At 40.0% G+C, this 137,641-nt stretch overlaps 3 protein-coding genes across 7 annotated transcripts in view; all 3 read left to right on the forward strand.

Moving 5' to 3' along the window:
• The first annotated feature begins 40,888 nt into the window (after nucleotides 1–40,888).
• Nucleotides 40,889–50,450, forward strand: srsf6 (serine and arginine rich splicing factor 6). Its single transcript, XM_003226300.4, has 6 exons — nucleotides 40,889–41,147; nucleotides 46,232–46,380; nucleotides 47,803–47,921; nucleotides 48,081–48,289; nucleotides 48,930–49,013; nucleotides 49,140–50,450. The coding sequence occupies exons 1-6, from the start codon at nucleotides 41,041–41,043 to the stop codon at nucleotides 49,501–49,503; spliced, it is 1,032 nt and encodes a 343-aa protein (XP_003226348.1). The 5' UTR covers nucleotides 40,889–41,040; the 3' UTR covers nucleotides 49,504–50,450.
• A 19,732-nt stretch (nucleotides 50,451–70,182) lies between these two features.
• Nucleotides 70,183–121,526, forward strand: l3mbtl1 (L3MBTL histone methyl-lysine binding protein 1). 4 transcript variants are annotated; one of them, XM_008119069.3, is made up of 22 exons: nucleotides 70,183–70,296; nucleotides 88,825–88,988; nucleotides 90,029–90,252; nucleotides 90,503–90,647; nucleotides 92,226–92,370; nucleotides 93,857–93,983; nucleotides 96,055–96,142; nucleotides 99,062–99,153; nucleotides 101,931–102,035; nucleotides 104,677–104,812; nucleotides 105,500–105,597; nucleotides 106,441–106,592; nucleotides 106,872–106,948; nucleotides 109,972–110,057; nucleotides 110,475–110,585; nucleotides 111,334–111,448; nucleotides 113,419–113,515; nucleotides 113,857–114,054; nucleotides 114,429–114,475; nucleotides 115,591–115,748; nucleotides 116,455–116,517; nucleotides 117,914–121,526. In XM_008119069.3, exons 2-22 carry the CDS (start codon nucleotides 88,853–88,855, stop codon nucleotides 118,046–118,048), a joined length of 2,535 nt encoding a protein of 844 aa, XP_008117276.1. In that variant the 5' UTR covers nucleotides 70,183–70,296; nucleotides 88,825–88,852; the 3' UTR covers nucleotides 118,049–121,526. The 4 variants fall into 4 exon arrangements, with proteins under 4 accessions (XP_008117276.1, XP_008117277.1, XP_008117275.1 ...); XM_008119068.3 differs by having other exon boundaries at nucleotides 70,196–70,300; XM_003226301.4 differs by having other exon boundaries at nucleotides 70,196–70,300; nucleotides 105,506–105,597.
• A 13,529-nt stretch (nucleotides 121,527–135,055) lies between these two features.
• The window catches only part of sgk2 (serum/glucocorticoid regulated kinase 2), a 50,909-nt gene continuing 48,323 nt past the window's right edge, over nucleotides 135,056–137,641 (forward strand). For both annotated transcript variants that reach the window (XM_008119072.3, XM_062978843.1), the window contains exon 1: nucleotides 135,056–135,187. The gene's annotated coding sequence lies outside the window, so the exon portion shown is untranslated. The remainder of the gene's footprint in view (nucleotides 135,188–137,641) is intronic.

Genomic DNA, 137,641 nt, shown 5'->3' on the forward strand with positions numbered 1-137,641 from the left:
CATTGCATAATAAATAAATTTAAAAGTGATGAAATAAAGGAAATCGCAAGCAGCTAAATAGTTTTAGACCAAAAGCAGGCAACAGCGACCGCATTGTCCGTAGCTTTAAACAACTCCTCCTCCATACATGAGGCAGGACATTGTGGGCAAGCATACATATGCGGAGTTGTTTGTTCTGCTCCACAGTCACACAACCTGGAGGATTCCTCCAGGTAGTGCCACCTTGCCAAGTTGTCTTTTGATCTGCCCACTCCACTTCTTAGTCTGTTTAGAGACTTCCAAGTTGCCCATTCTTGGTTTGCCTCTGGAGGAAGACCCTCATGGGGGGGCCACCCAGTTGGAATTGCCTGGTTTAGCTGCCCAGAGGGACATCCTTGCTGTTGCTGGAGGAACATCAAGAGGAGTAGTGGTTCTCATGAAGTCCTTCCTTGATTTGAGTCTGGTGGGAGGAGGGTGATAGTCATGCAGTGGGTGGCTTTCACAATGTTCGACCTTATTTCTCTCACAGTTAGCAGCAACTTCCCATCGCACGTCAGGAGGGGCAATGCCAGCTAACTTGTAAAGTTTATCAACAGGTGTAGGTTTAAAGCATCCTGTGATTATTCTGCATGTTTCATTCAGCGCTACGTCCACCTGCTTCACATGGGCAGACTTGTGCCAGACAGGACAGGCGTACTCAGCAGTTGAGAAAGACAAGGCCAGGGCTGATGTTCTTATTACTTGTGGGTCTGCACCCCATGCACTGCCAGTAAGTTTCCGCAGGATGTTGTTGCATGCAGTTACTTTGTGCTTGGTGTTCATGCAGTGTTTCCTATATGTTAGTGTCCGATCTAAGGAGACACCAAGGTATTTAGGATTGAAACAGTGCTCTTGGCCTTCCCAAGTAACTATCAGTTTCTTGTTGGCTTTACGGTTCCGTAGGTGGAAAGCACAAGACTTGTGTCTTGGAAGGGTTAGGCTTCAGATGGTTATCTTTGTAGTAGCTGGAGAGATCTTTCAAGGCATTCGTGAGTTGGCTTTCAACTATTTCAAAATCTTTCACTTGTGTTGTTAGGCCAAGGTCATCCGCATATATAAAAGTCTTTGTGAGTGGTGGTAGTGGTTGATCGTGAAGATGTTAAACAAGGTTGGTGCAAGAACGCTTCCTTGGGGTAAACCATTCTTTTGCCTCCTCCATCTACTTTTCCTGCCCTGAAACTCCACATAGAAGCTGCGGTTTTCCAGGAAGGTCTGGACAGTTTTTGTAAAGCCTAAGTCCCGGGTGATATGGTAGACTTTATGCAGTATTTTTCTATGTTGCACCATGTCATAGGCTGCCGTAAGGTCCACAAAAACTGTTCCCGTAATGCAGCCTTTCTCATAGCCTTACTCAATATGCTCAGTCAAATGAAGAATTTGACCTGTACAGTTTTTCCCTGGTCTGAAACCTCCTTGTTGTGCAATAAGCTTGGGTTTGATAACAGGTCCTAATCGATTTAATAGCATCCTCTCATATACTTTATATAGATGACATAAGAGAGGGATTGGTCGGTAGCTCCTGGCATTGGAGACATCTTTACTGGGTTTTAAAATAGCAATGATCTTAGTTTTCCTCCATTCTCTGGGAATCTGTTTGTGTGCCAAGCATTGATTGTAGAATTTCAAAAGCCAGTTTTCAGCTTTAGGCCCCAAATATTTGATTTGCTCCATCATTAAGTCATCTACGCCAGGTGCTGTACCAGTTTTACATTGCTTGATGGCTTCTCTGAGTTCTTTCAGGTTTAGAGGAGAAGACAACTGGTGGGTTTCAAGTTCTGGCACTCTGTTGATTTTCAGCTTTACTCAACTATGGTTGGTTTTCCCATTCCGAATTAGCTGGTGAGCTATCTGGTCTGGTGTTATGTTTGCATGTCCATGGTTGACCAGAGTGTCACTATCCAGGCGTCTCAGCAATTGCCAGGCTCTTCTGCTACTCTTAGACATATCAAGATTCTCAAGCAGCTCTATCCAGTATGGTAAAAGTTTGTTGTAGGATTTTGAGGACCACTTTAGTTTCACTGGAGCCCCCGATGGCAGAACACATTAAACCAATGAGCTGCTCAACTTGCTGACCGAAAGGTCGGTGGTTTGAATCCAGGTGAGTGAGCTCGAAAACATGCAAATGTGAGTAGATCAATAGGTACCACTCTGGCGGGAATGTAATGGCACCCCATGCAGTTATGCTGGCCACATGACCTTGGAGGTGTCGACAGACAACGCCAGCTCTTCGGCTTATAAATTGAGATGAGCACCAACCCCCACAGTCGGACACAACTAGCCTTAATGTCAAGGGAAAACCTTTACCTTTGCCTTACCTTAGTTTCACTGAGGATTACTACATAGCCCTCTGTTACTTCAGTCTCTGGTGTTCCCTTGTATACTTAACATTTCCAATTGGTGGACCCTTGTTTTGTTTTTTATATTTGTTGACAAATTTTAGTTAGAACTTGAGTAGATTTTGTGTCTGTAGTTTGAAGCAGCTGAATTGGTGTGCCATCTGTTTCTGGGGATTTATTTCTCTCAAGTGCTCTGAGTGCAGTTTCCACTTCACTTTCTAAAATTGAACGTTCATCTTCAAATGTTTCTTTTTTGAATAAATCTCTCATCCTTTCATCTTTTGATATAGTTCCTTCATGTATTGCTTTCATTCGTTTTTATTTGTGCTTGATACATTTCTATTCACTATTAATGCCACCCCATTTTCTTAGATTTTCATTTCCTGAGAAAAATGTACAATTATTTGACTCCAAATGTCACATTCCTGTCCACTTTAGCTCACTTATCCTCAAGCATTGTAATGTTTATATGTTCAATTTTTTGTTCTACTAGTGAAGTCAGGAAGGCTCCCTCCCTCCTATCTTTCCGTAGGAAAGTCAAAACTTGGTTGTGGGGCCAGGCCTTCGAATAACAATTAGCAGCGCTAATTATTATTATATACGCTGGAACTCAATTGACAGACCCAGTCTTTTAGCATCAAACATGCCTATCTGTATTTTAGAATGTGTTTTATGAATGTCCGGTGTAAGTTAATAATTTTTAACTGTTTCATAGTGCATTGTACAATTTTATATATGTGTTTTATTGTAAGACGTCCTGAGTCCCCTGTTGGGTGAGAAGGGCGGGATATAAATATTGTAATAAATAAATACTATGTTTATCTTCCCTTGATTCATCATTATCACATTCCATGTTCCTATAATATGCATAATGCAGCCTTGGTTTTTCCTTTTACCTCTGTGTATGTCAACAGCTGGTCAATACATCGTTTTTAACTGAATCCAGTTGTAACATTGCCACCGTATTTCTTGTAGCTGTCCTCTGTTCTATCCCAGTAACTCATTGAGTACCACTCAACCTAACAGTATCGCTTTCTGGATTGTCTCATCATTTGGTTTTCATGGTATAAGACACTATGTCTCCTTCTGTGCAATACTAATAAGCTGTAATTATGGTGCTACTATTGTCTCTGAGAGATCCTCCGCTGGTGTGATCCCTCACTTTTGCTGGTGCTCAGTAGCTGTTTACCACATTTAATATGGCTGTTCAGGAAAAACCTACTTGACATGGGAGACCCTGTTAGCCATTAGCCTTGCCTCACAGGAGCATGCAATCTCACCATTGCAGAAAGATAGTGCCATGGTGAATTTTGTAACTGTTGTAAACCTGATTAAATCCAAGTATCAGGAACATGATGCCATATACCTGTAAATGAAAACATCAACAACAGTAATAGTCAAGAGCAGTAGGAAAGATGGCTCAAGAATGAGTCTTATATTTAGAAGGGGAATGACAACTACATCAGAAGCTAATTTTGACAACCATGACACTTCAATTACTTACATAACTTTGGGGATGACCAGAAAGAGCAAGCCAGAATTCTCATCATCCTAAAGCAGTGGTTCTCAGCCTGGGGTCCCCAGAGGTTTTTGGCCTATAACTCCCAGAAATCCCAACCAGTTTGCCAGCTGTTAGGATTTCTGGGAGTTGAAGGCCAAAAACATCTGGGGACTCCAGGCTGAGAACCACTGTCCTAAAAGATAAGTCACGTATAGATGCATATCACTGATGAAGTCATCTTTTCTAGTACATTAATGTGCGTGTGAATTCTGATGAAAAGTACTGTGATCAAGAGCATATATTGAGATATTGCAGTTCTGTTACACTGTCTGATATGTGATGTCTGCCCAAAGAAAATTACATGGATGACACAAAATATATTTTGATGGAAAGAATGAACAGCCTTTGATGGAAAGGGTGCACAGACCCACCTCTAATAAAGGCTATATGGATTATAACCACCCACGAACAGAGTAACAGCCAACCAGTCATTAGCCTGAATGCTATCATTAGCCCCAATTAGAGCACAGCCATAGAATCAGTGAGACTTACCTACATGTTGGCTCATCATTCAACTGTTCATTCAGTGGTGTTAACCGATAGGATTCAGGCCAATACTCCCAGTAGTATTATCACTGATTCTATTAGCATGCAATTGTCATACTTCAAACCTAAGAAAAATAGAGATGTTGGACTCATATTCAGACAGAGACAGGCAATAACAAGGCAGACACTAAGACTAAGCAGGAACGGGGACAGGCTTAAATAGCATTGGTGTCACTTCTCAGACATGGTACCTCTTCCATATTTCCATCTTTTCCTCTACTTTCTGCAAATGGTGTCTGATGTGCCAGAGGAAAGCAATGGGGTTCCAGCCATGTGATAAATTTACACTGTGCATCAGGGAAACAGAAAAGAAAAGGCTCTGTGTAGCCTCCTGACACACATCCATCTCTCACTGCCACATCCCTTCCTGCATTGTTTTATCAGCAAATTGTAATGCAGGGAAAGTCTAGATACCTGACGTTGTGAACAACTTTGCATATTAATTCCATTGCATCTTGCCTGATGGATCATTTGAGAATACATCCTTGTTCAGAACTGAATCGGAAATTGGTTCCTCTCCAGGATTGTCCTTTTTTCATTACAGGATGATTAGGAGGCTTTTCTGGTACTCATAACTTGGGCTGGATGGGAGTTTGAAATAGCTGACATTTTTGAATTTAGCAAGCACCTGAAAATATTGCTGTCAGTTGGGGATCACCTCAGGGGTGTCATTTCTCATAATCAGTGTTGAAACAGGAGGCAGGCTTTTTATTTTCCTTATACATTTCTCTCGCCCTTGGCTTTATACCATCTAGATTCTGTGCTGGCTATGTGGAGTTTTATATGCAAAATTATTTCTTCAGGAAAGTGTGTGTGTGTGTGTGTGTGTGCGCGCGCGCACCTGTGCATATGTGTATGCCTGTGCATATGCACATCAGGATTGCAGTGAACAAAGATAACAAACAGAACAGTCAGTATCATTTGTTGTTTGAGAATGATCATATCAATTTGTCTATTGCTATTAAATACAAATAGACTTAATCAGTCACAATGGCCTTTTTGCCAATGTGGTGAACATGACTTTGCAACCTACTTCACAAATGCACATTTCTTAAGTCAGATCCCTGATCATCTCCCAAGTTGACCATTTCTCTGCTGTGATGCGACCACACAAAAATCTTATGCAGCTAAGTGGTCCATATGTGACCCACTGCTTGCCTTCTTTCCTGTGGAAGCACTGTCACCTCTGAATAATACTAGAAAAGTTAACAGGTGGCTAATAGGTCTGAAACTCAGATAGATTACTTTTTTGGGACCATAACTCTCAGATGGATAGGGGATTCTGGGAGTTGTAGCCCCAAAAGGTAATGTTTCCAATTTCTAGATGGCCACCCTTCTTTTTCTTATATGCTTCTAGTGGGTAGTTTGCCAATACAGTAGAGTCTCACTTATCCAAGCCTCGCTTATCCAAGCCTCTGGATAATCCAAGCCATTTTTGTAATCAATGTTTTCAATATATCATGATATTTTGGTGCTAAATTCATAAATACAGTAATTACTACATAGCATTACTGTATATTGAACTACCTTTTCTGTCAAATTTGTTGTATAACATGAAGTTTTGGTGCTTAATTTGTAAAATCACAACCTAATTTGATGTTTAATAGGCTTTTCCTTAATCTCTCCTTATTATCCAAGATATTCGCTTATCCAAGCTTCTGCCGGCCTGTTTAGCTTGGATAAGTGAGACTCTACTGTACTTTAAATATAAAAATAGCAGGTTTGTATATAGAAGCTGTCCTCTAGTAATACATTATGGTGAAGGACAAGAAGGATCCTCTCACCTCTGCAGGAGTCTACTGCATACCATGCAGCTGTGGACAAGTCTACATAGGGCCCACCAAATGAAGCAATGCCCAAACATGAATCAAGGAACATGAAAGGCACTGCAGACTAACTCAGCCACAGAAGTCAGCCACAGCAGAGCACTTGAGGAACCAACCTGGACACAGTATATTATTTGAGAACACAGAAATGCTGGATCACTCTAACAACTATCATATCAGACTACACAGAGAAGCCATTGAAATCCACAGGCATATAGACAATTTCAACAGAAAGGAGGAAACCATAAAGCATGGAAAACACCCAACAACCCTGTGATTCCGGCCATGAAAGCCTTTGACAACACATTATGGCAATCTCAACAAATTAATTTTGCAATGACTCATGGTATCTATTAAAGCATTTTTAAATATAGGTAAACAATACATTATAATTAACACAAACATTAATCACTTCTCCCCAAAATAATAAAAAAATGACTGTCCCTGTAAAATGCAACCCACTAAAGAAAGTAGTGATTTTTCAAGTTAATTAAATCAATTGGTCAGTTATGTCTATGTAAATTTGCATATATAAAAAAGACAAGTATTTCAATCCCTCCTCTTTTTTAAAAAAAATGTCATCAAAGGCATTACCTCTGAAGGAGCTTTCTGCCTTCTTGGATGCAGAGAAGTAAATGTAGCTTATAAGACGATATATAGCACCGACAGTTCTGAGCTGTACTTGTGTTAAAAGTAATTTGGGCTTTTAATTTTTTTAAAAAAGCTGCTGCCTAATTAACCAGAGCCACCTTTTAAACTGATGATTCAGTGTAAAAATGTGCAATCATCAGGAAGGGGAATCAGAAGAAAGCACTTACAGCCATGGGACATCCATCTTATTGCACCCATGCATGGGGCTACTTAGTAAGTGAGAATCATGAAGGCTATGCAAAATGAAGTGAACAGCTACAACATACTCATCAGCATTCGTTTTGGCAAGGAGGGCGGGAATACTGTAACCTGCAATAATGATATTTCCCAATGGAATTATATTATATTTTTATATAGGCCCATCTAGATCAGAAGTCAGAGTAGAAACTAAATGAATAATAGTATAATAATGTACAATATTCAACAGTAAATGGTATTATACTTACAGACAACTGAGTTCTGGACTACTTGGGTTTCTCATAGTTCCCATTCCACATATATGTATGTGAACACACACATATGCATGAAGGTATTATACCAAAGGAAATATATGCATAGATGCGAGACTATACAGACATGTTATGAAATTAATTTTTACAAAGGGTCTATATAAAGTACTAGATTGTGTGGTTTTTAGTAGTCTTGTCCCTACAGGGAGACAAGAATATATAAAAATATAATAATAATAATAATAATAATAATAATTGGATCACAAACCCAGAAGTCACTCCTGGATGTCCAGACAATATCCAGGGACATCTGACTCCTAATGCAGAGTAAAGCTATTTGAACCAATTTTACCCTGTATTAGCATAAGTTGGGAAATGCTCCATAGCTTTCCCAAAACTCTAGGGCAGCCCTGCGCTTTGAGGTTAGTGCAAATAGCTGGCCTGGTTCTAATTTCAAAGCAGTTCCACTATTCCCATGGACCAGTGTTGCAGTGTTTTCATCTTCTTTGCATGTGGGGAAAACAGCATGGCATTTACTTATCTTTTGTGCCCTGATGGGCCCAACAGTTCCTGACTATTGCTGGGCCTCTTTGCTGATGTCACCAAAAGTGCCTACATGACTTGAAAAAAGGAGGGAGATCACCCCCTCTTTTCCTTGCCCTCTCTCCAAGTCACTAGAGACCTGCCACTGCTGCAGGTTCAAGAGCAGAGAGCTGTAAATACTTCAACAGAATCCTGGGCCAGTCCTAAGCAACTATGCTTTGGGTTAAACCCGGATTAAGATGCCAGTGTCAATGGGCTCAAAGAAATGTATGCCTTGTCCTTAATGCATTTTGGAAGAAGTCCTCATATTTTTAGTGATTAACTGCATCGGCTGAAAGAAGGACAGTAACCCAAAGGATCCTAGATATTGAAGCCCAGAAAGACATAACCACCCTGTCAAACACAGGATCTCTGAAGTGGTTAGGACGTTTTAAACGTTATATCCAGCGCGCGTTATACCTAAAAGCAGATATGCCAAGACACCTAAGAATTGCGTTCACCAGGGCAAGATTCGAACAAAGGGAGACCATGGAGAGATACGGCAGATTCAACCACATCCCATATGAAGAAAGATTATGTATTTGTGGTGCCCCTGAAGTCGAAAATTTGAACCACACTTTGCATAATTGTAACCTATACAAAAAAGAAAGGAAACAATACTTATGGCCTTATTTGTAATAAAATAAGCTGGGACATAGCAGCCAAAACTACATTTTTATTGGCTGGTTATAACCCCATTGTGACAACAAAAGTGGCCCTGTATTTGCTTAAAGCTGCTAAAAGGAGATCAGAGTACATAGATCAGATTGGGGTGCAGTGTAGGGGAGATGAGGATAGTTGATGCATACATCTATGGCTAAGCTACATTGGCACCAAGCTGGCAAATACCTGTATATTTATAATTTATTTTATTTTAAGTGAACAAGATGTATGTTGTATTTTGTGTTTGTATTGTCTGTGCTTGAAAAGGCCATACATTGTTGTTGTTGATTAACTGCATCAGTAATAATAACAACAACAACAACAACAACAACAACAACAACAACAACAACAACTTTATTCTTATACCCTGGCACCATCTCCCCAAAAGGGACTCAGGGCATCTTACAAATAGGACAGATGTCTGCAAGACATAAAAGCAAACACAATCAATGAAACAAAACACATTAAAAAAGAGTATCATAAAACACAACAACCAAAACAAAACAGACTACACATTACAGAGTAATACAGATTACACTGGAGCTTCATCAGACCAGCTTCCACAAAAAACAAAGACCAAAATTCTAAAATGAGCATGACCAAACTATAAAAAGGCTGGGCAAGTAAGAGTGCAAATGGCATGCCATAGGGTAATTCCTTTAATTAACCCCACAAATCCAAGTTAGTAAGTGCTGACAGATATTAGCCAATAGCCATCATACACACACACACATGTAAACATCGCCAAAACTTATAATTATTCCTTTTATTTAGTCACAGTACAGTCAACTGATGCAAGTCTTGCCCTAGGAGAGGATCTATTAGATCAGCATTTCGCAACCTGGAGGTCAGTACCCCGGGGGGGGGGGGGGGTCGCGAGGTGGGCGTCAGAGGGGTTGCCAAAGATAATCAGAAAACACATATTTCTGATGGTCTTAAGAACCCCTGTGGCAGAGAAGACTGAAGTCTATCTGCCTGTCCTTTACTTCATTTTTGGAAACAGACGGTGAATCCTCCCACCAAAAGCCCTCCTCCTGCTATGAGTGGCTGACCTCTTAGTTGGCCTCTCAACCAAGGGGAGGGCTGGTTGTGAGACTCCAAGCAGGGAGGGGAGAGCAGGTGTGCTCAGCGCATGGCACCGTGGTGCGCAGGCATGGGTGAGGGAGAGTGTGGGAGGCTGGAGGCTGAATCCTTCTGGGATTCAGGTGCATCTATATTGTAGAATTAATATAGTTGGATACTTCTTTAAATGACATGGCTCAATCCATGCATATTGTAGTTTTACAAAGTCTTTAGCCTCGTTGTAAGAGTGCCTGTACCTCACTGAATTGCAAATCCCCAGGTATCATAGCATTGAGCTATGACAGTTAAAGTGGTGTCAAACTACATTAATTCTACTGTGCAGATGTATTGCAAGATAAACTTGGAGAAGTGTTGTCAGTTTGCTTTTTAATAGCCTGTGCATGCTGTTTTGTCTTTCCTATTTCAATAGAAATTAGTGAGGAGGGAGAAAACCAAATCATTGGATGCAAAAAAACAAACAAAAAAACAACCTGTTTTCAATGACTTTATTAAATCAGTTTCACTTTTATAGTATCCTCCTGGGAGTCAGGGTCCACATGAAAATAATGGTGTTCGTTGATTTTAAGAACTATTTGATATATATATATATTTCTGGAGCTCGTTTTAGTACGTATGCTTTCAGATGAGATTCCTATCACCTTCAGTACATTGACATTTTATGCCTGTTTTAACTGGAAATTGGAAAATATTGCTGTGTCTTCTTTCTAATCAAGTCAGCTTTTATTTTCCTTAACTTTGGAAGTAAAATGATCATGCAAAGAAAAGGTGGCACTAGGGGATCTTCACACCCAAATCTCCAGCTCCCATTCGCTGTACATATTAATATTTATTAATTGAACTTTCCTCTTAATGAGGGGATGGATTAGATCAGGCATCATGTACTGGTATAGAAAGTATGTTGCTTCCATTTAGTAATTATTTGAATACATAGCTTTTGATTCAGTTTGGTGGTTCTCTCATAGTTTGATAGTGAATTAACTAAACAAAAGGTGAGGTGTAAATGGACTTCTTTTCTTCTTTTACTAGATGTCACCAATGATGGTTTCCATGGTAACTAATGTACTTCATCAAGGGAAAATATGAAGATACAAATAATTTCAAAAGGCAAGTGCCATAAAATATAGAACAAATAAACAAACCGAGAATTGGTCTGATGTCATCTCTGTAGTAGTGGATATATTATAGTCACTGCTTAGGAAAATGGATTTAAAGTTAAGGCAGTAGAATGCATTTTGTAGCTTAAAATGTTAAGTAGACTGTGAAATGTAAGAAAAGTAGACACAGAAAGTCAACATCCCTCAAAAGAGAATGTTAAAAAAAAACATTGAGTTAAATTAAAAGGTAAAGGTTTTCCCCTGATATTAAGTCTAGTCATGTCCGACTTGAGGTGGGGGTGGGGGGTGGTACTCATCTTCATTTCTAAGCCGAAGAGCCAACATTGTCTGTAGACACCTCCAAGGTCATGCGGCCAGCATGACTGCATGGAGTGCTGTTACCTTCCCACGGACGAGGTACCTATTGATCTACTCACATTTGCATGCTTTCAGACTGCTAGGTTGGCAGAAGCTTTGACTAACATTGGAAGCTCACCCCATTTCCTGAATTCGAACCGCTGACCTTTCAGTTAGCAAGTTCAGCAGCTCAGTGGTTTAACATATCAAAAGTGGAGAGAAAGAAGAAACGTTTTTCTCCACTGAAGCTTTCTTACCAATTCTTGCTTTCACAACAGGCCAAATGGCTGGAATTACACTTTTAAAAATGTACCTGTTCTGACTTACATATAGAGTCAACTTAAGAACAATCCTACAGAACCTATCTTATTTGTAACTTGGGGACTGTCTGTATATATAAAAGCACCCATGATTTTAAGCCTCACATTTAAGCCTCCATTTTAAAGATATTTATATGGGAAATAAGTGTGTTATAGAATTGAAGAAATGCAGTATTAGCATTTTGCTTTGCTGGGATGTGAGAGTCAAAGGATTCTGGCTGCTGCTGCTGCTGCTGCTGATCTACCTGGCACATATCCCTAGGGTTTTGAGACAAAGAATATTTTAAATGAAGTTTTAAAAAACCTAGGCATTCAGTGGATCTACTGCCACAGGATGATCTCAACTGTTCTGAGTTGTATGGAAGCCATCTAGATGCTGGATCTATTCCTGGCAGAAGTTTATCACTAGGTAAAATCCAATATCACTAGGCTGTGGAAAGAATGCTTGTCAAACCAAGAGTAGATATTCCTAAAGCTTAGGAACATCTACTGATTCTTCAATGGAACAGTGGAGGTTATACCACAGCAATGAACTGGCATGTAATTAGAAAGCTGCAAAGAAACTAACCCTGTTGGAACCAAGACTTGAAGTTTTAATAAATTTAATTAGTAGATTAATCTACTGAAGTGTTAATAAAAGATTAAAAATGTGTTCCCTGACTAATCACTAGGGCTGAAATAGATTGGTATGCTCCCAAGACATCCTAGTTTCTTCTTTCCGCCTTAAATTACATGAAGAGGAAAACTTAGCAGTAGCATTCTTTTTCTGTCTGTATAGACATTGCTAAATATATACAGAAATAAGGGACAGAAGAATGACAGAAGATTTCTCCATGTCAACCATGCAACAGTCTGAAGACTGCAAAATGAGGGACAGGAATTTGTGTGAAATGTAATAAGTGGAAATGGAATTCGAAGACTTACAGATCCAAGGATTTATGAACCATTTTTTGTTCAAACATCATTAACCGATTAGCCAGGCCATAATATTTATCTCATTTTGATAGCCATCCTAGTAATTTCATTGAATAATTATATGACATATAATAGGCCAAGCACACAAACAATATACAGTTGGAGAAATCCAAAGGTTTGAGATATGGCAATTTAAAAATATAAGAAATAAAGCCTTCTTGCAATTGCTGTTTTTCATGGACTTTTTGTATTTGGAGTGGACAACAGACACCCCTAGAAATGTTGTTGAACTTCTCTGCATCCCTATTTGAAACTGGCCAGCAATGTGCATGGAATTGGTCTCATTTTAAAAATCTACCCAAATACATGCCTTGAGAAAAGCCAATTTGTACTTTCATCATGTTTCATGGGTTGTGTATGTATTTTCAAAATGGAAAGCAATGCAAATGTTTCAACCAACGTATCAAGCTATGAGTCATATTTCAGCGTGATTAATTGCTTTGTCTTGCTTCATAACATCTTTGAAGTTCTCAAGAGGTGTGAAAAATTAGAGACACACTTTGTATGAAGGGTGAAAAACTGATCTGTTTCATTGGTGGTGGTTGTTGGCAGGCTATTTCACCTGAGAGCATGTGACATATTCCATGTTAGATTTATTTGATACTTTACTTGTTGTCTGCTTTGCCCCATGTGGAGGGATGAGAATGGGAGGTTTGTACAGTCAGTGAGGGCTTGTTTCACAGATCAAAACCCTGTTCTTGCACATAGCTGAGACTCACCTAATTAGTTATTTCAAAATGAGTTGGAATTCAAATTGAGGCTCACAAATTAAAAATCAGGTATAAATACACTGGACACTGAGTTATATGCATTACTCTGGCCCGGCCCAGTTTTATTGTGTTTTAGCGTATTGTTTATTGCTTGTTGTTTATACTGTTTTAATTGTTTTTAATTTGCCTTTTGTTTTGTATTGTTATATTGTGTGTTGAGGCCTTGGCCTTTGTAAGCCGCATCGAGTCCTTCGGGAGATGCTAGCGGGGTACAAATAAAGTTTAATAATAATAATGCACCCAAAGCATAACACACCTGGCAAGATACTCAATGTTGGGGTACAGTGCTCACAAAGGCTGGGTCTTAATTGAATTTGGGTAAAGAAATTCTCCCAAAGTCCCTTCTTGAAAAATTATCTACATTGCCTTGAGCTCTACTCATACTTTATGTTGTCAACCTTGACTACTTGCCTCCTGTGTGCTTCTACTTGCTCCTTGAAAGGATTGCATGACTGCTGACATTAGTCGGACCAGTGAGATGTAGTTCTCTCTAGTGAGGACTTAATTAAATTAAATTAAATTAAATTAAAAAGAAAGGCACAATAAGAGAGATGAAAAGAAATTACAATAAATCAATCAATTATTTGTAGAATGTGGGTCTCCACTAAAGGAACACAAAGATAATGGCCATACCACTGCTGGTACAATACTTAGACAGCTCTCATGGTATCCAAAAGTACTTGAGTACTTCATTCTGTTAATGGTTTTATTTCCTAGCTATGGAGCAATTCCACTTCTATGTTAATGCAGATGGGCCAGGCTTATTAACATGCGTCCTCTGCTCCCCTGTTGATGCTCTTGCAGGTCTTCTTTGGTGCTCTGTTAAATGTTTACTTCAGCTTCTGTATACCCAGTGCTTACAGTTAAGCACTGAGAATGGCTTTTTCTCTTAGGGACTGGCACATATATGTTTTAATTTTTGTTAAAATGAAATTCTAGCAGTACAGTCAACAAAATAATATCCATTAGGCTCAAATGCAAATTGCTGTTCTACCAATGTCAAGCTCAGCCACGAGTGAATGAATGAATAAATGTGAATCATTAGTATATTGTCATTTGATGATGATAATGACGATGATGATGACAACAGCTAAAATGGTGAAGGATGATGCAGTTATTGTGGAGTTACTATTATGCAATCTGGTGCAGATACTATCTATGAAAAGTCTTACAGATTGAAAACTTATTAAAATTGTAAACAGAGAGTGGGTTCTTTGAGGCACTGGAGCAATCAGGTCCCCCAGGGATCTGTTTTGGAACCGTTGGAGTTAGGAGAGAGATTGTTCCAAAATTGAAATGTATGCATTAAAATAGCAAAGGAGATTCACTGTAAAATGATACATATTAAGGCCAAAAAAAATCTTCACATATGCATATCTGAGCTGACAACAACTAACAACAAAGGGATCCTGCGATTGTGGTAAATAGAATGATGAAAATGTCGACCACATAGCCTCTATACAGCAGCTGCTGGAAAGCACTAAGATGGAAGGTGTGCTTGCATTCATAGAATTATAGGGTCATAGAATCTTAGAATTGAAAGGAACCACAAGGGCCATCTAGCCCAATTCCCTGACATGCAAATATATACAACAAAAGCACACTTAAAAGATGCCCATCCAGTCTCTGTTTAAAAACCTCCAAGAAGGAGAGTCCACCACTCTCTATGGCAATCTATTCTTCTGCCAAATGGCTCTAATAGCAAAGAGGTTCTTCCTAATGTTTGGATGGAATCTCTTTCCTTACAATTTGAATTCATTGGTTTATTTTCTAGGTCCTGGAGCCACAGAAAATCATCTTCTTCCATTTTCTGCATTACATCCTTCAGATATTTAAATATAGCTATCGTATCCAGAGTCTTCTCCAGGCTAAATATACCTAGCTCCATCAATCATTCCTCATAAAGCTTGGTTTCAAAATAATCTTGGTTGTTTTTGAATGGATACGTTCCAGTTTGTTAATATCGTTCTTTTACTGCTGTGTGTGGAGGCTGATAAGGTATTCCAGATGAGGTGCTGACCAAAACAGAATAGATGACACCACTACTTCCCTGGATGTTGTACTCCTGTTAGCACAATCCAGAATCAAATTAGCATTTTTGGCTGCCACATGACAATGCTCAATCATGTTTAGGTTATGGTCTAAAGACTCCTAGATACTATTCACATGTATTGCTTTCAGTCCAGGTGTCACCCATTCCATATTTGTACCCTTCATTTTTTTCTGCCCTATGTAAATCCCTGCTAAGATTCATTTGTTAGTTTTGGCACAGAAATCCAATCTGTTCAGGTTATTTTGAATTCTTCACTGGCTGCCATTTACTTTCCGGGCCCAATTCAAGGTGCGGGTTATCACCTACAAAGCCCTAAACGGTTTGGGACCCACCTACCTTAGAGACTGCATCTCCCCCTACGAACCCGCACGTTCTCTTCGCTCGTCGGGGGAGGCCCTTCTCTCTCTCCCACCACCCTCGCAGCCGCAGTTGGTGGGGACGAGAGAGAGGGCCTTCTCCGTCGTGGCCCCCCGGCTTTGGAACTCTCTTCCTAGAGAGATCAGGCAGGCCCCTACCCTCCTCTCCTTTCGTAGGAGCTTAAAAACCTGGCTCTTCCAAAAGGCCTTTGATACCTAATTTGATGTTGGACTGATCCATCTGCCCATTTTATAATAGCCCCCATTTCGAGATGTTGCCAATGCTATTTTGCACTTTATTGTCCATTTCTACCGGCACATTCTGTTCTGGATTTTATGAATTAGTCTCCTGTTTTAATATTGTATGTTTTTCATATGCTTCTTGCTGATTTTAACAATTGTTTTATTGCTATTGATGTTTTACTGGTATAATTGTTTTATAGTCGTGTTACTGATATTGATTGTTTTATCGGGCTAGGCCCCATGTAAGCCGCCCCGAGTCCCTTCGGGGAAATGGGGCAGGGTATAAAAATAAAGTTATTATTATTATTATTATTATTATTATTATTATTATTATTAATTCTGATCCTGCTCTCTTGGGGTATTACATACAGAGGGTGTCAATTTGGTGTCACTTACAAACCTATTCCATCGTCAATATCATTTATAACACCAGGTCCAGGGCAGAAATATGAAGCACCTCATTAGTCACTTCTCTCCAGGATGAAGAACAGCAACCATTGGTGAGCATTCTCAATGCTTGATCTGTCAACCAATTACAAATCCACCAAGCTTTAGCGCTGTCCACTCACAGTTCACCAACTTGTCTGCGAGAATACCATCAGGGAACTTGTCAGAAGCCTTGCTGAAATCCACAGCACTCCACTGATTTATCAGTCTTGTAATTGTATCCCAAAAAAACCCAAAAATAGATGAGTGTGTCATTACTTGTTTTTCAGAAGCCCATGCTGGCACTTAGTAATCACAACATGTCCCGCTGACAGGCTTACGTTTAGAGCAACTAATTGACTACTCTGTGAGCAGATTGTTGAACAATCTATGCCTTTGGGCTGATCAAGCATGGCTTTTCTTATGTTTTAATACATCTTTGAACATTTTAAGTTATGTTTCTTATACCAATGAGTTTTGAGTAGCATCAGAAGACAGACCTGTGTTCTCTTATACAGCTGTCCTACTTATACAATCTGCTATCTCACCTCTGCCACATTACACCATTATAGCATTATAGATTTCAGTCAGAAAATTCTACATACCTCTCTAGACTACAAATCCCAGGATTCCATAGGATGTCAACATGGCAATTAAAGTGGAATCATAGAGCTATAAGTGCACAGTGTAAAAGGGCCCCGTGTGACTTTATAACTCATATTCTCCCTTTAGAAACAGAGATACAACTCAATCGCCTTCATCTTCACCTTGCATTTTCAAAGTTCCAGTGCTCTAAATCCCACGTTTCATCTAAAAGAAGGGCTACCCTTGATTTTGAAGACTTTTATGCCATGCTTCAGTTCTAAAGAGAGCTCTCTACGACTGTTTGAAAAGTCAATTCCTGATTGCTGCTATCAAATCAAAATGTTAAGAGCTCATATTTGATATGGCTTTTGGCATGTCTGAATGTTAAAGCTCTCTTCAGCTATATTGTAGATGAAATTCTCCCATTATGATTAATTAAATAATAAGCATTTCTCTTGGGTTCATGCCCATGTTGTTGCTGTTTTTTGGTGGAGGAGGAATTTTAATTAGATATACACACCATCCCCATCTACACTGCCATATAATGCAGTTTAAATCTCATTTAATGCAGTTCAATGCAGTTTAAAACACATTACATGAGTCTACATTGACCATACAATGCAATTCCAAACTGCATTATATGGCAGTATAGATGAGGCCATCATGGCAGGTTGGTTTGCACCTTAAAAGTGAGACAGAAACAAAATCAAAAATCTTATTCCAATATCAGAACCGCCAGGTGTTGTCGAAATCCTGGAACCCACTACAGCTAATTTCACCCTTATACACCCACCCACCCCCCCCCCCCCCCGGGAAGATTTCAGCAGAGAACACGCTTCTTGTTTACGAATGATGCACTATCGTCTCAAACTATCTGGTTTCCATTTGCTTCTTCCAACAACACCAGCATGATTCAAAAGAGGAAAAAGGGAAGATGATTCTACTAACATTTAGCCCATGATGAATGACAATGACAGCACTGCCAGGAAAAAGACCAGCAAGACAGGAGAAACATTTACATTTTCATCTCACCAAGTCTAACATTTTGCTTGCTGATATTACATTCACTTTTGTGGGGCTGATCCATGCTTGTATCAATGCCATCTTATCTTTTGGCTGGGTATGAGGCAGCAAGTTATTAAGTGTTGTGGTTTGCCTTCTCCTTAATAGCACTTTCAGATGTCACAAAATTGGCCAGCATGTGTTACTACCTTCATAAAAGTCTGGGCTGATCTTGTGATATGGAGAGCAGGAGGGAATCGCTTGCTGTGTAGTATATGGGACTTGGGTAGTTGCCAAGACCTCACCAGCAAGTGAATCAAAGGGAGATTTTTTTGTTTGTTTTCTTGCATGTGGGAAAGACTTTGGAAAAAGTCTGTTCAAGAAGATGGAATACTGTGACATTCTGAAACCAACCATAACCAATCATTGGGGTAGTTGTAGATTCAAAGTGTTGGACAGAGCCATATGGGTTGTATAGTCCTACTCCTTGTCATGCAGGAATATGCAATCAAAACACTCCTAACAGAGCCATTTAGCTTATATTAAAAACCTCTAGAAAAGGATATTCCATCACACTTTGAGGCAGCCTATTCCACTAGTGCACAGCTCTTAGTGTCAGAAGATGCTTCTTAATGTTTAGGCGGAACCCAGAGCATCATTCTATGGGATCCAAAGCATCATCCTACCACTGCAGAGGCACCAATGGATTCAATATGTCATTATTTTCAATGTTCTGGATACTATGACTATGATAGACTTTTCTGAACACATAGTAATAAATGAGAATATACAGTGAAGTCTAGTGGCTTGGAGATCTCTCATTTATAGGGTCACCAATAAATTGAAGCCATCTTGACAGCAAATAACAACTAGTGACCAGGAGGAGCATTATGCATTAAGTTAGAGAATCCAATCTAATATGAAGTGACCTTTCGGAACAAGGAAACGGAATCAGTGATATAAACTTAGACCAGATAGTACCATCCAGTGGCTGAGATCCTGTATTGCAGATCATGGCATAAAGGTTCAGAGTCAGAACCAGGTTACCTCTCACCTTTCATATCCATTCCTGGAATCACTGCTTATCTGCTGCACTGGTCATTCAGTGGGACTGCAGAGCAGGAGGAGTCAGAAAGGCATCTGGCAGTGTCCTCATAGCCACACATAGATCAATGATAGCATCTTCTGAGGTTCACTGGGGTCTTCTGAAGGTCTCAGTAGATAATGTAATCATTTTTCATCTGGCTACAGGAACATAGCCAGATACTCTCCACCCTCCACCAGCCCCTGAATGGACATTGGGGGGGGGGGGGGCTACAAGAATTAAACAGTGAGAAGGTGGACTTTGATCACTACAGGCAAGAGAAGATAATGCCAACCTTCCCCATGATCCCTGCTTGCAAAAATGCAAGCATACATTGTCACTAAAAGCATTTCAGCTATAGAGCAATGTACTTGAAACAACTTGTATCACACAATTTACAATATTGAAGAAGTCTAGAAATGGATACTTGCCTCCTTCCTTCAGGAACCTTATTTTGAATTTTTACTCCTTTGCCTAAGAGACTAAGAAATCTAGGAGTGGGTCCTAATGTAGGAAACAAATGTATATCAGCCAAAATAATCCTGAGTACTGTTCTCCAAAGCTACCCCAGTTACATTATGGTAGTATCCCGAAGCACTTTTGGAGTCTAGACGAATAGACAAGCTGTTGCTGTTTCACCAGCCAAAAACACTTCCCTGGTACAGCCTTGCTGGTAATGTTGCTTCTGATCAGGTTACAAAAAGGAGCTCCACATGTGATCAAGCAACATCACCAATTAGGCTCTTCTCGGAAGCTGTTTGGAGCTGCTTCTGGCCAGCGACACAGTAGTGGATCTTTACAATACATGGACACTGGATCATCTCAGATCCAGCCCAAACCTTCTGTCCATACCTCAAAAACACCAGGAAGGTAGAGGCTAACTTGCTCTTCTCCTTGTGCCAGATAAATGGCTAGAAGCAGCACTTCTGCTGCAAAATTGCCCATATATTGTGTGGACACTTTGCCGTGGTTGCAAGGTGAATTCATTTTATTTGGTCCAAAGCCTGCTAAAAAGGGGGTTCAAACCCTGAGATCTACAACCTCTAGATCAGGGTTGCACAACCTGTGGCCCTTCAGGTGTTTGTGACTTCAGCTCCCAGAATTGCTGACCATTGGAAAAACTGGCTAGGGCTTCTGGAAGCTGGAATCCCAAACACATAGAGGGCCACATGTTGTGTAAACCTGCTCTAGATTAAAAGGGAAATTATACAAAGAAGGAATAGAAGGACCAGAGAAATAGGAAGAGCAGCAAATATTAAAGATAGAAGCTGTTTTTCTATCCTTCTACAAGGCTCCTTTTGTTGCTGTATAGGTACTTTTAACTTGGCACAGGAGCTTCCGTTGTAGTGTAGCTTCAGTTTCATAGACTCCACTTGTCTATTCCTAATAAACAGACAACTCCCAAAAATCATAGACCAACAACTCTGCTACTCACATCCATCCAACTCCAAGACAGACATTAATTGAAATTAATCACAATATAATTAACATGCCTGTTAAGTGTGTGGCCCGTGACAGATGCAAGCTTTTAAAAATCTTTTTGGAGCTTGTGGAACATGGAAAACCGTCAACATAGCATGCTAACCAAAAGAGGTTTTGTTCACAAAATTCATGAAATGTCTAATTTGTCTTTTGTCAAACAGGAAATTCCTAGCCATATTCACATTTATAAACAGGAGATGCATGACACCTGCTTTTACATTTATTTGATAATGAATTGCAAGAAAGCAGTATATTTTGAAAACATTTGTTGTGAATACTTTTATACTTCAGAATTTTAATAATGTCCTAATGAGGAATAAACATGGAAAAAAACATTTTCTCAGTGCTAACTGTATAGCAGGGGACTTGTGATGTCTTCCAACTCTACGATTCTAGGACTTGAACAAAATCATGAATGCAAGTGAAGAACACTTACAGCACCTGTCACAGACAATCCAAGTTTGCTTGTTTACTTCTGTATGATAGGGGACTGAACTGGATGGCCCTTGTGGTTTCTTCCAACTCTATAATTCTGTGATTCTAAAACTTGAACAAAATCATGAACACAACTGAGGAATGTTTATAGTACCTGTCATTGACAAATATTCTTCATAGTTGTAATTTAACAGGTGAAATGGAGGTAGTGTTTTTCTCACTGCACTCAGACTGCAAAAATGGTTTCTAGCTTTTCCATTGGGAGCATCTATCAGAGGAACACATTTGTGTGGCAGTAATGGACAATCATAGGACAATGCCTATGACATGAATGATTACAGGTACATGGAATCCAGAAGCTTGGGGCAGCAATGAATGAAGTGACACACAAGTGGATATTGGTAAATGCACTGCAAAAAAGCACAGGGAGTGGAGAAGACAACACTCAGCACATGAAACAAATGGCCGTGGATGTTCAAGATAGTTCCTTGTCTCTTAAAGGATTATAGCACTTTGCAGGGAACATATATCTCCATTTTTGAAACAGCCTCGCTGACTATTAGTCCATTTTTGGGCAGAAGTCAAAGTGCTTGTTATGAGTTTTAAAGCCATATATGGTTTGGGCCCAAACCATCTGAAAGGCTATGTCTCCCTGTATGTGCTTGCCCAAACTTTATGACAGGTCCCCGAACTAAGGTGTGCGAGCTGGATGCGGCCTTCCAGGGTCATTCACCTGTCCTCTGTCCTAAACTTTAGACTTAGGGTCTCCCTAAGTCAGAAACAATGAAGGCATATGACAACAACAATCCTAATTAACTTGACTATCTCATTAGCCAAAAACAGGCCCACACTTCTGGTAAACTAAAGGGTTTATGTTGGTTAAAATTGTTCTTCATTTTAAATATTGTATTATTCTTTCATTTTTATTTTTATTTGCACTACAAATAAGATATGTGCAGTGTGCAGAGGAATTCATTCATATATTTTTTTCCAAACTATAGTCTGCCCACCTAACAATCTAAAGGATTATGAACTGGCCCTCTGCTTAAAAAAGTTTGAGGACCCTGCTCTAAGATGTTCCGAGGACAGCTTTCGCTTGGTCCCACCACCACTCCAGAAACGTCTGGTGAAGACACATGTGAGACATTTCTCCCTCTCACTTCTCTGTCAGCACCTTCGTATTAACACATCTGTTTGACTTATAATTCATGTTGCAGCTATGGCTTTTAATTGGGCTCTTATCTTTTTGTTGTATTAATTGTGTTTTAAATTGTTTTAACAATTGTGCTTTCAACAGAATTGTTGTTTAACTTTTGTTGTTTTTTACCTTTGGAGAAACAATTTTAGCAGCTCCCTGTTTTCTGAACTGGATGTAAGCCATCATGGCTCCTGAGCAAGGAGAAATATGGGATAGTAATTAAGTAATTATATTTAAAAAGAGATATTAAAGTGCTAAAATCAAGTGGCATGAAAAATATTTGAAAGTAGAGTGAGTGTGTTCCATTTATTTCATTGAGTAGCAATGGATTGGATCCAGAGGAGCATTTAACAGACTTCTATTTGCCCTGGAAGAAACGAGTGGGGAGAACTATTATTTACCATTTCTCCTTTCCCCTTGTGCCATCCAAAAAAACACTTGGAGGGCTGAGGCAGGGACATCCGCAAAATGGCAGGGAAATGATCAAAGATGTCCTTGCCCACATCCTCCATCAATAAACCTCTACTGGATTATTAAGTATGAATGACAAGAGACCTTCCGCTCATGAAACAATCCACTTGTATCTACCCTGTTTCCCTGAAAATAAGACATCCCCAAAAAATAAGACCTAGCAGAGGTTTTGTTGAATTGCTAAATATAAGGCCTCCCCCAAAAGTAAGACCTAGCAAAGTTTTTGTTTGGAAGCATGCCCGGCGCCCACCAAACAGAACACCAGAACTTGCAGGATCGGTAAATGTACATACCAGTTGTACATGGAAATAATGGTAATAATATATTAAAATGTTATATTATTTATATTTATACAGTAGTAACAAGAAATTCTTGACAGGAGTCATAGTTTGTCTGGTTTGTTTATGTTGGTTTGTGATGGCAACTACTGTACAGTATATAATAAATGTTCATTTTTTTGTTCAACAATAAATGTGAATTCTTCTTCATGGAAAAATAAGACATCCCCTAAAAATAAGACCTAGCACATCTTTGCGAGCAAAAAATAATATAAGACACTGTCTTATTTTTGGGGAAACACGGTAAATCAGTGTTTCAATCCAATTTTGTTTAGAGGAAGACTGGTGCTTGAATGCCATGAGAGCCTTTGTGTTTTATTTTGTGAGAGCCTTTGTGTTTTATTTTGCTTTTATTTCAGTATGCTGACATCTAATGCTATTGACTGGGAACTGCATGCTTTAACACATCCCTTTCTTTAGCAACAGAAATGCCAACAGAAAATGGCTTCTGAAACCACTCAGTAAATGGGTAGAGGGAGACATCCAGATGTAGAGGGCAAAGAAAGGCCTCTTGCATATAATCAAAGAAGCATTGCTTTAAAAAGATGACAAAAGAAGTTGGATGTAAATATACTAAGACACACACTCAAACTGAGAAAAAAACATAATGATACATGATAGAATGGAACTGAATAGTCTGTAAGAAGCAAGCATGGCTACCTGACAAGAAAAAGAACAGTTCTGCTGGGGGCTAACGTCCAAAAGAGAGACTACATCATTTTCCTATAGATCCTATTTATGTATGGGTATGAATGATGAAAACCTTTGAGGGACTACTGGCTGTGCCCTGTTAGCAGGACAGAATTTATTATTAATAAAGTCAATCTTATTTTCCAATAAGCCACTGTTTTCTGAACTGCTCCACACTGTCCACCAAGCCTGGGTTCTGAGTAGAATCATAGAATCATAGAATAGTAGAGTTGGAAGAGACCTCATGGGCCATCCAGTCCAACCCCCTGCCAAGAAGCAGGAAATCGCATTCAAAGCACCCCCGACAGATGGCCATCCAGCCTCTGCTTAAAAGCCTCCAAGGAAGGAGCCTCCACCACAGTCCAGGGGAGAGAGTTCCACTGTCGAACAGCCCTCACAGTGAGGAAGTTCTTCCTGATGTTCAGGTGGAATCTCCTTTCCTGTAGTTTGAAGCCATTGTTCCGTGTCCTAGTCTGCAGGGCAGCAGAAAACAAGCTTGCTCCCTCCTCCCTATGACTTCCCTTCACGTATTTGTACATGGCTATCATGTCTCCTCTCAGCCTTCTCTTCTGCAGGCTAAACATGCCAAGCTCTTTAAGCCGCTCCTCATAGGGCTTGTTCTCCAGACCCTTAATCATTTTAGTCGCCCTCCTCTGGACGCTTTCCAGCTTGTCAACATCTCCCTTCAACTGTGGTGCCCAGAATTGGACGCAGTATTCCAGGTGTGGTCTGACCAAGGCAGAATAGAGGGGGAGCATGACTTCCCTGGATCTAGACACTATACCCCTTTTGATGCAGGCCAGAATCCCGTTGGCTTTTTTAGCTGCTGCATCACATTGTTGGCTCATGTTTAACTTGTTGCCCACGAGGACTCCAAGGTCTTTTTCGCACACACTGCTGTCAAGCCAGGCGTCCCCCATTCTGTATCTTTGATTTCCATTTTTTCTGCCGAAATGAAGTATCTTGCATTTGTCCCTGTTGAACTTCATTTTGTTAGTTTCGGCCCATCTCTCTAGTCTGTCAAGATCGTTTTGAATTCTGCTCCTGTCTTCTGGAGTGTTAGCTATCCCTCCCAGTTTTGTGTCGTCTGCAAACTTGATTATCGTGCCTTCTAACCCTTCGTCTAAGTCGTTAATAAAGATGTTGAACAGAACCGGGCCCAGGACGGAGCCCTGCGGCACTCCACTTGTCACCTCTTTCCATGATGAAGATGACGCATTGGTGAGCACCCTTTGGGTTCGTTCGCTTAGCCAATAGCAGATCCACCTAACCGTAGTTTTGTCTAGCCCACATTTTACTAGTTTATTTGCCAGAAGGTCATGGGGGACTTTGTCGAAGGCCTTACTGAAATCCAGGTAGGCTACATCCACAGCATTCCCTGTATCGACCCAACTCATAACTCTATCGAAAAAAGAGATCAGATTAGTCTGGCATGATTTGTTTTTGGTAAATCCGTGTTGACTATTAGCAATGACCGCATTTGTTTCTAAGTGTTCGCAGACCACTTCCTTGATGATCTTTTTCAGAATCTTGCCTGGTATCGATGTGAGGCTGACCGGACGGTAATTGTTTGGGTCGTTCTTTTTTCCCTTCTTGAAGATAGGGACCACATTCGCCCTCCTCCAATCTGCTGGGACTTCTCCCGTTCTCCAAGAACTCTCGAAGATAATTGCTAGTGGTTCTGAAATAACTTCCGCTAATTCCTTCAATACTCTTGGATGTAGCTGATCTGGCCCTGGGGACTTGAATTCGTTTAGAGAGGCCAGGTGTTCCTGGACAACTTGTTTCCCTATTTGGGGTTGGATTTCCCCCAATCCTTCGTCCATTCCATGTTGCTGAGGTTGAAGATGGCTTTCTTTTTGTGAGAATGCCGAGGCAAAGAAGGCATTGAGCAGTTCTGCCTTTTCCCTGTCCCCTGTCGCCATCACCCCATCTTCTCCTTGCAGAGGCCCTATCGCCTCCTTTTTCTTCCTTTTTCTACCAACGTAAGCAAAAAAGCCTTTTTTGATGTTTTTTATGTCCCTGGCAAGCCTGAGCTCATTTTGCGCTTTAGCCTTGCAAACCTTTTCCCTACAGGTGTTGGCTATACGTTTGAATTCTTCTTTGGTGATTTCTCCCCTTTTCCACTTCTTGTGCATGTCACCTTTGAGCTTTAGCTCAGTTAGAAGTTCTTTGGACATCCATTCTGGCTTCTTTGCACTTGTCTTATTTTTCTTCTTTGTTGGCACTGTTTGCATTTGCGCCTTGAGTATTTCACTTTTGAAAAACTCCCATCCATCCTTAACTCCCTTGTTTTTTAATATTGGCGTCCATGGAATGCCGCTCAGTAATTCCTTCATTTTTTGGAAGTCAGCTCTCTTAAAGTCGAGAATGCGTGTTTGACTTGTCTTAGTTTCAGCATTCCTTTGTATTGCAAACTCCAGGAGCACATGGTCACTTGCCCCTAAGGATCCAACCACTTCAACTGTATTGATCAGGTCTTCCACATTTGTTAAGATTAGATCAAGAGTTGCTGATCCTCTTGTTGCCTCTTCTACCTTCTGGACCATAAAATTGTCTGCAAGGCAAGTGAGGAATTTGTTGGACTTTGTACTCTTGGCTGAGTTTGTTTTCCAGCAGATATCGGAATAATTGAAATCGCCCATGACTACTATATCTCTTCTTTGTGCCTGTTTGGTCAGCTGTTGACAGAAGGCTTCATCAAGTCCTTCATCCTGACTCGGAGGTCTGTAGTAGACACCCACGACAAGATCTTTTTGAGTCCCGGTTCCCTTGATTCTTATCCAGATGCTTTCAAGCTGGTTTCCCGGATTACAGTCTTGCATTTCTTCTGCAACGTAACTGTTTTTGACATATAAAGCTACTCCCCCTCCTCTCCCTTTTGTTCTATTTCTGTGAAAGAGGTTATAGCCCTCAATGGCTACATTCCAGTGATGGGAGTCATCCCACCAGGTTTCAGTGATGCCTATGACATCGTATGTGTGGTGCTGTGCTAAGAGTTGGAGTTCCTCTTGCATATTTCCCATGCTCTGAGCGTTGGTGTAAAGACATGTAAGCCCCTGTGACCTCCCCTTGAGCTGTTTATTTGGGATTATTGTGCTCTCTGTACTTGGTCCTTGCTGTGTTTGTGCAGCCCTCCGTTTAGCCTTTTGGCGGTTCCCTGTGGTCGTGGGTAATATAGTGTTCGCCAGGCTGTTGTTCCCCTCCCCCAGTGGATCTAGTTTAAAGTGCGCCTGATGAGGTTTGTGAGTCTGTGTGCAAAAAGATGTTTTCCTGCTTGTGTGAGATGCACCCCATCACTTGCCAATAGGCCATCCTCCTGGAAGAGTAGACCATGGTCAAGGAAGCCAAAATGCTCCTCTTGGCACCATTTTCTTAGCCAGTTATTGACCTGTACTATTTTTCCGGCCCTTGTAGAGCCGTGTCCTACAACGGGGAGGAGGGATGAAAAGATCACATGTACATTATACAGTTTTAGCTTTGTTCCCAGAGCTCGAAAATCATTTGTGATCTTTTGAAAAGTATGCCTAGCGGTATCATTGGTACCTACATGAATCAACATAAGGTGGGGAGGGTGATGGGGCTTTAGGAGCCTGCTTTGGGATGTACTTTGGGATGTGGAGACTCTCCATTCTGGAGAAGAATTGTGTGTGTGTGTGAATGCACACCTTCAAGCTCCCCATCTATTTAAATAAGGCATATTCAAAAGTGGTTGTGCCAGTTCCTTTCTCTTTAAATATAGCCTATAGTACTTGTTGTCAGTTTCCCATCTAAGTGTATTAACCCAAGCTGACCTTGCTTAGCTTCCAACTTATATCATGCTACTAGTCTTTCTCCCAAATCGGTCAGAATGGCTGGATAAGAAATGAGTAATTGCAGGGGTGCCCTTTTTAGTTAATGTGGTGAATCTCTAAAAGACTGATTTGCCACATTGAAAAGTAAATACAAGTTTATTTCAACTCCCTCTCTCCTGACTAAACAAAATGATTGAATGTGGAATTTAAAAAAACCAAAAAACAGTGGTGCCTGATCTAAATGGGCCAGTGTGGTTTGAACATTGGACTACGACTCTGGAAATTAGACTTTGCATTCATGCTCACCCATGGAATTCCACTGGTGACCTTGGAGAAATCACACTCAGCCCCAAAGAAAGATAAAGGTAAAAACCCTCTGAGCCAACCATGATAGATTTGCTTTAGGATTTTCATAAGTTGGAAAGGACTTGAAGGTAGGAGGAAGAAACTGATCTAAAGACATGTCATATAGTTATAGCTATAGCTAAGATGGCTTTCATGTAGTCAATAACTTAAAATATCTTATTGTAATTGAAAAATTGACCCTCATCTCAAAAGACATGAACATGAGTTCCAAATTATATGTGAATCTTATTATATTTTTACACTATATGAAGTTTTGCAATATCTAAATATTAGCATTTCCCTGATCCACAATAGACTTCATTTCCAACAGCCAGGTTGGAAAACTAAACATTTTGGAGGAGATTCGTTAACCTTTCACCAATATAACACCTGTGGGAAACTAAAGAGGAAATGTGTGTTCACAATCCCCAGACAAAAAGCCTATCCACTACTCCCCTAACAAAAGGAGTTTCAGTTCATTCTTAAAAACTATACATCTCTGTATTTATTTATTTTTTCAAAAAAAATCATTTATAACATTCACATGGTTATAAGCCTTTTGAGGCCCACATATATACAATATAAATTAAAGACTCTCAGCCTTTGGTGGATATGATAACTGAATTTTGGCTTCATTATCAATAGCCAAAAATATGTATTTCATATATCTATCCCCTTTTCCCTTCATTTGTTATATTTTATTTAGTAAGCTGCTCTGGGAGCTGTAGCTGAAAAGCATCTACTAAATGTTTTTATAAACAAACAAACAAGGAAATAAATAAATAACTAGACTGTAAATTGCAGCGTATCAATAATTAAAAACTAGAATAGTGCTTCAATTCAATGCATTGGCTGTGGCACTCTCTGCTGGCAACTGGCGGATTAGCAAATTAATGTGTGCTGCTAACAGATTGCAACCAAATTCGATAAGAAATTACAAAGTGACAAAGTTATAATTTTGTGGAGGGGAAATCCAGTATTTTGCTGAAAGTCAGAATTTTGGGATGTAAACAACTTTTAATCTTAAAACAACAGCCAAATAAATTATTTTATGGTCTCCCTCTACTATTAATTCACGTCTTAAAATTCCAATTACTGCCCTGCCACACTTATTAAGATATATAGATAATATTTCAATCAAGTCCTACAAGTGTTTCATTTGTGGAGCTACAGGCTATGCTTTAAAGCTGTTCAAATGAAAATAGTACTTAGTACATGAATGTGTAAACAATTTCAGAATGCACTTTTGCTATCTTGAAAAATTCAAACATAGTTCTGAGGAGTTTTGGATTTGGCATTACATGAAAAATTGGCCATGAATATAAGGTACGAGGGTTGAATGAAAAGTAATGCCTCCACCTTCGTAACTCCTCAACAGATGGCAGTACTGGTATGCGGCAGGTACTGGCTTGTTCAATAGACTCTCCTCTACAGTTCCATTTGACGGGAAGCCTTAGCATTGAATGGTTGTGTTGTTAAAGTGCGAAGTATGGAACCCTGCGCAGACGGTTGGTCAATGCGACTTAAGCAACGCACAGTCATGGAATTCTTGACAGCAGAAGGTGTCACCCCAAAGGAGATTCATCAGAGAATGCAAGCTGTTTATGAGGATTGTGTTGATGTGAGTACTGTGCGTCGTTGGGCGAGTAAGTTTAAAGATATTGAGGTGGGAACATCTGACTTGCGTGACAAACAAAGAGTTGGACATCCTGTGACAGCAACCACCGAGTTTCACAAGCAAAAGGTTGACAGACTGATTCAGGATGATCGTCATATCACTCAGAGAGAAATTTCAAGCATAATCGGCATTTCACAAGAACGTGTGGGTCACATTATTGCTTTGCTTGGCTATCGGAAGATCTGTGCACGATGGGTACTGAGGATTCTGACGCCTGAAATGAAAGCGCACAGACTTGAAGTTTGCCAGGAACTCCTCTTGTGTTATGAGAATGAAGGTGACACCTTTCTCCATTCAACTGTGACAGGAGATGAAACGTGGGTACACCATTACGACCCAGAGATGAAGCGTCAGTCTATGGAATATCAACACAAAGACTTGCCTCAGAAAAGGAAATTCAAAACACAGCCCTCAGCTGGAAAAATCATGGCAAGAGTGTTCTGAGATGCAGATGGTGTTATCCATGTTGATTTCCTTGAACATGGAACAACAATAAATTCAGAGCGTTACATCACAACGCTGCGAACTTTGAAGCAACGGCTAACAAGGGTCCGAAAGGAAAAGGGAAATGTTTTCCTGCAGCATGACAGTGCCAGACCACACACTTCACATGACACTACAACAGAACTTCAGAGACTGGCTCTCACCACTGTACGGCATCCTCCATACAGTCCAGATTTAGCACCTTCTGACTTCCATCTGTTCCCGATAATGAAAGAAAATCTGTGGGGACATTATAATGCTTCTGATGAAGACGTTGAGAGAACTGTGAGATGCTGGTTGCGGAAAAAGAGTGTCGACTTCTTTTGTGATGGCTTCAGAAAACTTGTTCATCGTTGGCAGAAATGTATCCAATTGTCTGGTAAATATGTGGAAAAGTGAATAGTGGTAGTTAAAGAGCACATTCTACGGATTATTTCTGCATTTGATTTATTAAAATATTCCCATCCAAACCCAAGTAATGAAGGTTGAGGCATTACTTTTCATTCAACCCTTGCATATCAAAGGAGAAAACAGTGATAACAAGTTTGTTGAAAAATAGTTTCATGTTATTGATTATTTGAAGAACAAGGATGGACAGTTCCATTGCACTGTTAACCATTTTAGAAGTACAGTACTAGTAACATAATCACATCAGTCCTTTTTATGGAACAGTTAAAGATACTCTTAACTGGCTGGACTTTGGCAGAATCTTAAAATACTTATTTGTGGCATACATGTGCTAGCCATTTACTTATTTTTCTGTAAGATGTATTTATTCATGTTTTGTTCTCAGATGTTTTCAGTGCAGATATATTTTCAAAAAGATGTTTTTCTTCTAAATAACAGGGGCTTAGGAAATGGTATATTCCATTATTTTATATTAGCTATTTAATATACTTGTATGAGTGGCATTTTCCCTGCTGGTAAATTCTGACAAAAAGGTCATCATTTTTACAAGGAAGTCTTCTGCAAAAACACATTATAAGCAATAAGCTATAGCCAAATATTAGCTCCTGGCAGAACAGACAAATTATGAGAAGAGATATCTTTTATTGGTTTGGCAATAAAGAGTCTAATAAAGGTTGCCAGACCACTGGTTTCTGCCTAGTAGATTATGATTTATTACTGACTTCCACAGTCTTGCATCTGGCTATTGGAGAGAGCTTTCATTTCACCTTTAAAAGGAAAAGGAGAGATTGATGGCATTTTTAAAAACATGGCCATTGTTCCCCTTTCGATTCTATGAATTTCCTATTGCTTTCAGTTGCTTTACTTCCTAACATTTCACAGAGGAAAGGTCTCTCATTATTCAATGAATGACAAATGCAAGTAATTAGTAGAAGTAATAAATGATTTGAGGCAATTAATTCATCTTGACATTTTTCAAACAGCAGGTTCATGCAGGTGGATGAATGATTGACCCATACATTCCAAAGATGTTCTGCAACAACTTTATTTACTGCTTCCCCCTGAAAAATTCAGATAAGTTCTATATGCCTTTTAACGAGAATTTTTGAAGGGTCCTAAAAATATTTACTTACACACATATACATACAGTGGTTTTTTATGCCCATGTCATAGAGATGCTCCCAAGTCATAGAAATGGTAGGTGCTTCTTCTTTGGTAAAATGGATGCGCAATAGTTCGTAGAAAAAAATATCTGAAGGTATGCACTGCAAATGTTACACTGGTTATTGGAAGGGGACCCTATAAAGCAGGGCTGTGGCTCATTTTTCACCCCTGTTCATTCGTGGAAACCCACACTGTCCCATTTCAGGCAAGAATTGTAAGCAGAAATGAATCTTAGTTGTAATGTTTAATTTATTTGGAATGTTTGGAGGATTATGTCAGGAGATGAGAAATATTTTAAGGAAATATGTTGCCCCTAAAGCTGGAGAAAGGGTGTGTGCAGGGATTGGGACTTGCCAAATAATAGGTGATATGCGACCTATGAGCTGTGCTTTTTTCATCCCTGCTTTAAAGTTTGGGGTGTTTTAGTAGTGATTCCCTTTTGTTGACAATGTGTTATGTTTGACTTATTTTCTTATGCTATTTTCCCTCTCCTCCCCTGCAACACATGGATTAGTGCTTGGTTGTTATTATTCATTCACTCAGTCGTTTCCGACTCTTCATGACTTCATGGACCAGTCCACGCCAGAACTCCGTCGGCTGTCACCGCCCCCAGTTCCTTCAAGGTGCTTGGTACAACTATAAAATCTCATTTGGTTAGAGGACTCTGAGCACAAATAGAACTCTCTCTCTCTCTTTTTGTTGTTTTATTGGTGGGATTGTTTTCTCACTGTATGGTCATGTTCCAGTAGCATTCTCTCCTGATCTTTCACCTGCATCTAGGGCAGGCATCCTCAGAAGTTTGTTCAGAGATCTGTTGGAAATTAGGTAAGTGCGGTGTATATATATCTGTGGACTGTCCAGGGTGGGAAAGAACTCTTGTCTGTTTGAAGCAAGTGTGAATGATGCAATTAGCATTGAGTAGCCTTGTTTTCTCACTATTTGTTTCTAAATGAGAAACCCACTGACCATTCAGCTTTAATAAAAATGTGGAAAAGGTGACAGCAAAGAAAATCTGGCATGCTGTCTGGCTACCCAGAGCTTGTGTGTGGCATCCTATTGTAAGTTGGAGGCAGACATCATCTTCAGCAGTGGAAGGCATGCCAAGCAATCCTTGTTGCAACAACCTAGAAACATATGTCCTCCGTGTGAAAGACCATGTGGATACAGAATAGGTGTTCACAGTCACTTATAGACTCCCCACCAAGACTCTACCTTTGGAAGACAATTATATTTGGCCATGAGTGTTGGCCTATGATATGATTATTATATATTGGAGGCAGGCATCTATAGCAGAGGAATGGTACTCTTCTCTCTTATGCCAGGAGTCAAATAGATGATAGATAGATAGATAGATAGATAGATAGATAGATAGATAGATAGATAGATAGATAGATAGGGAAGGTCAACTCAGATTACATATTGTGCTCAACAGAATTTCACACATCGCAGATATCAAAAGCAGGCACCCACTGATTTGGAAGCAGTGCTATTATATGTTTCGAGTTCCCAAGCTTTTTCTTGAAACCCTAAGTTAAGCAATACTGTTGCTTCTGCTGCCAAACAAACAAATGACAATGGAGCAAAAATATTGTTCTATATGCCTTTTTTGCTTGTTTTTTCAAAGCTAGAATTGTGAAACTGCTCTTATAAAAACCAAGAAAAACCAGCAGCAATGCAGGAAGGCGATGTTATGAGGCTATGTGGAAATATGGTTGCAGGACCATGAGCTGGCAAATAAGTTCAATTGTACAATTGAAGAGAGGAGCTCAACCTGGTGTGTATCTGCTATCAATGATAGAGCAACTGTAGTGGAATAACGAATCCATACAATAAACATCCAAATGATGACGATGTTGGAAAGACCCCATATTTTTTGTTGTGTTGTCTTCTCCACCGAGTTGGAAAGCAGACATTTTCCTTATATTAAGTCTGTGCTTATTGTAAAGTCCAACTGCTGCTGGAAACAGGCTCAGATTCTGGAGGAGTATAGGAGTTTCTTCCATCCCAGTCCTGCCTAGTAGCATTCATAAGTACATACGGTAATTCATAACGGCCATATATCTCATGTCCTGCTGTCATTGTCTCTCATTTAAAAGTGAAGCACAAGATCACACATTTTACAGAGTCATCGCATTTAGACTGAGTTTAGCAAACTAAGAACTGCTGTTTCCAACATGCCAAATATGTTTGAATCAGTCCAGCTTTGTCTACAGCAGTAAGTATGCATCAGAGAGCAATAAGAATAAGGGAAAAAAAATCTGAGTTTATGATCCAAATAGACTACAAAAGTCTGGCTCCTGTGCTGGGAGTAAAAGAAGTGATACAGAAAATATACCAAGTCCATAAATGAAAGTATTTCTTACTCATAGTGCAGCATTAATCTAGATTATTGGTAAAACCTCCTGAGGCTAGTAAATTGCTCATTCCCTGTGATGTGTGACATAAAATGAGCATATTTTGCTCTGCAAAATCCAATCACGGGTTTTGCTTCTCCAGAGGAAGCTCAGCAATTAGGCTGTTACTGATTAGCAGGGAGACAGGAGTCACATTATGAGGTTTAGGTAGCAATTGTAGGAATCTCTGGTGGCTTTTTAAAGTGAAGTTAATACACAGAGGAGATTTGCTGTGAAGCATCAGGAACATAAGTATAAAACTTGCAAATTGAAGGTATTAAGAAAGTAGATTCTTTTAATGTTTTCTCAAAAAGGAAAGTGTTAATGGTACCAACACAGAAACAGAGATACCCAGGAGAGCTGCATATTTTCAAAATGAAGCAGCATGCCCAAGGCAGATAATGACGTGTGCATTTTAATACCAGGAAAGAGATGAGAGGTTGAAAGTACCAGGAAGGGGGAGGGGAGAGAGAGACATCTGCAGAAAAACCTTCAGCAGCCATAAGCTTTAGGAAAGGGATATCAAAATCAAATGCATGGACACACTTTGCTCAGCTGTTGCTTAGTGGATACAATCACAATCTTTCACATATACTCAAAATCACTAATAGTGGCATGGGAGGAAGTAAACAGTTGGATTAGCTTCTACAAAGACTATTTATGAAATGAAATGAAACTTTATTTATAGCCCACCCTATCTCCCCGAAGGGACTCAGGGCTCTTACAACAAAATAAACAATGGCAAACATTCAATGCCGACAGCAATACATAAACTAAGTCAAAAATAACTCAATAAATAACTTAAATAAGCATAACAAGCCACATATCAGTAATTATAAACATATTAAATCCTATAAAATTCATTCAAGGTCGCTAAAATTCGGCTGAAATAGTTGGAAGGGAGAAGGCGAATTAACAGATGTTAGCAGTTAGGCGAGGGTGCATGTAAATATCCTTAATCCTCCTGTTCTCCATAAGTTAAATTGCATAGATGTGTTTTCAATAGATTTCTGAAAGAGAGGAGGCCATTTTTAATTCTTTAGAGAGGGAGTTCCAGAAGTGGGGAGTAGTGATGTGCACGGTATTTGTTGCATTTGTTTCATTTGTATTTCCGTTTCGTACCGTCCATTCAGATGGCATAAAACGGAAAGGCCCCACCCTTGAACAAAAAGCAATTCAAAACAAAAGGCAGGCAGAAGCAGGTATCAGCTCCAAGCCTGCTTTTCAGAGCTATCGGCTGCAGGCCCTGCGAGGCCCGGGTGTGTAGGCCCAAAGACTGCACCCGTAGACCCAAAGCTCCCGGGCCAACGGGTGCAGGCTTTGGGCCTATGCACCTGGGCCTTGCAGGACTTGCAGCCAATTGCCGAGTAAAGAGCTTACTCGGCTCTCAACTGCAGGCCTTGAGAGGCCCAGGTATGTAGGCTCAAAGCCCGCACCTGTAGGCTCAGGTGCTTTGGGCCGAAAGAAAACAGATCTTTCAGCCTAGAACACAAAACCGAACAAATGTCTAACCTCCCAATTTCGTGAGGTCAGACAAAAACAGAACAGGGCCCCACCAAAGCCAGGACATGAAATGGGACAAGGTAAGTCCCAAATGCACACCACTAGTGGGGAGAGATCATGAAGGCCCTCTCTTTCTCTCGTTCCCACCAGCTGCACTTGAGATGGGGGTGGGACCGAGAGGAAGGCCTCCCCAGCATACCTCAGTTCATGTGTTGATTTGTATATGGAGATGTAGTCTTTCAAATAGTCTGGGTCTGAACCTTTTACCACCCAATGTTAATCTCTTAACATTTCACATCAAGCTGTCAACAACTCTTGCCACTGAAGTCAAGATTCAAACCAGAGCCTTCTAGTATCAGGATTGCTACTCTAGGTCTTTATTCAGCCAGTCAGATTCGATTTTATAAGAAAAGGATGTCAAATAGGCTAAAAAGCTGGTGCCTGCTATCAGCTGTAATTCCAAACCAACAGAATAACACTAGTCTCCTTCTCATATGCCTGCGATGCTAATAACATGCCCATAACTATAGTCAAACCTCCACATTTACAAGTCTGACATTTGCAAATTTGGTTATTCACAGATTTTATTAAAATGTTATCCCTAGGAAGTTGATCACAGAATAATGCTGGATAACAAGAGATTCCTAAAAAGAACTTCTCTAGAAATTCTGTGGTCAGTTCCAGCACATGTTGGCCATAGTGTCTTTAGGAGGACCTAGAAATTCCTAGAGAAATGTTCTTTGCGGTAAAAATATGGCCATTTTTGTATTCATGGTTTTTCACTTTCATGGGAGGGTCTTTCACTAATCCCAGGAAATGTGGTGGGGCTGACTGTACTTAAAATCTCCTGACCAAACATTTTTATTATAATAAACTCTCATCCCCATAGTAGAAGACCATGTACAAACCTCCCACTAGAAATTAATCCCATTCTGAGGAATCAGAATACAGTGTTCCCTCACTACTTCGCGGTTCACTTTTTGTGGATTCACTGTTTTGCGGTTTTTCAATAAACTTGAAAAGACTATTGCAAATCATAAAAAATTACAATTTACAGCCTAAGGAAGGGAGGAAGAAGCCAAAAAGAGAGAAAAGGAGCCCAAGTGGTAACAGGAGGAGGAGGTGGCGGCGATTTATCAACACACAATTGGTTGATAAAGACTTAAAATAATGTATAACTATTAAAATAATGTATAAATATTAAAATAAATATAGTGTCCCTTCTTCGAGGATTTTCACTTATTGCGGGTGGCCCTGGAATGTAACCCCAGCGATAATCGAGGGAACACTGTACAGGGGGGAAAGGAACCCCCACCCTTCTGCTCTGTCACCCATGTCACATACTCCTCGTCATATCTACAAAATTTACCTTCTACAATGCTCAGCCTTGGAGAATATATGACATAGAAAATTCTTTATGCCCTCACTCCACGTATGCGTTAATGTTACAGCTTGGTTTGCTTTCGGTGAGGCTGCTCCCATGAGATAGGCATAATACTGCTTAGCATTTATGTAACACATTTCAAGTATCCAAAATACTCCACGTACATCATTTCAATAATCCTTAGCCCTGTAAGTAAGCCACCACTATCATCATTTCCATATTGCAGGCAGAAAATGAAAATATGGTCTAATGGTTGTCTAATGATTGTGATACTAGAGCTAAGGACTTTGCAGCAGAGACAGAGCCACAAGTGCAGAGAAGGCAAAAAGCTTGTCCCTCTCCAGACTGCCTCTTGAATGAAAGAAAAAGGCATGTACATTCTCACTTCCTTGCTTTTGACAGCAACCAAGCTGGATTAAGTGTGTTTTGCTATTACAAATTTACTGGGCGGATTGTTTTGAATCTTGTTTCACTTTTCAAAGAATCCCACCTAAGTTTTGAATGACTAGAGATGCTTGCGGACAGCTCCCTTACTTTTCCGATCCCTATAGAGTAGCTACAAATTTAAGAAGCTTATGGGGTTGGGAGTTGTGGGGTACACTTACACTGTAGAATTAATGCACCAATTTAACTGCCAGGGTGCAATGCTGTGGAATCATGGGAGTTGTGGTTTGGTGAGACACCAGCACTCTTTAGCAGAGAAGGCTAGAGACCTTGTAAAACTGCAACTCCCATGATTCATAGAATCAGAGTTGGAAGAGATCACAAGGACCATCCTGTCCAATCCCTTGCCATGCAATAATACACAAGCAAAGCACTCCCTACAGATGGCCATCCAGCCTCTGCCTAAAAAGTTCCAGAGAAGGAGGTTTTTAAGCAGCATATTCCACTGCTGAACAGCTCTTCCCTAACATGATTAGGTGGAATCTTTTCCCCCTGCAATTTGAATCAATTGCTCTGTATCTTAGTCTCCAGAGCAGCAGAATACAAGCTTGCCCCGGCCTTAATATGACATCCTTTCAAATATTTAAATATGGCTATCATGTCCCCTCTCATTCTTCTTTTCTCCAAGCTAAATATTGAGCCATAGCAGTTCAAGTGGTGCCAAATTTCATTCATTCTACAGTGCAGATTTACCTGTGGTTTCACTATTTTCAAAAGGGAAAATATTATGGGTTTCTTGGAGGACCACCTCTACTTTTTCTTCCAGTGTCTTACCAATGACCATAAACAAAGGCAGGGGAACAATTTGACCTTTTTTAAACATAACAATGGCACAACAAACATACATTTAAAAAGTAACATATTTGGTGGCAATGGCACACTGTTTTAGTGTTGACAAGAAATAAATTCTAGTTATTTAAAAGATAGATATATATATATATATATATATACCTTTCAAGTTTTAGGCCATTCTCTCAAACCATCTGGAATGGAAAGAAAAGTGGCAACAGTTTGTGGCAAAATTTAAAGGAACAAGATATTGGCTAGCATGCTTTAAGGGCCATTCCTCCCCATGTTGATATTTGCCGGACGTCTTTCACTTTAAGCTCCACCAACTCTGTCCAGTGATCACACTGTGAGATCAGTGGGAGATTTGTAAGAATCTATTTCATATATCTTCAAATATGTTGGATAAATGGTTGTATGCCCCCCCTCACCCCACCTCCCCGCAAAAAAACCAGGGCTGTAGAGACAGACTCAAAAGCAATTTTGGGTTGGGTCAGTCAGTAGCAATGTTGGAAATAAAAACTTACAATACTTAAAGAATATATGTATCATGTTATATTTTACTCTTAAAAATGACTGCTCTGTTGCATGTTTACTGTAATAGGAATTTAGAAAACTCTTCTTGTTAAGAGATTTCAATAAAATAAATCTACTGTATATCTTATGAATCTAAGGTCCCACACAGCCATATAACCCAGAATATCAAGGCAGAAAATCCCACAATATCGGCTTTGAATTGGGTTATCTGAGTCCACAGTGCCATATATACCAGTTCAAAGCAGATAATGTGGAATTTTATTCAGTTGTGTGGAAGGGGCCTCAGATGATGATGAAAAAGTCACTATCAGTTTGCATTACCTTCCTTAACATTTGTTATTAGTCAGTCTTATTCGTTGCTATTTTTTGCAAGCAATATGAGGCCACTTACATATCCCTAAATTGTTGATGGTTCTTCCCATTGTTTTTAGTGCCTGCTTCCTTCAAATCCAGTGGTTCTCAACCTGCGGGTCCCCAGATGTTTTGGCCTTCAACTTCCAGAAATCCTAACAGCTGGTAAACTGACTGGGATTTCTGAGAGTTGTAGGCCAAAACACCTGAAGACTCACAGGCTGAGAACCACTGTTCTGCTCCGATCTTACTTTTTGTCTAAGTTCTAAATATAAATTAAAACAAGATAAAAGAGCATTATAATACATCATTTTGTGACCACCTTGACAACGGGAAACTGTTCTTATTTTTCAGTATCATGTCCTAATCATAGAGTTGGAAGAGACCTCATGGACCATCCAGTCCAACTCCGCCAAGAAGCAGGAAAATGACATTCAAAACACCCCCGACAGATGGCCATCTAGCCTCTGCTTAAAAGACTCCAAAGGAGGAGCCTCCACCACATTCCGGGGCAGAGAGTTCCATTGCCAAACAGCTCACACAGTGAGGATGTTCATCCTAATCCTCAAGTGGAATCTCCTTTCCTGTAGTTTAAAACTATTGTTCCACGTTCTAGTCTCCAGGGCAGCAGAAAACAAGCTTGCTCCCTCCTCCCTATGACTTCCCTTCACGTATTTGTACATGGCTATCATGTCTCCTCTCAGCCTTCTCTTCTGCAGGCTAAACATGCCCATTTCTTTAAGCCGCTCCTCATAGGGTTTGTTCTCCAGACCCTTAATCATTTTAGTCGCCCTCCTCTGGACGCTTTCCAGCTTGTCAACATCTCCCTTCAACTGTGGTGCCCAGAATTGGACGCAGTATTCCAGGTGTGGTCTGACCAAGGCAGAATAGAGGGGGAGCATGACTTCCCTGGATCTAGACGCTATACCCCTATTGATGCAGGCCAGAATCCCGTTGGCTTTTTTAGCTGCTGCATCACATTGTTGGCTCATGTTTAACTTGTTGCCCACGAGGACTCCAAGATCTTTTTCACACATACTGCTGTCGGGCCAGGCGTCCCCTTCTTGTAAAGTACAGGTTGAGTATCAGAATTTATTTAAAAAAATTAATTCTAGAAACATTTTAGTCATAACATAACCCCATAAAGTGGGGTCAAACTGCATTATGGTCGGTCTAGAGCAGTCATGAGCAAACCTGGGCCCTTCAGGTGGTTTGGACTTCAACTCCCACAATTCCTAACAGCCATGGCCGGAATCACTGGGTTGCTGTGAGTCTTCCGGGCTGTATAGCCATGTTTCAGAAGTATTCTCTCCTGACATTTCATCCACATCTATGGCAGGCTCTCTCAGAGGTAAATAAAAAAACAATTCCAAACAAGAAACAAGGAGGGCCAGCCAATCACCTCCCAACAAAGGTTTCCCCCAAACAGGAAGCAGCCAAGCCTTGAAGCTGCAAGGCTATACAATGCTAATCAAGGTGATCAACATTCACATTTGCCTCCAACAGACCAGAGTTCTTTCTCCCACCCTGGACATTATACCACAGATAAATAAACCCCACTTGCCTAGTTTCCAATAGACCTCACAACACCTCTGAGGACGTCTGCCATAGATGAAGGTGAAACGTCAGAGGAGAATGCTTCTGGAACATGACCATACTGCCCGGAAAACTCATAGCAACCCAGCCTACCAGCTGTTAGGAATTGTGGGAGTTGAAGTCTAAACCACCTGGAGAGCCCAAGTTTGTCCCTGCCTGGTGTAGAATGATGCAGTGTGGAATAGGAGCTTTTCTCAGAGGCCTTCTTAACTCAGCTCAGCCTGCCTAGCGTTCGCCAATAGTCTTCCAACAAAAATCCCCGTATGTAGAAAAAAACACTCCTGGTTTTTTTTTCTTTTCCTCCACCAGCCAGAATGCGAGAAAAGCGTGCTGGGCGTTCTACGCATGCGCAATCTCTTCACGTCCTCCATCGGGCTCCCTTGTGACGTCATGACGACGGTGAGGCGAGCGACGCACGCCCCGCCCCCCGATATAAACGTCTGCGCGGAGCCGGCCGCCATTGTGCTGCGGAGCAGGCCGCGGTGACGTGTGGTCTTATTTCCCCCCTGTTGTTGGGGACCTTCCGTCTTTCCTCCTCTTCCCCCTTCCCTTTTCCTCTCTCCTTTTCTAGGTCGCGGAGATGCCGCGCGTCTATATCGGCCGCTTAAGCTACCATGTGCGGGAAAAGGACCTCCAGCGCTTCTTCAGCGGCTACGGCCGCTTGCTCGAAGTGGATTTAAAAAACGGGTGAGGAGGGAGTCCGAGAAGGGTGGCGGCGGGCGGGCGTTCTGAAGGGGCCGCTTGCCAAGCGGCGGAGCTGTCAATCATAGCCTCGCGCCCGCCGCGTGGCGCCTCAAAATGGCGGCCGGCTCCAACGGGCCTCTGCCCCTATTGTCCTCGCGAGCTGGCTGTACATCCGGGGACTTCACCTGCAGACGGTGAACTGTAAGCAGACTGAGCTCAGTTAGGCCTCTGGTAAAGGGACCTTTTTAAAGAATTAGTGCAATTTGACGCCACTTGAACTGCTATGGCTCAATACCAGGCATAGGCAAACTTCGGCCCTCCAGGTGTTTTGGACTCCCAACTGCTACAATTCCTTGCAACTGGTAAACTGGCAAGGATGTACCAAAACACGTGGAATGTAACTTTGCTCCCTGCTCCTCCCATGTTATTTCACTTTATGAAGAGAGTGTACAATTTGTGAAGTCTAAGGATCCTTGGAGAGAAAGTAGCTACTAAATATAATAATAATAATTTTATTTTTATACCCCGCCCCATCTCCCCAAAGGGACTCGGGGCAGCTTACATGGGGCCAAGCCCGAACATCAACAATATAAAAACAAAGCAAAAAGTAAATGAATCAACAACAACAATAAAACAAGTCATAAAATCACATACAAATATATGATAAAATCTAGGGTTGGGCCCTATACTGGGCCAAAAGTGCATTTAAGATCTGTTACTCAAAACCAGCCAAGTAAATAACAAATGCCTCGCTAAAGCATGGGGAAAACCAGGAATTATTTATCTATTTACTACATTTATATCTTGCCTTTCTCACCCCGAAGGGGACTCAGAGCGGCTTACAAATTATATGTACATACAATATATTATATTATTACCATAGTGCAATATTAGCATAATATATTAGTATGTAGAACTATACCTATATATATATATATATATATATATATTACAGTAGAGTCTCGCTTATCCAACATTCGCTTATTCAACGTTCTGGATTATCCAATGCAGTCTTCCTCCCACCCGGATCCACGGCTCTATCTCTAGGCAGCAAGGACTGAATGTTTTACGAATTTAATTTTGACAGTGTTGTTACTCTAAGTTCATTTTGTGCAATTCTATCTATTTGTAATCAACTTGTTAGTCAATGTTTTTGTAGTTAATGTTTTCAATACATTGCGATGTTTTGGTGCTAAATTTGTAAATACAGTAATTACCACATAACATTACTGTGTATGGAACTGCTTTTTCTATTGATTTGTTGTAAAATAGGATGTTTTGGTGTTTAATTTGTAAAATCATAACGTAATTTGACATTTAATAGGCTTTTCCTTAATCCCTCCTTATTATCCAACATTTTCGCTTATCCAATGTTCTCCCAGCCCATTTATGTTGGATAAGTGAGACTTTACTGTATTAGTAATATTATATGTAATGTAACATGTATAATTAATATTATATTGTGTTATTAGTATTATATTGTATTATATTATAATATTATTAGCATCAATATTATATGTATACAATATATTGTATATTCTATTGTATATTGACCCCCAGAGCATCCGTTGGTGATGTGGAGAGGGGCCTCCAACTGATGGCATAGGAGACAAGATGGAACTGTCTTCCTGGCTTCCCCTCTTCGCACTGGCCCCAGAGCATCAGTTGGATATAGAGGTGGTGATGAGGCCTCTGCTGAAAAAGCTCTCCTTGAAACTTACAATATTTTATTACCTACTAGCATACGGGAGCCCCTGGTGGCACAGTGTGTTAAAGTGCTGAGCCGCTGAACTTACAGACCGAAAGGTCACAGGTTCGAATCTGGGGGGCAGAGTGAGCACCCACTGTTAGCTCCAGCTTCTGCCAACCTAGCAGTTCGAAAACATGCCAGTGTGAGTAGATCAATAGGTACCGCTCTGGCGGGAACAGTGCTCCATGCAGTCATGCCGGCCACATGACCTTGGAGGTGTCTACGGACAATGCTGGCTCTTCCGCTTAGAAATGGAGATGTGCACCAACCCCCAGAGTCAGACACGACTGGACTTTAACGTCAGGGGAAACCTTTACCCTTTTTACTAGCATACAATTCTTCGTACTTGTACTTGAGTATATCGTGTCCTCAGATCTCGGGGGGGGGGGTTTCTAGGCAAGACAGATTGTCTAGATCAGGCATGGGCAAACTTCAGCCCTCCAGTTGTTTTGGACTCTCAGCTCCCACAATTTTTTACAGGCTGTTAGGAATTGTGGGAGTTGCAATCCAAAACATCTGGAGGGCTGAAGTTTGCCCATGCCTGCTCAATGCTATGGTGCCCTGCAAATTGTAGTTTGATGATGTTTCTCTTCGGCAGAGAAAGCTAAAGACCTTGTGACATTACAGCTCCCAATTAGTCCATAGGATTGAGTCACAAAAGTTTAAACTGGCATTAAACTACATTAATTTACAGTGTAGATCAGCCATGGACAAACTTCGGTCCTCCAGGTGTTTGGGATTTCAACTCCCACAATTCCTAACAGTCTACCTACCGGCTGTTAGGAATTATGGGAGTTAGAGTTCAAAACACCTGGAGGGCTGAAATTTGCTCGTGGCTGGTGTGGATGCATCCTAGGATTTAACTCAAGATCAATCTTGCAGAAAAGGGGGAAGAAGGTAGAATAAATATCGTCACCATCACCACCACTGCCCACATACATACTAATAATAATATAATAAATCTTTATTTATGTCCCGCTTTTCTCCCACAAAGGGACAGCTAACCTTCCAACAAAGGGTTCTGCCAGGCAGGAATCAACCAGCTGCAAGGCTTTTCAGTGCTAATCAAGGTGATTAGTTGCAACATTCACACTTGCTCCAACAGACAAGAGTTCATTCTCCCACCCTGGACCTACCTCAGATATATAAACCTCCCTTGCCTAGTTTCCACTACATCTCACAACCTCTGTGGATGCCTGCCATAGATGTGGGTGAAACGTCAGGAGAATATGCTTCTGGAAATGGCCATACAGCAACCCAATTAATGGGCTTTTTAAAACCTACAGTGTTAAAATGTAATTATATATTAAACTATTAAAAATAAGTAATCAAAACCATTAAACAGCCTTTCATCTCATGCACAACACAAGTAGCAAACAAATGAAATGGGAAACTGGAGAGAAACATGACAAGAGCACTAAGTTAGAATTTCTGGCATTTACCAGATATTTCAAAATCCCAAAAGAAATTTCTCCTTGCCAGGAGTGAATAGTATCTATGTTGGATGAGGCTGTTAAAAATGTCACAAAAGGTTGCTGGATGTTTTGAGGTGAAGGCAAAAGAGGCCATCAGCTATTTAGTAATGTGAAGCTTGTGGATTTCCTTGGGCTGCACTTCCCAGCAACCCTGGATAACAGGGAGGGATGCTGGGAGTTGCAGTTCAATTTCAAATATTGTATAAAATAGTCATCTGGCTATGTGTGTAGGTTGTATATGGAATCATAGAGTTGGAAGTGGCCACAAGAGCCATCCAGCCCACCCCATTCATTTAGCCATTTAAGAATATACAAGCTCTCCAAAAGAATTGGCATCTAACCTCTGCCTAAAAACCTCTAAAGTAGGAGGCCCCACTATGCTGAGGTGGCTTATCTCACTGTCAAACAGCTCTTACAGCCAGGAGGTTTTTGTTAATGTAGTGTGGAATTTCTTTTCCTCTAGTTGTTAGTATAGAGTTGGAAGAGAGACTGAGGGCCATGAAGCCCCTGCCATGCAGGAATACACAAGCAAATCTCTCCATACAGATGGCCATCCTCTATTTAAAAGCCTCCAGAGACAGAGACTTCATGCTTTCAAGGCAGTGTGTTCTACTGTCAAACAGCTCCTAATACTTTGATGTAATCTCTTATCCTCTGCATTTGCTGAGGTTAGGTGTGTGGAATCCACACTAAAGTGAAAAATGACAAAGAAAATTGCTAGGAATTTCTAAGTCTTCCAGAGAATGACTGTGTAGTCAACTTCTGGATACTAAACATTAGCCACACTGGAGGATCTAGATATTCATAGGAAGGTGTTCTCTTTAGAAATCTCCAAATCCTCCAGCATGACCAGAGGAAGTGCACCGTAGAGTCACATTGAAGGACAGAAAGAGAACTACTGTAATGCACTCTACGTGGGGCTTCCCTTGAAGATGGCCCGGAAACTACTATTGGTCCAGCGATCAGCTGCCAGATTAATAACGGGGGCGAGTTACAGGGAAAGATCCACTCCCTTGTTCAAGGAGCTCCACTGGCTGCTGTTTATTTTCCGGTCCCAATTCAAGGTGCAGACCATCATCTATAAAGCCCTAAACGGTTTGGGACCCACCTACCTTCGTGACCGTATCTCCTATCATAAACTTGCCCGATCCCTTCGATCATCAGGGGAGGCTCTCCTGTCGCCACTGTCGATATCTCGGGCCCGCCTTGTGGGAACAAGGGAGAGGGCCTTCTCTGCTGTGGCCCCCCGATTGTGTACCTCACTGCCCATTGAGATTAGGCAAGCCCCCACATTAGTAGCCTTCAAGAAAGACTTGAAAACATGGCTCTTCCGTTGTGCTTTTGGAGAGTAACTACTTTATATTTCTCTTCCGTTGCTCCCTTCTAATATCTATCTAGACTGCACCACTATCTTATGACCCTGTTCTTTGTGGTTTTATTCTTATGTCTTTCTCACCCTGAGTTTTAACTTAATGTTCATGTGGCCGCCCTTGTTTTTATTGTTTCCTTGATTGTGCATTGTAATGTATATTATTATTTATTGTATTGTTTACTGTGTTGTGATGTGTTGTTCTTTTATATGCTGTTATATTGTATTGTTCTGGGCATGGCCCCATGTAAGCCGCCCCGAGTCCCCGTTGGGGAGATGGTGGCGGGGTATAAATAAAGTTTTATTATTATTATTATTATTATAACCTTTTAAAATAAATTCATGAATAATCAAGCCTGTAAATGTTAAAACCACAGGTATGAAGGGATTGCTGTGGTTTTAATCTGTTGAGAGTTTGCCGGTTATCCATGTAGGGGGGAAAGGTAAGATTGCATTTCTTGCATAATTGCAGTCATATTATTTCTCTTTCAAGGTATGGGTTTGTGGAGTTCGAAGATTCCCGGGATGCAGAGGATGCCGTTTATGAGCTGAACGGCAAAGATTTGTGTGGGGAGCGGGTGATTGTGGAGCATGCCCGTGGCCCCCGTCGGGATAGAGATGGCTACAGCTACAGCAGCCGCAGTGAGTGTTGCTCTGGAGGCGTGGATGGGAAGCGGGGTGGGAGGTGGCTCAGGCAAGAAAGGGGAGAGGGTGGCAGCTAAATGAATAGAGGTGGACTGTTTCCCTAGGCAAAGAGGTTGGAGGGAAAAGGGCAGCCCCTCCCCTTGGGAGAAAAGAAGGAACATGGATAGGTCCCTGATTATGAGAGGTGTAGTACTTGGTGGATTTTGAAGGCTAAAGGGGGTTTAAGCTTTTCCCCTTTCGTCTTGTACACTAGAAGGATTTATTAAGAACTTAGGTGCCCCCTTATGTAATTCACATTTAAAAGTGGAATTTCTGGGGCTCAGAGCATGGGGTAGAGTTGAGAAGGGACATGGGATTTTTTTAATATTAAAAACTCACTGCTCTTAATAGGAACATGCTTGGCATACGTATTACCGAACCACAAAATTGAATGGGGAAAGAGTTGGCATATTGTAAAGCTGCCTGCTAGAAAAAGGCATCTACAGTTGTTCTTCAGATGAGGCTGTACTGAGCCACACATTCCTACAGATTCTCAAATGTGAGTATCTGAGGAGAGTTTTGAAGGCATGGTTGCAGTCCTTACTGATGAGACTGAATTGAAGATAATTAGGTGGCTGATTTTGCAACCCATAGATCTTTGTGGGATGCATCAAATTCATTTCACTTGAATTTTACAAGATGATTAAGAGCAGTAAGGTAGACAATGGCTTGCTACTGGTGGGAGTGGGGTTTCTTGTAAATGTGTATGTTTTTTAAAAAATTGTTGCATGTTCAATTCAAACTTTTTAACAAGTCCTTGATGTTTCAATTTAAAAGTGACCAGTGGGGCTGAGGCTGTGTCCACTGAGGCTAAGATGACTGCCTTTCCTGATTGGCCATGGCTTTTCCATACATTGTGTGACCCTTGCCCTATGACCCTTTGGCTGACCTTACCGGAAGCCATGACGACAGCAGCCTTTTGCCATTAGACGCAGGGTGATGGTGAGGATTCCAAGGGTTAGACAAAACTGGTTAAACTGAACTAGGTGACTGTTACCTTGCGTGTGTTGTGGCCAAACCACCACCAAATACCTCATACTGTGATGTAAGTACTTAGTGTAAACTAGTAATTTTTTTGTAAAATGTAGATATGCATGTAATCAGTTAAGTTTTATATTTTACAATGTTCTGTAAAATAAAACTTAGCAAGGTAAATCTAATAAAGGAGCAGTCACTCTCTAACAGAGTTTAGGAGCACAGTCTTGTAGGATTTTAGTCTTTAATTTGCCCTTAATATATAAAATTTGGCGAATTGAAAATTTTGTTGCAGGATTAGAAAACTAAAGTCCTACTCCTGTAAATACAATTTGAAACTAAAGTAAGCTAACTTTTGTTTGTTTTAATGTAAGATTACTAACTTTGTTTCTTTGTGTGATAAAGGTGGAGGATACAGCAGTCGAAGAACATCAGGAAGAGATAAATATGGACCACCTGTTCGTACCGAATACAGATTAATTGTTGAAAACCTTTCCAGTCGCTGTAGTTGGCAGGATTTGAAAGTAGGTTGAGAAAATGAGCCACCTTAAATCAACAAAATGTGGCATGTAGTTCTTGATGCATTGCACTGTCACTTAAACCTCAGAGTGCACTTGTAGGAATTATTGAATCTGATGAGTTTTGTCTTAAACTGGTATAGTAACACCTTTATTTACTTCAAGGATTTCATGAGGCAAGCTGGTGAGGTCACTTATGCGGATGCTCACAAAGAACGCACAAACGAAGGAGTCATTGAGTTCCGGTCTTACTCTGACATGAAGCGAGCTCTAGACAAATTGGATGGCACCGAAATAAATGGGCGAAAGATCAGGCTGGTTGAAGACAAACCACGGTCAAGCCACAGGCGATCTTATTCCGGGAGTCGATCAAGGTATGCTGTTGACAAATTTTATGATTCTATAAAGGCGTTTCCACTTGAACATTAGGATAAATGTCCCGGCCATTAAACAGTGAAACTCACTGCCTCAGAGTGTGGTGGAGGCTTTTAAACAGACTGGGTGGCCATCTGTTGAGGGTGCTTTGATTGTGCTTTTCCTGCCTCTTCCAACTGTATGATTTGAAGGTTTCTAAAAGTAGCAGTACCTAACACTATTTGGGGCGGGGGTCCTCCAATGTTTGGTTTTAAATATCCTTAAATTATATATAATTTTTCTGAAGTCTCCACATCTATTTTTTATTTTATTTATATCTTACCTTCTCTATAAATACAATTAAAATTGCATGTAAAACTCACTGTCCCATCCTGTCCTCGAATCCCATCCACAGCCTCTCTGGCAATATGCCACTCATAGCCTCCCCCCCCCCCCCCCCCCAAGTGGCTGAAGTAACCTATGCGAACAACTAACTGTGGGAGTTGGCCGGCTCAAATAATTAATTGCATTATCACCAGTGTGTGGTCTGGAGCATAGTATTCTCAGCTACTAGAAACCTTTAGAAAAGGCAGTCCTTGTGTTACTGAAGTAAAATGAGGCTTATAGTGTCTAAACATCTAAAATACACTTTTTTTCCAGGTCACGTTCTAGACGACGATCACGTAGCAGGAGTCGTAGGAGCAGCCGCAGTAGATCTCGTAGTGCCTCCAAAAGCCGATCACGGTAAGAATTGGGAATTGTGCATAAAAATTCATTCTCAATTAAGTGGCTTCTAAATTGGTTGGTAATCTTAAAAAGTTAATATTTATGTGTAGTTTTACCATTAGTAATGATTTTTTCCCCAAAAAGCTCTAAATCTAGGTCTCGAAGCAAAGATCGATCGCGTTCAAGATCTAAAAGTAGAAAGTCTAGATCAAAGAGCAAGACTAAGGTGAAATCTGACAGAGGTTCACAGTCCCGCAGCAGATCCAAAGAGAAGTCTGAGAAGTCTCGCAGCAGATCTAGGTCTGCGTCTCAATCACCCAAAGAAAATGGTAAAGGGGAAGCAAAATCTAAATCGAGGTCAAGGAGCAGATCTCGTTCCAATTCTCCAGTGGAGCACCAACCTGACAAGGCCCATTCAGAGTCTCCACCCGAAAGAGTTGCATCAAGGTCACGATCACGATCTCATTCAAAATCTCGCTCACGCTCAAGATCCAGCTCACAAGATTAAGGCTGGAACTCTTCTCTTTTCAAAATAATGTTGGAACATTTGTGTGCCAGGCCAGAAGTCTTTTTTTAATTTTAGAATTGGGTAAAAGCTGGCTTGTTCTGTTGCAGAAAGAAACTGCCCGAAAACCAAGTAAATAAGGCAAAGATTTTAAGTACCTAAAACTTCCTGGGAGGTTGTACAGAAATGGCAGAGACCAGAAAAAGATCCTCTTTTTGTAGGAATTAGGCTACACCTTTGATTTTTTTTAATGTAGTGTCCCAACAGAAATAATTGTTGCAGGCTGGAAGATGGGTTTTATATAAGATATATGACAGGAAGGAGATGTTTTCATAATCACTTTCGTTATTTAAAGATTATGGGCTATGGCTCGTTTCTGAAAATACATGAAAACCTTATTGGTCAAAAATGCTTATAAAAGTAATACAATGTTAAGGCAACATTGAATTTAAATGGGGGATGTTTCATCTGCTGTACTATAACTTGCCAAAAGTAACTTCTTTGCTCATTTTTCACCATCTTGAGGCAGTATTGATAATCTAATAAAAATTGTCTTCTCTAATTTTGTATGGTTCAGTTTTGCGTAAAGTTAACGAAGGAAGTTTTTACTTGTTTGGGGGGAAATTGCTGGTGCCATATAAATGTTTAGTTCCTAGAATTTTATTTGCATACTTTGCTGTCCTCTGGCTGCTGAATATGAAATTAAGAGACATGCCCTAAAATTGATGGCAAAAGGAAGCTTAATGTATAGAGCTAAAGTCCTAGTCTTCATGGGTTATCTAAAACTAGAATTGCCAGTGCAGTTTATGCAACTGAAGTAGTATCTAGTGTTGAAGTCCCTTGTATGTAACAAATCACTTTAGCGACATTAGCAAAATATTAGCACAATCTTGTAACCTTTATATAAGATGTAGTTTGTCTTGTATAAGATTAAATCAGTGTCTCCAATGCTTTCATTGTAATATAGCGTTATTTGGCAGATACTATCGTAGAGTAGACTGGTCTCGCTTCTGGTCCATGTGTAAAAGCAACAAGAATTTGTTACATTCTTACATGGTGATTATGGTGTCATTCATCCAAAATATTTAGTGGCACTCATTGAATGGAAATGTATGAGTGCTTTTTCCTTAAAAATTTGCTTTAAAAAGAAAGAAACAACACTAGGCTTATTCCTGAACAATTTCATTAGGAGGAGACCCGGCAATACTCATCCTAAATACCACTGATGCACGAATTCGCCTAATCTGCATAATTTATCTTGCTTTAAAAATCATTAGTAGTAAGCCCATCCGTGCTTTATTTGTACTTATCTAGAATCTGGCATCCATTTCTATGAGTCCCTTTCGAGAGGAGATAAAGCGGGGTATAAATAAATAAAGTAATTTCTTTATGTAGGCCTTGAAGTTCTTAAGGTTAATGGATCTGACCGAAGATTCATTAACCTTAATGCACTAAGCTGGAGACCGAAAGGTACCAGGTTCAAACCCCGAGAGTGGCGTGAGCGACCACTGTTAGCTTCAGCTCCTGCCAACCTAGCAGTTCGAAAACATGCCAATGTGAGTAGATCAATAGGTACTGCTCCAGCAGGAAGGTAATGGCGTGCCATGCAGTCATGCCAGCCACATGACCTTGGAGGTGTCTACAGACAACGCCGGCTCTTCGGCTTAGAAATGGAGATGAGCACCAACCCCCAGAGTCAGACATGACTGGACTTAACGTCAGGGGAAACCTTTACTTTACTTTAGAAAATCGTGGGAGTAGGAATATGTTTAGAAGGAAATGAATCTGGTAAAAACTGATAGACTTGAGAGCAAAATCATAATTATCTCATAGTTCAGATTTTGTGTTTATAATATCTAGCAGTGGTGAGGGATCATGCAAGTTGCAGACCCAACAATATTTGGAAGAAAACAATGTGTTGCACAAGATACTTTCTTCACCTTTTCCTTTATTTTGCGCATAACTGCACTTGAATTTTTATGTATTTGGAATGTTTGTACCCTTCCCCAGTCACAAAGACTATCAAATCAGTTCACATTTTTTGAGTTTTCTGCCTTCAACTTTGCAATCTAAATATGAGGACACATATAGAAAATGGAATAGCAGCTGGATAGGGGCTTAAACCCATTAGATACACTTAGCCTCTTATCTCCCTCTAAGGCACATGTGTCAAAACCAAGGTCTGCAGGCTGAATCTGGTCCCACCATGTTTTAGGTGGCTCTCCAGGACTGTATACAACTCTAGTATTCATCATTAGACATGACAAGCTAATGGGAGCTGTGAAACCATAATAGCACAAGGCTTGTGGATATGATGTCTGACTTTAAAATATCCTTTAACCTTTCCCCAACCTCAGAGCCATAAGCACTGGTGGATGCAATTCCCATTATCCCTAGTCTACATGGCAGATAATCAAAAATGATGGGAGTTCAATAACATCTGGAGACCTAAACTGGGTAAATACTTTTAAAAGTACCAACTATGTAAGAAAATTATAGTTGCCCTCTTTATCCATGAATTCTCCATCTATGGATTCAATGGCCTTTTAAAGTCAATCATAAGGCTGAAGTGGCCCTTGATGTATATTAGTTTGACACCTTTGCTCTAAGGCCAGGGCAGTAGAAGTTAGGCTGATGACCAGTTATAACCCAGGAGAGAGCTGCTTTTTCTAGAGTAACAGCTGGCCCCATAATGTAAGATGGAAAACACCAGCCTTAGACTTTAAAGTCATCTACACCTCCAGGAAAACCTTCAAATAGTGAACATGATGGTTCAAGGAAAGTACATCTCCCATCCAGATTAACAAATTGCCCAAACCCCCTGGATATCTTCCTTACCTGGTTTGAGAGTCAATTGGTTTGTCATCCATTCCCCCAATGCCTCCGTACAACTAGTTGTTTTGGGGCACAGAATTCCTAGTGTTAACAGATAAGTAGAGATGTGTGTCATTCACATGTTCGTGACAAGTTTTAGTCCAAATTGCAGGATTACCTTTTTCCAGTAGTTTTCCGTTAAATTGTGGAACAGGGAAACCTTTGATGATCATTTCCCATGGTGATCCTTTTGTGAAAGAAGCTATTCAGTGCCAGATTATGAATCAGCCTCTCAGCAAGAACATGCAGAATAGCTCTTGACTGTTTCTATAAATATTTCAGTCCCAAAGTCAAACTGGAAATCCTGTCCAAATGGATCCAAATTGTCAGCATCATCCAAGATTGTAACCAAAAGCCCTACAACTTTAACAATTACCTGTTTGAAAACAGTACATTTTACTACTTTCAAACAGAAAAATTATTCTAGCTTGCTTCAGAAATCCATTTTTTTTAGGGGGGAGTAATGGATGCAGCATACAAGTGGTAAGCTTCAGTCTTTCAAGCAGTTTCTAATGGCCCACTTCTTCATGCAGCACTATCTGAAAATATCAAGTACAGTGTTCCCTCACTTATCATGGGGGTTACGTTCCAGGAACACCTGCAAAAAGTGAAAATACATGAAGTAGGGTTGCTATATTTGTGTTGTTTACAAGTAGCGTCTCTGTCCCTTGCATTCCCGCCGCTGCCTTGTGAGGCAAAAATAAAGCTGCTTCAGCCTCCTTTTCACCCTTTGGCTTCTCCTTGCTTCCTTCCTTTCTTAGGCTTCTCCTTAGGAAGAAAGTAAAAAGATGGATTTATAATATTTTATGATTTATACTATTATTTTAGTGTTTATTAAAAAAACAGCGAGTCCGTGAAAAGCGAACCGCGAAGTAGTGAGGGAACACTACATCATCCTGCAACATCATATCTGTTTCCCAATTTTCACTAATGGTTATAGCAGCCAATTTAGAACAGATGATTTTTAACTGTAAAAATGTAATGTAAATTGGTTACAGTATACTTCTAATTATTGCACCCGTTGTATCTGGGATGGAGCCAAAGCACTGAGTGCGTAATACAGAGACATCAGGAAACCATCCAGAAGCTTTATTGTGGCTAAAACTGTCAATTACATAGAACAAGTTTTGATGAGAAGGATGTAATGGGCAACTGAAAAAGTACATTTTGCTTCCCTGATTATTCTAGTATTTGGAAGTGTTGTAAAGTGTTAGACTTCCAATAAGCACTCAGCAATGTCCCATAGCATGTTCTTAGTAAGCTGTAAGAATCTACTGTATGTGACCAATAGAATTGTGGCTAAGAGTTAAATCAGTAAATGTAAGTAAAAGCATATGCATTTGGGGACAAAAAACATAAGCCATGGAATCGGTTTGAGAATAATAGAAAGCTCACTAAAAATAGCAAATTACTGCTAACTGAAAGATGCAAAAATCTGGCTACAGCCACAGCAATATGTTGTCATGATCTGGAGGGATGCAAAGTTGTTATCCAATCAAGAAACGGACCACCATTTTGCCTAGTTGTTCATCTAAGGCCCCATTTACACTGCCATACAATGTAATTTCATAATACAGTTCAGTGTTTATATATTGGTAACACCCAATGAGTGATTTACGAATGGCTAACGCCAACACTTTGAAATGAGCTGAACATTAGCCTACATTCCCAGTCATCACAACTATAAACTGATGTCTTGATAGCATACAGGAATATGTAACTTCATACTTTCTCTGCATGTTTCTGGGACTACTATAGGAAGGTATTTGGCAAAGCTCTTCAAGGCCACGTTGCAGTCTGACAAATGTTTCTTCACATATAGTGAGCTCTTGGAATCTTCTATGGGTTGCTTCTAGGACCATCTGTGGGTGCTCAAGTCCCATTGTATATAATATCATCAAACACTGTCCTTTATATAAATCCTTTTCAATATCTAATAATACCCAGGGTTTACTCTCTTGCAACTTTTCTTTGGTCCTTGGAAGAGACACTTCATTAATGAGGGAGGAGTTTGAAACTATTTTTACAAATGCTTTCACATTTCCGTGACTGGTTTGGCATTGCATCCAGCACATGTAATTACTGCTTGCTTATAAATCAAAGAGGAAAGGATAAAAGCTTAGCAATTTGGCATGCTATTAAGAATGGAATTCAGGAATTTTTAATAAGAATGCCCTTGAGGCTGAATTGTTATATCATTGTAAAGTTAATGAAATGGTCTTCAAATTTAAAAGGACAAATTTGCAAATGCAAATGTCAACATTATTGCATTAAAATCCATGCTACCATTCCTTGTATTAAAAGACATGGAGTTGCAGTTCAGAATTGGATATAATTTTAAATAGTTAAATGAAACCATATTTAATAATGGGTGGTTCTCTTTTAGATTTTTCAAACTTAGGCAGTGTCTACACTAGTTGGTAAATCTGCAGTCATTCTACAGAGAGGGAAAAATCCTCCGGACTGGCCCTGGATTTACTAAAGATGCTCTGGACTGGCCTCAGAGATAGCTACACATGATCTCCTAAACATTGGTGCGGGTGGATCAGAGTCCAGCCAGGCTACATCATGGACAATCACTGTGTCACTTTCACTGCTCCCAGATGGCTGCAGAACCTTGTGCGAACTACTGGCCATTGTGGACATGAAGTGGTGACATCAGAGGTGCCCACATGACCAGAGGGAATAGAAGTGATCTGCTGATGTCAATGCTGGTTTGGCAACAACATGGGCATAATTGGTTCTCTTCCTTGTGCAGTTAAATGGGGGTGGCAGTGGTGCCCTGTGTGGTCTATGGACGAACCTGTCTGGATTGGACCTGATCCTGCTGTTCACATTGGCATAAAGCTTGCAGATTTCAGAGCACCCCTTGGCTTTCCTAACAGGGCTAAACAAGATGCTTGCTTACTGGAAGTGGAGAAACATTTTGGGGACCACCAGGAAGCAATGTAGAGTGAGCCTAGGCTATAATTCCTATGCAGATCAGCCCCTCATTTCAATTGCAAGGCTCTTTTCTAATGAAAAAATGGGTATCCTCTGCTTGTCTTCAAATTTGAGCGCAAAGATACTCTACTTAATAAGAACAGAAAGTACCAGGATTGTTCCATACTATCTCCGCTTCCTCAGCAGTTACAGCTGTATCTTTGCAAAGCAGCTGTACTTCATTCCTCTGACAGTTGCTTGGTTTACCTGATTGTGGGAGGTCAGCTACTGCCAGAATAAATGGGATACTGCTGCATTAAAAAGATAGCCAGAGTCACCAGAGGGACTGCACTCGTACTGGGACTTTAGCATTTCCTTAATTCTGCTCCCAAAACCCTGAAGAAGGCAACAGTACACCAGTCCCAGGAGACATTGTTCCTCTTATGGCAATGACTGAAGACCAATGGATTGGAGCCACAGATACAACCTCTGTAAATGGGAGGGCGTTGTATAGACTAATAAATTATTTTGGAAGGCAGTTCCTCAAACCTTGCCAACATAGCTAATAGGGAGGGATGCCAAGAGTAAGTTCCACACAACTAGAAATTTTACACATCCACATATTTTCTCATTAATATGTGCACTTACACTGTCAGGAAAAACTGAAGACTTGTTGCCTGTGGTAGTGGAGTAAATGGAAAGTCCCATTCTGTATACAATAGCTAGCTGGGGTTGGTTTTTAAACGACAACTCCCAGGGTCCTTTGGAAATGCAGTCCCAAAAAAGTAGTAGAGTATTTCAAGTTCTAGTTCTCAATTTCTTAGATCACATACATATAATTGTGAAGTTGTGACACATAAAAAATGCTTCCTAGGCCCTAGGGAGTTTTCAATTCTAGTTTTCCCCCCCTTTATTTCAGAGTATAGTATTAATTATTGATAACACCAAGTTGAAGAATGTTTAAGCTATCTCCCACTAGCACACAAATATTAAGATGGCTTCGGTGTCGTACATTTCAAACAAAGCATTGTAGTATGATAGATTGTACTAATTTTATGTGAAATGAGCTAATCATAATTTTAGACTTGCACTTCAAGAAATCACTGAGCTTTTAAAAAGGCATGATGCAAACATAGGCTTTGTTGATTGTCAAGTATACAAACTCTTGAGAACAAGGTTCGAATTCCTGATCAGCCATGGAAGATCACTGGGTGACTAGGCTTTGAAATGGTATATGAATCATTGGGCAAAGTACTCCTTCTCATTCTCAGAAGAAGATAATGCTCCTCTGAACAAATCCTGTAGCTCCTCCGTAATTGGGTCATGGACTTTTTTTGGGGGGGGGGGGGAGGTCACACCTTACCAATTGAGCCCCATCAGGAATTATCTTACATGATTTGAAATTGCATGATGAAGCACACAAAAATTATTAAGACAGTTATTGTAACCGAGTCTTCCCAGGAATAACAAAAGCTGCATATAATGTGTCCAACCATATTTACATGGGGATAATCTACACTGAATATTCAGAGATATTAATCAGCTTACACTCCACTAGTGTACATGTGAAATTAAGAAGTGTATTTGTCTCAGAAGGCATCGCTTTACACTTATTTTCACTTACGGTTCATATACCATTTCAAAGATCATTCTCCTAGTTTTCAAACTCTTTACAATATTTAATATTCACCCACAATAAATAATTCACTAAGGGCCCTTCCAGACAGCCATATAACCCAGAATATCAAAGTAGAAATTCCCACAATATCTGCTTTGAACCGAGTCCATATATTCCAGTTCAAAGCAGATGTGGGATTTTATTCAGCTATGTGGAAAGGGGCCTCACTCTACACCTCTAATCCAAGTTTTGTGTGAGAAAATTCTCTACCTCAAATTTTGCAGGCTTAAATGGCTTACTTTTCTTTTTAAATTGTTCTGTGTGTGATTCTGTTTTCTTCTAACATGTCTCATCCACAACGTTTGCTTTTAAAACAGATGGAGGAGTGCAAATTTTAAAAAAACATCTGCCACTAGGCAAAATAATAAAAACCTTCCTTTAAACCTTGAGCCTCCCCCACTTTAAAAACAGTTCCAAGCAGGGGCGGTTCAACCATTAGGCGAAGTATGCAATTGCTGAAGGCACCATCCTCTAGGGGGGCGCCATTGAGGCACCTCCGCCCAGGCGTGGCATTCCTGCCTCCATGACTGCGGATGCGGCTGCGGCCTGGCCTGGCCTGGCCTCCGTGGCAGCTGGGGGCATGGTCTGAGGAGGAGACCACTCAAGTTCGGGCGTGGTGGCTGCAGCTTGCTTCCAGTGCTGGCGAGGAATGGAGGGCGGCAGCATGGAAAGTGGGGGCGCCTATGGAGCAGCCAAGGTGGGCAGCCCCTTCGACCTGTGGTGCTTCCTGCAGCAGCCCCAAGTCCTCACCCGACTCCTCAGCACTGTAAGCCGGGACTTGGGGCAGGTGGGGGGTTGAAAGAACTCTCTGAGCGCTTCCGGGGAGGGCTGAGGTGTGGCCTCCTGATTGGTTGCTTCAGATACCTGAGCTTGAGGGGGGGCCTCACCGGCCCGAAGACATTCTGAAACTCTCAGGATTTTATAGCATTGAGTCATGGCAGTTAAAAGTGCTGCCAAGTTGCATTTGTTTACTTTACAGCAGGCATAGGCAAACTTCTGCCCTCCAGTTGTTTTGGACTTCAACTCCCACAATTCCTAACAGTGAGGGGCAACCATGAAAACTATTTTCTCAACTATCTATGGCAGGCATGGGGCAAACTTCGGCCCTCCAGGTGTTTCAACTGCAACTCCCACAATTCCTAATAGCCGGTAGGCTGTTAGGAATTGTGAGAGTTGGAGTCCAAAACACCCGGAGGGCCAAAGTTTGCCTCATGCCTGATCTAAGGCAAACAATTGGCATAATAAAGCATACTGGGTTCAAGTTAACTAGCAAAGAAAGTGGGATTATGGTTATATGGGGAGTCAAGGCTCTTCTGGACTCTTGGACCGGTTCTTAAACATGCTTCGTGTATTCCAAGTAGACTGAAACATACTTGTGGATTATCTGCCTTGATATTCTGGGTTATATGGCTGTGTGGAAGGACCCTCGGGGCTCTTCCACACAGCCATATAACCCAGAATATCTGCTTTGAACTAGATTATCTGAGTCCATACTGCCATATAATCCAGTTCAATGTTTGGTGCTAAATTCGCAAATATAGTAATTCCTACATAACATTACCATGTATTGAACTGCTTTTTCTGTTGATTTGTTGTAAAAATGATGTTTTGGCACTTAATTTGTAAAATCATAATGTACTTTGATGTTTAATAGGCTTTTCCTTAACCCCTCCTTATTATCCAACATTTTTGCTTATCCAACGCTTTTATTTTTCAGTTATTGGTTGGGGGGGGGGCGCCAAAATTCTGTTCACTTACACTTGAAAATTACCTAGGGCTGGCACTGGTTCCAAGATCCCTAAATTGGATGCAAATGAGCCAACTGAAATCAAATCCATATTGTAATAAAGTCCCTTTTAAGTTAGTCATACAGGGGTTTGGCCTATGTTACTAACAGTGTTAAACTGGGATTGTCCTTTCATCGGAGTTGTAAGACAATCTTGAATTCACTGCATTACCTGTAACTCTAGGTTATATCAGAGCCCCTTTGAATAATCCAAATAAAAGCTTTAGGAGGGAAAGAATTTATGGGTTTGATCCCCATGCCCAAAGGTTTTGTCTAAAGTTTAAAGAGAAGTATGGCACTTTGTTTCCAAATATATTCTATTCCCAAAGTGCAAGAGTATTATCTTCTACATTTTGATGAGACCCAAAACTGAAAAGAGGAAAGCATGAATTACTTGCTTTAACACTTGCTAGAATCTCTGAAGTGGTTATTCATTTTAAAAAGCTTATGGGAAAAACAGATTTTAGTTTTATAGAATTTGCAACTATCAACAAGATTACACTACATAAAATTGAGGACATCTGTTACAACTGGCTCTGCAAAATTGTTCAGAAGGTCCAGATAGTCAAACAAAAGAAAACAATTCAGCAAAAACATATTAAATGAAGGTACTTGCTAGCACAGTTCTTCTAAGGGCCCTTCCACACAACCATATAATCCAGAATATCAAGGCAGAAAATCCCACAATATCTGCTTTGAACTGGGTTGTCTGAGTCCACACCACCATATATTCCAGTTCAAAGCAGACAATGTGGGAATTTATTCAGCTGTGTGGAAGGGACCAGAGACACAGTTCAAAATGCCTGTGTTAAAAATCAAATCAAATCACGTTTTATTGATTAGCCCATCGGCCGTATCAAAACATCTAACACATAGAAATACATACAACATACAACCCGCAGTAAAAAAGAAGTTAAAATAAACAGGCTGTTAACAAGATCCCGTTCAGGTCAAATATCTGCATCACCTCCACAGTTTACCCCAATTGATTCCAAATATGCAATTCTCAGCTGTGTTGCTTTGAATAGGAAAAGGGCTGTTTTGTGTGTTATTTTAGGATTCTGCCCAGCCAACAAAAATGAAATTTTAATATGTGGGTCCCAGTGTATTTTGTGAATAATATATGGCCCGAGGCATTGGTCTCTCTCTTTCTTATACAATTCACAGCCGAACAGAACATGTGCGATATCCTCTACTTCTGATGCTCCACAAATACAAAATCGTTGGTTGTATGGAACTTGATTAAACCTTCTGTGTTTGACCATCGTATCCAGCTGCTCAAAACGAGCTCTGGTAAATACCCTCCTGAGGTGTTTAGGCATTTCTGTCTTTAGATACCCCTATGTTAAAAAGGTCTCTCTCCATCCCAACGGCCACTGCCTTGGCTTCCTGGAGAGAAAAGAAGAGACAGGCATAGATACATCATGGCTAGTCCCAGAAGCAATTAAAGGCCCTCCATCCCAACTGCCACTGCCCAGGTCCTGGAAGGAGAAATGAAGAGACAGTATCTGCTGGACTTAATCCCCTCCTATAGTGCCAACTCTTTTTGTTTTAATTGGATTGCAAGCCCAAGGGCAGGGAAATGTTTTTTTTCATTTCCTTGAAGTGCTAAATGTACAGTGAAGAGAAAGAAACAACAGCAGCAAAAGCAGCATTTAATTTATTTCCTAAACAACAGTCACAAACAGCCTGGCAAGGTTATTTATATTTTTACATGAAAGTGGCCATATTATAACTTCAGGAAGACCATGGACAGTTATTTTTGTAAATTGATTGAAATCCAAAAAGTGAGTTTTAATGTTTTAGTACATTAATGTTACATATTATTTTTAGTTTTCCTTTTCAGGGGAAAATCCATTTGAAAAGGTAAGACATTATCCTACAATCTGAAAAAGAAAGACCATCCAATTGTCCCCAAATAAAACATTTTAAGGCAAAGTAACAAGAAAAACAAGGAAAGGAGCATCTGTGGCAGATGGAATTGGAATGCTACCTGGGTCCGGATCGGAGCTCATGTAGCCTATGTTTTGCACACAAAGGTGTTATTCCTGGCATCTCCAGCTACAAGTGAGGAGAGCCCCAATGGAGACCCCAGAAACCACTGCCAGTCAATGCAGCAAATACTGATCTGCCAGCATTAATTGTCTTATCTGACAAAGCATTCTAAACCTTTATAAACCCTGTAATAGTTTGAGGCTTGTTCCAAACTATGGTTTGTGTGAATACCCGGGATCATCTATGCCCCTGTCCACAGAAGGCCAAATACACAGATTGAGATTGATTTTGAGTTGCTCCACCATAATGCTGTCTAAAATGTGTTTAATTGCTCTTTCTCATAATTCCTAAAAGATTATTATGAAAGTAAAAGAGCTAGTCATGGCAAACAATCCAAGAAGTGTATTTTTGAAGAATGTATAGCCTTTTTATTATCTGTTTCCCATTTAGACCGCAAACAAAATCAGGTGTTTTTTTTTTAAATTAAAACTTATTCAAATAGAAAGACTATTCAGAATTATTTATTTATTTATTTAATACATTTATATCCCGCCCTTCTCACCCCGAAGGGGACTCAGAGCGGCTTACAAATTAAATTTACATACATTATATTATTAACATAGCACAATACTGGCAATAAATTACTATATTGTACTATATAAATATATTGTAATATTATTAGTAATATTACATTTAATATATAATTTATAATTAATATTACATTGTATTATTAGTATTATATTGTATTACAAAATAATATTAATATTATATGCATATACAATATATTATAATATTATGTATTATTGTAAATTATATTGTATATGTATACATGCATTAAATTAGACTTTAAAACAATCAGGAAAGATCCTAACTCCTAATGAATTTGGTGTAAGGGGTGCCTTAGCTGCATCTGTGAAATTAGATTCCAATAAATAAAACAGACGATCTAAAAATGTAATATGAAGCAATCATGGATCCAGGAATGGGGTGGTCCACCCTTGAAGACTACGGGGCTGTCCCACAATGGTCAAGCAAAATTGGACCATTAAGATTACTATGTAGCCAACTCAGGATGCACAAATGAGAATATTACATCATAGAATTGCAGAGTTGGAAGAGACCTTGTGAGCCATCCAGTCCAGCCCCCTGCCAAGAAGCAGGAAAGTCGAATTCAAAGCACCCCCGACAGATGGCCATCCTGCCTCTGTTTAAGAGTGATCAAGAACATCCCCTATTAAAACTGCTGTTGCAGTTTAGGCCCCCATTCTACATAACAGCATGTAGTTATGTCATGCTAGGCATGCAATACAGTTTTATGATCCTCTTCCTTTGCTTAATAGTTAACAGCACTATCTTTATTTTTTCAGTTTTATAGTAATTCATGCTGCCACTCTTTTAATAACACCTATAGTCAGATTTTACTTGTTTCAGTTGGTTGTTATTATTTAAGTACAATTTATTCTACATTTTGATTGTTTTAAAAGAAAATGTAATCATGCTGATGCAAAGCATCAAGCTACAATAAAAGAACTGGAAGTGTTTCCACCGTTGTTCCATCCATTTTTGGGAAGACTTTTGGTTAACTATCATAAAGGTTAATTGTGATGTCATAAGGCAGACTTAACAATACCATAATTGCTGAATAAGATGCGAGCATGTTGTTTTAACACCTATGTCGCCAAAATCGGACCACTGAAAAGCACGACCAAATTAATGAGCATGCTTGAGGAGCCCTGAAAATCTGCAGAGTCAACATGCCTGGAAAAGGGGCGCAAGAGGACAAAACAGTGACAACCCCGAAATATCTAGTGTTCTTTAAGTATGTGCATTCAGTGACCATGTACAGAGTGCTGAGTGTTTTGTGAAGAAGAGGAATAGTAAATTGAAGTTGTAAAATGGGCATGGAATACAGTATCCTGAAAGAAGGTACCACTGACTGGTAGAATGGTTGACCAAAAATACTATGTACTGCAGCACTTTCTTACAGGTCTCCTTAAACCACTATTTAAATAATATGTCAGCATAATGAAGCATAAATGTAGTGATATGTTTTTTCCACCTCTAACTTACAAGTGATAAAAATGATAAAATCCCATAATTATTACCACACAGACACAACAAAAATCTTAATACTCTACCCATTCTTTCCTATCCCCAAATACAGTGAGTTGGTGCTGTAACTTTCCAGTTTAAAGGGTAAGAATCCTCAAATCGCTATCTCTGGAGATTCACTCAATTTCTAACCATTGCATCACCATGTTTTGTATTCTGCTTTTATTTTCTCCCATCTCTTATCTCCACATCAATTTTGCATATGTTTTCTTTTAAACACTGTTTTAAAGGGAGGTTGGTGTAAAATGTGTGTGTAGTATGCATGCAATCTGCCTTCATATGGATGAAAAAGATGGAAAAAGTTGAAGAAACAAGAGTCTTGTACATATATCCCCAAAGTGTTAATGGGTAGTATCTGACCGCGACGTAGAACTGTACACACATTTAATGGCACAGTTGTTATAGCAACCAAAGTTCTATACCAATGCAATCACATTCCAAAATAATGTGACGTGATTAAACATCGGCGCTACAGTCCTGAAGAAGAAGTATATTGTGTTGTTATGGAAACTGGAGCAGTTAAAACTCCACATGTATATATTTAAAGGTGGGAAAAACATACCAGAGCATGAAAGGACACAGAGAGAGTGGACAGAGATTTCTATCCTCTTCCAAGATAGGAAACAATAACAAATAATCACTTAAGATTGCCAACTACCTCTTTCATAGTTTATGTTATCATCTCACCTTAAAATAGACCGTTTCACTATTCATTATTACATGGAAACCCATGATTGGATATCTGAGTGTTTTAAAAGCATCTGTCAGAAGGGTTATATTTTAATTGGAACAGTGAGCTGATACAGGAGGAGTTTAATTCCTTCCCATCATGCTGTTTTCCCAAGCTAAACTGATCCCACCTCCATTGCCGTTTGCCTTTCTGTTAGGAAAACACAGAAGCCAAGGCAAAAACATCTTGAGGGTTATAATTTAAATCAAGGAACAGTTTAAAGTACTCTTTTTCCCAGCAGGGCTATTAAGATATCCATGCTGTGCATTACCCCCCCCCCCCAAAAAAAAAAAGGATTTACTTTGTATATGTTATTCTATGGGTCAGTTAGAATTTAAATATAAACACAGAGCATATCAGCATTGCCACAAAAACTACAGATGCTAAGACATTAGGTAACCTTAACTTTTATCCAGATACCAGCTGTTGATGGGCAATTTCATGTCCTTGGTTTCTGTTGTTGTTGGATAGTGCCAAGGTCTTTCTCCTTTCTTTTGGTTCTTTACTTTTAAACTGGGCTTAGACTGCACAGCCCTCTTAAAAGAAAACTGTCCTTTGTCAAGTAGGACATACAACACATCTGTTTCTCCAAGCAGGTTCTGGCTCTCTATTGCTGCTTTTATGTATCAAAAACATTGGGAGATTCCTTTCTTCTTTTGAAAAACCCTTTTCCATGTCAACTAGTCTGCCAGGAAATGCTGAAACCCTGAATGTCATTCCTATTTTTTTGCAGGAAAAGTCTGAGTGTTCTAGGGACCCATACTTTAACAGGTTAATTAATCCTTCTTAATAGTTGGCTCCAATAGTTACCATTCCTTTTTGCCTCCATGTTGCAATTTCATACTGGCAGATATCATGGAAGGTGCTTCCCAGAAAAAAAAATCTAGCATTTCTGATTTTCTCATTATGTTCACCAATGTCTCGAAAACAAAGCTATAATAATTTTCAGTATTTCAGCAGAAGAAGAATTACAATATAGGCTTTGATACCATCTTTCTGTTCTGCTCAACAACACCACAATTACTTGTTAGTCTCCATGTCCATTTAAGATTCAAATATTCTTCGGGGTTGTTTATGATTCTACTTCTATGCTCTAGACAAATCTCAACCCCCAAATAATCTCCACCGAGAACTTGATACACTTGGACTGCATCCACTTTGGGGAATTAATGAGGTTTGGCACCACTTTAATTGCCATAGTTCAATGCCATGGAATCATAAGTTGTAGTATTAGCCTTCTCTGCCAAAGAGTGCTGATACTACACCAAATTACAATATTTATGATTCTATAACACTGAGCGATGGTTAAAATGGTATCAAACTACATTAATTCTACAATGTAGATGCACATTTAGTGTTCTGAATGTTAGACTAGGCCTCTGAGAAGCTGGGGTTCAAATTCCTGCTCAACTATGAAAACTCACTGGGTGATCTTTGGCATGGCACACTCTCTTGTCTTAGAGGACAAATATCTGAATAAATCTCACCAATAAGCCCCTATGACAGGATCACAATAACTCAGATACACCTTGAAGACACAAATTGTGGTTTCTGTTGGTCGCATTCACTTATTCTGTTTAGTAGGATTTCTAGCACAGTGGTTCTGATGACACCACGGTATGTGGAAAATACAAGATAGTGATGTGATGAAAACTGCACTGACACAGGTGAGTGATCTAAGGGTGCTTCCCATGGTGGGTTGCTTTTTCTACCAGTCAAAAAAATATTGTGCATCTATTCTATCACTGCCTTCTCAACAGATTTGGTGTGATAAGAGAAATGACAGAAACAGCCATGAGAAAACACAGGATGGTTACAAAAGAAAGATTATGTCATCTGTATCCTGGTAAATTTTGGTATTTGCAGCAGGACAAAAGATTGCACGCTAAAATATCTCACCTAGAAGCTCCCGACATGGCTATTCTGAGCACCTACTGTGCTGTACCCAGAGGTGTGATCTTATGTGCTTGATGTATTTTGTGCTTCTGAGAGTCCACATTCCCATAAATCACTGCTAGCAATTCAGCTCCCATCCTCACCACTCTGCCCCTATGATTTTTAAAAAAGATACAAATGTAATTCAAAAAGGTTTAGTCAATGTTCCAAAGAGAAGAGTGACTCTTTCCAGACTGCTTAGAAATGGTCCATTTAATGTTCACTGAATTATGTATACTTTCAAGCTGCCTTATATTAAGTCAGACTATTTGGCCATTTATCCTACTACTTCTCAAGGTCTCTTGTGGGTTTTTTTTAATGGTTTATAATTGTAACAGTTTTTAATTATAGTTTAAAATTGTATTATGTGATTTTTTTTCTAGTCTGTTGTAAGCCACCTTGTGTTCCAAAATGTTAAAAAGTGGAATACATCAATAAAACAATAAATAGTAGTGGTAGTCTTGGTTTTATCCCCTAACACTATTTGGAGGTCCTTGGAGTTATTTGGTGCTCTTCTATCCAGGTTCTAACTCAGCCTGACCACACGGGGTTTCCAAAATTAGGTAAAATGGGGAATGGTAATCATAATACAGGTTGAGTATCCCTTGTCTGAAATGCTAAAAGTGTTTTGGATTTTGAATTTGGGGCGGGGGGGGGGATTTCAGAATACCTCGTATTTTTATTTCCCGTACATACATAATGGAATGTCTTGAAATGGGATGCAGATGGAATCATGAAATTCAAATTACAGGAAAAGAGATTCCACTAGGAAGAGTTTCCCGATTGTAAGGAAGTTCTTCCTAATGTCAGTAACATTTGGAAGAACCTCCTGATGGTAAGAGGTGTTTGACAGGAGAATATACTGCCTCATAAAGGTAAAGGTTTCCCCTTGACATTAAGTCTAGTCATGCCCGACTCTGGGGGGTGGTGCTCATCTCCATTTCTAAGCTGAAGAGCCGGCGTTGTCCGTAGACACCTCCAAAAAGGTGATTCAAAGCAGCTTATAATAAAAGCATTTCAATACAATTTAAAATCCAGAAATATACAAACATTAAAATTGAATTAGGTATCAATGGAATTAATGAAAAATTAACAGTTTATATCACAAATATATGTTCCACCTCAGCCTTGGAGGACATGATATTTAGGAGATTATGTTCTGTTCCTCATGAGGTGAAATTAGGGTTCATGCAATTAATCCATTGCACTGTTGTTGACTTTTGAGAATGATAACTTATGCTCATTCAAGAGATGGCAGGAGGTCAAGTTCACTTCCCTTTGAAATACAGGTTATCCCTTATCTAAAATGCTTTGAACTAGAAGTGTTTTGGATTTTGGAATACTTGTATCTGCATGCAAATACATGAGATATCTTGGACATGGGACCCGAGTCTAAACACAAAATTTCATCTACACCTTATACACATAGCCTTGGAACATACACACAATACAGTGTTCCCTCACTACTTCACGGTTCACTTTTCATGGATTTTCTGTTTGGCGGTTTTTCAATAAACTCTAAAAGATTATTATAAATCATAAAAAATTACCATTTACAGTCTAAGGAAAGGAGGAAAAAGAAGCCAAAGGGAGACAAAAGGAGCCCAAGTGGCAATGAGAGAAGGAGGTGATTTATCAACCAGATTCAGATTGGTTGGTTAAAATAGTGTATAACCACTAAAATAATGTATAAATATTAAAATTAATATAGTGTTCCTACTTTGTGGATTTTCATTTATTGCAGGTGGTCCTGGAACCTAACCTCCACGATAAGTGAGAGAACACTGTATTTAAAAAAAGATTTTTGTGAAGGAAATAAAGTTTATATACATCTAACCATAACAAAGCAAATGTGTCGCCTTTTCAGCTACCTGGGCTGTGAATTTTGGATTTAGTATTTTGCAGTTCAGCATTCTGGATAAAGGAGATTCAACATGTATAACATTTCCTGTTATAGAATACATGACAGACAGTTTTGTTTGAACTTTGTGAAAGACTCCATATTGAGGAGATGGATCCCAAGTCAAAACACACAATACATGGATGGTTCATATACACCTAATAAGCATAGCCTGGATGTCATTTTATGCATAATTTTCTTTTGTGCATGAAACAAAGTTTGTGTTCATTGTATCACCAGAAAACAAAAATGTCACACTCTCAGCCACCTGTACAGGCAATTTCTGATTTTGGAGTATTTTGGATTTTGGGATTCCAGATAAGGAATGCCCAGCCTATAATCAGATCTCATTCCCATTTATTCCACCAACTGCAAAATTTAGGCCGCTTTGACACTGCCATATAAAATCCAGATTATCTGCTTTGAACTGGATTACATGGCAGTGTGGACTCATGTAATCTAATTCAAAGAGATAATCTGCATTATCTTCTTTGATAATCTGGATTAAATATCAGTGTAGATGGGGCCTTACAACATGGATCCAGCTGTTTCAACAAACTGAAACGCCATCCTCACACCCCACAGAGGTAACTAGAGTGTCCTTAAAACAATGGTACCCAACCTGCGGTCCATGGACCACCAGTGGTCCGCAAGAACGAAAATGTGGTCCACAGCCTCACTATTACTACACCGTTGTCTCAAAACCATACAACAATAAGAGCAGCTGGTCTCGTGAAACCCTTTTATAGTACAGAGGCAATGGAGATGTTGGGAGGGGAGAGGCTAATTACCCATGAAAGCTCTAGACTACACACCGGTTCTAGATTATTAAATATGGTTTTCAATGGGCAAGCAGATGGTGACTAGTGGATGGCATATGTCTGTATCAGAAACTAGAGCTGATGTGGTCTACTCAATGCAATTTTCTGAATCAGAACCCCAAAAAACCAAACTGAATCTAAAGTTGACCAAAAACGAATTCGTAAGCTTTTGGTACTAATGTTGGAGAGTGGTCCCTGGTCAAAGAGATCCCTGGTCAAAAAAAGGTTGTGAACCACTGTCCTAAATGGCATGTTGAGTTGAATCCCTAACTTCCTGAATGTGGGTGAGGTGGGAGGCTGGGTAAGGGGAGGTTGCAGGAAAAATACGCATTATTTCTCAGAAAGAAGGAAGGTTGCCTCAATGCCTCCACCTTCCAAACCTAACCCTCTTTAAAAAACCCATAAACAAAACAAAACAAGCAGATGCTACTATGCAAGGAGCTGGCCGTCTTTTCTTTGGAGAGGGTGCGCTTCAAAAGAGGGGGGAAACCACCCCCCAAAAATGACCATCCAAGGTTTTATTCTCGCCCATCCTTCATCGCTCTATTCTTTCCGTCAATCCCTTCCATTAGGCCAGTGATGGCCAACCTATGACACATGTGTCAGCACTGACACGCCTAGCCATTTTTGCTGACACGCTGCTGCATGCAGATTGATTGGATGACTATGTCTTTTGTGGCCAAATGTGGTGTGATTTGGTCCAGTGGTTTTGTTGTTTACTCCATGGGAATTATGCACATTACATATATATGCGCTGGGCTGTGGCGCAGGCTGCTGAGCAGCTGCAATAAATCACTCTGACCATGAAGTCATGAGTTCGAGGCCAGCCTGTGGCGGGGTGAGCACCCGTCAATTAAAAATAAAAAATAGCCCCTGCTCGTTGCTGACCTAGCAACCCGAAAGATAGTTGCATCTATCAAGTAGGAAATTAAGGTACCACTTATATATATATAAAAAAGTGAGGAGGCAAGTTTAACTAATTTACGACCTGGAATGAGGAAGTGCCATCAGAGTGGATGATGAAGCAGCTGCTCCCCCCTGTGGCCAGAATCAAACATCCCCTCAGGAGAAGTTAAATTGCCTCTGCGTCTGTCTGTCTCGGTCTCTGTTTGATGTATGTATGGGCATTGAATGTTTGCCCTATGTGTGTATAATGTGATCCGCCCTGAGTCCCCTTCGGGGTGAGAAGGGCGGAATATAAATACTGTTTTATATATATATATATATATATATATATATATATATATATATAATATCATTCTATTATTATTGTAGTATATTATCATTTTATTACTTTTATATTATTATTATATTATTTATTATTCACGACTACATTGAAACTAGAATAGAGGGAAATTAGCGTGGAAACTGCAAGAGGTATCATAGATTGTTGTACATGGAAATAATGGTAGTAAATAATTTTTGATTTATTAAATACAGTTATATATTACAATTATATATTTTTGTTATTTAAACTATACCAATTGCGAAATAATGGTTGTTGTTTTTCTCTCTCGAAGTGACACACCACCCAGGTCATGCTAGGTTTTTTTTGGTGAATTTTGACACACCAAGCGCAAAAGGTTGTCCCTCATTGCATTAGGCAAACGCACCGCCTAGATATGAGGCTACAGATGTTAAATATGGACTTAAAGGTGGGGTCTTTTTTAGATTGGAGGTGGAAAAAGGAAAGGGGGGGGGACGGAGAGGGAGAAAGATGGGGGAGAGTGGGTTGAATCGTGTATAAGGACGGAGGGTTGCAGCGGGGAGGATAGTATTTGTCCTCCCTCCTCTGCAAAGAAAGCATCTCTCTCCGGCTGGCTGGCTGGCTGGCCTCCTGCCTCTGGGGTCTGCTTGCCTTGCCAATGGCTTCCTCCTCCTCCTCCTCCTCCTCCTCCTCCTCCTCTTCCTCGCCTGGTGCCTTCTTTCTGCAGGGAGGGAGGGAGGGAAGGGAGGAGGGCAGCCCCGCCCCCGGAGCGCGCAGGCGCGGCCGGCCGGAGCTTCCCGCAGGCTCCGCGTCCAGTGACCACAGGGCTGATGCTGGTAGGTAAGGAATCAGATAAGAAAGTCCTTTCTAAACCTCTTTTAAATCACGGGGAACGGTGCCCGAGAAGGAAGGCAGGCGGGAAGGCTCTATCTTGGTTCGCCGCAGCCCTGGCCTCCCCTTTGCATGCCATGCATGGATTGCCAGATGTGCCTGCGCCTGTTTCCTCGCAAGTGGATGTGGATGCTCCTGGCAGCATTTTGGGTCTCCCCTCCCCTTTAAAAACCCAAATAGGGAAAACATCCTTTGTATTGCCTATCCCACCCACCTGCCTTCCACGAGGTTTTGCAAAATAAACATAAAAATCCTGGCAGGAGGGAAGGGGGGAATAAATAGGAGGAAAGCCCAGCTGTGATGCATGCGTGTTTATTTATCTGCAGCCAGCAGATCTAGCGTGGCATATATTCCTGTGCGCTTTTTGAATATCTCATTCGTGGTTTCCACCAAAGAGACCCCCCTTTTAACAAACACAGATGACATAAAAGAGTTGGAGTGAAGCGATGCAGAAGGAGGCGAGTTTGGAGGAGGGAGGAGAGATGCGTAAAATCAGTCTCTCTGTCTCTCTCTCTCTCTCGCTCTCTCTTCCCAGGGAGAGAAGGAAGGGGGAAAATAGCGTAATTTCAGATTTATTTTCCCAGTCGGATAAAAAGGATTATCTATTTGTGCAAGAGAATTTTTTAAAAAGAGGAGAATTCCGCCATTTTGGTTTGTTTTCGTTCCCCACCCCCTCCAAAATAAAAGAAGTCAAGACTTTGTGGATTGTGCGGTTTCTAATCGTCTCCCGGATCGCTGTTAGAAGGGAGCAAGGAAGGTGCTTTGCCACGATGCGCACCTTTGGAGAGGTTTTTTTTTGTTTCTTTAATACCTTCCTTCCACCTCGTTGTTGGAAGATTTTAATTCTGCTGCAGGAAAGTGAATCTTTGCAAAGAACAACTCTGCTTCTTTATGGCAAAATAGAGATAATTAAAAGGAAGAGAAACAATTGAAAACTTGGATGTTTGGGCTGGCCTTTGGAAAGACAGCTATTGGATGACCAGCCTCATTATAATTCTATTCTGAATGTTATTATTAGGGTATTTTAATCTAATGATTGTATCTTATATTGCTGCTATAGTCCCCCTCCCACATTGGAAGTTGACTGAATTGCATTGGTGGTTGTTTGATATTACTACTGTTGTATAAACCTTTGTTTTAACTTTTGTTTTATCATCTTCTTGTGTTTTAAACTGTGTATATAGTTAATGTATTTGCGCTGTTACTTTTGTAACATTGTGAGCCGCCCCGAGTCCCCACAAGGAGATGGTGGCGGGGTATAAACAAAGTATTATTATTATTATTATTATTATTATTTCATGGCCGAATCATTGGGTTGCTGTGAGTTTTCCGGGCTGTATGGCCATGTTCCAGAGCATTCTTTCCTGACGTTTTGTCTGCATCTATGGCAGGCATCCTCAGAGGTTGCGAGGTATGTTGGAAACTACTTACTTACTTGGGCGATCCTTCCTTGTCCAAGTATGATGGACCTCCACCTGTAGTGTTTTGGCGGTGGGTACATAGGTGACTGGAGTCCTATTCTTGACCCGCATATTCTTCCAGTGAGGGCATTGGATTCCAGATGGAAAGTGTTCCTGATCAGGGTTGGCTTGACGCACCTTCCTCTTGGCATGTTTCTCCCTTTCGTCCTCCATTCGTGCCTCTTTGAATTCCACTGCACTGCTGGTCACAGCTGACCTCCAGTTAGAGTGCTTAAGGGCCAAGGCTTCCCTGTTTTCAGTATCTATGCCAGTTTTTAAGGTTAGCTTTAAGCCCATCTTAGCATTTCCAGCTTCAAGGTCTAGCTGCTTACTGCCTGGGGGAATCCTTTGTTTGGAGGGGTTAGTAGGCCCTGATTGATTCATGTCATCCCAACTAAGGATTATCCCAGGCAGTAAGCAGCTGGACCTTGAAGCTGAAAGGCTACTCAATGCTAATCAAGGTGGCCAATTGCGACATTCACACCTGCCTCAAATAGACAAGAGTTCTTTCTCCCACCCTGAACATTACACAAATATATAAACCCCACTTGACTAGTTTCCAACATACAATAGAGTCTCGCTTATCCAACGTAAATGGGCCAGCAGAACGTTGGATAAGCGAATATGTTGGATAATAAGGAGAGATTAAGGAAAAGCCTATTAAACATCAAATTAGGTTATGATTTTACAAATTAAGCACCAAAACATTATGTTATACAACAAATTACAGAAAAAGTAGTTCAATACACAGTAATGCTATGTAGTAATTACTGTATTTACGAATATCACCAAAATATCACGATGTATTGAAAACATTGACTACAAAAATGCGTTGGATAATCCAGAACGTTGGATAAGCGAGTGTTGGATAAGTGAGACTCTACTGTACCTCACAACCTCTGAGGATGCTTGCCATAGATGCAGGTGAAACATCAGGAAAAAAATGCTTCTGGAACATAGCCATACAGAAAACTCACAGCAACCCAAAAGGAAGAGATTTATTAGGAATATCCTTCCATGTTTTAGTTATGTTTTTCAATTCTGTTTTCTATCATATTCTCCCTAGCAGATGGATCCATTTTGTCCAGCTAGTCCAAGCATGCTGTTCTCAACACACCTGACTCCATTCTCCATCTCTCTTTTGGTAGTAAAACCTTCCCAAATTTCTTCCTGCTGCCTTCAACTCTTTTACCTTGTCCCTATTTTGAGCATTTTATCTTATGTCTGTTGGATAGCCAAGGACCATGAGACAGGATCCCACCTTGTATAGCAGGCATGGCAAACTTTGGCCCTCCAGATGTTTTGGACTTCAACTCCCACCATTCCTAACAGCCTCAGGCCCTTTCCTTTCCCCCCTCAGCCACTTAAAGTATAGTAAAGGTGCTGAATGTTTTGATGAACTTGGCTTAGTGTCACAAAAATAGTGTCAAGTATTATCTTGCTATTTGTATGCCTTTGCATAAGACTGAAGGCTTGGGTTGCTTCCTCTGCTAGTGCTGAACAAGCTGTTGCCTTCTTTGTCACTATTATGCTTGAGATCAACCCCAAACTTGTAAAATATTGTTAATGAAGTGCTAATGACTAAAGCTTAAAGTTAGAGGTATTTAATATTAATATATGTCTCTGCTACCAAGCAGGAGCAGAGAGACTGAAAAACTAAAACATTGATAAGGAAAGCTACTTCAAACTATCGTATATACTCAAGAATAAGCCAACCCAAATATAAGTCGAGGCACCAAATTTTACCACAAAAAACGGAAAACCTACTGACTTAAATATAAGATGAGGGTGGGAAATGCAGTAGCTATTGGTAAATTTCAAAAATAAAAACAGATACCAATAAAATTACATTAATTGAGGCAGCAGTAGCTTAAATGTTTTTGAATATTTACATAAAACTAGTTTAAGATAATAATAAGACTTTAATAGGATAAGACTGTCCAATTCTGATTACCTATATACTAGAGTATAAGCTGACCCGAATATAAGCTGGCCAAGACCCTCACTCGAGTATAAGCTGAGGGGGGCTTTTTCAGCCCTGAAAAAGGGCTGAAAACTCAGCATACACTCAATGTGGGCACAGCAATTAAGATTAAAAAATATATTTTGTTTAACTCAATGGGCAGTTGCTGTCCAAACTGTTCTGAAGGGCAAAGTAGTTTTATTATTTCCCAGGCTTTTTTTCTTTATTGCTATACAGTAGAGTCTCACTTATCCAACATTCACTTATCCAACATTCTGGATTATCCAATTCATTTTTGTAGTCAATGTTTTCAATATAGCATGATATTTTGGTGTTAAATTCGTAAATACCGTAATTACTACGTAGCATTACTGCCTATTGAACTACTTTTTCTGTCAAATTTGTTGTATAACATGATGTTTTGGTGCATGACGTTTTGTAAAATCATAACCTAATTTAATGTTTAATAGGCTTCTTCTTAATCTCTCCTTATTATCCAACATATTCGCTTATCCAACGTTCTGCCGGCCCATTTATGTTGGATAAGTGAGACTCTACTGTATTTATACAACTGACTGGAAGGTGGGATTGAAAGTTGTTGTTTGCTTACACTAGATATAAGTGTGCACCAATGAATTTCAGGGGGGAAAAACAGTCTGTGCTTCATAAATTATAGCAAAGTCTTTGTGCAGATCATGAAAACTATTTAACACTCTTAAAGAAATGGGTGTGCCACAACATTCTACTGCCCTGATGTATAATCTGTACAGAAGGCTTGAGGCTAGCGTAGGACAAAAAGAAAAGAAAAGAAATGATTTTTAGTTGGTAAGGAGGTCAGGCAAAGCTTCATTTTATTATCCTGTCTGTTTAATTTATATGGTGTAGAATTAGACTCAGAAAAGGGAGATATGAATGTGTAGGAAGGAGCATAAACAATTTAATTATTGCAGACAACACCATATTACTAGTAAAAAATTACGAAGATTGGAATGATTACTGAAGAAAGTCTAGGAATAAAGTGCAAAAGTGGGTTTACGTCGAAGAATAAGAAAACAAAAAGAATGATCACAGATTTAAAATAGTTTATCAGTGGTTCTCAACCTGTGGGTCCCCAGGTGTTTTGGCCTACAACTCCCAGAAATCCCAGTCAGTTTACCAGCTGTTAGGATTTCTGGGAGTTGAAGGTCAAAACACCTGGGGACCCACAGGCTGAGAACCACTGGCTTAAAAGACATTGAAATAGTTCAAGATTTTCTATTCCTTGGTTCAGTGATTAGAGGAGACTTCAGTCAAGAAATCAGAAGAAGATTAGAAGTTGGAAGGAACTAGACAAGATCCTGAAATGTAAAAATATCTTCTTGAATATAAAAGTTAGGATTGTCCATGCCATTGTGTTCCAATTTCTGTGTATAGTTCGAAAAGTCAAACAGTGAAGAAAGCTGAAAGACAATCTGCTGGAGAAAAGTTCTACAAATACTGGCATCTACTTTCTAGAGCAAATTAAGCCCAAACTGTCTCCCTAGAACAGGCATGGGCAAACTTTTTTGCCTTGAGGCCACATTGTGGGCTGGGCCAGGAGGGAGGGCGGCTGGGCATGTGCTGAGTGGGATGGGCCTGGGAAAGGGTGGGGGAGGGTTGTCCTCCTAGCATAAGGACAGAGCTGCTCGCCCTCTCCTTATACCATGAACAGAACGAGACATGCGGCGACTGCCCTGGTCCTCCTTCCCGTTCCTCCACTCTCGATCTTCGGGATGTCCTTTCGGCATTATGCTGGAAGAGGGCAAGACAGGTGATGGCCGAGAGGGCTCTGGAGGGCTCTCAGCCGCTACGTGCCTTCCCCAGGCAGTGTTCTCAGCATAAAGACGGGGCATCTGGCACCGTCCTTATGCTGGGAAAGAGCGAGACATGCTGTGGATGAGAGGGTTTTCAGCTACTACGCAAGGAGGCAGGCCACTGTGTCCTTATGCTGAGAGTACAGGGAAAGTGAGAAGGGCCTGAGGTAAGCACCCAGGGGGCCACATCTGGCCACCAAGCCATAGTTTGCCCATGCCTGCTCTAGAAGTTAAGGTGACTAAAGTGAGACTATTGTACACGTCATGAGAAGTCTAAGACACATTAAAAAGACAATAATGTTTGATAAAGTAGTAGGCAGTAGAAAAAGAAGACTGTATTCCGGATGGATAGATTCAATCAGAAGCTTTGTGCCGAGTCTGCAAAATCTGAACAGACCTGTTGATGATATGGTGACTTGGAGGTCTATCATTTATAGAGTTGCCATAAATCAAAGCCAACTTGTCGGAAGTTAACAACAACAAATCATTTCCCCACATTTTTCCATTATTTCTGAGGATGGATTTTTGTGTGCCATCCGTTTGTGTGGCTTAGGTCTTTGGTTCTTGGAGGTGGAACTAGGATAGTCAGTATTTCTTTTCATTCATTTCAAACTGGTAGTTAGTTAGCTATTTCTAGTTGTATCTTGTCATAAACAAGAATTCAGGGTTGATTATAATGATATGTAATAAAATCAGAGTGATATAAATAGAATTCACTTTGGCATATGTGCATGGTTCAAACTGAGGGCAAGAAATGCATAGCCTCGAGATTAACTTCATGTTTGACAGACTTCTAATGAAAACATAGCAAAGAATAGCAGTGTTCAATCTTTTCAACCTAAAAACCACCTTCCAACCTCACTTCAAGGAATGAGTCCCAGTTCTAATCTTTATACTGTATTCTATTCATTTTTGTTCTTTTTCTCGCTTTTATGTCATATCAATGATGTGCTTAGTACTTTATAGCAAATAAGAGGAGAGTTCCCAGTATTTCCCTTATAAAATTTGTCACAGGGGAAACAGCAGAGAAGTGGGGATAATAAAGGAGAAATTGTGGTATATTTAACAATAGTATATATTTAGTTTAATAGGAAAATAATGTACTGTACTGTTTATTGCATCCACATTCCTTGGCTTAGTTACATTCTGTTAAGGGCAGAGCTTAGATGAGTTCATGTTTTGGACAACAGTTCCAAGAATCTCAGCTGAAGATTATTTAAAGAGAATGTACATAACTCTGTTCATCTCAGAGATTACTGGAGACCTTGAATAACCAATTCTCCACATGATTGTGAAATTCTCTTCAAGATTAAGGTCTTGAAAATCAGGGGATGTGATTTCCAGGGTGAATGGAACCCAGGAGTATTTCTTGTACCCAAAATTAAGCAGAATGGATATGAATAAGGGGAAAGGAAATCAGGATTTGATCGTGAGATAGGAAAATGTGGTGCTCATTAGAGTTTGCTTTAACAGGAGATGAAAATCCAGGTTTTATTTCTTAGAGTGTTGAAAAACCCCATTGTAGTTTAAAGAAATACTGTGTTCCCTCACTTATTGTAGGGGTTTCGTTCAAGGACCTACCGCAATAAGTGGAAATCCGCAAAGTAAGGACACTATTTTAATTTTTAATATTTATACATTATTTTAATTGTTATGTGGCCATTCTCCCCCATTTCCCCACAAAAAGTGAACCGCGAAAAGTCTGCGAAAAGTGAACTGCGAAGTAGCGGGGGAACACTGTATATGCAGAAAATTGTGAAGTCAAGGACATCCTTCTTTCAGCGAAAGACTCACTGAGTGCTGTTGTTCATTTCAGATAATCAGATGCACCCACTTTTTTTCAACCGCAATGTAGTGTTGGGTCTTATGTGATTTTAATATTACTAATCACCATAGCAGTTCTGTATGTTTTCTTAGTTATGCATAACAGAAAACATTGTCTGGGTATGGAGTTATATATTTAAAACCTGTACAGTAGAGTATCGCTTATCCAACATAAACGGGCTGGCAGAACGTTGGATAAGCCGCTCTGAGTCCCCTCGGGGAGAAGGGCGGGGTATAAATGCATGTAATAAATAAATAAATAAATAAGCGAAAATGTTGAAAAATAAGGAGGGATTAAGGAAAAGCCTATTAAACATCAAATTGCATTATGATTTTACAAATTAAGCACCAAAACATGTTTTACAACAAATCGACAGAAAAAGCATTTCAATACACGATAACGTTATGTAATAATTACTGTATTTACGAAGGCACCAAACATCTCTATCTATTGAAAACATTGACTACTAAAATTTTGACTACATATAAAGATAGAATTGCATAAAATGAACTTATAGTAATAACATTGTCAGAAGTTAAATCCGTAAAAAGTTCAGCCCTATGAAGATTTTAAAAAATCTGATCCTTTCCTGCCTAGAGAAACAGCTGTAGATATGGGCGGGAGAAAAACTGCGTTGGATAATACAGAACATTGGATAAGCAAGACTCTACTGTATTTGAGTGTATGGCTTCAGATACTAACATGATGTGGTATCAGCTGGTGGCACTATATCATACAGCTAAATTCTGCCTTACACAAAACCACACACAACCAATGCAGGTAAACTGTTGAATATGTTTTGGTGTGGGGAATGAAAAAATTAAGATTGTGTGAAGGACTCTCCACAGCCTTCACTCTGTACTATTAAATACTGTTTTGAACATACAAGCTAAGTACATACTTAAAATTCCCACTTCCAGTAAACGGTGTTAGCTGGGTCTGACGACTGGATTTAGCTCTTAATTTGCTAGATGTGAGAACTGTGCTATCTTTAATATGCATAAAAAACTGAACCTTTAAAGCACAACACAGCAGTAACATTTAATTTCCTTTAAATTACGCCTATCTAAACCTCTGCCAGACAGCAATAATCTGAAAAATCACAATTGCTTTGTTCTCATTTAGTACATAAGAAGGCTTAGTTAATCCCTTGAGTGAGGACAATATGTCAAAAGGGGCTGGTTTTTTTCTTTTAAAGAGCTGTAGAAATTCAACATACCAAGAGAAATCTCATACTCTCTAAAATTATTTGAATTCTGATCATAGCATTTCATCATGGGAAATTCTTCATATCAGTTCAAACTTTCAAATGATTACTTGAATCTGACTCACTTGAGGAACACTAGTGTAGAAGAAATTTCATAATAGTCTTTTGAAACATGCAAAGAGCAACAGGAAGCTCACACTGTCAGAAAGTGGAATCAGTTGAAAAGTGGAACTGAGGTTATTTTAGCTTGAAAGCACACCTTGGTGGCTGAAAAACACAATTAACACACTATATATCACTTTTAAATGTACAATATGACTTTAAAAAGCTTTACTATGCATTTAAAAGTGATTCAAGGAAGGGTCCTCATCAAATGAATGAATCTTGTCTGTAATTTGCAAAAGTAAGGTGCAAAAGTTGAAAAAGTGAGTTATCAAAAGGATGTGGGAAGCCGCTATTTGATTTTGGTTCTACTATCTTTTCTTTGGCCTTATTGTGACAGAAAAAAGCAGTGACATATTAGGGCAAATAAAACGCTATAAATGCTATTTTGCTGTCCTCTTCGGTTTTCTTTGTACTTTGCCTTTCCTTTGTCAGAGTTGTTTAAGAAACTGATTGGAAGGAGGAGGTAGAATAGGATTAGGTCCATGAAATTGTGGCTTGTTATAAGTAGATGGGAAGCACACTCAAGGAAGGGAACAGTTTTGCTCTTTTCAAGATTTACATTCATAAAGCTCATGCATATTGGACAGCTGTTAAGGAAACAATCCAAAGAATTTTACAACAGAATTTTACCAGAAATGCGTTTGTTGGGACTGGCAATAATGTAATCAACAAGAAAAATATTGTTTTCTTTCAAAATGCTATAACAGCTGCCCGAATAGTTTATTCCAGACACTGGAAAGAAAGTATTATTCCACCTGAAAACAAATGGTTGACCAAACTGCTAAGCTTTGCAGAATTTGATAAATTAACTTGTCTCCTTAGAAATAAAACAATACAACGTTTTCAAAATAATTGGAAGCCTTTCACAGGTAGAATATTTAAAGACTGGTCCATAATAGTGTTGAGTAATTAAAAGATTATGATAAATGTACAATTAGGTCACTTTTGAATGCTTTATGTACGATAAATTTTACACTCACACACACACACTCACAAATACACATTGCTTGATAAGAGCTTTGATAGGACAAAATATTATAAGACTCAATGTAGAGTCGGGAAGTTTTCTTTCGAATAAGATACATATGTGTTGTCAAAGGCTTTCGTGGCCAGAATCGCAGGGTTGTTGTGCATTTTCTGGGCTGTATGCTTGGAAAATGCACAACCCAAGATACATATGTTTTGCTATTATTGGAAAGTGCAAAATTACTATGGTTAATTGGTGGCTTTATATACCAATAGTTATGTTATAATGTGTACACCCTGAAAATAATAATAAAAAATGGGCAATAATAATAATAAAAAGGTTTACATTCTTTTTCTAGTGCATGTTTAGTCAGAAGAAAATCCCACTGTGCTAATTGATATTTACTTCCAGGTAGCTGTGCACAAAGGTGTAATCTAAACCTGCGGTTCTTTGCAGTGTGCTTAATCCCTTTGATTTGACTGGATTTAGTCAGACATAACTCTATATAGGATTGCACTACATGACTGTAATTCCATGAACATTTACCCAGGAGCAAAACTCACTAAACTCAGAAGGATTTACTTCAATAACCATGAGTTTAATGAGTACTGAATAGAGTCTTGGTCAGCTAGCTGTTTCTTTCTTTTAGGACAATTTCTTAGAGAGGCAGGTCAGTCGAAGTAATCTCAGCTTTTACTTCAAATTGATCAGGGCTCAGTTCTCAGGCATGAGTCTTCACAAAGTACTGTGGTGAAGCTGTTGCTCCACCTGCAGTGTTTCAAACATGGCACTTATCTGCTTCATCTGTGGAGTTTTATGAGACATGAATACTTTTGGAGGGACAAGGGCCACCAACACCTCCGTCTTGCCAGAGGTCGTACCAATTGCTTCTGACAAAAACAGAAGTGAGAAGAAGATCATGTATGATTTTGAAAAATGGAGGAGGCCCTAAAACAAGGTGAACAGCATGCCTTATTTTTGAAGAGATTTTTGTATCCCATTCTGAAGATTATGTTCTCTATTTCTTTAATGGAGAGTGGTGGAACAGGGTTTCCAGGGATACAACAATGGTCTTGAGGTACCTCATGTGGTTTGCAGACTGTGTTATTTTGACCTGTGAACTAGATTACATTTTCAACCATGTTTTTTCACCATCCAACCATCTGATTTCTTACCATGCAAACAAACATCCAGTAAGATGTATTGTGTGGAATAGTGGTTGCACAGATATAGTTGGGACCTGTAGTGCCTGTCACTAGGAATGAACAGTACATCATTTCCTTATCCTTATGCAATCTTGTGGCAATATGCACCCATTTAATGTTTACTTTTGTTGTTAGATACCATTTTCATTATTGTCTTCAAAGTACCACTCAAGCACAGCAAACATTTATATAATCCTTAAAAATGTCCAACACTAGCAACACAATAGCCTTTTCTTTAGTATTATTCTATACCTTTGTAATGCACTTGCATTCTCCCACTCTTTAAATGTGTTTTCTGGAGCCACCCACACAACTAAATATATGTCTTTCCCCTGATTTTTTAAAGCTGACATTATTGTGGGAATAGGAAAATGATGCTACATTTTGATAAAGTAACTATATGATAAAATTCAGAAATATGTGAAAACCAAAAGCTAGTTTTAAACCTGCACATTTAAAGTTAACTGAAGCACCAATCTAAATGTTTGAAATGTTCCACGTGTGTTCATAGAATCATAGAATAGTAGAGTTGGAAGAGACCACATGGGCCATCCAGTCCAACCCCCTGCTAAGAAGCAGGAAATCGCATTCAAAGCACCCCCGACAGATGGCCATCCAGCCTCTGCTTAAAAGCCTCCAAAGAAGGAGCCTCCACCACGGCCCCGGGGAGAGAGTTCCACTGTCGAACAGCTCTCACAGTGAGGAAGTTCTTCCTGATGTTCAAGTGGAATCTCCTTTCCTGTAGTTTGAAGCCATTGTTCCGTGTCCTAGTCTGCAGGGCAGCAGAAAACAAGCTTGCTCCCTCCTCCCTATGACTTCCCTTCACGTATTTGTACATGGCTATCATGTCTCCTCTCAGCCTTCTCTTCTGCAGGCTAAACATGCCCAGCTCTTTAAGCCGCTCCTCATAGGGCTTGTTCTCCAGACCCTTAATCATTTTAGTCGCCCTCCTCTGGACGCTTTCCAGCTTGTCAACATCTCCCTTCAACTGTGGTGCCCAAAATTGAACACAGTATTCCAGGTGTGGTCTGACCAAGGCAGAATAGAGGGGGAGCATAACTTCCCTGGATCTAGACGCTATTCCCCTATTGATGCAGGCCAGAATCCCATTGGCTTTTTTAGCAGCCGCATCACATTGTTGGCTCATGTTTAACTTGTTGTCCACAAGGACTCCAAGGTCTTTTTCGCACACACTGCTGTCAAGCCAGGCGTCCCCCATTCTGTATCTTTGATTTCCATTTTTTCTGCCGAAGTGAAGTATCTTGCATTTGTCCCTGTTGAACTTCATTTTGTTAGTTTCGGCCCATCTCTCTAGTCTGTCAAGATCGTTTTGAATTCTGTTCCTGTCTTCTGGAGTTTTAGCTATCCCTCCCAGTTTTGTGTCGTCTGCAAACTTGATGATCTTGCCTTCTAACCCTTCGTCTAAGTCGTTAATAAAGATGTTGAACAGAACCGGGCCCAGGACGGAGCCCTGCGGCACTCCACTTGTCACCTCTTTCCATGATGAAGATTGTCGAAGGCCTTACTGAAATCCAGGTACGCTACATCCACGGCATTCCCTGTATCGACCCAACTCGTAACTCTATCGAAAAAAGAGATCAGATTAGTCTGGCATGACTTGTTTTTGGTAAATCCATGTTGACTATTAGCAATGACCGCATTTGTTTCTAAGTGTTCGCAGACCACTTCCTTAATGATCTTTTCCAGAATTTTGCCTGGTATTGATGTGAGGCTGACCGGACGGTAATTGTTTGGGTCGTTCTTTTTCCCTTCTTGAAGATAGGGACCACATTCGCCCTCCTCCAATCTGCTGGGACTTCTCCCGTTCTCCAAGAACTCTCGAAGATAATTGCCAGTGGTTCTGAAATAACTTCCGCTAGTTCCTTCAGTACTCTTGGATGTAGCTGGTCTGGCCCTGGGGACTTGAATTCGTTTAGAGTGGCCAGGTGTTCCTGGACAACTTGTTTCCCTATTTGGGGTTGGATTTCCCCCAATCCTTCGTCCATTCCATGTTGCTGAGGTTGAAGATGGCTTTCTTTTTGTGAGAAGACCGAGGCAAAGAAGGCATTAAGTAGTTCTGCCTTTTCCCTGTCCCCTGTCGCCATCACCCCATCTTCTCCTTGCAATGGCCCTATCGCCTCCTTTTTCTTCCTTTTTCTACCAACGTAAGCAAAAAAGCCTTTTTTGTTGTTTTTTATGTCCCTGGCAAGCCTGAGCTCATTTTGCGCTTTAGCCTTGCGAACCTTTTCCCTACAGGTGTTGGCTATACGTTTGAATTCTTCTTTGGTGATTTCTCCCCTTTTCCACTTCTTGTGCATGTCACTTTTGAGCTTTAGCTCAGTTAGAAGTTCTTTGGACATCCATTCTGGCTTCTTTGCACTTGTCTTATTTTTCTTCTTTGTTGGCACTGTTTGCATTTGCGCCTTGAGTATTTCACTTTTGAAAAACTCCCATCCATCCTTAACTCCCTTGTTTTTTAATATCAGCGTCCATGGAATGCCGCTCAGTAATTCCTTCATTTTTTGGAAGTCAGCTCTCTTAAAGTCCAGAAAGCGTGTTTGACTTGTCTTAGTTTCAGCATTCCTTTGTATTGCAAACTGCAGGAGCACATGGTCACTTGCCCCTAAGGATCCAACCACTTCAACTGTATTGATCAGGTCTTCCACATTTGTTAAGATTAGATCAAGAGTTGCTGATCCCCTTGTTGCCTCTTCTACCTTCTGGACCATAAAATTATCTGCAAGGCAAGTGAGGAATTTGTTGGACTTTGTACTCTTGGCTGAGTTTGTTTTCCAGCAGATATCGGGATAATTGAAATCGCCCATGACTACTATATCTCTTCTTTGTGCCTGTTTGGTCAGCTGTTGACAGAAGGCTTCATCAAGTCCTTCATCCTGACTCGGAGGTCTGTAGTAGACACCCACCACAAGATCTTTTTGAGTCCCGGTTCCCTTGATTCTTATCCAGATGCTTTCAAGCTGGTTTCCCGGATTACAGTCTTGCATTTCTTCTGCAGTGTAACTGTTTTTGACATATAAAGCTACCCCCCCTCCTCTCCCCTTTGTTCTATTTCTGTGAAAGAGGTTATAGCCCTCAATGGTTAAATTCCAGTGATGGGAGTCATCCCACCAGGTTTCAGTGATGCCTATGACATCGTATGTGTGGTGCTGTGCTAGGAGTTGGAGTTCGTCTTGCTTATTTCCCATGCTCTGAGCATTAGTGTAAAGACATGTAAGCCCCTGTGACCTCCCCTCGAACTGTTTATTTGGGATTATTGTGCTCTCTGTACTTGGTCCTTGCTGTGTTTGTGCAGCCCTCCGTTTAGCCTTTTGGCGGTTCCCTGTGGTCGTGGGTAATATAGTGTTCGCCAGGCTGTTGTTCCCCTCCCCCAGTGGATCTAGTTTAAAGTGCACCTGATGAGGTTTGTGAGTCTGTGTGCAAAAAGATGTTTTCCTACTTGTGTGAGATGCACCCCATCGCTTGCCAGTAGTCCATCCTCTTGGAAGAGTAGACCATGGTCAAGGAAGCCAAAATGCTCCTCTTGACACCAAAATGTGAGCCAGTTATTGACCTGTACTATTTTTCCGGCCCTTGTAGAGCCGTGTCCTACAACGGGGAGGAGGGATGAAAAGATCACATGTACATTATACAGTTTTAGCTTTGTTCCCAGAGCTCGAAAATCATTTGTGATCTTTTGAAAAGTATGCCTAGCGGTGTCATTGGTACCTACATGAATCAACATAAGGTGGGGAGGGTGATGGGGCTTTAGGAGCCTGCTGAGCCTCTGAGTGATATGGTGTATTTTTGCCCCCGGGAGGCAGCATGTTTCTCGAGTCATCCCATCCGGTCTGGAAATGATGGCTTCCGTTCCTCTAAGGAGGGAGTCACCTACTACCAAGACCTGTTTCCTTTGAGGATTGACAGGGTCCCTTTTGTGCAAGACAGTGTGTATGTCCCCTGAAGAGTGTTCCTGTTGAAGTGAATCATGTAGATGTAAAGTGTTGTCCTCCTCCTCAACATCCCCAGTGCATTCATCAATGACAATCCATTGAGATACATCCGAGAGCCCATTACTCTCCCAAGGATGTTCCTGTTGCTCCTGGTCTATGATTGGGGATGGAGCATTTGCATGATTACATAAGTGTGACTGTGGTGATGCACTGTCCCCGTCAGGGCTATCCCCTGCGCATTGATCCAGGGTGGTCCACTGAGTGGTATCTAAGAAACTGTGGTCCTCCACAAGATGTGTTTCCTGATTGTATGTTAATGATGTAAGAATTTCAAATCTGTTGTGTAAATGCAGCTGAGCAGAGGAGTTCTGCGGAGGCTGCCTCGTCCTGGGTCTCCTTCTATGGGTGACCTCCTTCCAAGCCTGAGGGTTGTCTACTTTTGAGTTGATCTCCCCATAAGGTTCCTGATCATGGTCTTGGTGGTGTTGGTGTGATGCAGGCTGCAGATCTACAGCAGCGTGTTGTGCAGTGTCCAAAAAGAGCTCGAGTGCCTGAATGTCCTTAAGGGTCTTAATACGGTGCTCGAGCTGTTGGATCCTCTGCTCCATCAGAGTCATCTGTTTGCATTTGGAGCAGTTGTAGTTGTCTAGTTTTTGTGTGAAAAAGCGGAACATGCCACAGCTGGTGCATGTGATGGGAATGTGTTGTGTGCCTTCAAGTCGTTTCTGATTTATGGCAACCCTATCCAGAGGGTTTCTTGCAAGGTTTGTTCAGCGGGGTTTTGCTTTTACCTTAATGTACCATAGACCTTCAAAATAATGGTTAGTGTATGGCTTGCTGATTTAAAAGACTTTCTCTGCATAAACAAGTTTTGAGAACAGAGACTTTGAATGCTGCTAACAGATGGGTCTCGGAACAGCATGAACATGTTTGCACTGAAACCGTTGCTTTTAATAAGCTGATTGGGAAGAAATGTCTCAAGTGGGTTTTATTACTACAAGATTTTAACACAAAATGTTGTGTGGTCCTTTCTTGTACTAAAGACTGCTCTTCAAGTAGGTACTACTAGGTTAATCCTGTGCTCCAGGATTAGATTGTCTAATATGTGGCTGACATTGGAAAGTGTTAGCAGCAGCAATAGCAGCAACATTAACATTATGTCATGTTTATAGGCAGGAGACTATAGAGAAGCTGGTCCTTTTTACATTTTCTAAAATAAGATAAAGTAAAGGTAAAAGTTCCCCCTGGCATTAAGTCTAGTTGTGTCCAACTGGGGGGTGGTGCTCATCTCCATTTCTAAGCCAACATTGTCCAAGGTCATGTGGCCGGCATGACTACATGGAATGTCGTTGCCTTCCCGCTGGTGCGGTACCTATTAATCTACTCACATTTACATGTGTTCAAACTGCTAGGTTGGCAGAAGCTGGGGCTAACAGTGGGAGCCCACCGCACTCCCCGGATTCGAACTGCTGAACTTTCGGTCAGCAAGTTCAGCAGCTCAGCGGTTTAACCAACTGCACCACCGAGTAGTCAGTAGTCTTTCTTCAGAGTTTTAAACTACCAGTTGTTACTTCTGGATCGGGAGGTTATATTAGTACACCTTTACACTCTATTCTGATCTGTATGGTGATAATAGAAATCTACTGTGGAAAAAGTCAGGATTCTACTACTGCTGAAATAGTACAAGTAGAATAAATTTGAATAAAATTGCTTGTGATGCAATTTTTATTCTCCTTCTATTAATCATAACAAAAGGGCACGGCTTAGTGCTGAACAGATCTGTTCTCTGGCTGTTAAACTCACTTCAGCTTCCTCCCATATCTCCCTCTAGCCCTCTTGACTGCATCTAGTCATTAGTTGTTGCTTGTGTGTTTTTTCTCTCTAGGATGTTCTTTTAAAAATGAATCTGAGTTCTCTAATTGTCATCCCATTCCCATGCCATTTATTTTAATTTGTCAGCTGCCTTGATTACTGAAATAAAGGTGGGAAATAAATAAAGATAATGGCAATTAATAATCTCAAATGTCATATCCATGCTTACAGTGATGAGCATTGCTAGTTCCTGCCTTACCAGTCCATTACTTTATGCAGATTGAAATGTGGAAATCGGTTCTTTCTCAACCCTTTTATCCTGGAGGAAGCTTTGAAATAATTCTAAGGCCTCAGGGAACATCCGCATAAAAATGACCATGTCTGCAGTTAAAAGAGAGATTTTTCACATCAATGACAACAATCTCTTGTGGAACACAGAGTAATTGGTGTGGAATACAACGTTTTCAGGGAACCTTAGTTGAAAAACCTGGGTCTATCTATAATGCCTAGGGGCCCAATCATCATAAAGAGTCATAGTACTCTATTTCACTTTAACTTCCGAAGTAATATTCCATGGGATATTTAGAATTCTGAGATAACTCTAGTACTTCACAAAACTACAAGCCTTAGGATCCATTGAATGTTACCATAAAAGTTAAAGTAGAGTCATACTAGTAGCACTATATTTATGTATCTTGCTTTTGACTGGCAATGTGTAAGCAACCATCCCCTCAGACATGGAGGGAAGGCCTGTGTGTAGTAGTAGTAGTAGTAGTAGTAGTAGTAGTAATAATAATAATAATAATAATAATAATAATAATAATAATAATAATAATAATAATAGCACTAGCAACAAGATTTAGGCAAGGAAGGCAGCATTATATACTTTACAGGATAATCATACTTTCTTGAGTCTTCTGGATGCACAGTTCTCCTTTTTCTTGTTCTATATATAATTCTTACTACCATTGCTACTGGGTGATCTCCCCAGTAACAATGGTGGTAGGAACTGGGAGGAAGCTTTCAGATTTGCAAAATGAACCAACAGGCCTCGTGTGGTTTGAAGAAAACTTGTGGACCATACCTACATTTTTTAAAAAAGAGAGATTTATATTTAAGGTGTTCTTAACATCCATCCTTGCTTCTGAAGGCACAGGTGGCTTCAGCTGCTTGGAGCATCTTTTGTCAGTTTGGGTTGATACACCATCTGGGCTCCTACTTGGACTGCAGTATCTTGTAGCTTTTGCTCATGCTCTGGTAACCTTCCATTTCTATTATTTCAACATGTTGCATTTGAAAATGGGCCAGAAATATCAGTTAATCCAAAACAGTGCCAGCTAAATTGCCAACAGGTATTGCTGATCTCTCTGATTTGTGGTAGTACTCCACAATATTCACTGACAGCCTTTTCTTTTGGAGAACCAGTTCAAATTCTGCGTCTGAAACTTTGAAATTCAGGCTCTCTAAATCTAGACCTATTTGCAAGTTTTTCTACTAAGAATAACTTATTATTTTTTCTATTATATGGTTTTTTTCACCCATCATTTTTATTTGGAGAATTGTTTCCATCACAAAATTTGTAAACAGAAATCAGTGTTCCCGCACTACTTCGCGGTTCACTTTTTGCGGATTTGCTGTTTTGCAGTTTTTCTATAAAGTCTAAAAGACTATTATAAATCATAAAAAATTACAATTTACAGTCTAAGGAAAGGAGGAAGGAGAAGCCAAAGGGAGAGAAAAGGAGCCCAAACAGCAATGGGTGGAGAAGGAGGTGATTTATCAACACACAATTGGTTGATAAAGACTTAAAATAGTGTATAACTACTAAAATAATGTATAAATATTAAAATAAATATAGCATACCTACTTTGCGGATTTTCACTTATTGTGGGTGGTCCTGGAACCTAATCCCCGTGATAAGTAAGGGAACACTGTATACTGAAGCAGAACTGTGTTTCAGTTTACATATTAGCATAGACCAATAACATTGGTTTAGTTCACACTCTGTTGCAAACTCAACAAATGTTTATTAAGTTCTTCCCAAATGCTCATAGGGGTCTTTTTTTGCTTTTCTTATTATGTTTCAGTTACATTCTTTGTGCTTAGGGCAAGGTGATGGATGGGCGGGCAGAGATGGAGGTTATAAGAAGCACACAAGGGAACATGACAGGGGAGGTCAGTGTCCATTTGGTTGCCAATGAAAATACTGTGCAAAGTGCCCATTTACCAGCAACTGCGTTCATCATACCAGGTAGGTGCTCAGAAGTCAGTTTCCATCCTGAACTGTCGTTCTGTGTTCTTCTGTTATTTTTCTCTTTTCCCCCCAGAAGGAAACACACAAAACGAGCAAGTTAATTTTCTACATAATCTGTGTGTTTTGCCTTTTTTTTTTTTTGCTAGTTGTTTGATTTGGAACTGAATGTATTTACAGTGTGAATTTGTAAAAAAAAAAAAAAGTTCTATTTTGATACAGCAGAGCTTGCTAGAATCCCTCCTCCAGTGAAGGGCTTTGGTGATCCATTTACCCAGACATACCTTTGACCTACTGAGCAAAATATAAAAATTAAAACATGGACTAACCTTGTAAGATGATGAGGTGTAGATACCTAATGGTATTAATAAGTAGTGAAAGCCAGAATTACATCAGAATCAAATGATCTAACCTAGTGTAGACATGTATCTTTTTAATCTCAGATTTGCTCTTCATCTTCTTATCAAACCATCTACAAAAGGAAGGAAGAATACTTTCTTTATGAACTCTGGCTCTAACCTATTAATGAGAACAAAACAAAAATGTTTGGCTGCCTCTTAGTTATCAGAGTTTTTGGTTCGGAACAAAAATGACCTTCCCAATAATCAGAGTATAAAGAAGGAAGGAACCTTGGCAATGATGACAATTTCTTACCGGATTCTCCCTATGGATTAAGGAAGGAGATAACAGATTAAAATACAGCAATAAATTGACATAACAGTTAAACAATACATAATTAATTGATTTTACTTTGGATCTCTATATTGGAGGATTTGTCTTCATATTCTCTTCCAGTATTCAATCTTACTTGGATAGCTAAACTGTATCCCTCCCAGATGTCAAAAAAGTTGCTTTTTGATCACAACTTCCAGAATTGCCCAGCCAGCATGACCACTGATTATGCTGACTGAAGGAGTCTAATTTATACTCCAAAACAGTAACTTTTCAGAGATTTTGTTCTTCCTTTGTTGTGAAATGTGTCAGCTTGGATATATGGATAGTCTTGTCATGCGCTTGCTTTTTTTTTCTCCCATCTTGAGCAAACACAACCACTGTAAGCCTTCCAACAAGCACCTTAGAAATCCAGCGTTTCCCTCGAGACCCTCAGAAAAATATAGGGGCAGAGAGGCAAAGAGAGGGCACAGGAAGTGAACCCATCACAGCAACAGTCATCCCACAGATCAGTGGTGTACAGACCTGCAACACCATCCGGGTTCTGGAGTGGAAGGATGGGGTGGCCACTCTTCCTGGAAGCAACCTAAGGGTAGGTGGATGACACCCTTTTCCTAACCCTAAATGCCTGTTCTTTGACAGGGAAGACTGGGATAGTGTTGAGTGTGGGTTCACCAAATGGTTGTGTGAGGATAGACAGGATGATTCGTATTGCTTTTCCTTATGTTTCTTGAATGAAAAAGGGGAAGCAGATGTTTTGAGGATTTCTCCTTTTTTAGCACAATACCGTCATACCCAGATTTGCCTTGTTCTCTTTATAATGCCTCTCCTTTTTGATGCAGTTTCGGATAAATGAATATGGAACATTGAAGGTGGTCAGTGCTGACAAGATTTCACCGCTGGAGCCCCTGAGGGATTGCAATTCAGAAAGAGATGGAGATGATGCAGTGGCTCTCATTAGCAAAGACAATCCAACCATAGCTCAAGGTGAGCATTAGTCATTGATAGGTGTTCAGAACTTCGTAAATTCTTTGCATTGTGGAAGTCACTGCTGGGACATGGAGACAATGAGAATGTTGGGAGGTAAAATTACATCTTTCTTGATGTTTTACTGATTTTGTATGTGGTGGTTTATAGAGAAAGAAATATCTTGTAGATCCCATGTATTTTACACCATCATTGTGTTCATAGTTATTATGACTTTTTTGTCACTTGTGGAGAAATGTTCCATTATGCTTATATAGGTGGGCCCCCCATGTTCCGGACCAGTGCCTGGCTGCTATGCAGGACTGGATGAGGGCTAACAGGCTGAAGCTTAATCCAGACACGACAGAGGTCCTCTTGGTCAGTCGTTCGGTCAGTCAGGGTATTGGTTGGCAACCTGTGCTTGATGGGGTTACACTCCCCCTAAAGATGCAGGTCCACAGTTTGAGTGTCCTCCTGGACTTGGCACTGACAATTGAAGCTCAGGTGTTGGTGGTGGCCGGGAGGGCATTTGCACAATTACAGCTTGTGTGCCAAGTGCGACCGTACCTCGAGAAGCCTGACTTGGCCACGGTGGTCCACGCCTTAGTTAACTCTAGGTTGGATTACTGCAATGCACTCTATGTGGGGCTGCCTTTGAAGATGGCAACTTCAATTGCTTCAACTGTCGGCAGCCATGTTATTAATGGGAACAAATTTTTTATAGAGAGCAAACAACCCTCGGTTCAGGTCCAGCTTATCTTTGAGATTGCGTCTCTTACTATGAACCTGCAAGAATCTTGAGATCTGCCGGGAAGGCCCTCCTCTCGCTCCCTCTACCGTCTCAAACATGGCTAGTGGGAACGAGGGAAAGGGCCTTCTTCTTGGTGCCCCCCCCCCCCCCGCGGTTCTGGAACTCCCTTCTGAGGAAAATTAGATCAGCCCCAACACTGGCCATATTCCTAAAAGGGTTGAAAACCTGGCTATTTCAGTGTGCGTTCGACTGAATAGGCATACTTGACGCTATCCCTCTCCCCATCTACTGCACTTTACCCATCCCCATCTACTGCACTTTATCTGGCCCAGCTCTAGAGATTGTAATGATTGGACACATATATATTTTATCATCCTACTTTGTTGAATACCTTAACAGTGCCTCGATTCTGGTTGACTGTTCACTATGTTTTATTGTTTATATGCTTGTTTTATTTGCTTATTATATATGTTTTTGTTTTAAATGCATTTGATTTTATTCTGTATTGGGCTTGGTCCCCATGTGAGCTGCCCTGAGTCCCCTCGGGGAGATAGGGCGGGATACAAAAATAAAATAAAATAAAAATTATTATTACCAGTACCCATTGTTACTTAACAACATGGAGAAGATTTTGGCTCTGCCAATTTTATATACGATCTTTGCCCATTACATTGGATCACTTTAATACATATTTTGTCAGTGCCAAATGGAACATGTTTTGTGTTTCAGAGAGAGTACCCCAGTGGCACCAGAATCTAGGTTGGCCCCAAAAGGATTTGCCATGACTAGTGTTTGTTTGTGATCATTGTGGCTCATTTAAAACTTTTCTTCTCTTTTGGCTTCTGTAGATTCAGATGTTCCTGAACCTCCAAAGCTTCCAACTGTAGACAGTCTGTTCCATTGCAGTACCTGTGGTCGGAGAAATGTTTCAGGATCAGTCCAGGAAGGAAGGGGATTTTGCAGTGAGAACTGCCTCCGGCAATTCAAAGAAAGGTTTTAAATATAAATGATGTTATGTTTGATGGGTTACAGAAGGGCGGTAAACTGGATGGAAAGGAATCATAAACCTTCCTGTGACTTTTTCTTTTGTGTAATTAGGTACAAATTACCTGATGCCCTGTAGATTTGTTGGACCACAGGTCTCATAAGCTTCTGCCAATATAACCAATCATCCTTGTAGTCCAAAACATCTAGAGAGCATCAGATTACCTGTTTAGTGCACTTTGTTGTTTTGAGAGAAAATATATGTTATATACATTTTATATAGAATCAGTTCAAAGAAGGGAGTTCTCATATCTCTCCAGGGAAGATTGCTTGATGACTTAGAACTAGGAACAAGAACATAGTGGGGAGAAAGCCAACTTATGACAAAGGTCATATCCACATCAGAAACTCAAACCAGCCTAGTTTATTTTTTTGCCACCACAAAGAACCTATGAACCTGTAGTTATTTCAGGATGGGATAGGAATTTTTAAAAGAGGATTCATATAGCCTTTTCAAAAATACAATGTCCAAGATTCTTTGAAGGGAACTTTTAAATTATGCCATCCAGTTTACAATGTACTTTATGTCATGTCTTCTGTGTGCCAGAAAATGGCCAGCAGGTAGAATCTAACAAGCTTTGGGTCCATTTACACTGTCATGACTCAATGCTATTGAATTCTGGGAGTTGTAGTTTGGTGAGGCAATAGCACTATTTGACAGAAAAGACTTAAAGACCTTATAAGATTGCAATTCCCATGATTCTATAGCACTAATCTATGACAGTGGTGTAAAACTGCATTGATTCTGTAGTGTAAATGCACTCCAGGTCTCCCTGTATGAGCCTGCCCAGGCTCTGAGTGCTAAGGAGAAAGCCTTACTCAGGGTTTCTATTGGTGAGGGTTGCCTCCTCCTTGTACTTCTTTCAGTAGGCAGATTTTTTTTATTTGATAGTTCTTAGAAGTGATTGTTTTTAAAGGTTTTGCACAGGGTGTTGTACTGTTTTTATTGAACATCTTTCAATTGCATCTTTTATCCTTTTTAATGTTTGTTTTAGTATTATGAATAGTTTAATTAAAACTTAATGTTGACCTTTGTAATGTTCTGTATTAGATTTAAATTGTAAGATGCCTTTAATCCCCGTTTTGGGGAAAATGACAGGATATAAATAATATTGATGATGATGATTTGTAGAACCTATAAAGCTACTTTTTGGACAGCATTCTGCAAATATTTACACTTCCTTGGTGGCTTTTTTCCCAAGGATTTTGCTGTTGTTTTAGGGGAATGGGGAAGTTAAACTAAACATTTGCAGGTGGTTCTGGGTCAGCTTGTCTAGTTTGGAAAGAAGAAAAATCACCAAAACATTTAAGAAGGTCTGGAGAATTGGGGAAGGACTTGAGGCCACTATGTTGATGTAGGAATAGGTTCTTATGCTGAAGGGAAAGCAGCCCTAGTCTATGAAAAACGATTGAAACCTTGGTGCCTGTTTTGCAGATCAGTCATTGTGGAGAATTCTTCTGGCAGCACTAACTCCACTGAAATTCTCAAACCAGTGAAGAAGCGGAAGAGGAAAGAATATCAAAGTCTTTCTGAGGAGGAAGAGGAAGAGGCTGAGCAAACGGTGTGATTGGGATATTCAACCCCTATATTTATTTATTTATTTATTTACAGTATTTATATTCCGCCCTTCTCACCTTGAAGGGCACTCAGGGCAGGGCACATTGTACACATATAAGGCAAACATTCAATGTCATATAACATAGAACAGAGACAGACGCAGAGGTAATTTAAACCTCCAGCTTCCACCTTCCTGAGGGTATGCTTGATTCTGGCCACGGGGGAGCAGCTGCTTCATCATTCATTGCGACAGCAACTTCCTCATTCCAACAGCAGCTGGGTGATTTTTATGGTGTTGTAAATTAGCCTCCCCACATATAAGTGGTACCTAAATTTCCTACTTGATAGATGCAACTATCTTTCGGGTTGCTTAAGTCAACAATGAGCAGGGGCTATATTTTTTATTTTAATTGTCGGGTGCTCACCCCGACATGGGCTGGCCTCGAACTCATGACCTCTTGGTCAGAATGATTTATTGCAGCTGGCTGCTAACCAGCCTGCACCACAGCCCGACCCTATATGCTTAATAAAGTTGGATAGCAGCATCTTGTTTCCTAGAATGACATAATTTGATTGCCTTGACTTGGGTTAGTTGTTCCATGAAGTTACTATTCTTGAACAGGGCCTTCCTTAGAGTGAGAGTGGGCCTTATATGGACTACTCAGACCCTATTCTTACAGGTTTCATTGGCATTGGAATCCCAGTGATTCTCTTGGGATTCCATCAGGAGGTGCAGCCAAAAGACTGCCAATGGTTGGCTTAGAGGCAGTGGAGACAGTGTCATTGCTATTTTTAGCATCACATGGAGGGGTGATTTCTTTATAGAAAACTCACTCCAATTCACGTTGGCAATGTTCACATGCAGGAAGAACTGAAACATGCAAGGAAGGGAGTAGGGCATGCACTATCTGCATTGATTCTACATATTTAAACTATTCTGAAATGGCTTTGATGGGGTTGGATTAAGGATACCAAGTGCTATTTATTTATTTATTTATTTATTTATTTACAGCATTTATATTCCCCCCTTCTCACCCCGAAGGGGACTCAGGGCGGATCACATTACACATACAGGCGAACATTCAATGCCTTTTTAACATAGAACAAAGACAAACAAACATAGGCTCCGAGCGGGCCTCGAACTCATGACCTCCTGGTCAGAGTGATACATTGCAGTAATTCATTGCAGCTGCTCTCCAGCCTGCGCCACAGCCCGAGCCCGAAAGCTTAACAGTTTAATTGTGAAACTAATAGTGGTCTGGGATTTATTTATTTAATTGTGTTAACTTCTTTTTAAAGAAATGTAAGATCATTTTTTTATTTTGATTAGACTGGAAGATAATGTCTAGGTAGGTTCAGCTTACTCATCGTTAAGAGAGTTTTCTAAATGTCTACAACAGTTCTGAATTTTGATAAATGATTTTTTGAAGGCAGATTTGTCTGCCAGGAAAAAGTTTGTGCTGTTTGGATATAGTTAAAGGAGGAAGAATATTTTTGTTTCTGTCTCACTGTTTCTGTGTGTGTCTGTGTTTGTATTGGAGTCTAGAAAAGCAATGCTACAGTCCCTAAATTGAGACCAACACAGATGTAATAGTGTTTTGTGAATAGACTTTAATGTTTAAGGCTATATGGAGGCCTTGTGTTCTTATAGAAGCTCAACTCTCTCTTTGCCCTAATTTTCCTGAATAATATTTTGCCCTAATGTATTAATCCTGTTGGATGAAAACTAGAAATATGATCCAGATATGCTCATTCATGAGCATGGTTATAATAATATTTTGGAATGTGTGCAATGCTGTGACAGAAAATCATTAAAAACCCATCATCCAAAAGCTGCTCTTCAGTTTTTTTTTATGATCTTATCATAAATATTTTACATCACTTCTATTTTGGTACAGAGCTACAGTTGTGCCTATGTTACCTACATTGCTTTTAACTGAGTATATTGCTTATGATTGACTATTTATAAAAACTGCTTTTGGTTTAGTCAGTGCCAAGAGAAATAGAAGAGCGTGATGAAAGAAATTAAATAATTCAGAATAGAAAAAAGTATTATTTTTGTTTATATGTCATAGGAAGTAAAACAGGAGGAGACAAATAGCTCTGGAGGAGAGCTTCCATCTAGCAACGTTGGGAATGAAGAGTGGAATCTGAGTAAGCTTGGTAAGTGTTAATGTGACACCTACTTTGCTTAAGCTGTCATAATTTTCTTTTTGCTGAGCTCTTTCCTTGCTGAGGTATAGTTTGGTTCTCCTTATTTACTTTTGCTTTGTGGGATGAAGTGTTTGAGATGAATGAATATAAAATTCTTGGTGAAAAAGAAATGGGGTAGTAAAGATCTCTTTCCAGCCCAAAGGGAAACAAAACACACATTTTGCCCTGCTGGTATGAACTCAACAAGGCCCGGGAAGTAATGGTTCATCCATAATAATTTCTCCCTTCCTGGTGCCCAGTGTCCATTATTTAATGTAAGCTAAACATTGCAGAAAGTGAGGGTGGCTGGGGGCTAAATCCCATAGTCCTTCCAGTTACCTCTTATCTAGAGCCTGATGTAGCAGGAAAGCTATATAACCCCAGAGTTAATGGCCAAAATAGATAATGCCAGAGGTGCAGGATGCAGAAAAGCTCTTTTTTCCATGTCTGGTTCACCTGCAGTATGGTACAATTCTTTTTTGTGGAAAAGGTGGTTAATAATATGATCACCAAGAAGGTTTTGAAAAACCCAGAAATGTGCCTTTTAGGATTATCGAGAAAGAGAATCAGTGTAGGAGATGAAGCAATTTGCCAATACACCTTTGTCATTGCAAGACTAACAACAGCAAAATCCCGGAAGGGGGAAAATGGAGAGAAAAAGTACTAGAGTATATCCAAATGGCCAAACTAAGTAACTAATGGCATTAGAGGAGGAAATAACAAAGAATTTGCAAATAGATAGAGGCTGGCATTTGGATATCTGGAAAGGAAGACAAAGGTAGATTTGAAAGTAGCCACAAAGGGAATTTATTAAAACAAGATACAAGGCCAGATTCTTGATAGATATGGGGATCACATTAGTGGTATCAGAGGTCTTAGGTGGTGGGTTCACAGGTGGGGGGTAAGAAGAGTATGGGTTTGTTAAAAAGTGATAATTTTACAGTTATTAATAGCTATTATGTGATTTGCATTTGACTGCTATATAATGTCTTGTTAAAAATTGTTTTTCTTTTTTCCCCTCTTTCTGGAACTGTATATGTTTTTTTTTCTTTTCTTTTTTTATATACACAATAAAATAATATCAATAATAAAAAATTACGTTAGTAGGAAGCACTGGCAACACCATCTGTTAGTAGGTGCTTTTCATAGAATCATAAGAGTTGAAAAAGACCACAAGGGCTATCCAGTCCAACCTAATTGTGCAATGGAGAAACACACAATCAAAGCACACCTGACAGCTAGTCATTCAGTCTCTGAAAGAAAGAGACACTATCACACTCTGAGACAGAATTTCCACTGTTGAACAGATCTTACCATCAGAAAGGGGCATGAGAGAAAACATCAAAACATCCAGGCGTCCCCAGGGCAATGTCCTTGCAGATGGACAATTCTCTCACACCAGAAGCGACTTTCAGTTTCTCAAGTCACTCCTGACAGAAACAAAAATTCCCATCAGAATGTTCTTCCTAATGTTTATCCAGAATCTCTTTTCGTATGTTTGAATCTGTTGTTCAGTGTCTGTCAGACCCCTGGCAGCTGGGCACCAAGAACCATACACGGAGGCCAATCTCTATCTAATATCTTTATTAAGGAAATATATAAAAGCAATAAAATCAAGTGAAGAATATAGTTCAGAAGCAGACCTTTCAAATGAGGTCAAATATAGTCCAAAAATGTATTGTCCAATAAATGATATTAGAGTTCAAAGTTCTTTATCCAATACCGAAACACACACTATTGCCAAGCAATAGTGTGGGGAAATGTCAGAGTCTTAGAAGTCTAAGGAAGCTTGACAACAAGGCTGGAAATAGACTTGGTTCTTTGACAAGGTCCGTGACTAGAAACAAGGCAAACAGTGAATCTTGGAACAAGGTCCGTGGATAACAGCAAAGCAAGGCAGTACTTGAATTCTTGATCCGGGAAGCAAGGAACTGGGGTTACGAAGTCCACACATGATCTCACTCCTGAAGCAGCTCTGTTGACTCCGCAAAGAATCTCCCGCGTCAAACACCTATATTGGGTCCCGTTTTCCCGCCAACAATCTCTTTCCCTAGAGAACGAGAAGCGAAACCCAACTCTGTCCAGATGCAAGACTCCTTAGAATTTCCCAAGGGAAGCAGGCCTAATCAGCCTGTTGTTTGGCAGCGATCCGTAAACTGCGATTTGCTTCTCTGACTCCTCTGTCTCTAGAGTAAGATTCCCTCCTGGGAAACGGAGGCGAGGAATGCCCAAGGTCTGTTTTACTGAATTCTTGAGGACAAACATCAACATCCGGCAGGTGAAAGGACTCCGGTTCTTGTTGAACCGGCGAAAACCCCATGTTTTCATCTTCATCTGCCACGATAGCACTAGGAACAGGACTACAAGGCCCATGAGGCATCACAGTGTCCCAGTTTCTGGAGCAGCACAAAACAAACTTGCTCCATCTTCAATACAACATGCTTTCAAAATTTAAACATAGATATCATGTCACTTCTTAATTTGCTCTTCTCCAGGCTAAACATACCCATCTCTCTAAGCCACTCCTCATATAGCATGGCTTCCAGACCTTTGCTTTTACACTTTTGCACTTACAGCCACAGAAGTAATTTGGTTTTGATTGCAAAGAGCCTTGGTCAGTGTCCTGCCTACTAAGTGCTGCCTATAGTTGACTAGGGCAGGAGTGCAGAACAAATGAAGAATCATGATGGTTTTGTGTAGCAAACATCAACCAACATATCCTCAGTTACTCTTTCTTTTAGAAGTAGATATGGTCATGGGTCATAACTGAAGGGGAGGCGTTCTCAATTCTTGTTTTCTGACTCTGTCTTTGAAAACTCTAAAGCTGGATATGCCAATTAAACTATTGAATGAACAATTTTTATTTGATCTGCATTCTGTTTTTCTTAGACTTGAGTGAGGAGAAGACAGAAGGTTGGACCTGGGCATCTTACTTGGAAGAGCTCAAAGCTATTGCTGCCCCTTTGAATCTGTTCCAGGAAGTGAGTAGCAGTATTCCTGTATCTGAGATTAGAGGATGGAACTAGGCTACATATTGCATCATGGTTATTTCTTCCTACTGAATCATGAAAATGGTAGTTGTATGGGGGAGCAGGGTAGATATTTCTGACAAACTGGTTAGCAGACTGCTTTTTCCAGGGTTTCTTTGTGAAACCATAAAAAGAAAGAAAAAATGAGGAGAGGGCGGAAATGTGGCAGCTCATTTAAGATGAACTAGTTTTTATTTCCACATGAGTTTTCATGGATATAAACCACTGTTTTGGGGTGCAGTACTGAGTTACTCCATGGTGTTGAATCAGACTAATAAATGTGAAGCCACAGTAGTTACCATGTCCCCCCAAAGCATGTGAAAAAGTCTGATATACAGTAGAGTCTCAGTAATTCGACATAAATGGGGGGACACAATGTTGGATAAGTGAAACTGTTGGATAATGGGAAGAGATAGGCCTCCCTTCGCTCACCTGCCCTCCCTCACTTGCTCGCTTGCTCACTCACTGGGCCGGGTCCTGGTTTTGCTGCCACTGCCACCACTGCCACCACTGCCTTTGCCAGCTGGTGATAAGCGAGTGAGGGAGGGTGGCAAAAGCAGCGGCAGCAGCAGAAGCAGGAGCCTGGCTGCCTCTTCCAGATTCCTGCTTCTGCCACCGCTGTCGCCTTTGCACCCTACCCACCCTCCATCTCTCACTCACCAGCCCGGTCTTAGCAAGGAGGAGGGCGAGGGAAAAAGAAGGCAGGTGAGTAAGCGAGTGAGTGAGAGAGGGAGGAAGGGCAAGCTGTAAAGGCAACAGCGAAAGCAGAAAGACTAGTCTGAAAGAGGCAGCCAGGCTCCTGTTTCTAACACTGCTGTTGCCTTTGCAGTCTTCCCTCTCTTCCTCTCTCACTCATCGGCTGGGTCTTAGCGAGGAAGAGGGAGAGAGAAAAAGAGGGCAGGTGAGTGAGAGAGGGAGAGAGGAAAGGTTGCAAAGGCGACAGTGGCAGCAAAAAGAGGAGCCTGGAAGAGGTGGCCAGGCTCCTGCTTCTACTACCGCTGTCGCCTTTGCAGCCTGCCCCCTCCCTCTCTTGCTCACTCACTCACTTGCCCTCATTTTCCCTCTCCCTCCTCCTCGCTAAGACCCGTCAGATAATCCAGAGTGTCAGATGAGCGAAAGTCGCATAACCGGGACTCTACTGTACTAAGAAAAATGAGATTTGTGATCTGTTTTGTTATCTTTTTGTTTGTTTGCTTTGTTTTGTTTTCATCTTTGCCTTGTTTTACTGTTGCCACTTCGACAATTTAATTGGGAATTCGGCATTATTTTCCTTAAAAGTCTAATTGGAGTATTAGCAAATATTTTTCATTTTTCGGTTTCATTTAAGTTAGATTTTTCCCTTCTGAGTAACAGAAAATTACTTGGAAAAGACAGTTTAAAACTACAGTAGAGTCTCACTTATCCAAGCCTCGCTTATCCAAGGTTCTGGATTATCCAAGCCATTTTTGTAGTCAATGTTTTCAATATATCGTGATATTTTGGTGCTAAATTCGTAAATACAGTAATTACAATGTAACATTCCTGCGTATTGACTTTTTCTGTCAAATTTGTTGTATAACATGATGTTTTGGTGCTTAATTTGTAAAATCATAACCTAATTTGATGTTTAATAGGCTTTTCCTTAATCCCTCCTTATTATCCAAGATATTTGCTTATCCAAGCTTCTGCCGGCCCATTTAGCTTGGATAAGTGAGACTCTACTGTACTTGGAAATTTAAAAAAGGAACTGTACAATGTATTCTTCTGAAGAATTACGGGATTTAAAATCCATAGTAGTTAAATATTTCAGTTGGCAACTGATGTGGGATGCCATAATTCCATCTCTCATCATGGTTATGTATGCCATTTTTTCCATCATGATGTGAATTAGACCAGTGGAGAAAACCAAACCATGAGATCTGGTTAAGTGTTGGGCTTCATGTAGGAGAGAATCTGATTCTATCCTTTAAAGAAGACACTGAGGAAGTAGATTTTTCACAGCAAGTATATAAAATGAGAGAGTGCATTTTATCATCTTGAATGTTTGTGATCAATACTTTTGTGTCTGGCTTTTGTTCATGGATCAGGCCTGTCCTCTCCCAAGAGTACAATCCTTGTTTGGATACAGATGCAGCTTTCTTATTTTTAAATAATAATTTATTAGATAATTTTCAATACAATAAAACATATTAAAAAAGAACAATATATAAACATCAAGAAATAGTAATGAAGGAAAAAAGAAAGAAAAGTACATTTGATGTACAACTTTCTTAACAACAGTTATACATCCTGTTACATAAAATAACTTATCCCAATATAATTATTATTCTTTTAATTATACAGTTCAATAAACCTATTAATAATTATCAAAACCTTACAGTTAATAAATTGGTCTCTTTTTCCTCTGAAAAAAGATGATCAAACGTTCCCAGTCTATTGAAAATGTCTCCACTGACTTCTCTTTAATCTGTGTTGATAATTTGTCCATTTTGGCTAGGTCAGTCAGTTTTAACAACCAGTTCTCATCTGTTGGAATTACATTGTTTTTCCCTTTCTGTGTGTATGCACAGTTTTATTATTTATGTTCCAGAGGCCTCTCTGTTATCTTTTTCTGGTAACGCCTAATAGATTCTTCTTTTGTCACCATTATCTCATAGTGTTCCCACAGTGTTGAGAATTGTGAAAAATGGAGAGGTCATTTATGGTGATGATGTATTCTTAATTTTTTCCCCATGGTTCAATCCATTCAGCACCAATTGGCTGGTCATGACAAGAATGGTTTCAAGGTGGGGATGAAACTGGAAGGGATTGATCCTCAGCACCCCTCCATGTACTTTATTCTCACAGTGGCTGAGGTGAGATGCATTTGTACTCTTCTATTTTGTTGTACTTCAACTTATATCAGTTTTCAGAACAGTGTATAACACTGATGAAAATACCAATGAAAAGGGAAGAAAAGGACATCAGTTTCCAGGGTCTTACTACTTTCAGTAGAATTATTTTCTTTCATTGTTGATTGATTCGTTGATGGATGTTTGTAGTAAGAAGAAGAGATAGAAGAAGTCAGGGGAAAACAAGGGAAAGTTATAAATAGAAGATGACTTCATCTGGACTGCTTGCATAATTCTGTGAATGAGGCAGGATGATTGTATACTAAAGGGATTGTCTGGAATCTTCCATAAAACAAAAATTGCAGTAGAAAAACCTAACAGCAAATACTGAACATCATAGAATCATAGAGATAGAAGGGGTCCTATGGCCCATCAATGCAGGACTTCCAGGTAGAGCATCCCTAATAGGTTCAAAATAAAGCACATAAAAAATGAAGACCACTTTACAAAGTGTGTTCATAAAAATATTTATATTAAGACACAACAATCTTACACTAATCTCCTTCAAAGTAGTCCCCTTGGGCTGCCACACATTTCTCCCAATGATTCTGTCACGGTCGGAAGCAGCGCTGAAATGCCTTTTTTGAGATGGTGCATAGCTGGTCCATCACATTCTGTGTGATGTCTTCTCTGGATTGAAATCTGATTCCTTTCAGAGCCATTTTCAGCCTGGGGAAAAGCCAGAAGTCACATGGAGCCATGTTGGGAGAGTAGGGAGCCTGACAAAGCACCACTGTGCTGTGTTTGGCCAGGAATCTCTGTATCAAATGTGAAGTATGGGCAGGTGCATAATCTTGATAGAACTGCCAATTGCCCACTGCCCACAGTTCCAGTTGTTTCCGTCTCACAGTGTTACAAAGGTGACACAGAACTTCTTAGTAATACTCGTTAATGATAGTTGTTTTGTGTGGTGCATATTCATGATGAACCATGCTATTGAAGTCAAAGAAGACAGTCAACATGATTTTGACATTGCTGCAGACCTGCATTATTTTTTTTAGCTTCCGAAATGTTGGATGCTTCCATTGTGATAACTGCAACTTGGTTTCTGGGTTGTACCCATAAAACCAGGACTCATTGCCAGTGATTACTGTGTTGAGGAAGTTGGGATCATTGTTCACAGTCTGCAGCATGTCCTGTGCGATCTCCAAATGGAGTTGCTTCTGCTTGATCATTAGCAGCTTTGACATGATCTTCACTGGGATTCTCATGAAGCCCAAATCCTCAGTCAAAATGGAATGAATGAATGCAATGCTGATGAACGCCTCATTTGCAAGTTCTCTGATCGTGATTTGACGATCATGCATCACTAGGGCCTCACTTGGTCAATGACGATCTCATTTCTGGATATTGAAGGCCTTCCCGAATGTGCTTCACTCTCCACTGATGTGCAGCCATCTTAGAAGTGGTTGAACCACCTCTTTATCTTTGTAGTGCCCATTGCTTCATCCCCAAAGGTCTGTTGAATCTTGTGAATCGTTTCCACTTGGAAATCGCCAAGGTTTACACAAAATTTAATACAGTAGCGTTGTTCAAGTTTTTCTGTCATTTTGTCAAAAACGAAAATGAGACCACGCTCACTTACACTTCATTGGCTGTCTGCTGGCAACGACTGTTTCTGTGGGCAAGAAAACATTCAAGCATGAGCATTAGGATTGCACCAAACCACACATACCTAGCTTCATTGGTTTATGCACAAAAATTATGGTTGGATACTTTTTGAACACACCTCATATTTAAGTAGCCTTCTTCTTTATTATTTCATAGTTACAGTGCAATATAGAAACATAGTTTATGTAGACCTATTCCAAAGTGGGAATCACTCTAGAGTAAGCATGGGCAGCAGGTTCTGACAAGTTCTATAAATCTCTCTTCACAGCCCCCCCCAGCATTTCAAAAAAATAATGAAGAATAACCATAATTTATAAAACTCAAATGGTCATTGAGAACCTCTCATCATTTTCTATTTAAATTGTGGCACTGAATGACTCCATGGCACTTTTCAGATGCTCTCCTTCATTGCCTCTCAAGCTGACTCAAAGAGAACCCATAGGAAAATGAAAAACCTAGAAGTGTACACTGACATAACTTCTGTGGTTTCTGTGGATTTATTCTAGTGTGGATTAATAATACAGGTTTAGTTCTATATCCCCAGTATCCTTTTAATTAAAACTTAGATGATAACACTGATAGAAGTTCTGTTGATTCAGTGTGTTGATTCTAGTGGGAATTAATAATAGGATTTCAATCCTAAACCCACTGCATCTTTTTTTCCTCAAAAATTGTTGGTTGTGAATTTTGCTGTTGCTTAGAAGGGATCTATTTTTCCATAAAATGTAAAGTCCAGAAATTGTAGATAAAAAACTGGGAAAATTTATCAAATGTAGTTGAACAACTTTTGGTAAACTGGGAAATGTAGTTTACCTAATTCCTATCTACTTGCATGGGAAAGAAACTTGGTTGGCTCTTTCCTGGCAGAATTTTGACAAATCAGCCTAGTTTAGAAACTTCCAAAAGATTAAGATATCAATCCAAGGAGATATATAGCAAAAGCAGCCATTCATTAAAATGGGATGTGACTTTCTTTTGTTTTTCCTCCACACAGGTATGCGGTTACAGGATGCGCCTCCACTTTGATGGCTACTCTGAATGTCATGATTTCTGGCTGAATGCTAATTCGCCTAACATTCATCCTGCTGGATGGTTTGAGAAAACAGGACACAAACTCCAGCCTCCCAAAGGTAGGTTGACTTGGACAGTGCATTTGCAAGTGCCATATATGGAGGCATTCTTGTTGTGATGACAAGAAAATGCAGCACTCCATAAATCTGAAGAGGCTAGAGCTGCTTAGGATAGATATAAAGTTTTGGGAGATTACTTCTTTACTACAACTCCCAGAATTCCCAAATTGGTAAGGCCACTGACCATAGTTGCTGGTAATGTCTGAGACTTATAGTCCAAAAAGTAACATTTACAAACTCTGAGCTGGTTTGCGGTTGAAGCCATGTTTAACAGGTTTTGGGGGGTTAAAATGAATCTGACAGCACCTTTGAGACAGACTGGGAAGAATAAATTTCTAGCATAAACTTTCATGGATTCAGTCCATTTTATGATATACGGTATATTCAGTGAGTCTTCTGTAGACATGAGAGGATTTGCTGTAAGCATCTGATGAAGTGAACTGTGTCCATGAAAAGATATGCTAGAAATTTCTTTTTAGCTGTTAGTTTCAAAGGTACTGTGGGATTCTTATGTGCTAAAATAGGCTAACATGGCTATCTCTGTGAATACTTTTCAAAGGGAAAGCCAATATTTTGAAAATACTCCAAGAATGATAATTTTCATTCAGTGTGATTTATGCTTCGGTCAAGAGAAACATAGGAACTTTCATTAATGTTTCTCCTCTAATCTCTCCTTTACCTGGGGAGGTTTAGGTTATAAAGAAGATGAATTCAACTGGGCCACCTACCTGAAGATAACTAAAGCTCAGGCAGCTCCCAAGCATCTCTTTGTGACCCCGGATAGTGTGAGTGTCTAGCAATATTAACAAATGCTATCAAGAAATCATTCATTTTTAGCTATGTTGAGAAAAAGTTCGGGACAGACACTGACCACCTTTTGAAGATCTTTAGAAATCAAGGTGATCTTTCCAAAGCCATGGAGAATATTGTCCATGAATCCACTGACTGCAAATCCACCAACACCATGAAGACTGTCACGTGTGTCCATACCAGATTTATTGTGACGTTTGTGATAAGATCCTGAGATGAAATTACTGACCCTGTCGCGCCTTACTTGTAGACTTCCAAGTGCAATTTCAAAAGCATTGCACACAAGATGGCTTCAGTCCTGCTTGGGTCTTGAATTGTATAGGGCAGTGGTTCTCAACCTGTCGGTCCCCAGATGTTTTGGCCTTCAACTTCCAGAAATCCTAACAGCTGGTAAACTGACTGGGATTTCTGGGAGTTGTAGGCCAAAACACCTGGGGACCCACTGGTTGAGAACCACTAGTATAGAGTAAAATGAAGACTGCTAAGACTTGATTTTCCGTAATTTGTGAATTAAGGTGAAAGAAAGGCAGGATTGCTTGCAGCTTAATCACACAAACATGCATATACTTCATGGTTTTATTGTGTGAATAGTATAAACACATATATACAAGGTTTTCCCATACAGTCTCAATCTTGCTTCCCAGTGGACTGCCAGTTTGCAGTCTTGGGAAGGACTTGCATAATTGGTTCCACCCACCTATATGTATTATTTACATGTCACTCTTACACTTTGGATTGTTGTGCATCAGTTTCTGGATGGGATTCGACTGCATGGTCCATGCCAAAAACACATCTGAATTTTTCTGTCTATCCCTTAGAATGCTGCTCCCACGGGATTCCAAATGGGCATGAAACTTGAAGCAGTGGACCGCATGAACCCTTCTTTGATATGTGTTGCCACAGTGACAGACGTGGTGGACAATCGCTTTTTGGTGCACTTTGACAACTGGGATGATACATATGACTACTGGTAGGTGAGAATTTCTTTCAGATAAACAATATTAATATGTTTAGTATTGGCAGCCACTGAGCTCTATGCAGAGAAAAACTAAAGACTCATTTGGGAGTTCTATATGTGTAGAGGAAAGTGGAAGAAATTTCAGGAGAGTTTCAGGAAATGTAAGCACCAGAATTAATAATTTAAGCAACAAGGTGTGGTTACTTATCATTCAATTAAAATAATGTATAATTTGGTATTGTGCTTGTTTTTCATTCATTGCTTTATATAACCATTTTATTTCCATGATAGGTGTGACTCCAGCAGCCCGTATATCCACCCAGTTGGTTGGTGTCAGGAGCATGGAAAGCCCCTCACTCCTCCACAAGGTGAATACATACTTGCTGTCTGCTCTCGTCTCTTCCAACAGTTGCTTCCACATATAAGGCATGCACATACAGACATGGGTTTGGAGTTTTTTATTGTGGTAAATTGGCCAATTAGAAATATACAGTTCCATTCTCACATTAGGAATAATTATTTATTATTTATTTATTGTGGAGATTTCTATGCCATCTTTCTCCAGAACAGACCCAAGGCAGCTCACATCATATTTAAAACATACATACAAATAATTAAAAACCGCAACTAAACAAATATTAGAGGTTAAATAATCCTTAAAAAATGTATTGTTAAACATTAAAAGTTAAAATCACTCTAAAATTCCCTATTTTTCTGTATCCATAATTGCCTAGCTTCAGTTAAAAGCTGCTTTGAAGAAGAAAGTCTTCACGCTTTTCCTAAATGTCATGAGGGTGGGAGCCAATCTAATTTCTTCTGGCAGTGAGTTTCACAACCTAGGAGCCACCCCCGAGAATGTACCTTCTCTAGTGATTTTAAGTGCATGTTGGCCAGGGACTGTCAAAATAAGGGTCTCCTTACTAGATCTTAGAGGTTTCCCCAGCCTGTATGGGGGAACATGGAGTCTCAAGTAACCTGGACCGAAGTTGTGTAGGGTTTTATAGGTTAAAACCAACACCTTGAATTAGGCCTGGAAACAAACTGGAAGCTAATTGAGCTGTTTCAACAGGGAAGTGGTATGCTTCCTGGAATCAGTTCCGGTAAGTAACCTGGCTGCTGTTCTCTGGACAAATTGGAGTTTCTGAACACTTTTCAAGTGCAGTCTCATGTAGAGTGCACTACAGTAGTCCAAAAGGGATGTAAGCAATGCATGTACCACAGTGGCCAAGTCAAGTTTCTCCAGGAATGAGCATAGCTGGCACACAAATTTTAGTTGTGCAAAGGCAGTCTTGGTCACTGCTACTACCTGGGCTTCCAGATTTAAGGCAGAATCCAGAATCACCCCCAAACTGCAAGCCTGGGATTTCAGGGGGAGTGTAATCCGGTCCAACTCAAATTGTAACCCTGTTCCCAGATCGAGCTTACGTGAGACCAGCAGTATCTCTATCTTGTCTTGATGAAGTTTCAGTTTGTTTTCTCTCATTCAGTCCATTACTGATTTTAGGCATTGATTCAGGTGCAGGACGTCCTCCTTGGCATCTGATGGAAAGGAGTAGTAGAGTTGAGCATCATCTGCATACAGATGATACCAAACTACAAAACTCTGGATGATCTCTCCCAGTGGTTTCATGTAGATGTTAAATAACATTGGGTATAAGAATGAGCCCTGTAGGACTCCACAGACCATGAGGCCAGCCAGGACCGCCCCCCCAACACCACCTTCTGGAGGTGGCCCGCAAAGAAAGACCGGAACCACTGCAACACAGTACCTCCCAGTCCCATTCCCGTGAGCCACTCCAGAAGGATACCATGGTTGATGGTATTGAAAGCTGCTGAGAGGTCCAGGAGGACCATCACGGTCACACTCCCTTTGTCCAGCTCTCCGTGTAGATCATCCACCAAGGCGACCAAAGCCGTTTCTATCTATTATCCCAGCCTGCAGCCAGGTTGAAATGGCTCTAGAAGGAGAAGGTGTAATATGGCTTCACTTGGACTTACTTAAAAACCTTAGTTTTAGAGCCTTTCTCTCAGAAAAACAAGCTGACACAGTGAAGGTTACTCCCAACATATTTAGTTTCTCCCTGATATATAACTGTTAAGGGCTTTCTGACATGGAATGTGTATGAAGAAGTCCAGTTTAGGTGCCTGACCTGGAAAAATAACTAGAATTCTGCCATAAAAATGGGTTGGGTGGATATAATCCTGATACACGCACAATATATGTGTCATCTGTCAGCTTTTAAGATGCCATAATGGGCTGTATGAGTTCTAAGGTCAGAGCCTCCATTGTGTTCAGAATCCGGTTTTTCAATAAAGTAAGATCCTTGTTTGCCAACATAGTCTTCTAATATTTCCTGGATTTACAGGGGGAAGCAACTCTTCTTAAACATACACCCTTTAGACAAAGTCACAATCATTTCCATGCCAGGAAAGGTGCCATCAGTAGGCAAAGAGTCTCTTCCAAAATCTGTGTCAGTCTAGGATTTGTGGAGAAAATTTGGAATGATACCTGAAGGGACTTGGGATTTTTCCATTCATGACAAATATTTTGTTTTTTATTTTATTTAAAATATTGGTACACTCTATTCATTCTGTTCAAGATTTCATGGCAATGTACAACAAGTTATTTTTCAATAGAAGCATTGGCAATAAAACAGTAGGTGAAATATTTAAAACAATAGAAAGATTTACAGCTATTTTAAAAGTTTGTATATATTACAATCTATACAAAGGCACATTTGCTCTGATACATAAAATATTGTCAGTACCTTTTGGGTGATAGCCAGGATGTTGCTATGTTGGGGTTGCAGCCTATATTCTGTTCAATAATTTAATATGTCCCTAAATTAGGTACAAACTTTACAGTTCATGAGGTGAACAAATGATTTTAAGCACACAGGAAACCCACAATAATGTAATGATATTTAAGCTAAATGTGATTATCTTTAGTTGCCGAGAGTGAAATCTCTAAAAAATCCACAGACCTATATGCAGATTTCCCCCCGTTCCTACCTTGGACATGGACCAGGCACACTTTGTCTTCCAGAATCTGCACATTGACAGATGGCTTTTTGTGATGCAGTCAATAAAATACGTATTTTTCAAATCTTTAGGCAAACACATTATAAACATACTGTGAGGCAGGATGTATGGCTTGAAAGATGTATCCAGAAATACAGACAGTTTTGGAGGGGAAACCAAGTTGGCTGGATTTTGTTCTATTAAAAATCTCAATCAATAGTACCAAAGTGGGTTCTGGTGGAATGAGAAAGTAGGAAAAGGAGAACATCTGTGAAAGTAGGCTTGATAGATATGCACATCCCTAGCTAAGAGCATATTCTAAAGCCTCTCCAGCAAAAGCTTGTCATCTGGCAGATTCTTTTATTTCCAGACTACCCTGATCCTGAGAACTTCAGCTGGGAAAAATATTTAGAGGAAACAGGTGCTTCAGCCGTGCCAAAATGGGCTTTTAAAGTGGTGAGTGAGTCACGTCTTTCTTTAGTCTTTACTATACAAGAACAGATGGATTCATGAGATGTCATGGAAGGTTAAGGGGCAGGCAGAAGCAAGTGCATCTGGTCTCCATATGTGCCCATGTAAATGCTGACAAAAATGCCTCCATTCTATTAATTCCTTTTCAGAGTTAATATTTCTTTTAGGCAGTGTGTCGCCGTTATACTCTCAAGCCTTGGAAGTAATGATTTACCAAAGTAAATCTGATCACCGAATGGAAAGCCCTGGACATAAGAATAAGAAGCAAACTGTGGAAATCCTTTCTTTAAATACAAAATGAACAAGTGGGCTGGGCAGGGGGTGGTGATGGTGGTGGTAAGGAAATAATTGGCAATATTTGGTGCCATTCATTCTATTTGTTCTTCATTCTCCTAATTCCAGAGGCAACCCCATGGCTTTCTGATCAATATGAGGTTGGAGGCAGTGGACCGAAGGACTCCCACCCTGATCCGAGCAGCTAGTGTAGAAGATGTAGAAGATTATAGAATAAAAGTGGGTTTCTCTCCTACTTGGAGCCTATGCCATGATGTTCAATCATCCCCACTTTGCTTCTCCATTTTTGTGTGCTGCTCACATAGTAAATGTTTACAGAAAATTATCTGGGAGACATCCAGTTAAGAACATGAGCCATTCAGGATCCAACTAAGGATCTATTTAATCCAGCATTCTGTTCTTCCAGTGGTCAATGAAACAGGCCAGGAGAGTAAAAGCCTCCTCACACAATTCAGAATGTCTACCATTTATTGGTGGTTCATGATCCTAAGTTGGGAGGTCTCATATGGCCTTTACAGAATGTGAGTTTACCATTTTATGGCTGGGAGTTACTTGATTCTTTTGTGAACCATCTTGGTTCACACTCTGGGAGAAAGGTGACATAAATGAATTAAATTGAATAAATAATGTGCTCCCCCTGTCCATTTGCCAGTAGTGGTTCCACCAATAGCTCACTGTCATCCAGGATAGTGACAGAAAGGCACAACATTTGGTACTGAGTATATAATTCAGCATTTCAAAAAGATGGTTTCAAAGCATATTACTAACATTACAGTTACAAAGAAAAATGTAAAATTACTTGGGCAATGCCTAATGCCTATGGAAAGCTTGAAAGCAAGACATGAGTGCAATAGAACTCACACATAATTAGATATGCTTTCCACCCACAAGTGGAGTCACAAAGTAGCCCCTGATTTACCTGTAGAATGTAAATTACACTATGCAACATACTGATTTCTGTCCATAGATCCACTTTGATGGCTGGAGCCATGTCTATGATTTCTGGATTGATTCAGATCACCCAGATATTCACCCTGCAGGATGGTGTTCCAAAACAGGACATCCATTACAACCTCCGCTCAGTAAGTACCATCATTATATATATGGGAATTTGGCTTGTTTTAACTCAGTTACACAGATACGTTAATAGAAGAATTGTCAAGTCAATCACCTTATAAATTAGAATGTGATCCATACTTTTCATTATTATTATTATTTATTTAAGATGTCTTTTATACAGGCTCTGAAACACAAGGCCAGATACAATCAGAAATTTCTCTTTGTTATTTTGTGTTTAAGTCGTTTCCAACTTCTGATGACTTTCCTGGCAAAATATGTTCAGAGGCATTTGCCTTTGCCCTCGTTTGAGGCTGAGTGAATGTTGCCCAAGGTCACCTAGTAGATTCCTAGTTTGGCTATTACCTACAGGATGAATGATTTCTTCCTTGATTTCCTGCTCTCAAAGAAGACACAGAAATCCATGTCCCTAAAAACTTTGCCTGGGGCTTTCTTTGGTTTTTGAGTCTTTAGCAGACTTGACCTGCATATCTTTTACTGGTGTCCATAAAATCGGGAAAAGAGGTTCCTTTATTAAAGAATGAAAGGATGAAAGACAAAAAGGTTACTGAGATGGTTTTTGGCAAAAATGTTTGTGAATGTCTCTTCTAAACAGATAAACTGAATATATAGCCTCCTCTGTTCAAACTTCTGATGCCCATTTAAAAACCATTTATTTCAAGTGGACTTTTGAAAAATATACTGCTGTTTTGACATTTTTAGGCCCTTTCCACACAGTTGAATAAAATCTCACATTATCTGCTTTGAACTGGAATATATGGCAGTGTGGATTCAGATAACCCAGTTCAAAGCAGATTGGGATTTTCTGGTGCTGGAGGAAAATCCTGAGAGTGCCTTGGACCACAAGAAGATCCAACCAATCCATCCTCCAGGAAATAATGCCCGGCTGCTCACTGGAGGGAAGGATATTAGAGGCAAAGCTGAAGTATTTTGGCCACATCATGAGGAGACAGGAAAGCTTGGAAAAGATCATGATGCTGGGGAAAATGGAAGGAAAAAGGAAGAGAGGCCAACCAAGGGCAAGATGGATGGACGGTATCCTTGAAGTGACTGGCTTGACCTTGAAGGAACTGGGGGCGGTGATGGCCGACAGGGAGCTCTGGTGTGGACTGGTCCATGAGGTCACGAAGAGTCGGAGACGACTAAACGACTGAGCAGCAGCAGCAGCTTTGAAATTTGGATTATATTGCTGTGTGGAAGGGCCCTTAGAATGTTCTTGTTGAGTTTTAATGGCATGATGTGGACCTAATGCTGTTTTGCTGCTGTTTTATTTGATTTCTCTGATAAGATTTTATGATTGTGTGTATTGTACTTCTTTTCTTGTACATAGAGGTCACTTTTTGAGGCTTTTCATCAAAATTATAGAGTCCAAAAGTTGACTTAAAATGTTTAAATGAGTAAAGCCTCTGTAGGCCCATGGAACAATTGAAATGGTGGTTTATAGAATTTTACTTTCAAGAAGGTTGTGGCTATAGTAAATAATTTTGATTTGAGGGCTACACAAAAGGTTTTGGAGAAGTTCTTGTATTAATGTTACTCATGTTAAAAAATTAAGAAAGCGAATGATTGTAAATGAAGAAGCACATTCTTTTTAAAAAGATTACATCATCTAGATTTGTTTATGCAAAATGCAATACTCTCATTCTTCATAGCATTAGAATTGATTAAATGAAGTCTGTAGAAATCCTTACCACAGAAGATCAATAAGGACCTTTCAAAATGATTAAAAAGAACAACCCTAATTTTACCCATAGCATTTGCAATTACTTCAGTTTATTGCCAGTGGCTTGAAAAATGATAATGTGATGGATCTGGGAGATGTGGAGAAACCACAATAAGATTCAGGGTTGTTGTGTTTTAAGGATTAAAAATGAGTTCTGGCTTAGACAGCAGGAAGTTCCTGTAGTATAGAGAATTGTCCTGGAAACTGAGTGGTCTCTGAGATAATCCACATAGTATTTCTCCTCTTGTGTAGGACCAAAGGAGCCAGTGTCTTCTGCCAATGGGAGCTGCCCAACATTGGCCTGTAAGACTCTCCCTCCCACCAAGAGCTCCAAATACAGCTTTCACAGGTGGGTTCTCACCAAGAGTATCTAGGATCCCGTGGACAGTAGCTGAGGAACAACTGCTGTAGCATTTGGTGGAATATGTGCTATCATATTTACTGTTGTAAGCCTGCACAGTACATGAAGGTGAACACAGCTAACCATATATGAAGCTCACTGGGATGTTGAAAATTCTGTTATGATTTCTGATTACTGCAGACCAGAAAATGGGTGGGATGATCAAGTACCTGTCAAGATGCAGTAAAGATGTTTTTGGCTCAGTCATTATTTTTGTGGGGTCTTCAAACAAGTGAGATCTTTGACAACCATGCAGAGCAATGAACTCCTTTCTGATCTCTGATCTCCAGAAAATGCCCAACACCTGGTTGTGATGGTTCTGGTCATGTAACGGGGAGGTTTACAGCTCACTACTGCATCTCAGGGTGTCCCCTTGCAGAGAAGAACCAGGGACGAGTGAAGGCTGATCTCTCAGATACAGAAAACTCTATTCGAAAGAGAAATCTCATTGGCTTCTCTCAGCGGAAGAAATCCCGACACCATGGAAGGTAAGGAACAGCTGGTAGTTCTAACACATCTGGATAATCACATTGAGAAATGTCATTGTAATATTCTGTAACACACAAGCTGAACCTTCTTTGTGGTTGCTTTGTGGAGGTTAGGCATTTGCTATTTCTCCTGGAGAGCAGGACTGCTGGTTTGAACTTGCTAGGTAGGAACCTTATAACTTGAATATCTGTGTATGTTTTTCTGTGTTTTTATGTTTTTCCCCTCTGAAGCTGTTTTTCTTGTTTCTTACTTCATATTATTCCCTCCCATTTATCCAACATGTATGAACCAAGGGGGTCAGTTCATATGGACTACTATAATCCACTATCTTAAAACATAGTTTGAAGTTAGAGCGTTCTGTTTGTTTCTCTAGAGGACGGCCCCCAAAATATCGGAAAATCCAGCAGGAAGACTTCCAGAGTAAGTATATACTGTCTCCATTTTTCTCATATGCCCAAAAAGGAGGGTCCTTTAAGAATAATCTAAAAGTTAAATTAAAAAACTATACAGAGCATAGTATAAATATTGTAGATCAAAACTAGAAGTGACATGTTTGTGGCACAATTTTAGAGGACTGATTTTTGTTGAACCATACCATCATCAAAATTCGGGTTGGTAGTTTTCACAAAACGTCTCTAGGATTTATTCTGCATAATAATCATACCAGTGACTAAAGCCTTCCTAAAATACAACATGGGAAGGATTGGTGCATTGTTTCTGTGAAAAATGCAGATGCCATTACGATACTTTTAGAACATATATGGGACACTGCAACGCTCCTGGCCTCATATCAGAAAGTCCCTCTAAGTGATCAGTTTCTTAGCAAAAAGATCTGGTCTCTCCCAATGTTGCAGCATAATCAGCTTCATCTAATAGCTAAGAGGACAAGGGAGTGAGTGGGCCAGATAAATATCTGCCTACTACGGACTTCATCCCTATTAACTTCCATTAGGCATGTAACTCAGGGCCCTTCCTCACAGCCATATAACCCAGAAAATCAAGGCAGGTAATCCACAATATCTACTTTAAACTGGATTATCGGAGTCCATACTGCCATATAATCCAGTTCAGTATGGATTTTATACAGCTGTGTGGAAGGGGCCTTATATTACTATTGAGGGAGTGCAAACCTCATGAGGAAGAAGGTTTCAGAAGAACATTTATTTGGCACTTCAGTAAATAAAAAATATTGTTCCCAGTTCCCTGTGCCTAAAGCCTAAAGCCATCTCTTCCTAACTATTTGTGTTGTAGCCTTTTAATTTTAATCACATTGTCTGGATCCATTCCTACAGCCGGAGGGCACTAATTTACACAAACCTGTGTAAATCTGTGTCTCTTCCTAGCTTTGCCTATTATTTAGGTCAGTGCTTCTTAACTTTTGACTTTCCTGATCTTTGAACTTCAAGAAGCCCAGCCAACTGGCCAGTGGTCAGAAATCCTGGAAACTAGGGGAATAAAGCTTGAGAACTACTGCAAATTCTATTTTCTTTCTTTTTTATAATCACATCTGGTCTTGTTTTTAATGCCATTATCAGCCATTTCTTCAGACAACATGCACCAGTCCCTCTTCATGTCAGCTTTGTCAGCACACCCAGACCGTTCCTTGTCTCTTTGTTGGGAACAGCACTGTAAGCTCCTGCCAGGTGTGGCGGGGATCACAGCATCCACTGTGGCCAAATGGACCACTGATGAGGTAAGAATATGTAAAAGCAAGAAGAATAAACAAAACAAACTCAGTGATAGGCCTTTAAAGACACAGCATGCCCCTGACTACACTTCTGCCACACCAGGTCTCTGTAGCTACACAACTTTTGGGACATAAGTGAATGCACTGACATTTAGGTACCTTTCCATTTGTCCATACCAGACCTCAAGATGTCCAGCTCACAGTAATTCTGCTGTGAGCTGGTCAATAACAGCATTAGGTTTTTAATCAAAGCACATCTTGAAAATGTCTTTAAAATGCCATTCACACAGTTTATGAGAAAGTTTTTGGTCAACCAGATTTATTTTCAAAACTATCTGCTCATTATATCCTTTTACAGGAGACAGTTACTATCAGTTCCTGGCCTCATCTAACTGTGCTCTAGAATGCAAGATGGATACTTCTAATATAGCAGAATTCGAATATCGTGTTTTTAGATACTTCCTGTCCAGCATCCAACACCAATACAAGTGGCATCGTTTTAAGTACCTCCAGCTGTCTAATATATGTCACAGAGGGACACTTAGCACTTTATAAAAAGTCCATGAACATGGGCTCTGAGGCAAAAGCTACATGTCATGGGAAAAATATAGAAGATAATTGCCTACCTTTCCTTCATCTTCCAATTCTCCCCTGAAGATTACTATACCTCTATATCTGGCTTCTTTTCCGAATCAATTTTTCTTTTTTAAAGGTGTTTAACTTTGTACAAACATTGACGGGTTGTGAGGACCAAGCAAAACTCTTCAAAGATGAGGTAAGGACATGGGTCATAGTCTCATGGAGTGGAAATTCCAGAGGCACTTGCTGCTTATGAATTATCACAACCTTCTCAAAGTTGATGTTCTCCAGATATTTTGGGCATACTGGGTGTGTGTGTTTGTTTTAGTTGAAAAATTTGGTTGGGAAAGTAATTATAATAGACTTTTAATGCTCTGGCTTTCCTAGGAACCAGTATCAATGATAATTCAACCAAGTAAAATTACATAATACTTCACAAGTACCAAATATTTTCAGCTTGTGTCAACCATGCCATACTGTTTGCATGTCCTGTGGGGTTTTTTTTTTACTGGGTGGTGAGAGAGAATAGAAAGAAAATTATGCAGCGGTTATGGCTTATAACTACTACTTCAACCTGTTCAATACATAATTTTCTTTTTGTTTTCTCCTACCATTCAGCAGAAAAAGTCACAGAACATGGGAATAGTATGGTATGACTGGAACAAATTGAAAGTGTTTGTCAAGTATTCCATATTTTTACTTGTAAACATACAGGACTCTGAACATGTTTTACTAACAGGTGAATTCACCAGAGTGTTCATCTCTTGGTTTAAATGATAGATAGAAGTTACTGAATAGGAATTTCAGTTTGGCTGACTTTATTTTGCACATTCTTGGGTTGAAAAGAGAAGTATTTGCAAGGCTTATAGCAATAAGAGTCTTTCTCCTTCAAGGCAGTCAAAGTGTTTCGTCAGCTGGAAGATTCTGACCTTTAATACTCTTATGTAAAATAGCAATTCCTTTAATAAAACCTTGTTGATGGTTTGGATGTTTCCAGGTGATGGTATTTCATATCACATGTAAAATAGAGGTACCAGCTACAACTATGGTTTAAAATATTGGTGGTGGCAAGCAAAGGTCAAAGTATGCTTATACACTTCACTGCAACTGAGAAATTCCACAGATTTGAAGAGAAATAATTCATTTCTGATTTAAGGAGAACAGTTTAAGGCAAGCAGTATGTCAGTCTCTTTTCATTTTCACTAGTTGGAATACATAGGAACTCTATTGATTTCTGAGTCACATCTATTTTTGGTGGAGTGGTTCAGCAAACAGCCATAGCTTGCTTAGTTCTTGGAAATGCAGGTCTATTTTACCCAGAGTATTCCAGTTTCAACTTTTGAGGAATGGATATTAATATTGTACTACCATACATGTCCCACAACATTTAACTATTGATCAGGCTAAATAGACCAGAATGTGCTGATGCCTCCAAATGTTAGTTTGAAGCTAAGATCTTATACACTGTTTTAAGAGTTTTATTTTATTTATTTGCTAGAATAACTATTGAATGGAGATAGCTTGCTTTTTGGATAACTCATAAATATGAATGAGAAACAACTGACATCTTCAAAATTTCTCTTTTTTCACAGATGATTGATGGTGAGGCATTTCTTTTGCTAACTCAGACTGACATTGTGAAGATCATGAGTGTCAAACTTGGTCCAGCACTGAAAATTTACAATGCCATCCTCATGTTCAAAAATGCCGATGACACCTTAAAGTGAGCCACCAGAGCAGCATTTTACTTTCCTCCACAAGGAAAATGCCAGACTCCCTTGTCTTATCTCTTGTCTCTGCCAACTGGAGACCTTCCTGACTTCTGCAGGAAGTCCGGCCATCTTGCTCTCTCTTTGAGTCTTCATCCTTGTTTAGGACCAAAAACATCTCTTGTCTGTTTTCCTCTCCTCTTTTACCAGCCTTTCTGAACACTGCCCTGGCCATGTTTAATAGTGAAACACTGGTATTGGTATGCCTGGTCCCACAAAAACCTGCCAGGAGTATTCCTGATAGTTTTAAAGGCACACGGGTTTGAAACTGGGGTTGCTGTTGGTTTTAAACTGCTTTGGTTGACCCCCTCAGTTCTGACTGTCTGTGCAATTTTACTTTATTGTGTGCCTCAGTTTACATGATGACATGCAGAAGGCAAATATCGATATATTGACCACCGGTATATACAGTTCCTCTATTTCCAGACAGCATCCTGTATTTGGAAACAATTCTGAACTCTGATGTTTCAGGGAAAAGATCAATTGCAAACTAATATGGATGAGACCGTGAACTTCATAGAAGGCAGATTATCTATATCTGGGGATTTGTTCCTTTCAAGGCAAGCTATTGGACTAACAACACTGTAGATATAACCCACTCTTAACCATTTTGGATCCATTGCTGCTATGGTGCTCACAATTTGTAGACTCACAATATTACCATGTTAGTCATGGAGGATGACTGGATGAAAGTAATATTTCTTGCATTAACCTCTCTTCAAGCCTTTAGGTTTGCATGGTGCATTTTTCCCTACAGTGCACCTATTATATATATTAAAAATAGATTGAAACTTCACAAAAAACAAGCTAACAAACAGGACTGGTACTTCATATCAAATAAAAGCATTCCTTCCCTTTACAGAAGGAATTTCTGATGTTGGGAAGAGCTGACTAATTTCATACAGCCTGTTGGACTTTCAGATGATGTTACTATTTGAAAAAAGATTTCGTGGAACGCAGCAATCCTCAGATTCTCTATTCAGATTTGAATGCTCATTTCCCCAGACAACATGATTTATTCAGTGTGTACCAAATGTTTACATTCAGCTACTTGACATTGTCCCTTGAACACATAATTTAGAAACTGTTCTTTTAAAAAAAAAGACAGATGATTGTGTGTTTGTTTCTAAACTGCATGAATAGAAATTATATGGTGTGATACTTGGCTTTTGAGTCATTAAGAATTCTGCTGTTGGCTACACAGGGTTTTTTCCTCTATGCTGTCTTGACATTGAGTATTGATGTACTGGCACAGGATGTTTCACTGAGCCACTTTAGCTGCACTGTGGCCATGTGGACGAAAAGAAAGGTTTAATTTCAAATACAGTTCTCTAACTAGACAATGTTAGAGGGTGGTGGTTTCAGGTAACAGATTGTGAAATTGTTAAAGCAAAAAGTGTTCTGTTAAATGGATTTACTCTTGTATCTTTGCTTTGGTAATGGAGGTGGAGGAGCCATATCAGTGTTCCACCTCAGATGCCAAGATATGATCCTGTTGAGTTGGACAATCTTGTCTAATTTGGTTTCTGCTCTTCTTGTCCTTCTATAACCATATCTCACCTCACAATAATTATTATACAGAGGGTAGCAATGAGGCTAGCACTTCCAAGCAGAGATTTAGACCTAATTTCTTTCATCTAAATACAACTCTTGGTTAAATGAATATTTTGCATATCATTCCCCATATATGTGGGCCCTTAATTCTGTCAGAATTTTTTCTTCTTCTTTTTCTTTAGACTCTGAAAGCAGGGGCAGAATTTCTTAATCATTTGTATACCAGCATTGTGTCTCATATAATAACATGGTCTGTGAACTCCAGTTTTTATGTTTTGGTCAAATTCATGCAAAGCTTCCTGTGGAAATGCAGCATTTTGACTCTGGTGTGATGAAATATAGTGAAATTTGGCTTTCCCTTTTCAGTGTTTAACCACTTGCTATTCAAGAGAGACTTTTATTTAACTTTATTTGTCTTTAAAAAACAACAACAACAACATGTTTTGCCCCAAATTCAAGATGTTTTCTTGATCATCACTGTATATTTACTTTTGAGGAAGTACAATGTTTTGCACTTGTGATCAAGTCCTTCCAAGAGATGCAGCTAGTTCATGGTGCCAAACTATCCCTTTATCCAAAGAAGTGTTCTTTTAGCCAAGCAGCAAGAAAGAAGAAAATAATCTGTTCTGTAATATAAATATTGCCACATAATGTGGACTTTAAGAAGAGGAAAACTTGTTTTGCACATCTTTCCACCACGTCCATGGTCCTCCTTGACTGCCCATATAAATTCTGTCAGCATATTTGCAAGAAACCAGTTCTAAACAGCAAAGAAACACTCTTTAGTTTTTTATTGACACTCATTTTAGCCCTTCTAAATAGGAATGCATTATCCTGGGTTTGAAGGTGGTTGAAACATCATTGTAGATGGTTTGCTGAAAATGATAAATTTGAATTAGAAGAGGGGGACAGCTGTTTCAGAACATATTCATCGCCAGAGATGATTCGGTGCTATAAAGGCCCATTCTGAAAGAAACAAGTAGTACTTTTTGCAGTTGAGGTAATTCAGCTGAGGTCATATGGTTCAGTCTTAGAGTCATGCTGGAACTGTAGTCACTGAGAAAATTGCTTACCTTGTACCAATTGCTTTTTGTTTGTTTGTTTCAGCGAGACTGACTGGAGTAGATCAGCCTCTCTTATTCTTCAAGGATGTTGGATTTCTTGTTTAGTTTAGGTAAAGTTAAGTTTCTCTTAGATCCTTTACACTGAATTATAGCAGCTGGCCACTTGAGGTCCTCAGTGCCAAATGTTGTTATTGTAGTTTTTTGGTTTAATATAATCTGCTCTAAATTTTAGTCTGCATCTCTTTTCCCTTTCATTTTTGTGAATGTTAAAGTTATTTATTTACAGCTTATTTATTTAGGCTAATTCTGTTCCTCCCTTGAATAGAGCTTCCTGGGCTATTGAGCAAGCTGGGTTGAATTTGCAACAGGAATGAAGTCTACTTAGTACTGAATTCTTCCAAAATACAAGTATGCTTATATCAAGTGAATTCAAAATGCAAATGTTTATGTGAGATAAATGTTTCAGGTGACAGGAGAAAAAAATAACATGAATATATTATCTACAAATTTTAAGCAACTCTGGTTGAAATATTTTTTAGAAAGAAATCAGATTAAAATCCAAAATGTGCATGTGACTTCGTTAAAATCCCTTTTCTCGTGTTTGTTATTTTTGCCAATGCTTCTGGGGTGCATTGGTTCAGGAATTTGGTCAATATCAGGAGAAAAGAAAGAAGACAGCATTCTACATAGATATTCCCTCGAAAATCTTTGCCATCTGCAGTGACAGGGCTGACAAAGATTTTTGCCAGAGGGCCTAGAGAGTTCATGCCAGCCTAAATGGCTCATACTAGCTTATGTGGCTCACCAGTCTCACAGAATCACTGAAGTATTAAGTTGATTTTCAGAACCTCACTCCGAATAGGCCATTTTCCCTCTGGTGCCATTGATGCCACTATTGTCTCAAGCATCTTACTGACAGCTCCTTTTTGATGTGGAGCCAATGGCAGTTAAAATGTCTTAAGAGCAAAACAACTCACCATGAGCGTGATGTCCCAAAGCTCCATAGCTGCTATGAAGATAGTCATTAGAAGCAATATCTTCTAAGACCAGCAAGACAATCAGCCAGATTCCAAACCCAAGAACCTGGGAATAGTCTCCCTGGTGGCTAATGTAAAAAAAAATGAAAAGAATTCACAAGGGCACTTTTTCTTGTTCTCTGCATTGCTACTGTTGATCTCTTCATGAGAGATTTGGCTCCCATATTCCTGTTCTTACTAGGAGCTGATGGGAATTGCTCTTATCAAAACTCTCCTTGGAGTCACCAGGAAATATCCAAAATCAACTGCCTTAGCATCCATATCAAAATAAACTTGGGGAAATGCTGATATGAATTGGCTGCAAAAAACTGCTCATTCCCACTGAAATCAGAAAGGACAATGAACTATATTGGATGATATTGAAGTTGGATAGCGTGGGAGTTTGTTGATGTAGGAGTATAGTAGCTAAACAATGTCCAGGATGGTGAAACATTTGGATGTATATGTGGGGACAAGTAATTCTTATGTATTTATGTCGAGGACATTCTGTAGTCCATGCCCTAGACCAGGGGTCCCCAAACTTTTTAAACGGGGGGCCAGTTAACAGTCCCTCAGACCGTTGGAGGGCCGGACTATAGTTTTTTTTTAAAAAAACTATGAACAAATGCCTATGCACATGGCACATATTTTATTTTGAGGTTAAAAAAAGAAACAAATACAGCCTCAATGTTAATAATAATAATAATAATAATAATAAAAAAGAGGGTTGGAAGAAACCCTTGGGCCATTTAGTCCAACCCCCTTCTGCCTTTCTGCACCAAAAGCACAGCAAGGAACCCCTGACAGATGGCCACCCAGACTCAATGTTAATAATAATAATAAAACAATGGAGACGGTTGGAAGAGACCCTTGGGCCATTTAGTCCAACCCCCTTCTGCCTTTGTGCACCAAAAGTACAGCAAAGCACACCTGACAGATGGCCACCCATCCTCAATGTTAATAATAATAATAATAATAATAATAATAATAATAATAATAATAATAATAATAATACTGGAGAGGCCCCACTAAGGCCTCCAGCCCAGGGAGAAATCCGAAATAGCAATATACTCCAGATTTCTCCCAGGACTGGAAGCCTGAGGGGGGAAAGAAACTCTCCCTCACTCAAGCCTCCAGCCCAGGGAGAAATCCGGAGTATATTGCTAATCAAGAATAGCAATGTACTCCAGATTTCTCCCAGGACTGGAATTCTGAGTGGGGAAAGAATCTCTCCCTCACTCAGGCCTCCAGCCCAGGGAAAAATCCGGAGTATATTGCTAATCAAGAATAGCAATATACTCCAGATTTCTTCCTGGACTAGAAGTCTGAGTGGGGAAAGAAACTCTCCCTCACTCAGGCCTCCAGCCCAGGGAAAAATCCAGAGTATATTGCTAATCAGAAATAGCAATATACTCCAGATTTCTCCCAGGACTGGAATTCTGAGTGGGGAAAGAAACTCTCCCTCACTCAGGCCTCCAGCCCAGGGAAAAATCCGGAGTATATTGCTAATCAGAAATAGCAATATACTCCAGATTTCTCCCTGGACTGGAAGCCTGAGTGGGGAAAGAAACTCTCCCTCACTCAGGCCTCCAGCCCAGGGAAAAATCCGGAGTATATTGCTAATCAGAAATAGCAATATACTCCAGATTTCTCCCAGGACTGGAAGTCTCTGAGTGGGGAAAGAAACTCTCCCTAACTCAGGCCTCCAGCCCAGGGAAAAATCCGGAGTATATTCCTAATCAGAAATAGCAATATACTCCAGATTTCTCCCTGGACTGGAAGCCTGAGTGGGGAAAGAAACTCTCCCTCACTCAGGCGTCCAGCCCAGGGAGAAATCCGGAGTATATTGCTAATCAAGAATAGCAATATACTCCAGATTTCTCCCTGGACTGGAAGTCTGAGTGGGGAAAGAAACTCTCCCTCACTCAGGCCTCCAACCCAGGGAGAAATCCGGAGTATATTGCTAATCAAGAATAGCAATATAACTCCAGATTTCTTCCTGGACTGGAAGCCTGAGTGGGGAAAGAAACTCTCCCTCACTCAGGCCTCCAACCCAGGGAGAAATCCGGAGTATATTGCTAATCAAGAATAGCAATATACTCCAGATTTCTCCCTGGACTGGAAGTCTGAGTGGGGAAAGAAACTCTCCCTAACTCAGGCCTCCAGCCCAGGGAAAAATCCGGAGTATATTCCTAATCAGAAATAGCAATATACTCCAGATTTCTCCCTGGACTGGAAGCCTGAGTGGGGAAAGAAACTCTCCCTCACTCAGGCGTCCAGCCCAGGGAGAAATCCGGAGTATATTGCTAATCAAGAATAGCAATATACTCCAGATTTCTCCCTGGACTGGAAGTCTGAGTGGGGAAAGAAACTCTCCCTCACTCAGGCCTCCAACCCAGGGAGAAATCCGGAGTATATTGCTAATCAAGAATAGCAATATAACTCCAGATTTCTTCCTGGACTGGAAGCCTGAGTGGGGAAAGAAACTCTCCCTCACTCAGGCCTCCAACCCAGGGAGAAATCCGGAGTATATTGCTAATCAAGAATAGCAATATACTCCAGATTTCTCCCTGGACTGGAAGTCTGAGTGGGGAAAGAAACTCTCCCTCACTAAGGCCTCCAGCCCAGGGAAAAATCCGGAGTATATTGCTAATCAGAAATAGCAATATACTCCAGATTTCTCCCTGGACTGGAAGCCTGAGTGGGGAAAGAAACTCTCCCTCACTCAGGCCTCCAGCCCAGGGGAAAATCCGGAGTATATTGCTAATCAGAAATAGCAATATACTCCAGATTTCTCCCAGGACTGGAAGTCTGAGTGGGGAAAGAAACTCTCCCTCACTCAGGCCTCCAGCCCAGGGAAAAATCCGGAGTATATTGCTAATCAGAAATAGCAATATACTCCAGATTTCTCCCAGGACTGGAAGTCTGAGTGGGGAAAGAAACTCTCCCTAACTCAGGCCTCCAGCCCAGGGAAAAATCCGGAGTATATTGCTAATCAAGAATAGCAATATACTCCAGATTTCTCCCTGGACTGGAAGTCTGAGTGGGGAAAGAAACTCTCCCTCACTCAGGCCTCCAACCCAGGGAGAAACCCGGAGTATATTGCTAATCAAGAATAGCAATATACTCCAGATTTCTTCCTGGACTGGAAGCCTGAGTGGGGAAAGAAACTCTCCCTCACTCAGGCCTCCAACCCAGGGAGAAATCCGGAGTATATTGCTAATCAAGAATAGCAATATACTCCAGATTTCTCCCTGGACTGGAAGTCTGAGTGGGGAAAGAAACTCTCCCTCACTCAGGCCTCCAACCCAGGGAGAAATCTGGAGTATATTGCTAATCAGAAATAGCAATATACTCCAGATTTCTCCCAGGACTGGAAGCCTGAGTGGGGAAAGAAACTCTCCCTCACTCAGGCCTCCAGCCCAGGGAGAAATCCGGAGTATATTGCTAATCAAGAATAGCAATATACTCCAGATTTCCTCCTGGACTGGACGTCTGAGTGGGGAAAGAAACTCTCCCTCACTCAGGCCTCCAACCCAGGGAGAAATCCGGAGTATATTGCTAATCAAGAATAGCAATATACTCCAGATTTCTCCCAGGACTGGAAGTCTGAGTGGGGAAAGAAACTCTCCCTCACTCAGGTCTCTAGCCCAGGGAGAAATCCGGAGTATATTGCTGATCAACGTATTGCTAAACCTGGAGGAAACACACCTTAGTAATTAATAATTAATTAAATAATAATTAAAATACCTTTTGATCAGCAGTAAAAGGCAAGGCTCCTCCACAGCTTATGCAGGGAGAGTGGGGAGCCAGGTGAGGCTCAAAGGCTCATAGAGCAGAAAAGTGGCCGGGAAGGCGGAAAGGCAAGTCTCCAAGGCTTGTGCAGGGAGCGGGACAATGCAGGAAAGGGAGGAAAGCTGCCGCGGGCCGGATAAATGGCTCCGGCGGGCCGGATCTGGCCCGCGGGCCTTAGTTTGGGGACCCCTGCCCTAGACAATCATGTTGTTCTGTTCCTTGCAGTTTTCCAATCCTACCATGTGAAACAACTAGTCTGCCATTTAGGAGTAGCAAAATATTAAATCAAGGGTTTTTTTTTGTTTTCCTCCCTGAATCCGTTGGTTAGGTCTATGTATGCTAGATAGGACTAGCATGCCAGAGCTGGTGCAGATTTTTTGTCCCATTTTGTATAAGCAAGCATTTTGCTTCTGTGCATGGGTGTCTAATTGCACAAATTGCGGGGGGGGGGGGATATTCCTCAGCTATTTTTTTTTCTTTCAAATAATCAGAAAATTTTATGTCTGAAACATGGCCTTGAAGGACAGCTAGATTGTGAGAAACTTGCATTTATTGCTTAAAGACTGATCATGTGAAAAGATCCTAGATCAGGCCTGCACAGGAGTTTTGGACTTCAACTCCCAGAATTCTTGTGTATTGGATCAGCTGAGTAGGATTTGTAGGCCCAAACACCTGGAGGGTCACAAGTTGTGCAGACCGCCCTAGGTCAACCTTTGTACTACTTGTCTGAAGGCCAAACTAGATATCAAAGGGCATGCATATAACCCAAGATTAAACTGTTTTTCTTTCCTGTAATGGATTTCTTGAGAGTAGTTGAGTATTGGATTATGACTCTGGAGATCAGGATTTAATCGCTACTTAGCCATGGAAACCTGCTGGGTGACCTTGGGCAAGTCACATTCTCCCAGCCTCAGAGGAAAGGCAAGGGCAGTCTGCCTCCAAACACTCTTCCCAAGAAGGCTCCCATGATAGGTTCACTTTAGGGTTCCCATTAATTGAAAATGCTTTGAAGACACCCAGTTATGGATTTCCTCACTAATATATGATCGTTAAACTTGTAATTGAAGATCATGTTCGTTTTCTTATATCTAATCATGAAACAAAACACACTAAAATTAGATACATAGGTGTGAATAATCATGTGCAATGATAAATACTTGCACAAGCATATCAGCAAAAAAAGTGTTAGATCTAATTTCTGGATCTAGATTAATCCATATACTTCCTTTAGAGGTTCTTAAGAGATCTAGTGTCTGTCTCTTAGTCAAACTACTCACCATGTTAAACATTTAGTATGTATATCAAAATGCCCTCCTCTTTTTTAAACTCTAAAACAAAGGGTGTGGAAAATTTAATCCTTGGGCACCTACAATGCGTGTTTATTATGAAGTAAAATAAAATGGTAACTTTAAACTGCAAACTGTTCACCATAACATATAATTTGATCCTTAGATCCAGGTTCTACCAATATTTCAAGCACTTTTGAAAATGCAAAAGTTCAAACTCAAAATGCAAAGTAGATCTAAAATGTAGGGTTTGTTTGGGACTTGAGTGCAATAGAAGATAATGAAGCTTTTCAAAACTCTTGATAGATTTTTCCTTGTTCTCTCTCATGATTCCTCAAGCTAGTATTATCCTAAACATGAAGAATCAGGAAAAATCTGTTTAGTTACAGTCAGTCTGTGACAAATGCTGCCAAAAATGCCTTTTATTTTAGGGAGTATCTTCTTTAAAGGGCAAAGATGGTGTTTTCCGAAGAAGCATTTTCATGAAACTGAAGCTTTTTTGCACTTTCATTTATTTGCACTTGTTTAATTTGTCTTTAGATATTTGCACCTTTGTGTTTTCATGATGGAAATACTCTCAATTGTATCTAGTGCAGCTATTCTGGATCTTTGTGTCCTGGATATACAGAAAGTTAATATAAAATGAAAGCAAGATGTGATTATGTTTTGTCAGTGTTTTCAATAAAAAAATAAATGTGAAATATGGAATTATATGACATGGGGTTGATGTTTTTGTTGTTTTCAGGGATTTTATTATGAATTGTTTATTTAATAATGGATACAATATATGTAAAATAAAGTCAAAGTATTCAAAATAAACAACACTTGTAGCATTTTTTCAAATGTACTGAAAAACAGGAAACTCCTTATGTTGGATTCGACTATTGGTCTATCTACCTTAGTATTGTCATTGGTTGATGATGCTTCTCTAGGGTTTAAAAGTATTAAGCATTTAAAGCATAGTACGTATATAAATATTGTAATACGTGTGAAAAAGATCTTGGAGTCCTCGTGGACAACAAGTTAAACATGAGCCAATAATGTCATGTGGCAGCTAAAAAAAAACAATGGGGTTTTGGGCTGCATAAATAGGAGTATAGTGTCTAGATCCAGGGAAGTTATGCTCCCTCTCTATTCTGCCTTGGTCAGACCACACCTGGAATACTGTGTCCAATTCTGGGCACCACAGTTGAAGGGAGATGTTGACAAGCTGGAATGTGTCCAGAGGAGGGTGACTAATAATAATAACAACTTTATTCTTGTATCCCATCACCATCTCCCCGAAGGGACTCGGGGTAGCTCACATGGAGACGAGCCCAATAGTCACATAGGTTAAAACACAATACATAAATTAAAACCATATAAACAATTAGATAAAAACAGCATAAAACATATAAACAAGTACTTAAAAACCTGGCCACAAGTACAACAGATGTGGAGGGTAAATTAGTGCAAGACTAAGTAGGATTCGTGGGGACAATCAAGGATAGAGGCAAAATCAAGAGTCTAAAATGATCAAGGGTCTGGAGAACAAGCCCTATGAGGAATGTCTTAACGGACTGGGCATGTTTAGCCTGCCGAAGCAAAGGCTAAGAGGAGACATGGTGGCTACATATAAATATGTGAAGGGAAGTCATAGGAAGGAGGGTGCAAGCTTGTTTTCCGCTGCCCTGGGGACTAGGATGTGAACAACCGCTTCAAACTACAAGAAAGGAGATTCCACCTGAACATTAGGGAAAAACTTCTTAACTGTGAGAGCTGTTCAGCAGTGGAACTCTCTGCCATGGAGTGTGGTGAAGGCTCCTTCTTTGGAGGCTTTTAAGGAGAGGCTGGATTGCCATCTTTTGGGGGTGCTTCAAGTGTGATTTTCCTGCTTCTTGGCAGGGGGTTGGATTGCATGGGCCACAAGGTCTCTTCCAACTCTATGATTCTATGGTTCTATGATTATGCTGAAGTGCTGGGGATTGAAACTAGGAGCTGATTTAAAAATCTACCTGCACGGACAGCATTGAGCAAGTGCCCCTCCCTTAAACCAAGGGAAAGGCAGGCTATAAATATAAATATAAAACATATCATTTATTAACAAAAATACATTGAGATTTCAGTCCCACCACCTGACAGCTAGGTTCAAAGATGTTGTGGAAGTTCTACTCCATCAGCGGCATATTGTAGTGGATAGCTAGGACTGTGGATAAGTGGATATGTGCTCGGTGAGTGTATGCTAAACTGAAAGGGCCAGGACAGAAAAACAACTCATCAGTTTGAAGACAAGCCACAGAGGTTTAATACAATTCGGCCAAAAGGGATACAAGTACGAACAAGGTACTTCAAATGCACAAGCATAAACATACAGAGAAAACAAGACGTCTTATACAGTTTGACAGCTATGTCAGAGTAATTTGCAGCGCAGCAGCAGTTGGATGGAGTCAGTGGAATGCAGAACGAAGTGACATCCAGAGACTTTGGTAAAACTATATACAAAGTTTTACTGTACAAGACAAACAGACTTGCAGACAATAGACACAGGACTTAACACCTAGGCAGACAGCTCACAACACAACTGATGCAATCAGTAATGCATACACACTTGTGTCTGGACACTCCCCAGTTCCAACCACACATCAAGGTCATCACAACTTCTTAGTAATTAACTCTTTCCAGACTATAGTATACTCTGGATGATGCAATCAGTATGCAATACAGACAAGACACAAATTTCATTTAAACACTACCAATACACAAACCCCACATTAACAAGCTATTCAAACCTCCAGGGACTGGTCTCGATCCACACCTTGAATGGCTGGAAGTTCCACTGAGCTTTTGATTAGCTCAACTGTCCAGTTCCATGTCAAACAAATATAGAGGCTACAGGAAACAAAAGGTCTGAGGCTCCTGGAACAAAAGGTAATGATCTTGGGCAATCATGGGCTTGGCTGTCAATAAAGAGATTTAACACATTCACATATTTGATTTCCTTTTTTGTTTCTTAAATGAGCTAGATTATTCCATTTTCTTTGTCAATTTGAGACTTTGCTTCTGGCCTTTTGAAATTTGTTTTGTATGCTTTATTAGTCAAAGTATGTTTGCAATATAATTCCTGGTGCCTCTCTCTTCTTCCCTCAACCCTGTTTAGATATCTAGTAATTCTTGTTCCTTATCTGGTAAAAGTCATTGTTGTACAATTTGAGTATCACTTTCCTTGTATGAGAGATTAATGCAAAGATTTTGTGGCCACTGAAATCCCTGGTTTCCCCTCCTTGGCAATTGAATGTATGCTGAGTGAGTGTCCAGTCTTTTGTTTTTCATATTTGTTTGGATATTTTAGTTAAACTTTAATAGAGACAGTTCTATTGACATGCCATCGGCTCCTGGTGATTTATTTCTCCCAATTGCCTGGAGTGCAGCTTCCATTTCACTTTCTAAAATTGTGGGTTCATCTTCAAATGGTTCATCCTTGAATGAATCTGCCACCCTTTGATCTCTTTTATGTAGTTCTTCCATGCATTGTTTTGGCAGTCTAGATACGATTTTTCATTAATAATTTTAATGAATCAAAGAATTGTCCTCTTGCCTGTTTTATGACATATTTTAGCATTTCCCAATTCACATCAATGCACTAGACTTACACCTCTCTCCATTGTACATGGGGTTTCCTGGTTGTCTATGATTGTATGTAAAATCTGTCCCCACCTATTCTTTTCTATCAAAAGATAGACTCTATTTGACCCTATCAGCACACAAACCTGTTTCACTCTATGCATCAGATGAAATGAATTGAAGTCCATTAAAGTTTATACTGAAATATATAATTTAACCTCACAGTTGCTGCTTTATCCCTCACTACCTTCTTTCTTTTCAAGGCAGACAGAAAACCTCAACAGTAGCAATATAATGGTACTCTTCAGTTCATTTTAAAGGGAGCAACCCCAACTGAACTCAGTGAAATTCCTTTGAATAAATATGCTGAATTTTGCCTTGTTAGGACAGGAAGGCTGGCTATTAGCCAAAAAGCAATTTCACATGGACAAGAAACTTGCTCAACAAGCTAAACTTGTTCAACAAGCTCAGCATACCCAGCAAGGGTTGTGCTTGTGCATATATTTGTAAACACATTTTTTTTTAAAAAATAAAAATCTCCAGGTAGTGAAAGGATAGAGAAATGAAATTTTGGAAGATTAGTAATGAAAACCTCTATTTATATGCAAGTTCTAATGGGCCGAGTGTTGCTTAGTTCTAGTTAAGTGGATGAAGGATTGTCATTTTAGGCAGCAATACAGTTCACTTAAATGAATGTGAGTCTCATTGGAAGACAGACTTGCTCCACTTATATATATGACATATATGTGAATGACTGTACTGTTTAATGTCTTAATGACACCATCAAGCAGAGATTGGGATTAATGTAGCTCTTTGATTATAAGATGCTCTTTGATTATAACTCCCACCACCAAATAGAGGAATTTTGAGAGTAACAGCACAAAGCCAGGAGAACTGTTCAGTGCCCAGCTGTACTGCAAAGGAAAGCCTAGGGCAGGTGCGGAGAACTACTGTCCCAGTTGTTTTGGACTCCAACTCCATGCAGGGTGGAATGTGGGAGCTGAAATTTAAAACATCTGGAAAGGTTGCTCACTCCAGCCTATAGGGGGGTAAAGGAGATATGTGACACTGAATTGTTTTGTGGGGAAGTCTACTTCAAAAAGTGAAAGTATTTTTGTCCATTCTGCAGTTCTGTGTCCTACTCTGTTTACCAGTTTTTGTAATATAAATTATCATCCATTAAGTGGTACCTATCTTGAATAAGATCTTAAGAATGATTTTTAGATATATGCTCAAACACATGTCTGTCTATCCAAGGAAGGGATGTCACAGATCCATAACTAAATTTCTAACACCACTTAGAAATTTAGGTTGGTCAGATGTGACTACCTTCACCAGGATCAAAATCAGATAATTTGTAGTAGGTAGTCTAAGTAAAGGTAAAGGTTTTTCCCTGACATTAAGTCTAGTCGTGTCCGACTCTGAGGGGTTGGTGCTCATCTCCATTTCTAAGCTGAAGAGCTGGCGTTGTCCATAGACACCTCCAAGTTCATGTGGCCAGCATGACTTCATGGAGCACTGTTACCTTCCCGTCAGAGTGGTACCTATTGATTTACTCCTGTTTGGATGTTTTTGAACTGCTAGGTTGGCAAAAGCTGGGGCTAACAGCAGGCACTCATTCCACTCCCCGGATTCGAACCTGCAATCTTTTGGTCCACAGGTTCAGCAGCTCAGCGCTTTAACACACTGTACACTGTACAATTGTATTAATGTTACCCAATACTTGCAGACCCTACCACCAGACGAAGACTATAGTCAAAACCGGTTGTGGATCAGGGGTCTACTCTTCCTTTATGAAGAAACAAGAAAATCACCAAGAAAGTTTATTATATTGTGAATGTAACTACCATTCATCATACTGAGAATGCAACAGTTTGATTGTCATTTGTAACCATTTATCTGAAATTTATATTCGTTTATTGTATATAATACAATGTTTAATGATATTTAATACATCGTTATTATTCCATTTAGTGGACACTTGTTAGTTCAAGCCCTTGGGAACCTATTTTTTCTTATAGTACATCTCAGAGCTCTCCCACCTCACACAGAATAACCTTTACAGTGGTGGTGTGAATCATATAGCCCTCCAAAAAATGTTGGACTACAATTCATAGCATCCCTCGTGACTGGTGCTGCTGCAACAGACAGTCCACTGGTATCTGGAGGGCCACATGAATCCAGGGCTGGCCCTAGATAATTTTCAAGGGTAAGCAAACAGTATCCCCCCCCCCCCCCCCCGCCAAATGCAGTGAGAGTGGAAGAAGAGAGCCATGGAGATAAATAGCAAAGATAATAGGCTTCTTGTTGAAGAAGAATCATTCAATTTGTTGTATCCAGAACCGAATAATCGAGTTGGAAGATATAGATATGTGTATTAATGAAATAAAAATAAATCTCTTGTTTGCACTTGTGTGTTTTGTACCGTTGATCTGTGTTGTGTAATGTTTCGTGTTTTTAAAATTTGTTTTAATGACTCCTTTGTAGGTTTAATTCTATTTTAATGTTTATAGTTTGCTTTGGAACATTTTAAGAGGGAAAAAGTAGTATACAGTATAAATTAATAGTAATATCAAAAATAAAATATAGTATCCTTACAATAATGCTAATACAGTAGAGTCTCACTAATCCAAGCTAAACGGGCCGGCAGAAGCTTGGATAAGCGAATATCTTGGATAATAAGGAGGGATTAAGGAAAAGCCTATTAAACATCAAATTAGGTTATAATTTTACAAATTAAGCACCAAAACTTCATGTTATACAACAAATTTGACAGAAAAAGCAGTTCAATACGCAGTAATGCTATGTAGTAATTACTATATTTATGAATTTAGCAGCAAAATATCATGATATATTGAAAACATTGACTACAAAAATGGCTTGGATAATCCAGAAGCTTGGATAAACGAGGCTTGGATAAGTGAGACTCTACTGTACTATAATCAATATAGCACAACTTCTAGTTTTTAACAGCATTTTCTAAATTGTTGCTATTTTAATGCTTATTGTCTGCTTTGGAGCATTTTTAGAAGGGAAAGGGGAACATACAGTATAAATAAATATAAGTAAAAGGTAAAGGTTTCCCCCTGATATTAAGTCTAGTTGTGTCCAACTTTGTGGGTTGGTGCTCATCTCCATTTCTAAGCTGAAGAGAGCCAGCATTGTCCATAGACACCTCCAAGGTCATGTGGCTGGCATGACTGCAAGGATCACCATTTCCTTCCTGCTGGAGCGGTACCTCTTGATCTACTCACATTTGCATGTATTTGAACTGCTAGGAAACCTGAGAGGTTTCCTAAGGAATCATAGGATCCTACAATGGAAGAAAGCCCCACTCTAAGATCCACACAGGTGGCCATCCAGCTTTTGCTTTGAAGCAGGCATGGGCAAACTTTGGCCCTCCAGGTGTTTTGGACTTCAACTCCCACAATTCCTAACAGCCGGTTAGGTGCCCTGGCTCCATGCTACGGGATCCTGGGAGCTGGAGTTTGGCAGGGCACCAATACTGTTGCGGAGAGAATGCCAGCACCCTTGTGAAACTTCAACTCCCATAGGATTCCAGGAGCTGCAAGTCATTCAGGCAGCTCCTCTCCCTTCCCTTCCAGGCACCTCAACAGCGCCCCTAGTGGTTTGGCATCATACACACTTGCTTACTTAGCGTATAGGTTCAGCCACCCCTGCATGAATCTCATCTCTGCGTCAGAGTATAAAAGAAGTTAAGACAACCATTTACTTTTTTTAAGTGGCACCATGGAAAACCTCAGGTGATGTTCATGCTAAGTCTCATCACTTCTGTTTTGACAAATTTGTAATGCACGTGTCTCTTTTTTAAAAAAAAAAAAAAAATCCCATTAACCAAATTTTATGGATCAAGAGATAGAAGATGTCCAAAATACAAAGTCTGTAATACAAAAGGTAGCACCATCTTAAATAATAATAGTAATAAAACATATAGGAAATTCCTTGAGCATGAGATTGCTGGGCCTTTGTACATATGTCTTTTGCAGACTGAGGCATTATGTGAATTAGCACTATGTTCCCAGATTGTCATTGCTGCAAGTTGCAAGTCGCTTCTGGTGTGAAAGAATTGGCTGTCTGCAAAGACACTGCCCAGGGGACACCTGGATGTTTTTATGTTTTACCATCCTTGTGGGAGGCTTCTCTCATGTCCCCGCATGGAGAGCTGGAGCTGACAGAGAGAGCTCACCCACGCTCTCGCCGAGTTGGATTTGAACTGGCAAGCTTCAGGTCAGCAACTCAACCTTCAAATCAGCAGTCCTACCACAAGGGTTTAACTCATTGCACCCCTGAGGGCATTTCTCAAGTTGCTCCTGACATGAAAAAAAATGCTGCTGGCATTTAAAAAAATAACACATGCTTTAAATTGCCTCAGCTCAGCCCCAGCATGTGACTGACTACCAGAAAACAGGGCACTTTGTTTTAATAGTTTTAATAGTTCAGTTCTTCTGTGCGGCTGAGCTGGCCTCTAATCCTCCAGTGAAGAAAGCTCCTCCATCCTCTCCATGCTTCACCAGCACCACTTTCTTTAATGTTTCCATCCGACAGAATGAAGAACAGGGTAATAATTTACTTCCTGGCCTAAGCCACTCCTCGAAAATATTCTTGTGACCTTCAGACTAATTCATCAAAATAAAAACACTGGGTCAGGAGGCTGGGAGAGAAATGCATGCAGAAATCTTGTAGTTTAAATACTATATGGCCTTTTTCAGCTTCCCATCAGAGCCAGAGAACCCTGCCTTGACAAATTCACTCCTTTTACAGGTACAGTTTGAATTTCCACACTTATTTCATATTACGATAGTTTAAAAGAAAGTGCTATTGCAAGGGAAACGAGTTCTAAAACTATGCACCATTTGTGAGAGATGGAAATACCAGGGGGACTGATATAATTACATGTATGTCCCTTGTTTTTGAAGGCACATACATGCTCTATCCAGTGATTGTTTTGTTTCAGACTTTGGTAACAACTAGTGTTATAGCCTTACATGAAGTTCAGACACTAACGTCATTTCCAGACACATGTTTGCTTTTGATGGAGCTTTTGAGGACACAGCAATCTTGTGCACAATGGGCATGAAATGTCTTGAACGGATTCTGTGGATTAGTAATTTAATTTATGAAAATAATTTTCTTTCCTATCACTGATTTTATTGGCAGAGTTTGGTGAAGTGTATTCCCACTAGCTGCTGGTGTTTGGTAGACATGGTTGAGAAACTGAAAGAAACAAAAGCAAGGTTTCACCAGAAGTGAGAAGGGAAAAGATTTTGGAGCTTCAGGGCTGTTTGTTTTTCATCAAGAGAGCAAATGATTTAATTGTGTTTGAAAATGGAGAAAATAGTGCAGTGATGAACTGAATAATTTGAGAAAGGAGCTTATCTTTTTGGGAATAGTGGGGCAGCTTTGTAGCTATGAGGGGAGAGAAGAATTATGGTATTGCCTCCCTTAAGAATTTCTACCCACCAAATGAAATTTTCTTTCAGTTCTCAAATGTTTAACATTCCAAAGAGCAATACATGGAAAATGATCCTTGCCTAGAACTCTTACATTTGCTATGTTCACATTCCCTTGGTAATTTTACCTGCCTCCTTTCTTTGGATGCTTAAACTATTCCTAAATGCTCAACAGAAGTTTAAATTGCTGCAATGCTAGAAATGTGGGGACCGAAGATGATGATGATGATGATGATGATGATGATGATGATGATGATGATAATTTTATTTCTTACCCACCTCTCCCAGAATTTTTATTACAGGAGCAATATTCACTTACACACGGATATACCTCTGACATAAGAGGTAGTCTCTTGGAGCAAAAAACATATACAGGCAGTCTTTGAGTTTCAAACATTCAACTTACAAATGACTAATAATTAAGAACAGAGGTGAGACAATAGGAAGTGAGAGAAATCTACTCCTAGGAAGGGAAATTCACTCCTGAAAGAAAAGGTGTTTCAACTGAAGTTTTATCACCAATCTTTGTTTCCACCAAATTTTTCAAAAACCGAGTATCACAGGGACAGAAAGTGAGGTTAACCCTTTCCTATGATACCTAAAGCTAAAAAATATATAGTTTTGGCTGGAGTTACACTCTAAAAATGTACCTGTTCCAACTTACATACAAATTCAACTTAAGAACAGACTTACAGAACTATCTTGTTTGTTACTTGGGGACTGCCTGTAGTCCATTTTATTGCATGCATGAAGGGTGAATGGGTGAAGGACTGCAATCAATGAGGTCAGAAGGAAATGAATGGGAATAAGTACAAACTGTGGTTACTGGCTATTAACAAACAGCAGCTGGTGAAGTGCGTCATGATGTGGATTGGAATCCAGGAAAGCATGTGTTGAATATAGTTTTTTCACATCTAGTATCCAAAGTGTTAGAGGGATCCTTTCCATTGCTGTAGCTGGAAGGTAGCAGATATTATCAAATCTGTTCTTAGAGATACTTTTGTTCAATCAACCTGAAATCAGAGATGAAATGTCCTGAGAAAGTAAAGTGATCCCTTTACTTTTTAAAACTCTTGTTTCCAATTTGTGCCCCTTTATTATTTTTTGAATTTTTATTATTTTGTGAATATTTGTACTTTGTAACAGTGTTGCTGTCCAGAGGTGGTTTATATCATACCAGAAGATGAAGAGGTGAATAAGATCCTCCACTGTTTCATTCCAAAGACATATAGAAAAAAGACCACAGTTGTCCTTAGCAACTACAGAAGAAAGTATTCCTAAGTATTTGGCTGCTAGAGACAGCAGCTGAAGCGGAGAACTAGTCTTTTTCTGTTGGAGGGTTGGGTTTTTGAAAGGAATAGGGTGTCTGACAAGACAAAGTATTTAATTTGAGTAGGAGTAGACAACCTTGAGAAAGCTGGACAAAAATAACACTGACTAGCATTCATTATTCATGGACATGGATTAAAATAGGTGGATGTGACCATTAACATAGTTAGGATGTAACCTATTTGAGTCTCTAAAATGAAGATTTGGACCAGGCTCCAGTTCTTTTCCAAAATCCTTCTGCATAAGCAATTTTTTTAAAAAAAAATTAAATTAATGTTATTGTAAGAAATAGTGCAATTTCAAGATATCACCATTTTGCTTTTGCTGTATTTTCTCCTTCATAAGTAATCACATTACACAAGCAGACTTCCAGCTGCTGTCTGTGATATTTCATCAGTGAACTGTGTCAGAAATGTAGAGAAACGGGGAGGAGGGG

Source organism: Anolis carolinensis, chromosome 4, assembly GCF_035594765.1.
Source record: "Anolis carolinensis isolate JA03-04 chromosome 4, rAnoCar3.1.pri, whole genome shotgun sequence".
NCBI classification, from domain to species: domain Eukaryota; kingdom Metazoa; phylum Chordata; class Lepidosauria; order Squamata; family Dactyloidae; genus Anolis; species Anolis carolinensis.

Bases quoted from the DNA above. Each gene is read 5' to 3' on its own strand.
- srsf6 (XM_003226300.4), top strand. From the start codon at position 41,041: ATGCCGCGCGTCTATATCGGCCGCTTAAGCTACCATGTGCGGGAAAAG. The intron at 41,148-46,231 runs GTGAGGAGGGAG...TTCTCTTTCAAG, and splicing joins GAAGTGGATTTAAAAAACGG to GTATGGGTTTGTGGAGTTCG. The intron at 47,922-48,080 runs GTAGGTTGAGAA...ATTTACTTCAAG, and splicing joins GTAGTTGGCAGGATTTGAAA to GATTTCATGAGGCAAGCTGG.
- l3mbtl1 (XM_008119069.3), top strand. From the start codon at position 88,853: ATGGATGGGCGGGCAGAGATGGAGGTTATAAGAAGCACACAAGGGAAC. The intron at 106,949-109,971 runs GTGAATACATAC...TTTTATTTCCAG, and splicing joins GCCCCTCACTCCTCCACAAG to ACTACCCTGATCCTGAGAAC. The intron at 116,518-117,913 runs GTAAGGACATGG...CTTTTTTCACAG, and splicing joins CAAAACTCTTCAAAGATGAG to ATGATTGATGGTGAGGCATT.